Below are 121,833 nucleotides of genomic sequence, written 5' to 3'. Positions count from 1 at the left end.
GAGTTATTAGCACGCAGCAGACTTGAACGTTAATTTATTTCCTAAAGTACTCCTTACATTAATTGCAGGATAAAAAGTAAAAATTTATTGAAAATAAAACTCTCATTAAATGAAGAATATTTTAAAGATATTATCATTAAATAAGAGAGTTAATTAAAATTTGTTTATATTTCAAACACATTTTGATTTTTTGTTCCTTAACATAAACTCTGTGTGTTGAACTAAAATATAAGTAAATTGATACTAATTTTCTCCTATTTAATAATAATATCTTTAAAATACCTTTCATTTAATTAGAATGTTATTTTTAACAATATTTTTTTGTCCTATACAATTAATATAAATAATACTTTAAAAAATGAATTAACTAACTCCAATTAAAGTCCGGAGGTAGTACCACTTATCATCTTTATAAGTTTTTCACGATCTAAAAACTCAGTTAAAGTCCTATTAATCAAATAGGTCATTAATTAATACACTTATTTGAAAAATATAGACTATTAAATTTACATCTTTATGCAATTTAAATAATGAACACAAACTTTTTTTTGATAGAAATGAACACAAACTCTTGATGAAGAGCTTAACAAATAACAACGCCATGATCAACAAGTCACCAAGACACAACTTTACTGCACCAGGGCTCGCCCTCTAACCATTGGAAATCTAAAATTCATATATTATAAAAGTCCTACTTTTGGAATTTTCTTGGATGTGTTTATTTTGAACCTTTATAATGTACACGTGCAAAATGAATACTGTTTGTGCAGCTAATATCCTAACAGTTTTTGGTGCATAATATCCTAACAGTTTGAAACTAGTAGGTTTATCCGTTTATAGTTATTTTATTATTCATTCATATAATGAATTTAGTTTTAGGAGTAAAAATTACTGTACATACTTTTGAAAACAATTGCAGACCGCAGCGTTTATCTCTAGTAGTACAAAATGCTTAATTATAGCCAGCCCAACACTTGGTAATGGAGTTTCTTTCCTTCTTTCTTTCTTCTATTTTTTATTTTAAAATTGGCTGATCAACCTTTTTCTAGTGGATCTCTTGAGTTACATCCATATTTCTTTGAATGGGCCTTTCTACCTCCTGCCTCTTTAGAATCTTAGGATGTCATTTTTTCTGACAAAATTAGAGTGTCATTAATTAGATTTTATTCTATTTTTAATAAATGATAATTAACCAGTATCCTAAGAATATTAATTAAAAAATTTAAAATTAATTTTTTTTTATTAAGAGACGAAAAATAATATTTTTAATTATCTTTTTTACATTTTTATATGATTTATAAAATCAATATTTTTTTAGTTCTTTAATTACAACAATGCCGTGTGATCAGTCAAACATTGATGTCATTATCTTGCCGTTTAAATGTTTCGCAGTTGCTATCATCTTGTAACTGTCTGTATGATATTCAGCACTGTGCAACAACATTTGTTTCGTGTTGCTGCTACTTTCACTAGTATTTATAGTTGTGAATTGTCATATAGCAAAATATATATAACTACGACAATTGTATTTTTTTTGTTTGAATAATCCAAAAAAATTTCTACGTATACTGTAAAAATTCTTAAAGAAATTTTCTAGATTATCAATTATAGGAAACTGAATCTTGAAACCTATGATTTTGACAAACAACAAATAAACAAATATGCGTACCTCTCTATAGGATGACTTATTTTTCTCCATAGGAAGACTTTTCTCCGGTATATTTTGATTTCTTTGAAAGAGGAGAGAAATAAGATTTTACTTCCTTAAACCTTTTTTTCTATCTCTCTCTAAGCTTGTGATGACTATAGTTGAGAGAAAACACTTTGGAAGGAGATCTTATCTTATGTTAGTAAGTATTAACCCCCTCTTACCACTCCCATCAAGTAACAATTAACTCTAGAAACTTCTCCTATTAAGTCCGATTATAATTTAATTCTTAATTATTAATTATTTATTTATTAGTCTTTACATAAATCACATGTCTGAGAGACATTAATTCTAACAGATCCTTCAACTCTTACATAAATTTTATTACTAACAAAAAGTAAACGATTCAAGTAATTACAAATTAAATTTTTCTCAAAGTATTTTTTTCATGTTTTAATTTTGTATAAAATAATATGTTTAATTGCTTACTTGGTCCCTAAATGGGACATTTTAGTTTTTATACTTTTTTACGTTTTAGTTTTTATATGAACAATATTTTTTATTCTTTATTTTATTTATGCTCTAGTCTGTCTTCAGATATCAAGTAGCAGTGGTAGCATTACCAAAAGAAAAAAGACATCAAGTAGTAGCTCTGTTGTTAGATATAACAACGCATGATATCAGCGTTTATACAAGGTAGAAATATCACGGATAACGCACAGATCCCGAATGAGATTCTGCACCATATGAAGTGCAAAACGCGAGGTAAGCATTGTGAAATTGCCTTGAAGATGAACATAAGTAAAGCTTACGACAAGGTAAGCTGGTAGTAGCTGGAGCAGATCATGACCAAGATGGGTTTTGCTGATACTTATGTTAAATGGGTTAAGCTTTGTGTTAGTACGGTTCATTATTCTGTGCTCATTAATCATGATTTTGCAGGGCCATTCATCGGAGGAGGGGTTGAGACAAGGTGACCCCCTTTCATCTTATTTGTATATATATTTTATTTTATGTGCAGAGGGGCTATCATCTATATATAGTTCATATACTACTAGAAAAAATTTTCCGCATAACTATCTTAGAATTTTTAGTAGTGAGATGCGGCTTTATTGCAGGGATGAAACATGAGCTTTTTTTGTGAGGCCTGCGGTTCATTATTCTGGCAAGGTGGTTGTAGATAAGCTTAACAATTTTGCTCATGGTAGATCAGATTTAGGTGCTATTATTTTTCAAAGGAGAAATTAATTTACTTGTGCAGCAACCAAACTATAGAGTTCAGTTTGTGATGAGGAGACAAGCTAATGCTCTTGTTCATCCTTTGGCTAGAGTGACAACTTCCCATGCATGTTCAAAGGTTTTTCAATACATGCATTCTATCATGTATCTTCCAACACAGTATGAATGAAAGGTAATTAACATTGCTTGAAATTTTATGGTAGGCTAAAATTGATAGAGTTACTTGATAACTAATGGCAGAGATAAAAAAAATAAAAAAACTCGTATAAGGATTAAAATATGAATTTTCTAGATATAAGGAGTAAAAATACAAATAATAAATAAGTGTAATTTTAATAATTATTATATAATTTTTATAACTTAATATATGATATGATTTTTATTGACCTATCATTGAACTATATTTACATATTATTAAGATTATTTTTATTAAATTTTGTTAAAATTAAACGATAACTGAAAAATAATCAAATCATTCATATTTTAATATATTTTAAAATATTTATAATATATTGATTTTAATTTATATGAACTAATTATCAACTTTTAAACATGTAATCTATATAAAAGAAACTTTTAATTCAATTATAAATTTTAAGAAAGTATTATCTAATTAAAAGTTAAAAAATAATGTAATAATTGTAAAGGTTATATCAATTTAATTTGATCTCTTCATTTATATATATATATATGATCTAAAAAAATAAATTAAGTAAATATAGTTATATATACACCAATATGATTCTTATTAATTTATTATACATCAACTTGTTGGCAATTATATATTTTGACTAATCTTCACAAATTCTCGCTCCCTGATTTCTGTCAATTTTTTCTAATTATATTGTTGTTCGACCATGGTTTTTGCCGCTATAATGTTTTGATTTGATGGTAAATCTAGAACTTGGATCAGATTCTCAGATAGATCATTTGGTTGATAAGTTTATAGTGTACGTTGAAAGAAATTGTGAAAAAAATATAATGAAACAATTAACAAATTATATTACTGCAATGAGTTAAAAGAGAAATAACATAAGTTAAAGAACAATTTCGGTATCCCAAAAGTTCTACATACTTAGAAATAAAGGTCAATTTAATAATTTATAAATACATTTTTCCCTTAGCTAGCTGAAACGTCTTTTATGAACAAAATTGTGAAGGTTGACACAAGTGTCAAAATAAACAATATTTTAAACACAATGAGCCTAACAAAGAAACATACTAATCCCTAATTAAATCTCCACTTTTCATTTAAGGACAAAAACTTTGAAGGCTCACATGAGAGCCAAAGCCCATAATACATGGAATATGATGATTCAAAAACAAAGAGAAAAGAACACCATAACAAGTAAACAACTTCCAACCCATTGTCCATATAAAGATCAATCCCTTTATTTTTATTTTTTAAATTTTTTTATGGTAAAGCTGACCGATTCATTCACTGATAGAGGAAAAAATTGTTACATCATGAAAAATAAGAGAAGCCACTTGAAACGGGGCTTCCTCCAGCCAGTATACATTTCTTTGTAAACAAAAAAAAAAAGAAGCTAAATTAGCAAACCTATTTGGGTCATTTTATATCTTCAGTCCCTATGATATATGAATAATATTGTCTTATGTTATTATATATATGAAAATTAGGAAATAGATAGAAAATATTAATAATCCACCAAAAAAAGATCTGTAAACATGTTTATTTAAAGTAAAAAAAATAAATACTCGCTGTTGTTTTGCTCCTTCCAATTAGGGGTGGGAATAGGTCAGACCAGGCTTTGAAAGGCCTAAGTCTAGCCTACGATGAATCTTTGAGGCCTGAGCCAGGCCTATAGCCTATCAAAGACTTTTATTTTGGCTCGGCCTGGCCTTTTTAAAAGCCTGGTCTGGCCTGATAGCCTTTTTAAAAGCCTTTTATAATAAATCTTTTATTTAGGAACGTAATAGGAAAATTAAAAAAAAAAGAAACCTGATAGAAAAAGGATATGATTTTTGCATAGGAACGTAAATATGATAGGATATAATTTTTGTATAAGAACGTAATTGGATATGATAAGATATGATTTGTATAGGAACGTAATATGATAATAGGATATGATAGGATATGATTTTTATTTGCTCTAGAATACACCTTGTAATTAAAGTTTTACTTAATTATAGGAATGAAATCTGCTAGTTTAAAAAAAAATATTAATTATACCCAAAAAATAATATATATATATATATATATAGGCCGGCCTATCAGGCTTATAAGGCTTTTTAATAAGCCTAAGTCTGACCTATTTAATTAAATAGGCTTTTAAAAAAGCCTGAGCCTAGCCTTTTAATTAAATAAGTCAATCCAAGTCAGGCTTTATGTAGGCCAGGTCGTAGACCCCTGTAAGCCGACCTGACCTATTCCCACCCCTACTTCCAATCCTCAACATAGCGTTGCAGAACTACTTAAATCAAGTTTTTATTTATTTATGTTTAGGTCGCCATCTATTACTGACTACTTTTCTTAAGGAACTAATAAACATGCATAATCATGAACAGAAAGCGACCAAAGCAAATACCTCCCTTTAAGTATGTCAGCATTGAATTTTAAAAATTATCAATCACAAAGTAGTTTACGTGTAAGAAAAATTAGTTTTCATAATAGTGGAATAAAAAAAGGACTTATTTTGGGTCTAAAGTATATTCCTATAAATTAAAGTACTTTAATTATGAAAATTCTATTTAATTTAATTTGTATCTACACCGAAATCAATCTCTACTCTCAACTCCTTGATGAGTGAAACTCTAAAGAGTAAACTCTTTACTTTAAATAAATTATTTTCTTTTGCAAAGATTAAAATACTTATTTGTGTGTGATCTCGTAAGTTTAATATTAAATCAGTAGTAAATTAATCATGATTAATTTACTAATTAAGGTAGGTGTCTAGTAATATTCCTTAATATCCGGATAGTATGAAGTAACATCTTTTACCTTCAAGAACGTAATAAGAACATAATGTAATATTTCTTTACATCATTTACAACTTAAGATTAACTCTATGTTATAGTATTATGGTCAAACTTTAATAAGCTAACACATTTAATCAATGAATGACTTAAGAAACTCTTTTCTTCTTTCATTCAATATTGCCCTGGCCAAGACCTTAATTATCATAGAGCTCAAAATCATTACCAAGAGTTAATAAATTTCTTCTTAATTAATCATTAATTCTACAAGTATTTAATCATATCCAATATTCATTCAATTAGTACCCTAAGGCATTAGATGTTTGAAATTAAAACATAATAAATAACTTGTTAATTACTATGATAATCTGAAGTCAAAGAAAATTATTATATTTCTTCTTGCGAATTTTCTATTGACATATCAAAGTAATATCAACGGTTAAAAATTCTCAATTGAATCAGTTCAATGATGACACTCACATGTACATTATCTATATATGTAATTTGATAAATGAAATTTACTAATCTTTATCCAATAAAGACCATTACATATATATTGATTTATCCGGATTATCAATATCCTATTCACAATAATCCTACAATTAAAAATAATTAAAATTATAAAAGACTTATTTCTCATTTTCATAATCACTATTATGATAATAAATTTTTAATTTTAATCAAAGACCTTATCCAGTTAACTATTTTATCAAACAATATAAAAATGATAAAAAAATAACAATACTTTATTATTAGAATTAGAATTGATTACGTACATAATCTATTTATTGAATCTTAACCATACATTATTATTCTCAACATCACGTGAAAGCTGAAGAAACAAGTAATACTCGAATATTTTGCTTCAAAATTATGTTCTAGAGGAACACACAACCTACGCTAATGGAGGTGCAACAGACAAGATTCATATATAAACAAATATGTGTGTGTTTTATGTGGGATAAAAAGCCAGGTTAAATATGGTTTAAATAGTCTCACATGTCGGATGGTTCAGCATAAGATGCAAAAATGGGAATACTATATATAATTCATCATAACCATACCCATGGCATTATTGCGTTGCACCGATCTTATCTTGCACACATCTTTTACGGAACAAAATGTATTGAATATTAAATGACATTGTACACACAAATATCTTCTAGCTAGATATGAATAAAAAATTACACGTGTGAAGAGGAGAAAGGGAAAAAAAGACATGATTCCCAGAAAGACCAAAATAGGGAAGGTGACATTCTTGGACTCAAGAACCTTTCACAACCAGTACACAACATGTATACATAAAATATAAAATAAGGTTCGGTTATTTTTAATTTATTTTTCAATTTTAGATATTTTGATATTAGTGCATAGTATCTATCAATTAATATAAATTTTGCGTATCAAAAAAATTAACATTTACATGACTTGAACTTAAATATTATTTAAAGAATTAGAATCTAGTTTCACTCAAACAAAACCACAACATCCTACATTTATAATTTAAAAAAGTTGTTGTCATTTTCTATTGCTGTGTAGTTTGGTTGGGGGCCAACAAAAATGTAAGGCTGAGATGCATGTACCACAGGTATAGGGTATAGAATGCGGGCCACCAGAAAGGCAAGGGTCTGGTGGGAGATTCCTTACCGACACTTTCACTAATGGGGCTGGCATGGGATGGGAGAGATACCATGGTAATGCAAATATTGCTAGCTATGTGGTGGGCTGGTGAATCTTGCTGCAGATTACGTTGCATTGAAGGGGAAACTTCAACGAAATCTGATAGTGAATTTTTAAAAAGGAAAGGACTAGGATCTGTTTCTTTTCCTTTTTCTCCCCAAGTTGACATATATAATAATTTGGGATGTGTTGTCTGCTTATAAACAGTGGATAATATTTTCATAACTGTACATGATCATGACAAGTGTTGCCATTATATAAAATGAATCATAATTCATCATAAAAACATATTTGTATGAGTTATATAAGATAATATATAGTTATCCTTTTTTATTTTAATTTATTTTGATTCGTGCACATAAATTATGTGGAAACTTTTGTTTAATAGTTAAATTAAGTATAAAAAAAACTAATTAACTTTCCTATCCATATATAATGCTATTTAATTTCAGTAGAATTGTCTTCTTATATAGTCTTGTAAAAGGAAAGTAAAATTCCTAAAAAAAAATGGAAAGTAATAGTTTAATCATAACAACAATTTCATAACAAAAATGGAAAGTAAAATTTTGATCAGTACATGGTGTGCAATGATAATATAAATTCAATTACAAATTGTTACGTGTATGATAAATTAATTTCTTTTTACAATAATTATTCTAAAATATTTTTTAAAAATCTAACTAGTTATTATAAAATGACATTGCATATGTAAAAATTAAACTCAATGAATTTTAATTAATAGTTACCGGTAAAATAAAGTTTTAGTAGTATTTATTTATTGTTTGGGGACGAGTGGGAGGAGGATTTGATCATTGAGCTGATAATATCCTTCAACACAGAAAAGCCTGTATAAGAAACGTACTTGATTGTGAATTTGTGATCAGAAACAATCATATATATTTGTAAGTTTCAGCCAAAACTTTTTTTCTTCCCCACATTTTATCATTTGTAGCTAGAAACCTTGAACCCCAAAATAAATTTAACAGCTCTGCATGTTTGGTTGGGCATTTACACCGTGAACGTGCATTCAATCTGATCCTAGAAATGCTTCTCCTTCGTCAATTTGAAGATTTAGATGTGGATTTGCATGAAAGCGTGCATCCTAAATGCAGATTCAAACACACTAGTAGCTACAACTGACATAGTGTGTGTTTGGAATCAATTTTTTATAACAAAAGTCACTGTTCTTTCTTCTCGTACGTTGAATTACTAAAATACGTTAAAATTATTATTTGTTACTTCTGATGAATACAGATCTTATTAAATCCAAGGCAAAATCAAACACAGACATATATATATATATATATATATATATATATATATATATATATATATATATATATATATATACTTCGTCTAACAATAGCCTTTTCCACACACATAATCAAGAATTAAATCCCTAAAAATATACTTAAGAAATTTAGCTATTTACTAACTTGTGTTGAACCTTAATAATTAATAGCAAAGTCTAAGAAAAAAATGCAAGATTTAACCTATATAACTGATTAAAAAATAAATAAAATCAAGATGCCAAAGTCAGAGAACACATTCCCAATTAAACATCTAAGGACTGCTTATTGACATACTTATATGGATTAAGAGTTAGAGGTAATATCAAAGTGAATCAATCAAGGTAAGTGTCTAATAACACTTTAACGCCAACATAACATGAAATAACATTTTTTATCTTTAAGAACTAATAGAAGAGTATGTAATATTTCTTTCTATCATTTACAATTCAAGATTTACTGTTAAACTCTAATAAGTTAATATATTCTATTTAATTAATGAATGACTTAAGAAATTTTTTTCTTCTTTCCTCCAATCATTCTGACTAAGGTCTTAATTTTATCATTGAACTCAAACTCATTATCTAGAGTTGATGAATTTCTTCTTTATTAATTATTAATTTTACAAGTATTTAATCATATCTAATATTGATTCAATTAGTGTCCTAAAGTATTAGGTGTCCGAAATTAAAATATAACAAACAACTTGTTAATTATTATGATAATCTCAAGTCAAAGAAAACTAATATATTTTTTCTTAAGAACTTCTTATTGACATATTAAGGTAATATTAACTATTAGGAATTCTCAATTAAGTCATTTCAGTGATGACACCCATATATACATAGTTTATATATATAATTTAATAAATGAAATCTATTAATCTTTATCCAATAAAAATTATTATATATACATTGATCTATTCAGATTATTGATGTTCTATTCACAATAATCTTACGATGATGAACACTTTAGATTAAAAGTATAAAAAACTTGTTTTTCATTATCATAATCTCTATCATGATAATAAGTCTCTAATTTTAATTAAGGACTTGTCAAATTAACAATTTAATAAAATAATAAATATAATAATAAAATAAAAAATAATTCTTTACTAAAATTGATAACATAAAGGATTTGATCTTGAGTATACACATTTATCCCCAACAATCTCCCACTTGCACTAGAGCCAATCACTCATGTATTCCATTAGTAATTTCAACTTATGCTCATCAAACTACTTTAGTTTTTAATTTTGAGTCTTCATAAATGAGGTGCAATCTTTAGTTCTTCTTAAGTATTTAAGAATGGTCTTACCTACTTTCAATATTCCCCCAAAACTTTCTTGATATCAACTTGTTACACCTAGTGCATAAATGATATTAGAACATGCAAAAATCATGTTATATACAATGTATACAATCGCTCCCACTATGCTAGCATATGATACTCTAATTATGTATTCTCTCTCTTTATAAGTTTTAGGACAATCCTTCTTACTAAGAGTAACTCCAATTCCTATTGACAAATAATCACTTTTGAAGTTTTCATGTCATACTTCTTTAAGATGTTATCAATGTACTTAGATAGAAAGAGTCAAAGCAACCTTTTAGATCTATCTCTATAAACCATTATTCGTAGAATATAGGTTACACAAAATATTTATAATGAGACAAATATTAAGTAGTCAAAATGAATATATAAAACATACAAAAGGTTATATAATAAAGAAAATATTTATAATTTGGGTAAAGATAATAACTTTTCACAATAAGGTTAATATTTACTTTCTCAGTAGAATATATAAATTGACAAAACTATTTAAGAAAAAAAAGTAATCTATCAATTTATTAGCAATAAAAAAATCTTTTATATGAAAAAGTAATAATAAAGTCAAATGATAGATGCACAATTCTTACAAAAGGCTGAAACACTACACTGCCCAAATTGTCATTTAGCAAAAAAAAAATCACAATTAGAGTTAAAAAATATAAAAAGGTAGTATCACCAAAGAAACTAACACAGATGGAAATTGTTTCTCTAATATTCTCTAGTACTTTTCGGAATATTCAAGTTTGCTTCTCACTCTAACAAAGATGATCGACGCAATTAAGGTTTCATTTGGATTTTCAATAACAAGCTGTAGAAAATGAAACCTGATCCTTCTAAAATTGCAAAGATGAAAAGAAAGATCATTCTCCTACAAAATTTCAGAAAAAAAGACTACTCATATTGCATACAGTGTTTCGATTTTTTTATTATTTCATTGCGGTTTAATACCAGTATTACCATGTTCTTAATCTAAGACTGTTATAATACAGATGAGAATGAAAATATTGAATAATTTCAAATGGTTCACTACACTTACCAAATGGGAAACCATTAGCAAATTTGTGTTCGGGGTAAGGCTAGCTATAACTCTATAAATTTGATGAACCTTTCTATTTTAATTTTGTATATAATGCTGTATATTAATAATTTCCTTTAAAGCATCAAACATTTCATCAAAACAAAATTTAACCAAAATAAATTCTAAGATCCACGAATTCATAAAAAAGAAGTTCACTCAAAATGTCGAACATCAAAACGACGAAAATCCAATGAAGAAATCATGTGAGAGATAATGCAAGAGAATAAGAGGCGTTATCTAGAAGAGCCTTGGTATAAGCATTTGGTAGGAAGTAGTCTCACCTCTAATGATGGGAGAAATTTCAACCTTCATATCCCAAAATTTAATCATTTCTTTTTCTTTGGTGTAATTTTGTTGGAACGAACTGATTCTTTTTTCATAACTATTGAAAGTTATAATTTTATTTTGTTATGTTGTGTCATATGATTTGTTATTTATTCTTAAATTTAAATTTTTAATTAAATAAAAAATTAAATGCATAAAACATAAAAGAATTATATTATCACAAGAAAAAAAAACAAAATAATTAAAATTGAGAAAGTGCTTGTCCGTGCATTATGTGATTTTTTGACTTTTCAGCACACAATCAAACACGGGCTTAATTTCCGGACTCTTGACGTAGCCATGCGAGTTATACACCAAAATATGTGGAAAGCAAATCTAGAAAAGAATCAAATTCCCATGCATATTGCAGATACTGGGTGTGAAAGTCAAATACAGATCCCTACATAACTAAAACCCGTTCAAAATCTATCCCAAAAATGAAGCTACACCCCAAACCCTCTATTCTCAGTATATTTCAGTCTAGAAGGCCGATTTCCATGCACAAACCCCTCTCACTTCAAATACCCCCCAAACCTCTCTCATTCCAACCCAGCGCCTCTCTCTCTATCTTTTTCTTTTCCTTCTCCTAGCCCTCTTCCCTATAGGAGAAGGAATAACAAAAACAAAAATACACAATGGCTTTCACTTTCACCAGAATCCTAATTCTCTTTGTCTCCCTCTCCTCTCTCATCCTCGACACCCACGCAGCCCGTGCGCCCCGCACCATCCAGACCCGCCTCTACAGCCTCTGCAAGCCCACCACCAACATGGACCTGTGCTACAAGACCATCCTTCCGGAGGTGGTGGGCCTGTCCCGCTTCAGCAACTACAAGGCCCTCGAGGTGGAGATCCTTGCCACCCAGAAACAGGTCGTAATTTTGTGTATTTGAATCCGTGCTCATAAGAAACAGGTCGACAGTGGTGGATCTACACTTATTTCAAGGGTGCACTTGCACCAGCTTACTTTTAACGGAACTTCCGAACTCATGGGAAAAAGATAGATTATATTTGATGACGTGTTAGATTGATTTAATCACATAAAACATAAAATAAAATTTTCAACTAATATAATTATCTCATAATAATATTAGTTGAAATATAAAATTCTAACAATTACAACTATCTTTAATATGTATATTTTGCTCTCCTAATTTAATTTTATATATTTGAACCGTTCTCATAATTTTTCAGTCCTTTTAGGGTTATAATTATTAAGTAAATAAATTGAACAGCGAAACTTAGGATCCTAGATTGGTGAATGCAGGTGGAGACAACCTCGAAGCTCATAACCTCGCTCCTGGCGAAGCCTGGCAACTCGAAAGACCTGACAGAATCGCTCCAGATTTGCAAAGAGCAGTACGGCAACATCCTGGACTCGATCGAGGAGTCAAAAAATCAAGTGGCTCAGCGCAACGTGATAGAGGCGCGCTTCAAGTTCAGCGCCGCGATTTCGCTCCAGGTAAGTTGCAATGACTCGTTCACCGCCGGGACATCGCCGATAGTGAAGGAGGCCCAGGACGTGTTCGACCTCGCCGGCAACTGCTTGGACATCATGAAAGCCATTGAAGATAGAGAGAGTCGTCGCCGTCGAGGTGGGAGCCCGGTTACAAGCCCATCAGTACCTAGCCCCTGCCAGGGACAAGTTGGGCTTTGCAGTTAGTTAGGCCCAATAATATATTCAAGGCCCGTGATCTTGTTTATCAAGACGGAACTTTTTTTTTCCTTCTCTAATATTTGTTGTATCCGTCGTCTCGGTGCTTAGGTGTGGGTTTGGAGATGCAATGTTATATGTGAATAATGTGATACTAATCCTCATGGAGAAACAAGGAAACAAAGAGATTTGATTTATTTCTTTCTTTATTATTCCGTGGATTTTTTTGTTCTTATGGTTTCACATAATCACGTATGTGTTGATTACAAAAACATTATAGTTATAACTTTTTGGCAATGCATAATTATTTTTTTTTACTGAGAAATAACATAATTATTAATATATTAGAACAACAAACATGAAGGGTTATATTAAATAACGATACAATAATTAATTTCATTTAGGAATAATCTAAGTAATAGCAAGAATTGCATAAAAAAAAGTAGTAGCAAGAACAAATTATAGACTAGCTAGCTAGATAGAGATGAATACAACAATAATTATAATGTTATTATTGGGAGATACTATCTTCATTTTTAAATGTAAGACTCTTTTAACAAATTCACATTCTTTAAGAAAATTGATCAATATAATTAATATTAATAAATTGATTAATCATATGTATTATTTTTCCAAAATTACCCTTAAAAGTATTGTGACTTGTCATTTATTTTTCCACTTAATTATTCTCTACTACTTAATTAATTAATGTGTACTGATCTTCTCCAATCATTATAAGAGAAAAAAAATATATTTATCCTTTTAATTATTAAAGTAATTAAAGATATTTTAATTTTAAAGAATAATCTTAAAAAAGACTTATAAAAAGAGAACATACAGTTTTTTTTAAACTTATATTTAAGAATAGAGGTGGGACAAGAATAAAAAAAAAAGTTTCATCACTACTCACTAATAACAATATTATAGAAAGCAATTTACACGATGGACCTGTTTTCTTAAGTCACTATCCAAAATTTTCAATGAATTTAAGAAAAAAAAGAATTAGCAGAGTGCAATAAAATTATTTGTTGTAGAATGATGAAGTAGATGATATATATCGAGTAATTCAAATAATTTATAGAATTTACTATAAAGCAACTAAGATAATTATAACTATAAAACTTCTATAAATTAAAATTAGAATATAATATATTTTTTGTCCTTAAAAATATTTTACATTCATTTTTATGAAATTTTCAATACATTTGTTCTCATAAAATTAAAATGTATAATTATTATTTTTTGTTCGAAACATTTGATTTACATGCATTATTATTTTTTATATCTATTACATATATAACTACTGATATAAAATATGTTACATTTTATATCATTTATACAAATAAATTTTGAACATTTATATATATATATATATATATATATATATATATATATATATATATATATATATATATATATTTGAGGATGAAAAAACATATTAAAAATTTAGATGAATACCTAAGTAAGCCTCTTCCTCGTCTTAAACTCTAAAAATTAATATACCAATGGAACTAAATCGATAAAATGATGGCAAATCTAATAAAATGAAAGTATTCATGATAGACAGTATATATACAATGATCTGAAACGTATTTTCAAACCGTAATCCCTGGTATATTTGAAATAATATACATTAATTCTCATAATATACAATTAAATAATTTAAATCCTCATAATAATAATAGTCAAATAGTAATTAATTAAAATTCACGATTTATTAAAAAATAATTCACCAAAGACAGTAACATTTTAGAGGGGAGGAGGAATTAATCTCCATTATTCTCCTCTACACCAAAACTTTCATTTTACTAAAAATAAAAATCACACAATACTGCACTTACAATTCCATCATCGACGATCATTCACGGTCGGTTAAACCAACACGTAAAAGAAATGATCCGTCACCAATTAATCTCTATATATTTATCAATTTATGGTTCCGATGACGTTGCTAAATGCAGAAGGAGTTTGTTGCACTGGTGGCATTTTCTGAGGACCCGCAGCTTTCTCCATGTCAGCGATAATATCCAAGCAATTCCCTCCGAGGTTGTAAACCGCGTCAGAGTCTTCAGAGAACGGGATTTTCCCACTCTCAAACGCGTCCTTGCACGCCCCTTGGTACGACAACACAGCACTAAACTTGAACTTAGCGGTGATGATGTCTTTCTTAGCAATCGCGGCTTTTGTTTCCTTGATGGCGTCGAGCATGCTGCCGTACTGGTCCTTGCACGTGTCGAACGAGTCCTTGATTGATTTGGTGATGCCCTTTTTGGATTCTAGGGTTTGGATGTCGATTAGGGTTTTTTTGGCAGAGGCCAGTGTGGCATCAACTTCGACGTCGAGTGCCTTTAAGGGGTCGAGGTTGTTTTTGAGGAAGTGGGGTTGGATGGTCTGGGCGCAGACGGCGGGGTTGGTGGTTTTCTTGCAGAATTCGGTGATGTCGGAGTGGATGTCGGGACGGCCGATGTGGATGTTGCGCGTGGCGGTTGCGAGGAAGAGGAGGGAGGAGAGGGATATGAAAAGAATGAGAGAGGTTTTGGAAGTGGAATGATGATCCATTTTGTCTCTTCTCTGGAGAAGGTGTTGGAAGATCAGAGACAAATGGAGAGAGAGAAAGGTGACGTACGTAGCCTTGTGTTGGAATGAGGGGAGGGAGGTGGGGTTTTATTTGAAGTGCATGGCTAGCTTAGGGCATGGAAACCGGGTTTCCATCCAAAATTTAGAAACAGAGGCTAGTTATAGGGTTTGATCAATATTTGATATATAGTGACGTAGGCTATAATTTGTGTGGTTCTATTTTGAACGGTTGGTGTGTACCTAAAAATTTGGTGTTTGCTATGACACTGGTGGAATGAGGACAGGAAGCATGCATCAAGAGACTTGAAAAGGAAATGGACGACAATGAATTGAAATGCTAACTAAGAATAACGAGAGAGAATGATGGGTTATTAATCAATTGCATTCCCCCCATGTAGATATATATATTCCACAACATTAACAAATTGAAAGGTTAAAAATCTTGGAAGTACTACCAAAAGCATATTTTAGTAAAGAAAATAAGGAGATAAATGAAAAAGGGAAACTATTTGACTTATTTTACATATTCATTGTTATATATGTATTTATGTATTTATTTTACACAACATTTATTGGTAAATGTGGTATATTCTTCAAAAATATGAAAAAAAAGAAAACAAGTTATGCACAAATAATGAAAAATATTTTTTCAATGTCATTTATTTACAATCTATCTTATACAATAATTTTATGAATTTTTATTATAATAACTTTAAAAATCATATTAATTGTGATTTTATGATTAAATAATAATGTAAAATTATTTCTACATGATTATTAAATTCTAGAAAAAAAATACTATAAACTTTATAATGATTTATGAATAAGAGTGAATATAGTTTTGTAATTACTCAATTTTCCAACATCTCCCTTAAATTTGATTTTTCTTACTTGCTGACTTTAATCCATGTAATGTTTCAAAAATTTCAGATTTGAGTGGCTTAATGAAAATATTAGGAACTTAGTTTTGAGTTTATCGTCAATAATAACTAATTTTAGTTCTAAAAACAAAATATTCTCACCCTGTTCTTTTCTGGAAGCACAACAGATCCAGGACTTAGGAACAATCCCTAGCTTCACTTGAAGAAAAATTTTAGATGGGAGAAGGGTATTAGTATACCAATCAATATTCAGATGAAGAAGATGAAATTTTTAATTTGTTAGTATCACTGTCACCAGAAGGTGTTTTCTATGTGAAAACAGTGTATTAAATTACAAATGGAGTGGAGATTTCATCACCGAACAGAAGTGTCTACTTCGGCAAGTGCCACACAGAGGTATGTGGAAGTACCTGGGGAAGCTGAAGATTCCATAAAAATAAAAACATTTTGGTGGAAAGTTCTTCATAACTTTCTACCTACCAAAGGAAATTTGTTGCATAAGAAGGTAATTAATATCTATCCTTTTTCTTATGGAGAAATTATAAGGTGATTCGGAACTTTACACAGTTCCCACTAATTGGTGTATTTGCCATTTGGTATACATGGTAGGAACTGTACGTTTTCTCAAAATAGGCTTAATGAGATTGAGCTAGTTGTAGCAATGAAAGAATTAATTGGGGTCATAGCTGGAAATGAATTTGGTGAAGTATTGAATTATAGCTTTATACGCTGTCCTCTTTCGCAACCCCCTTTCACATGCAGGAAGCAAATTCAATTATTGTAGGGATATAAAATTGGCTTGAGCTAAAGCATGGTGACATGCTGTAAAGTTATTATTGAGAGCGATTGCAGAGCCTTCTCGTCTTCATTTCATATGCTATTCAGTTTTAAACTTCAATGAAACTTCAGTTTTAAGGCTCTTCAAAAATTGATAATTCAGTTTTGAGTTAAATAAATAAAGAAAAACCACAAACTTTCCTAGTTAATTAGTTTTGGGCTCCTTTTGTACAATTTCGGTCCAGAAAAATTTTTGGTCCCTAATTTATCAACTTAATTTATACTATTGTTTATAAATTTTTAAATGATAAAAATTATAAAACTAAAACATACAAACCCGTATACGGGACTGCTGTCTGCATCTAGTTTATTAAATCAATTGTTAAATGTCCAAGTATGTCACTGTGAACATAATGGTCCCAATTATTAAATGTAGGATAGCTAAAGCAGAAATGTACCTACTGATTATATGAAATTATTCATATTTTATTTTTAAAATATTTGTTTATATGAAATTATAAAACTATTCATATTTTACTTTTACGTACTTAATTAGAAGCATTTTATATCATGAAGTCACTAATTTGAGTGAAATTGGGTTATGATTCTTTAAGTAAGTGTCAAATTAATCATAAATAAAACTGGTATAATATGTCTTACAAAATTTTATTAGTTAATAAGACATATTATACTCTTTAATTAATAATTTTATTAGTTAGTAAGATACTATAGAAAATATTTTATTTTATTTTTTACAGTCAACAACTTTGAAACAAGAAAAAGTCATTAAAATTGAATTCAAAATGAAAATGAATATACCACTCAATATTTACCAAGCAATGCCACCTCTGCGAGGGGTCTAGTGGTTGAGAAGAGGTGTTCACCACCTCTAAAGTTAGAAATGCGTTTCTATCAATCATCACTCTGTTTTTATCATTAGACATTTAGTGATCTTGAACATAATTTCTTCTATTTAACACTTAGAAAGAAAAAGGAAGAAAAGAAAGAAAAGTGTAGGTATAATAAATAATATATAACCTAATAAAAGAAAAATAATAATAATAAAAAGTATTAGGTACAGATGGAATATATGGGAATAATATCAATTTAAATGACCAGATGGACTGCGAATGGAGATGTCACTCTTCAAGCATAATTTAGAATAAGTCGATTGGCAGATAAATGTAACATGTGTATTATGGCTTTGCAATATGAAAACATATAATTTGACATTTAGTTAGAAACTTGATATGAAGGAAAACAATAACAATAAACAAGTGCAATTAATCTGCAAGATAAAAACAATAGACAAAGAATATTTGCGCTCAACTGACCAAGAAAACACTTTGAAAGCAAATTTAATTTTCCAACCACTGTATTAAACAATAAAAGACAGAGAATACTAATGCTGATCAACTGACCATGAAAACACTTTGAAAACAAATTTAATTTTGCAACCACGGTAACCAATACAGTTTCTGAACAATTGGACTCTACTGATAAAAAAAATAAAAAGATAAAGAAAAACTCATTTTTTTCTGTCAAATTCAGATTTAACTTAATGATTTAGAATTGCATCTGCATGTTCCTGAACCACCTTCCAGGCCATGATTACATGCGTTTTCTCAGTTAAAGTTGCTCCTATGGCACACCTAATCACGAAAACCCCTCCAACATTTGCATGAGTCATGTACACTAATCCTGAACCATTGATGGAATCCAGCAATTTGCGGTTGATTTCATTTGCAACACCCTCAGTTGTAACATCTCCATTTTGGACCCTGCCATTACCAATCCTTGCAACTGCAGAAGGTAAAAGCCTGAAGCAAACCACAGCAAGATTCCTAGGCACAAAAATCTCAAACCTCTTGTCCTTTCTCACCAACTCTTCAAAACTCTTGGCCATTTCAACGTGGCTTCTGAGGAAGTTTCTTAGATTAGCAACACCATAGCTTCTCAGAACAAGCCAAACTTTGAGTGCACGAAATCTTCTGCTCAAGGTTATCTGCCAGTCCTTGTAGTCCACCACTTGATTTGAATCAGAAGCACTGTTGTCTAAGTACACTGAATTTGTTGATAGGGACTCAATCACAGAAGCTGGATCCTTCAGCCAAAGACAGCAACAATCTAAGTTAGTGAGAAACCACTTGTGAGCATTGAGGCTAAAAGAGTTTGCACCCTCAACTCCATCAATCAAGTGTCTGAACTCAGGACAAATGCATGCACTTCCAGCATAAGCAGCATCAACATGGACCCACATGCCATATTCTTTTGCCACCTTGCACAGTGGTCCTAATGGATCAACTGCAGTGGTTGAAGTTGTACCCACAGTGGCACAAAGATAGCAAGGAACCAACCCGTTTTGAACATCTGTGTGAATGGCAGATAACAGTGACTCTGGCAGCAAAGTGAATGAAGTTGACTTCATAGTCTTGACAGCCCTAATATTTTTGTGGTGAATTCCTATTATGTGAGCTGCTTTCTGAACAGCACAATGTGTTTGATCAGAGACATAAACAACCAGCTTGCAAATATTTTCTCTACCAATTTGGCCAAGTACTTTATCCCTAGCAGCAACTAGTGTGACCAAAATGGCCTCACAAGTTGTACCTAACAACACACCTCCACCACTACCTGAAAAGAGAAAAGCCTTTGGGAGCTTCAGAACCTGACCTAGCCAGTCCATGACAGTGCTTTCTAGCTCAGTTGCAGCTGGTGAAGACACCCAATTGAACCCTACCAAGTTGAACCCTGTGCTCAGCATCTCACCTAGAAACCCTGCTGTGCTACCACTGGAGGGAAAGTATGCAAAGTAATTAGGGCTTTGCCAGTGAGTAATGCCAGGGACTATGTGTTGCTGCAAATCTTGAAGGATGGTTTCAATTGGTTCAGGGTTGAGAGGGGCAAAATATGGCATGAGTTCTCTAAGATAACCAGGTTCTACTTGACTCAACACTGGATAGTTGGCTATATTCTGGTAATAATCAGCAAGGAAGTCAATGATCATGTGCCCTTGCCTCCTAAATTCTTGGGGATCCAAAGGGTTCATGATGAAATAAGTGAGATTGGCTTGCAGCTTGAAAATAATATTGAAAGAGATATAGATGTAGAATATATAGAGAAACAGGAGTGCACTATGTACTATGTAGTCAATCTTTTTATTTTTGGTTTCAGACTATAATACTTTAATTTTGTCCATACAACCTTTTTTGTATAGAAGAATAAAATTATCTTTTATATATTTCTACACTCATTATTAATTTAATTTCAAGTCTTTTTAGCGTCATACATTAACTTTTCTGTTCATACTGATATCAATATGCAATTTGTTTTCACTGGATTTTCATGCAATTTATAAGCACTAAGCACATATACATATCAAAATAAACATGTTCCTCATATTTTCTACTTTCAAATTAAAAATCATGCAAGAAGACAACAATACTTCAGTAAGTTCTATCCTGGTATATATATGTTGATCATGTAGCTTGAGTTAAAATTCTAAGCAGCTGAGCTTCCTAACGTTGTTTTGCTTTCAGTGTGTCACAGTCAGAGACCTACTCAAGTAACTTCACGCATTACGCGTGGATGAAAATATCTTACACCACGTAATAATTAGACGTCATGATTTTTCCAACCAATTAGATCACTTTCGAGACGTCAATTAAATCGTGTAGTTGGGTGGAAGAATTAAATGATGCTATAGAATCGTTCGGGTCACGGTATGTTGAAAACTTCTATAGCTATTTGTAAAGCTCTAGCAATGCATTTAAATTTATGCTTACCAAGACTTTAAATCGTACCTATACCAATTAAATCTTTCCTGCAAGGATGATTTTGTAATACTCAGTCTATAAAAATAACCGTAAGGGGTTAAAAATAAAAAGGGTTGTTAGAGTTTAAGTGGGTCCCATTACTATCACTTGTATAAATAGCATTATCCTATTGTAATATGATTGATTCAGAAAAATTAATAACACTCAATCCCTTGAGAATGTTCTTCCTCGTGTGAGTTCCACGAGTGAGTTTTCCTTCTTCTTCTGTATTCTGAGGTCTTGTGTGAGGTCTTGGTTCTATGCTCTGAGAGTTAGTAAGGAATCATAGGTTAATAATCTTCAACCTAACAATTGGTATCAGTTGACGGGTAACGATAGGAGGCAATACAACCAATAAGGATTTGGAGCATCGGATTGAAGGTCTGGAAAAGATCTTGGAGAATTCACAGCGAGACAACTACAAGATTCATCAAGAAACTCAAGCAGTCATTGTAGAATCAGAAAAAAAAAACCATCAGTTGGCGAAGGATTCTATGAATTCCATGATGGAGAAACTCTTCAAACAAGTTTAGTTGATGGGTGCCAAATCAAATTCAGAAGAAGAAGAAGAAGAGGTGGGCAGCGAGGCAGGTTCCGACAAGATTTTGGACAGAGCATAGATTCGTTCCCTACTTTTGATGGCATGAATTATCGCGAATGGAGAGTCAAAGCTGAATAGTTCTTTGAATTGGAGAATACGCCACAAGCTTAACGAGGAAAGCTTTTGTTATTGTCAATGGAAGGGAAAGCATTTGTTTGGAAAAGGCATTACATGGCTCATAACAACAATAAGATGAAATCTTGATAGTAGATTCTTCAGGATATGGCTTCAAGATTTGACATGGGGAATTATGATGATCCTATATCAGAATTATCTAAACTACTCCAAGAAGGTACCTTGCTTGATTATTTTGAAAAGTTTGATCAATTATTAGCTGGAGTAGATGTTACTGAAGAAATGGCTATCAACTTTTTCTTGGGAGGATTACATGCTTCATTAGAAAAATTAGTTTGTATTCATAACCATAGGTCTCTACAAGATGCAATGTGATTAGCTAGATTGCAAGATGAGGGTCCTACAAGAATTAGAAAGAAAATTGGCAGGTACAACAGTCAACTCAAGACCATCACCAATCACCAATGCACAAAGTCCATTAGCTCAGTCTTCTACAAATCCATCTACAAAGAAAATGTCTACAACAAAACCTTCTTCAAACAGCAGAAGAGAAATGAGTGCAAGGATAACAAAAGGTCTTTGCAGGTTTTGTGGTGAGCTATGGGATAAGAATCACAGAGAAAAATGTGTCGTTTGGGGGAAATTAAGTGCCATATTTGTTGCTCAAGGTGAGACATCAGAAGAATCTAAAGAGGAGGAAGAACAAGAAAACATTATAGCCTTATGAACTATTAGCCACTGGTGCAGTTCAAATTTCACTAAATGCCTTTAAAGGGATAGCTAGTGGCCAGACCTTATAGTTGATAGGAATTATTAATAATACAGAGTTACCATTCTTAATGGACATTGGAAGTACACATAATTTTGTGAGTGATAGATGGATGAAGAAATTGGGATTAACAATTCAGTGTATCAAAGAATTTCCTGTGGTGGTAGCCAGTGATAAACCAATAATTATAGACAAGAAGTGTGAGCAATTGAGTTGGAAATTTAAAGACCATGAATTTGTGGGGGATTTTTTGGTGTTACCTGGATCTCACTTTGGGGTAATTCTTGGAATGCAGTGGCTGAAAACACTTGGAGAAATAAGGTGAAACTGCAAATCTCTTACTATGGAATTTGAACATGCTGGGAAAACAGTGAAGCTCGTGGGAGAACAACAATGTCGATAGCACCAAGGAGCGTCTACAACTATGAATTGCATTTTACCCGAAGCTATGTTGTTATCTATTTCGATTCTCGAGACCCAACAAGAGACTTCACATCAGGAAACAACGCTAATAGAACAACAACAGCAAGACTTAACTGAAATATTATTGCAATTTGAAGATCTGTTCAGAATTCCTACTCAGTTGCCTCCTCAGAGGAAATATGATCATCAGATTCATTTGACAACCAATACCCCTTTATCTTCTAAATCATATAGATATCCACATGCCCAAAATACATAAATTGAAAAGATGGTGCAAGAGCTGCTACAAACAGGATTTATCAGAGAAAGTGGGGGTGCATTTGCATCACTAGTGGTGCTCATCAAGAAGAAGGATGGAGGGTGGAGACTTTGCATTGACTACAGGAAGTTAAATTCAATCACAATTAAAAATAAATTTCATATTCCATTGATTGAAGACTTGCTGGATGAGTTGGAAGGTGCCACTTATTTTTCTAGGTTGGATTTGAGGAGTGGTTATAATCAAATTCGAATGTGGGAGCCTGACATTCCTAAAACTGCATTTAGGACTCATAGTGGACATTATGAGTGGGTGGTTCTTCCATTTGGATTAACCAATGCACCAGCTACCTTCCAGAATTTGATGAATGATGTTTTTCGGCCTCATTTAAGGAATTTCATCTTAGTCTTCTTTGATGATATTTTGATTTATTCAAAAACTTGGAGGGAGCACATGGAGCATCTTTGCTTGGCCTTGAAACTCTTAAGAGATAACACATTGGTTCTGAACAAAAAAAAATGTAGCTTCGCTAAACGTCAAGTTGAATACTTGGGCCATGTAATTTCCAAGTTAGGAGTAGCTCCTCATGCAGATGTTAGTCGTTATTTATGACTAACTTTTGTATTGAATAATTACATAAAATTAGCATCCTTCCTCCAATTTATGGTTCTTTGTACATATTTTCATGTTTAGTTTGATTTTATAGAGTAGATACTCCCATTTTGTGAATTAATGTTGAAACCACTTCAATTTCAGGTTAAAAGAGAGAAGGTTTAAGCAGCTGATGTCTCGCTAAGTGAGGCATATGCGCTTAGCGAGTGACATCCGCTAAGTGAGACATGCAGCTCGCTTAGCGTGTTGGGAAATCCTAGAAGAGGATCAGTCAGAGATGTGCTCGCCCAACGCGTCACAAGCTCGCCTAGCGAATCGTTTGTCTCTTCTCACGCTCAGCGCACCCAGCTCGCTAAGCCAAATTTCACTTACTCTCGCTTAATGAGTCAATCTCGCTAAGCGAGCCTTCAGAAGTTGAAACATCCAAGTAGCCTTTAAAACACTGAAATTGGCGAAAACAAAAAAAGAGAGGAGTCGAAAAACAAAGCCAAGGGAAAAGCTAAAGCGACAGAATTGAGCCACCAAGAGAGTTTAGGTTAGAGGAGTGAGATTAGGGTTCTAGAGGTTGAAGGAGACATCCTCAACCCTTCTTAGCCATTTTCCTTCACTCAAAATTTGTTCTTCTCTGTATTGAAAGCTCATTACTTGTAATGGAAGGCTAAACTTCTTGGTTGGGAAGTTCTGTTGAACCCTTGATGTAACATTCTTTCACTATCTATTTAATGTTGTTTTTATGTATTCATTGCTTGTGGCTTGATCACCCATTTGTATGTATAGTTAGGATTTTTAGCATTGGGAAGTGCTTTAAAGCCTTAGAACTTGGTAGAGCAAGCTAGAAAACTGTATGTATAGGAATGGAATGCAGTGATCTAGTCCATATTATGCTGTAGACTCAATGACACTCTTTTAGACTGAGTTTGTTGAGGAATCAAGGACGAGGTTTGAAGAGAGTTAGGCCCATTCACTAGAGGGATCTTGGTTTGAGTAATTTCTCAGCATAAGAACACTAGGATAACATTAAATAGAGAAAAATACATAACAACATCAAGGAAAATTCAGTAGAATGACCCAACACTTTTTACTTGACAGTTTTTACTTCTCAATCTTTAGATATTTAGTTTGTATTTAACTAGATTTTAGAACAAAAACTCAACTTAATATTTACCTTGCCTTTAGTTGTATACAAATGTTTGCATACTGAATGTACGATGTCTTAGTGAAACAAATTCTCTGAGGATACGATACTCGGTCTTACTATTTTATATTACTTGTGCGAATCGGTACACTTGTCGAACTAGCAGCTCGAACAACAGACAAGATAGAAGCAGTCCAGAAGTGGCCAAGACCGACAACAATCAAACAGCTAGGAGGATTTTCTGGTCTATTGGAATATTATAGAAGGTTTATCATGAATTATGGTAAGCTGACACAACCTCTAACATCACTTCTTAAGAAGGAAGCAGCATTTCAGTGGAATGAAGCAGTTGAGGAAGCATTTACTACATTAAAGATGGCATTAACAAGGGCTCCAGTGCTAGCTCTACCTAATTTTGCAGAACAGTTTGTAATTGAAACTAATGCTTCAGGTTCAGGTATAGGGGTAGTTTTGATACAAAGAGGTCATCCTATCGCGTATATAAGCAAGGCAATGGGGAGGAAATATCAGATGTTATCCGCTTATGAAAAGGATTTTTATGCTATTTTATTTGCAGTATGGAAGTGGCAGCACTATTTTCTAGGCAATCATTTTATCATCAAGACATATTAGAAGGCTGTAAAGCATATATTGAAACAACCACCAACATCCTTGATGCAAAATTGGGGCTTAGAAAAACATATGGGGCTGCAATTCACAACTGAATATAAGAAAGGCAGAGAGAACACAGTTGCAGATGTGTTGTCAAGGAAGTGTACAGATGGAAGTGTTGCTGCAATTTACCAGATAGGATCAGATTTACTGCAAACAGTGAAAAACACTTACAGTAAAGATACTAAAATACAAAAAATAATTGATAAGATCTGACTGTTACAACAACCCTATAAGCAGTATGAGTGGCAAGGAGAGGTGTTGAAGAGGAAAGAAAGAATAGTAGTAGGGCAACAACAAGAGGTGAAAAACAAGTTGCTTGCTTATTTCCATGAATTTGTCCTTGGTGGTCACTCAGGAGCATCACATACATATAAGAGGTTGAAGAAAATTTTCTATTGGAAAAGGATGCAACAAGAGGTTATGGATTAGGTGCACAAGTGTACAATTTGCCAAAGGAATAAACCTTTTTTTTGACTAAGCTAGCTGGTTTGTTACAACCACTTCCTATCCCTACTCAGGCTTGGCAGTGCTTAGCCATAGATTTTATTATGGGCTTGCCAAAATCTAATGGGAAGACAATCATTTTGGTGGTAATTGATAGGTACACCAAATATGCTTATTTTGTAGCATTACGACATCCAATCAATGCTGCTAAGATCGCTTAGGTGTTCATTGATACAATAGTGAAGTTGCATGGATGGCCTAGTGAGATAGTGTCAAATAAGGACCCAATTTTTATGAGTAAATTCTAGTCAAAACTCTTCAAGTTGCATGGAGTCAAATTGCTAAAGTCCACTGCATTCCATCCACAAACTGATGGGTAGTCAGAGGCTTTAAACAAAGTATTAAAAGGATATCTTAGGTGTGCAACAGGAGAGATGCCCTCTAAGTGGAGTGAATTCTTAAGTTATGCTGAATTTTGGTACAACACTAAGTTTCATTCAGCAACTGAAATGACCCCGTTTGAAGCTTTATATGGTTACAAATCAATCAGCAACAATCCCTTGATGGTAGGTGATACAACAATTGAAGTAGTAGACTACACCATCAGGACTCGAGAGGAAATTGCAACAATTTTACACAAGAATCTCAGGAAAGCACAGGAGAGGATGCAGTTGTATGCTAACAAGAATATGATAGACAAAGAATTTGTAGTGGGAGATTGGGTATATTTGAAGTTACAACCATTTAAACAACAATCAATACCTAACTTAGTGTTTCACAAATTAGCCAATTGACATTTTAGCTAGAAGAATAAAGAAAAGAGGCAACGGGCTGGTTACAGAAGTGCTAATACATTGGCAACATACCACACCAGAAGAAGCTACATGGCATAAGGTGCACAAGCTGAAGCAACAGTTTCCTCAAGTGGATTGGGACTCTTTATTAACAAGCCCAGTGGATGAAAGGGCCTTGGGGGCAAGGCCTTCAGATGGCAGGGAACTTGTAATACTCATTTTATAAAAATAATCGTAAGGGGTTAAAAATAAAAAGGATTGTTAGAGTTTAAGCGGGTTCCGTTGCTTTCACTTGTATAAATAGTAGTATATTATTGTAATATGATTGATTCAGAAAAATTAATAACACTCAGTCCCTTGAGATTGCTCTTCCTCGTGTGAGTTCCACAAGTGAGTGTCCCTACTTCCTCTGTATTCCGAGTTCTTGTGTGAGATCTTGGTTCTATGCTCTGAGAGTTAGTAAGGAATTATAAATTGATAATCTTCAACCTAATAGATTTATTTTTATTTTTTTATACTCATTGGTACATCACATGCACTTTAATATTTACAATTTAAACTTGTGATTGTGAACTTATGATCACACGTAAAGTCGGAAATAATAAACGGACACCCAAGATGGGGTGGTTGAAAAAGGAAAAAATTATGAAAAAAAAGTATTAGACTTAATAAGTGATACAATAAAAAAGAATAGAGAAGAATAAATACAATAGAAGAAAAAATAAATTTGTTTATAATTAATTACTCAATAAAGTATTTGTCCACAAGAGCATATCAAGTGATGAGCATTTGCATAAAGAGTGAGATGAGAAAATCTACACCACACTCATACATAAATAGTTAAAATTAAATCATAAAATCAATCACATGAATTTTTTAAGTACATGTAATAATTATAAACATTTCCCTCACATAATGCACCCCACCCGTACGTAGATAAATGTGACAGTTTTACATAGGAACCGGTTGTTGCAAATTAAAGTCTAAAATTATGTGCAGACCCACTATCACCCTCTATAAATATTCTCCAAAAAAAATGTCCACCCTATGTAGAACGCTTTATATAGATGTTATTATGTATGTAATATCAAGTTACTTATTGGTATGTGGAACTTCATACTTAGTACGTATGGAATATAACAATTTGAGAAATTCTTAAAAATTCAACATACGATTCAGCAGTGGTATTTAAATTCATGTAAGATTTAAAAATGTTCTGACACAATGAGATATAAACACACTCAACAGCAGCCTAGATGCTATTTGACTTAAGAAAAAGCCTAATACACAAAGAATTCAAAAGATTCCGGAAGGGGAAACCTAACAGTGCACCTCTCCCATTACCTTGGACGAGGAAAGTCTTGGAGTTGCGAAGCTTAAGCATCTGGCCAAGAAGCCAAACCAAAACATGAATTAAGAATTGGTTTGTACACATGCAAAAAAAATTAAACACTTTTGTAAACACATTCTTATGCAATTCAACTATTACGCACACTTAATAAAATGTTCACGTTTGTAGGATTTTCGACTGTCGAAATAAAAAGTTTAGGTACACACCACAGTCTACACAGTAGTAGTACAAAATTTTTCTTTGTGCTTATGATGAATTAGATTCTGCACCTGCTGACCTTCTTGGTGTTAATTTGCTTTGAATGTCACAGTTGTTACAGGCCTACTAAATTTAGAACTTCAGCTAAAAACAGTACGTACATATATACGAATTAAACGAGTATTTAAGTTGGTCAACATTTTTAATTAATATTGGCAAGAAAGGTGATAAATATCTCAATATATCATAATAATTAGAGGTCACATTTTTGCCAACAATATAACTACAAACAGCCAATGTTCCAACGCTAATTTCTAAGCCTCATTAAACTCAGACAGTACTAGTATTAGATGAAAGAATTTACGATGCTATTTATGGACAGCTCCAACCACGATGTGTAGTTCTCGTAGCTGCGAGTAACGTTCTAGAAAAACGACTTTGAAAAGAAAATAGCAATAGGACATATGTATCATATCCATTAGATAGCAGGTAAATTATCAAAGGAAAGTGTTTTTTTCTACTGCACCAAAGAAAAGTGTTAAACCACCTAAAGCACATTTTTGTTATCCATGTCCTTATATCATATCTAAAGGCTTTGATGTTTTCTCTAAATTTTTAGATCTTCCACACTTTAGTATTTGATATGCTCACTGGGGTCAAGAATATCTTGTGCTATTGAAGATAACCAACCAAATCTTTTGTACTTTGCATTATTGGTATATCATTTTCAATGAGTGATATGTCATCCACATATAACACTAAAAAAATAATTACACTTCCATTAACCTTTTGGTACAGGCAGATCTAGGTTTGTGGGGTTGAGGCTGGCGACGCACAGTTGTGGTGGTGGTTCCATGGGTCTAAATTGTGGGGTCAAGGGTAGTGACGCTTGGTTGTGGTGGTGTTTGGGTGGTGGGTGGTTGCGTAGGTCTGATTCATGGTGTCACGACGGGTGGTGACACATGGCATGTGGTGGTGTTTGGTTGTATGGTGGTTGTGAGGTGGAAGATGATGAAAAAAGAAGATGAGTAAAATAAAAATAATGACAGCTTTTAATTGTTATTATTTTAAATTAATTATTTTTAAATTTAAAAATCAGTAAAAATATTAACGTTGCTAAAAAATACTAAAAAAATGAGTAATATAAAACTTTTTGACATATATATTTTGTTATATTAAATTTTAAAAATCTTATTTTGAATCTTTATGTTGTCAAAAAGTTTTATATTACTCATTTTTTTTTGGTGTATATATATATATATATATATATATATATATATATATATATATATATATATATATATAACCTTAAGGAACAAAGACATTTATCCTAAACAAAACTATTCATTTTCTGTTCGGCGGGATTTCCATAAACAACTTATAAAATACAAGAATTAATTTTCTTGAGAAACAACGATACACTGTGGTACTCTGCTTTAGCCCATGCTGCAATATTAATTTCCAAGTAGTACAAACTAAACCGCCTTCGAATAAGATCACTGCTATTTGGTACGAATTGTTTGGTACAAAAGTACATAGTAACGAAAATGCAAGAGTGAAAACATGATGACCATGGCATAAATGAAAGTTTAAAAATAAATAATGATTGGAAAGATAAGTCACTTCATTCAATTCTTTTTTATACAAACATTTGTATCCCTGGGATATGACAGTGTATTGAGGAACTTTTGGTGGTGATTTATTTGTCTTGGTCATGGCATATTAATGGCTCCATTATTAATATTGAGTAACCTTGTTCCATTAGCCATCCTTGTATATGATTTGGCAGCCATCGTGCCATTATATATGAATATATTTTGCTGACTTAAAAGAGAAAAAAAAAACACTGAATATATGAGAGAAAATTTGAATTTAATTAATTCTTTTACAATAACACATCTTTAAGGAAAAACCATGAGCTATAAATGTGTCATGAAGCTTGAGAGTTGATCTCATGCATACTTAAGAATCATGAAGGAATCATATTCTCGCATGAAAAAAATTATTTGTTACCAAACACTTTCTATACCTAAACATTGGTCTTTATTTTTTTTTATTGACAAATGCTGGCATTAATCTCCACTTGTAGTCATAAAAGAATAAGATAAAAAATGTGTAAGCAAAACCAAATTAAGATCACACAAGACGATAATCGCACCACATGAGAGTTCTCACTCTGATCCGGCGAAGAGTACAAGTCCTTTATGCTTGCAACATCATCCACAGTAAGTTTCCTCTTATTCACTCCAGCATGCACATACGCATCGGGCTATGACCAAGCCCAAGAAGGTGACCAATCTCATGCATCGCCACCCACACCAAATCATAATACCCCCTCTGTATCGAAACTTCATTATTCCGCGGCTTATCCGCATCAACATGCAACCTTCCATCAGGTGGTTGAAAAGCATGCGCCGAAACGGGTCCAAACATGTCAAACGGAAACCCATCTCCGCTCGGTGGTCTCCACTGAAGAACCCAATCTGAGATAAAAAAAGAGTTATAAAGTTAACTTGATGGTTAAAAAAAAAGTGGGAGGAAGAGGTTAAGGGGTTTGAATCCCTTGTAGCATTTTAACAAAATTAAACTAATATAAAAAGAAAAAGAGATCCAAACTTGAAAGACTTTTAAAATTGAGTTATTGGTTAAAGGGAGAAAGAAAAAATTATTGGATTTGAATGTTCCTCATTAACATTTTAACAAAAATTAACAATTAACATTTGTGAATAAAAAAGAAAAAGAAATCTAAACCTGAAAGACTTATAAGATTGAGTTATTGGTTAAAGGGAAAAAGAAAAGATTATTGGATTCCAAATTTCCATCCTTAGCATTTTAATAAAAACTCAGAAGTAACATTTGTCAATCAAAAAAGAAAAAGAAATCAAAACCTGAAAGAGTTATAAGATTAACTCTTAGTTAAAAAGAGAAAAAAAGAAGGAAGAGGATATTGAATTTGAATCTCTCCCACTAATGTTTTAACAAAAATTAACAGTTAATATTTGTCATAAAAAAAGGAAAAAGAACTCCGAACCTGTGATTCCGCTCCGAGCCTCCTCGAACGTGAACGAAGACGTGCACGACCATTGCCGAAATGCCTCTCTGAAAACCCTCCGGAGAAGCCCTAACGGTGCACCCCCCTCCACACCTGATTCGAACACGTACGTGAGGTGTCGCTTGGAGCTTGGCCATTGAGGTTTCCCTTGGATGAATGCAAACCTCGTACTCGCGGTGAGTTTTGGGCTGCCAACGACATTAGTTTCATGGTCTCTGAATCCAGTTTTCCCGACACGTTTAGGTTGTAATATTCCTGGAACTTTTTTATATATTGAGGTTTTCAAATCTTCTTAGATTTTTAAATCACGTGTGTTGCTAGTGTCGGTGTTGTTGAGATTGGGTTTTTTGTCTTCTTGGTATCCGAATGCCTTGAGATATTTTCTGGCACTTGTGATTTGACCCTTTTGAGTGTTCTCGGGGTTTAATTTTGAAGGTAGTGTGTAGCTGATATAAGGGTTCTGGAGTGAACACTCAAAGGTTGCGCCACGAGAAAGAGAAGGAAAATACTGAAGAAAGTTTTGAACATATATGGCTTCCAAGAAAAGTAACGCGGGAACAATATAATACGTGATTTTAGTAGAGTAATGTCATGGTGTAACAAACTTATATATAAAATGATTTCTACATTCATTTTTTTATTTCTTTTCTCTCATGCATGTCGCTTAATTATCTTAACTTACATTTTTCCTCCTCTTCTTATTTTTTCTATCCTATTTTATCTTATATTATCTCACGTAGGCAATAAATACGGTCAATATAATAACAGTGGTGATATCCATTCATTCATCCGATTTTAGGATAGATTAAGGTGAAAATAAGAAGAAAAAAATAGAAAGGAAAAGAAAAAAGATAGAAATTAAGAGAAAATAATTAAGGGAAAGAATTTTCTACAGTCACTTTATCACTGTATGAAATCTTGGTCATTAAAAAATTCATAGCATGCATAATATATTTTTATTTTAAAACTGAGTTTTAAAAGAACAAATGATGAGATTATATCACTCGAGAGGATTCAAATTCTTTTTCTACATAAGAAGATATGTTCCCAATGATAAAAGTAATAAAAGTGACTGGTAATATGATAAAAAAATGGATAAAAATAAGATAGAGCAGAAAAATGAATGTATAATGAGTAGTATTTTAATAAAGATAATCAACATCATCAAATTAAATTTAAATTTAATAAATATATATTTGAAAGAGAAAAAAAAACTCAATGTTAAATACATCGAATAGGATGAGTCATAATGAGAATGAAAATAAAAACTCTCAATTAAAGATAAATATTCAGATTAAAAAAAAACAAATCGGAGGAGAGAACATATAGCCATAATATATAGTACTTAAGTTATCCACTGCAATACTGAATATTCCAACAATAGAAAGAAGCATCCTTGCCTATCAAAATCCATGTAAAAGCCACTTGGTTCATCCATGATGTTGGAAAAGGCCAAGTCATAATACTCCTAATAAACACAACAACAGAATATCCATGGCTCCCTTTCACATTTGCCATAAAGAGTCCAAATACTATCACGCCATAAACTTGTCCTTCATACAAAGTAACAATAACATTTACATCTAACCTTCAATGAGAAACTCTTTCCCAAAAACCAAAATTAAATTAATTAAGCGGGCGAACGCCTCCACCACAGCTCCTCCACCACCACAGTACCCCGGCCACTGCCGGCAGCACCGCTCCAACACTCACCAAGTGGAAGTGTAGGCCAAATTGCTTTTTTTTTTTCTTCCTATGCTCCACTAATAGATATACTAACTAGAGTACAAATAATTGTATTAGCATATAAGTCATGACATTAATAAAAAAAAAAAGTAATAAAAAAAACAAAGAGTCATGACCACATTGAAGCACCATAGCGAACCTGGTCCACCATGTCTATGTCAAAAATAGGCTTAGCATGTGAGTCCAAGGTCTTGGATGATGGAAAACCACTAGTGGTTGGGCTAGTTGGCCTAAGCCCATGATGGGAAAAGCATCTGTTTTGTCTCGCCCGAAGATGGGCCACCTCAGCCTGGGCCAGGGCCAATTGCGTCTGTAGCACATCAATCTGTTGCTGAAGTGAAGAGATGGCCCCAACGCACCCGTAAACAGGGTCTCGGACTCTGGCATTGGCCTCATACACCATGCTACTCACTGCATCCCCTCGTTGATGCATTGGTAGGTCCTGACAAATTCATGGTTTTTACGCTTTCATCAAAATAAAAATACAAGGAAATTAGGGCTTTTATTATGACTAAATAGATTATGCATTTACCGTATCAAGTAATTTATAATATCATTTCATTCCAAATCTTCATACATATAAGTTATATTAATGATAATTTTTAACTAATTAACATTATAATTTTTCTTTTAAATTAATAGTGGATTGTCATTAAATCATTTTTATTCATCTTAAAATTAGTATGAAATTGTTTTGGTTGAAAACAATAATAAATGTTCGTATGAAATTGTAAATGTACACTAAGTGAATTTTTAATACGATCCATTTCATATTCAATCATGAATCAAAATTCAAACCCTTAATCAATTAGCTAAGATACATAAATTACTATTACTTGACCCTTAATCAATTAACTAAGATACATAAATTACTATTACTTGGTTGTTTCTGTTGTATTTTTAAACCATTTTATTAGTCACTTATTACTGTTCACTTCATCTGATTAAAATAAATTAATTTCAAAAGACAGGTTCACGTGGTTCGGAAGCATAACGTTAACATAAATATATTTTTATTCTGATGTGGAAATTGAAGGTCGTGTGCAACGGGTTTGCAATATCCTATTCTAAAGTGTGGTTTACCAAAAAGTTATATTATTTATATAATTTTTTTGTTATTTCTTTATCATCAATCATGTTACTAAAACATTTTTTTATATTTCCTTTTTTATTGTATGAAATATATATTTAAGTAGTAAAACTATAATTTCTGTTTTACAAATGCGCGTTGCTGGTTATATAGCATGTCAACGCTACTACAATTTGTGCTTGGCCTTGACTTTTGGGTGCCAACATCACGTTTCCAAGCTCCCATTGGCTCCCCCGAATAGCCAAAGGTTAATTTTTAAAATAATTAAACAAGATAATCTGCTTTAAAATTTAAAAACTAAGCAGTCACTAACTCACTATACACCTTTACACGTATGACTCTACTTCAGTTTTTAAAAATAAAGAAAGAAAAATGAAAGAGTACTCAAGCAAATAAAACTGTTAATCATTCACCACAAAATAATCAATATAATAATAAATTTGTTTCAAAGATTAACTTGGATTAAATGTTAATATATAAATATATTTTAGATTATTATTGTTGATGAAGAATTTGGAAGACATATTATATTTACTTTATGAATATGTTAGATTTATTTATACTTATCTTTTAATATACTTATAAAACATTTTACAATCGAATGATGCAATATTCTACAACATTATTAATATTGGAAAATAAAAACACTTATACGGTGGGGTTTTTGCGTGTAGGACTTTTTGCTAAAGATGTGGTGGTGGGGGTTTAACTTTAAACTTTAAAGCACTTATGATACTTTTATTTTTTGATTAATTGAAAATTACAATTTACACACATGTGAACTTTGAGCGGCAGAGCGCATTGTCATTATTGAGATATGAAAAATAAATACAAGACAAAGAGATGATGATGAAAGATAATGCATCCAATCTTCTTGGTCTTTTCCTAAACTTTCAAAGGGTTGCTAAGAAAAAGCCACGTTGCTGTGGAAGTGATTAACTTGAAAAATATTTGCTTAGTTTTTATAATGAAAATATCGATATTATGATCCATCCTTCTTTTGTTTAGATAAATTAATATATTGATTTCTTTAAGAGATATTTAAATTGCAGTATTTTTATTTTTGTTTTTAAGAATTATAGCTCTTTGAAGAAATAACAAATATGATGCATTTTAATTATTTTAATATAAACAAAAGAATTGATAATAAATAATAATTATGAAAAGGTCTTTTAATCATATTTTTGTCTCTACTATTCTTCAAAACTAACTGTCAACTTGATTTGAGATCATACACAAATAATCCTAAAAGGCTCCCTAATGTTAAAATAAGTTAACTATAAAATATTTTATTTTTAAAAATTATATAAAATATTTTATTATTTTATTTTTTAAAAATATATAAAAAATTTAAAATAAATGAAAAGACAATGTAATTTAAACATTTGTTGAGATAAAAGTTTAAATTAACTTTATTATATGTATCAATGAAATTACCTTTTCTTTATCTTACAGACTATTTTAATATTTAAAATTACTTATTAAAAGCCTCATAAAAGAAATAGCACCATTCCTTCTTATATGTATAGTATATGGTTCAAAATTATTAGCACTCACTTAACAAAAAAAAAAAATTAGCATCCAATTCCATTTCTTAATTGATGAAAAAATGAATATCTGTCTTGATCGAACATTTATCTTAAAAACGACATCTAGGTTTAAAAAAATAGTTCAAAAGACCAATTAATTATGTTTGGATAGTGTTTAATCCGAATAATTTGAAGATCCCCTTAATTTGACGTGCCCCAAGAATTTAGTAGAGGTGTCTTTCCATGATGCTCAAAAGAGTGAAAAGTTTTCAACGTCCTAACGCCAAGTAGAAGGGGCGAAAGATTGAAATTAACTTATAAACAATTTCACATAAATCTATGTCTTAAATTGAATCAAAATTTCAAGTTACATTAGGAAAATTTTTGTTTTATCTGGAGGAAGGAATAACATTACGCCCGCACTTTATATATATATACCGAACACATGTATTAGAAATTAATCATGAGAATCCAAAACTCGAAATCATATCGGGGAGACAAAATTTTTAATTACGGTGGTTAAAAAAAATTAAAAGAGAATCTAAAACTCTCTTAATGTTTGTAAATCTTGAAAACTCTGTTGACAAGTGTAAAAAAATCTTACAACTTGAAAAATAAGATTAATTATGGTTGTAAAAAAAAATTAGAATTCAAAAACTCTAAAGATTTTAAGATATTTGTAAAGGAAAGTTCTATGCTTATGACAAAGCCTATATATAGACACAAGGTGTATAGTACTCATGTATATTCTAACTCTAATAATACACTAAAAACCACTTCAATATTTGCACAAATTAACCCCCACCCCCAAAAATGTAGTGGTATATTGTTTGGCCGAAGTATTTGGAGAGGAATAAATAATTAAAGTGAGTATTTTATTGTTGAATTTATGATGTTTGAAGATTTTCATTTTAATTGCTGAAATTATATTACAAAAAATAGTAGTATTAATATAATTAATAAATCTTCTGAGTTACTCCACCGTAATTAAAGTCTATCAGGGGGAGAACTATATTGACTATACATTTAGTGATTTTCAAGTGTTGATTTTTTTTTTAATTTAGTCAGTTTTAATTTTGACATATGTAAAATAAATGTTACTAAATAAAATTTGTGTTAAATGTTTTACTTTTAGTAACAAAAGTAAAATTTTTAACTTGTTAGAATCATTATATAATCTGATTAAATTAATTAGGTAGATTTTGACCGTTAGTTTAAATCTTATATCACAAGAAAAATGTTTCTATTAATAGATCGATCGTGACATATATGCCTTCATGCATCTTAAAATCGAATAAACTCTACTTTTACTTTAAAAATTAAAAATCTCAAATAAAGAAGCTGTCAAGTTCTACTTTAACAAAAATTTAAGGAATAAATAAGACAGTAGCATAGTATATTTTTATTTTGTTAAAAATTCATGGTATATCTAACATAAAACATCTGATATTTTTTAAGCTTCCTTGTTTGTAGGCTTTGTGTTCATAAATTTAAACTCTTATGTGAAAGATAATGCTAGGATATGTGTATGCATTCTTAGGGAAATGAGGAAAAAAAAGTCCAACGAAAAACTATTTATAAATATTGACAACCAAAAGTTGCCTAAGCTAGACGTGCATGTGGAGTAGTGATCTATATCAAGTGAAATTAGGGAAGAAATAAAACAAGAGAAATAGTTGGAATAAATTAATAATAATTAAAAAGGTGAACCTGAAGCATCTTGTTGACATTGCTAGCACCAAACACCTTGTGCACGTTTGCAAACTTTTGGGGTTCATCTGCTGGGAAATATGGAGCAAAAACACAATCCTGAGCACACCTTCTCCTCAGAAGCTTGCATGCAGCACAAGGTGAGGCTGCACCTTGCTTTCTACCACCACCTTCCTTCATCAATTCTAAGCTGCTACAAGAATGTACAACACTAACCCTTTTCTTTTTTAGCCCTCTCTTTAAAACAAAATATAAAGAGAGGGAAAAGGAGTGTCGGTACAAAAGAATATGGCTAATAAGACATGACAAATATATATACCCAGTTAGTGAGGCAACGGGAAATTAATGCTGAATGGATGAAAATTACTTTGGAAAGTTAACAAAAGTGAGAAGCATGTGGGAGAGAGGAGTGGCAAGCATTATATAATTGTTATTGTTATTATTATAAGGTAAGGCCAAAACGTCAAAGGGAAAAAAGTGGAGGGCCACCACTACGTCACAATAGAGTAATGCTTTTTAACCCATGAAAGTTGTATATTGTTTTTACACTTTTTAATTATAAAAAATTACACATTAACTGTGACGAATTAATCAATGATCAATTATTACATGTAGGTCAGAGATTTATAATCAGATGCAGGGCTCACCTGAAATTTAAGTCGAAGAGTTTTTTTTTTATACAGGGGAAAAGAATTTGAAGAGATTAAATCAAAATCTAAATAAATTAAAGATTAAATATGTTTTTAATTAATTAGTTCTCCAAATAAAATAATATATATTTTTAGTTTATAAAAAATAAACTCTCTTTTGTAATCCTTTACTTACAAAACGTATCATATATTAAATATGTGTCATTTCAAGGGATTTATTTCTCCACTCTATAAAAAAAATTAAGTATATGCTAGGTTTTAATTAGTATTTGTTGATAAGTAGTAATTGCTTGATATAATTATTTTAAATATTAAATTTTTTTATAAACTATTTTAAATGTAGAATAAAGTAATTCAAATACATACTTGGTTGTCCACTTCACCAGAAAAATACACACTAATTAGTTACGACAAAAAAAGTAACATGTCACCGTATGTGTTCGATCGTACGTCGCAATATATTATAGAGAGGATGCATACTTTCTTAATTAAAGGAATAGTTATACCTTTAATTAGTGTTTCTGCAATCACTCCCATCTTGCTTGTAGGGTTAAAAGGATTATATTTCCTTTATTATTCTTCAAAAATAACTAGCGCATGCAGTATGATGATGCCAAAGCCACACTTAATTTCAATAGCTCCAACATCATAGTTTTTTTTATACATAAAACATCATAGTTGATGACACCATTCTTTTATTATTAGTTTCATTATTTTAATAACGAGCATTGTTAATTTTCTTTTCTTATATTATTGGTAATAAAATTAAATATACGAAACTAAATTCAATTATATGAATGAATTCCACTATGAATTTTATACATTTATATATTGAATGCAGAAATTTTAAACTCTTTGCTACACGCCTATGCCTGCCATCACAAATTGAAGCACATGATAATGATATGCTCATTGTTAAGATCTTTGAGTTTGTGAACCCGAATAATTATTTTCAGTCAACTCTGGGGTCTACTGGTAGTTAGTCAATGACTATGCTTTAGGGGCACTGATGACCTAGGTTTCCACTGTTTTAAAGGGACATAAACCCTAAAAGGAGACAGCAATAGCTAAGAGAAGACAATGATACTCAAACGAATTCAATACGTTTTTTTTAAAAAAAAAATTGTTAATTCTCATTGACATATAGTATGTTTGTGTTACATTTCTAACCTTCCACCTTGAAAAAAGTGACAAGTGACAAAAAAATCACTATAAGATGGTCTCTGTTACTCTGTAAGGTAGATTAAATGATGATAAATGGTACAAAAAACACCTTCTAAATTCTGCTTTGAGAATCAAGTTTGGCCCCAAAAGCTATTCCCAACCAGTCATTTTACTATATGATAATCGAAATAAAACAAATGGGTGAGAATAGTTTAGAGAGAGGAAATTTATCTTGTTCTAATGAGAGGACATGTCTTAAGCATAAGCTAAAACTTATCAATTCAAAATGTTTGTGTCATTTTAATGTCATAAGAAATGGCTAAAACTTATTGAAAGAAATCCATCCTTAATTTAAGTGGAGTACTTCAATTCAAATAACAGTGAATGTTTTCTTTTTACTTCCTTACTTTGTACACTTTGATAGTGTTAGTTTTGAGTATACATATGCACACTATATGCATTTAGAGAAACATGGGAAGACGTCTTGTAATTCGATGATGGACATAAAAGTTTAGATGAAATTTGGTCCTGTAACTGTTTTTTTTTTTGTGTGTACCTAGAATATTTCTCTTCGAAAGTTAAAGAATAATCCCTTAGGTATGTAGATATGTTTATAAAACTTTCTCTCTAAATATTTTCTATATACACGAATTGATTGTCCTTATAGCATTCTATCTAGAAATAATCCACATTGACCAATATGTTTTTGTTGACCAGTTCTATAGAAAGCTAATAATGCTAGTCCTAAATATGTTGTGAACGTTGAAATTGAAGTTAGTAGTGTAACCATCGGATAATGAAAGCATAGAAATATGCTAGTGGGAAGAAGACCATAAAGGAAAAATGAAATTATTAATTTCTCCTTTTAAGACATGAATAAAATTCAAAGAGCAATATTTTATTGCAAAATAATTAAGAGAATAATGCAAGGTGTTTGTTCAAAGCAGAGGAGGTTGGGCTACTTTTTGAAGCAACCTACCATCAATTTTTGAAGAATGAAATGATTGCAGGCCTTTGAGCTTTAGAGGGAGCAAAAGAAACTCATAGGCATTAGGCAGGTGAGTTAGGTGAAGCAATGATTTTCCATTTTCCTTTTTCTCTCAAGGATCAACTATTGACAAACAAACTCCATGTTGTGTATAGTACAATGGGAACAAAACAATAGTAGATGCATATGCAACAACTCTTCATGCATGATCTCTTCTATGCTCAGAAACTAGAAAGTGTGTGTCCTATTTGATGGTCAAAATGAAGAGGAGTGCTTCGACCATTGGAGAAAAAAACAGCTTTCTCTTTCGGTTATTTTGACTTGAGACTTGATAAAAGCTAAAGTTTGAAATCAAAGAAGGCATGCATGTATCAAATTCAAAGTGAGGGGGGCCCATTTTGGACAATTTGTGAACCTTTTGTCCCCAACATATACCTTGATTACCTTCCACTATACTGAATGCTTGATTTGGTTTCTCCCACTTTAGTTCCATGTGTGAAAATGAGGGGTGCATTAATTGTGTTAGCATGTAAGTAAGAGAGCAATTGCATAAATGTTATGCCATATCTTGTTCTTTTTCACCTTTCATGATTTCTTTGAAGTGTTGTCACATATATGTTCCATTGATATTGATAACCAAATTAATCATAATGGCGCTAATCCATTCTCTTTTCCTTTTTTCCCCCTCTCTTCTGGTCACTATGACTGCTTTTGAAGACCATGAAACCTTTCTTTTAAACATAGGATGTCTAAAATATAATTTCTTTTTATAAAATAAAAAATAAAGTAAATAATTGACTGAAAGTATCCTGACTATAAATAGAGACATATTAAGTTAGTTTTTATAATTACAATACGTCTCTATGCTCTTATTTCCTACCAAATTCGTTCTCCCTTCCTCTCCCAACACTCTTTTTTTTTCCGGCATACACTCAAATCTGTCCAAGTAAAATTATGATCCCGGATTCATTAACCGTGGGATCATTTTGAAATTTGGACACCACATTTAGAATTCATTTTCACACATTCCCACCATTGGGATTTCCGAAATAATTTTTGTAGAGAGAGAAATATCTCTCGCACGGAGACAGTAAAATTGTGGCTCTAATTCTTTCTCCTTCTCTCTAATGCTTGGAAACCCATATATTGCGGCTCAATATAATCTACTTAGTAAACATCTATATCTATCTACCTATAACAACCAAAGAAAAAGCTTGAGGAATCTTAGGAAATTGCTAGAAACGTCGTTATCGTTGTTGGATTACACACGTGAGCCTGCTTAGAGGTAATGAATGAGTTATTCACGCTTAGAGATTAGAATGAACATGTGTAGGAATCCTTAAAGGATTAATTTTGGGTTATTTTATAAAATTCAATTTTTTTTGCATGCTTTTGATCGCAAATTGAATGCGTTTGATGGACCATTTGATGTACCAATGCAAAATTGTTGTGAAATTGATATGTTCTTGTATTGAGTGTGAACCCTAGAAATTTGATTTTTTTTTTCTTCTAATTAACATGAATTGATGAAATTAAGTAAGGAAGGATTTATCGTAAGAGGAAATGAGATATTGATTTTGTATTTTTTCCTTTTCGTGTTTCTTAATTTTTTTTATATAGTTTGGAATTAATATTTAGTATGAGTTTATATACTGTTTTATATTGTTGTTCATTAAAATTGGCAAAAGTCTATTTAACTATAAGGTTCTTCAAAAATTTTAGTGAATTCTTGGTGCAGTTTTGTTTAATTATATTTCACTTTGTAAATTCATTATTAGAATATTTGTTTGTTTAGTTATTTGTATATTGTGTACGTCTATATATGTAATACTATTTGTATATTATAAAATTGTGATTGAGATTGAGTATAAGTGACAAGTTGAGCATGGTTAATTTGTAAGATACACGAAAACATGTGATAATAGATTGTGACGTTGTGAGATGTTAAAATTGTGAACATGAGATATGATTGTCAATAAGTGTGTGGTTAATACTTGATGTGATATTACTTATGTTGTGAGTTGTGAATTATACAATAACTCATCTGGTATTTACGTTGAGAAAAGTGTTTATGCGCAAGGTGTTAAAAGGAAAGTGTAGGGTTCCAAGTTAGGAATCTGAGGTGTTAAATTGAAGTGCATTGTGTTAAACGTGTTTGAAATAAGTGTGAGGTCGTGATATTGTATAATTCATGAGCAGTGTCTTCATGCAAAAGTTGTTTTAGGGGTTGGACCTGAATCAGGAAGGTGAGACCCTAACGGATTCTCCGGAGTCTAGGCCTTAGGGGTAAATACACTCGGTTTAAATATTCCCCTAAGTTTATGTTGATCGCATATGGTTGAAACATTATTGCAAAACAGAGTAATCCTGACTGGTCATCTTATTATTTCACTTAGTGAGAGTATGACCTGACATACCCATTGTGTGGTGTGTCTGTACTCCTAGGCGTCCTAGTGTTGTTTTTCATTGATATAGTATCATATTACATATAGGGTGTATCTGTTACATAGCATTTGTGTAATCATCATTGCGACTTGTTACATGATGGTGAGTAATGAATTGTGTAAGTGTGAGATGTTGTATTGTACTAGAGATGTGTTGTTCTGAACATGTGATTAATGTAAAGGTGTGGAATGTAATTTTGTGATTAAATCCTTGAGACAAGTGATGTTATGCAATGAATGGTAAAATGATGTGAATTATGTTAAGTTGAACTTGTGATACTTATATTATATATATGTGTTTTCATTTATCTTTACTTATTTAGGAATATGATAATTCACTCTTCATTGTTTGTGTTTGAATCTTGTGATGATCTCAAATATTATGTTAAGAGTAAATGATCATGTGAATTACTTTAAACAACCTTCATTCATATGTGATATTTATAAGCTATATGATTATATCTATAATCTATGACTTCATTTAATTTTTTTTCATATTTTTTATGTCCATTTTATATTAATAACTGACTGTCCAAGACTAAAAAAAACAACTAGTACCCACAAAATATATGAAACTAATTTCCTTGTAGCTCATTTTAAACGATATGGAATATGTAAAGCGGTAATTGGTTATATCCTCTAATTATTACAGTGCATTTTAAATTGAATTTCTTTAGTTAAAAAATATGGATTGTTTCTGTCTTTCCACTGGTATATGGTAATGGGGGATATTTGCGAAAGTTGATACTTTCATTGGCTTTTTTGCTGCCTGGATGAGACAGCTCATGTTTCACTGAACTAATAAGGTTCATATAAACATAATGAAATGCTAACAATAATTAACGTTAGTATCTTGTTGTTTAAGGAAATCTTTATATGGGTCCAGTTTCCATGATTCTCTAAGTAAGCCATTAGGGAGTTTTTTAAATAATCTACTTTAACCACCATCAACTAATATAATCTTTAGCATTTTTATACCGTATCTAAAAATTTCTAAAGACATAATTTAGAGTATTTTTCGTCATGACTCTCTCTAATCATATTTTTGTAAGCACACTCGGCTATTATCTTTCTTTACGGATATGTTGATAGTGGGAACATGAATTTGACTTTGGGAAATCTCTATGACTTAGTGGTCCCTTTAAAAAGCACAAAATCTAAGTGCATTAGATCGCTTTGGTAATTTTAAACACAAGCAGATCTAAATTAATTAGTTTTGTGTAATTACATAAATAAATTTATATTATATCTTAACCCAAAATCTTAATATTCAAATTTATGGATATTATTGATATTTAATATTTTCATTCCTACCAGATGTGAAACTTCATGCAACACTTATATTTCAAAAATTCTTTTTTCAAGTGAGTTTTTTTCATATGATCGTTTCTCTCTCAAGCAAAAATCATTTTCAATCCATGAGTATTTCATGGTGGCTTTTAAAGCTTAATTGTGATTGTCCCGCCCTGACTAGTCATTGTCATCAACATGTTCTAATACCTCCTTGCACCGTTGCAATACCTGCAGAACTCGTTGTCTGGTCTCCATGCATGAACTCACCTGTTATGTAGACTTTAGATACGAGAAATCTTTATGTCTATGAATGCATCACCTCCATTTTACTCGTTTGAGCCGATTACCAAGTCGAACTCTAATACCAATTATTAGCCGGAATTCTAAAGGGATTAGAGAAATCACATTCGTACACACAAACACAAGAGAGTTAACGAGGTGCAAGTGTGCCTACATCCTTAGGAGTGTAACATCCCATTTTTCGTAAACTAATTTATAAATAATTGTTATTTATAAATAAATAGAGTTTTAGAAAAATGATCATGTTTTTATAAATAAATAAATAGTGAGAAATAATGGTTTGAAGAAAAAAAAATTGATTTATTCATTTGATAGGGAATAAAATAAAGTTCTTTTTTATAAAATATTAAAAATAAATAAATAGAGTAATAATAAGTTGTGTGCATCCTAGGTATAAATAGGGATGTTAGCTCAGTTTTTAGATTGACGATGTCTCTTCTTCCCCTCATTTTCGTTTTCCCTCTCCTCCTCCCCAAATCATTTCTTTTCCTGCAGCCCACAAAACCTATATCAGAAAAACGACGATCTCGAACTCATTTATCGTTGGATCGTCGCAAAATTTTAGGAGCACGTTCGAAACCCAATTATGAGAAATCTCACCGTTGGGAATTGCAAAAACATGTTGGAGCTAAGAGAAATACCCTTCGCACCGTAGCTTTCTCTTTTCCCGCATAAACCCAAAACAGTCTCAGTAAAACTAAGATTTCGGTTTCGTTAACCGTTGGATTTTCATGAAATTTGTATATGTTGTTTGAAATTCAATTTCACACACTTTTACCGTTGAGATTTGCGAGATAATATTCGTGGAGAGAGATAAAGGAATCGCATGAAGACAGTACAAGTGGAGGCTTCAATCCCTTCTTTGTCTCTCTAACGTTTGGAAACTCTATCGGAGCAGTCAGAGGAAAAATTGGAGGAATCTCAGGGAACCGATAGAGATGCTGCTATCGCTGTCGGAAGACACGTGAGTCCGCTTAGAAGTGAGTCCGCTTAGAGGAAAGGGATGAGTTATTCACAATTGGGGGCTAGTAAGAACATGTGTAGGGATCCTTAGAGGATTAAATTGGGTTTTATTTTGGGATGTTTATTAAATTACGATTTTTCCTTTATGATTATAAATAAAATATTGATGTTCTGATGATAATTGCTTGATAAATTGTGCTCTTGATATTTGTATATTTTGACCTATGATTTTGATATAATTGTGTAATATTATTTGAAGGGTTTAGTCCCCAGGTTGTGATAGTCTTTTGTATAAATTGTTATATTGAGGATATGAAATGATGATTCAAATTGTGAATATGTGGTGAATTGAACATGTGATGAATGATGGAATACATGTATATTGAGATGTGTATTGTGTTGTGAGCTATGAATTGTGCAATCACACAATTGTAAGACCTTTTAAGGGCGACGAGTATTGTGATGAAATCCACTATAGGAACCCGACGAGTTAAAATGATTTTGAAAACAATTGAATAGTTGTGTGTATTGCATGGTTCATAGGTAAAGTGTATGTGACTCACGAAGTGTGATGACATGTTAGATTGAGATTATACCATTGTGATTAAGATCGAGTGTATGTGATAAATTGAGTATGTACGTGATTGTAACGTTGTTTGCATTGAGTTATGAATTATGAATTGTACAATCACGCGATTTTAAGACCCTTAAAGGGCGGTGAGTTAATTATAAGATCCTTTAAGGGCGGTGAGTTAATTATAAGACCCTTTAAGGGCGATGAGTTAATTATAAGACCCTTTAAGGACGACGAGTTAATGTTAAGTCCCTTTAAGGGCGACGAGTTAATGCTAAGACCCTTTAATGACGACGAATTAATGCTAAGACCCTTAAAGAGCGACGAGTTAAAAATATTTGAGAACAATTGAGGAGTTGTGTGTTTTGTAAAGTTCATAGATAGAGTCTGTGTGCTAAAATGTTTTCTGGGTTGGATCTGAATCAGGAGGGAGAGGCCCTGACGGACTCTTCGGAGTGTAGGCATTGGGGGTCACCCAGTTTGAGTGCTCCTTTAATCCTATGTTGATCCCATATGGTTGGAGCATTCTCGCAAAACACTGTGATCTTGACTGGTCTCCCTATGATATTACCTAGTGAGAGTGACTTGACTTGATAGTGTGTGGTTTGTCTTGTCATGTACTCCTAGGCGCCCGATGAAGTTTTTCACTGACATGATACCATATTGCATATAGAATTGAGTCTTGGTGTATCTGCTGCATAACGTTTGTGTATTGTTCTATATTGATTGATTTGATTATATTGTGTTTTGACTATTGAGTATGCGAATGTTGTGAAAACGAATGAGACGTGTGGTGAAATAATTTGAGTTATGCTCAAGTAAATTGTATTTTGTTATATAATATTTATACCTATATATTATTTTATTTTCCTCTATTAGTTAGGAATGTGATAACCCACTCCCTGTGTGTTGTTTGTGTTTGGATCCTGTGATGATCTTGAACCTTGTGTTCGGGGGAGCAGATGACTAGGTGAAGTGCTTTAAGGAACCTTATGCTGAAGGACGTCGGGACACAATGCTCTGATAGGATGTGACAGTGTGGCATAAATTTTATATTAATTGCATGATGTTAGTCTATTTTATTTAATCTCACTAATTTAACAAAATATTTTTGTAAATTTTGACGGCCTTATTTTGAGCCGAATATGCTTTAATAAGTTTTAATTGATAATAGTGAAGTGAATGTGAACCTTTTACCCGTATGAATTTGGTTACCGATATTTTTATATATTTTATTTATTTATATATATGTCGGGGTAGAGGGTGTTACAGGGAGCAGAGCGCAAAGCGATGATTACTTATCTTAATCCTCGTATAATATTACGCGTTCCATAGAGACTTTGCATTGTAAAAATTTATAATTTAAAGTAGAAATGATAAATTTCTTGACACATAAAAGGAGCAAAATTGTGACAGTTCACAAAATTATACAAAGTGATATCTTCACTAGAACATGAGGGTCCCTATCATAACCTTTTTGCCATGCCCTTCACAGAGCAAACAAAGCATGGCTACCAAGGAAATCATGTCTTTCGACACAGGGAAGAAAAGGTGCAGATATGATTTAACATATCTTCCAACAAAGACAAATCATGCAATCACTTTTATCTACCTTGTCCCCCAAGGATCCCATAAGATCCAAGGCCCAAAATGGATAATGCAGGACAATATAATGTGGTACATCTTGATTACATAACATTCATAAGTGCTTCTTCTTTCTCTAGCAAAGTTTCCTTTTTCCTCTCATTCAAGCTTTTATAGATGAGTGTGCAAATAGTTGTATAATAAGCGAAAACTTGTGAAGGAAAGATCAAGTACAATAAACAAAGGATAAGTTGAGCTCGTCATCAAAATAATAACATCAGAAAATTTTATACTTGCAATATAATTTTGTAAACGACAAAGATTGTTTTGGAACTGCCAGAGCTGATTTAAATAATTGTCAATCCTCTTGTACAATTTTGATTTTTCACTCTAGAAATCCAAGGTGACACAAGTACTTCAAAAAAACTCAAAATTTGGTTTAATAGATAAAAGCATAGGTACAATACTCTCTGAATTCCGATGGTTTAATTATATGCTTACAAAAGCAGCTAGCCCCCAATTGCACACTCGCAATTCACCATATGATATATCCAAATATGCTTATAATAAAAAATATAGGACACAGTACTGTGTAAAAACCTTTAGAGCTGCATCTCACTCATCAGACAGTTATGTTTATGAACATTTTAAGGAAGGTCAAAATTGTTTAGTCAAAGCCTCGAAGGTGAACAAGTCAGGGTATTATAAATCCAAATTCTGCATAACCCACAAAAATAGTGAACAATAAGACAACCTTGTATCAAACCACAGCACTCCCTATGCCCACTTAAGTTACAGACCAGGCAAACATTAGCCTTATATCCCAACCGACTCGGATAAAGTTTTCAAAGACTTCACATTTGGCTTATAAGCTGCCATAATTAATTAATTATCTGTCTCAATAAATTTTGTTTTTGCATTCCATGCACCGTGAGTCACTTTAATTTGTAAGTTCACTGTTTGTAGAAGACCATCTAATTCTCCACAAAGAATAAATCCACGTAACACAGGTCAAAATCTAGTTAAAATAATCCTTTCATGTTGGACTAATGTCCTCCCACATTTGATCTATCTCCCAAGAAGCCTGTTGGAATCATGATGATGAGTGAGCCTCTCGAGTTGCAGTGACTGTAATGAGAACAAATATTGTAGTGTAGGAGCAAAATAATGAGTTTCACTGACTATAGACAATGCACAAGAAAAAGCCCAACTTGAATTGAGCCAAACATTTTATTACATTAGAAGTGAACAGCAATGGTCAAACTATATCAAAGAGGCTCTATCAAAATTTTGAGAACCTGAGTCATTCCAAATGCTTAAGCCATGCATAGCCACGGGAATGAAAAAAAAAAAAAGGCACAAGTGACGGAACATTCTGCAACTGAAGTCATATCACAAACACCAAGATAAAACAGCAAAGAATTGGCCATGAAGCTACCAAACTCCTAACTCAATCCATTTGGCTATTGAGTAATAATGCAAAAGATGGTCCATTTGTCTAGAATTATTAAGATCACATGCCTTGGTATCATTAATAGTTTACTATGAGTAGGTGGTCCATTAAATTCTGAAATGTAGTGAGATAATAGTGCAACTAACCAATACAAAATAAAAGCACATTAGAAGATGAAGCTCTACTTGATCAAAAACAACCTCTGTACGTCACAATTTGGTTTGCTAAGCCAGAAATAACCTTCCATAGTTTGTCCATAAACTTATCATTACAATAAGGAGCTTCTTACTTTCCTCAATCTATTCAAAGCACTAATGGTATCAGAAGTTTCATTCCTCTGCTCATTCATCATAACAGCAGCAAATTTGGCGAAAGTCACACAAGAAGAAAATGGATACTTCCGTTAAAAAATATTACCGAAAAAAAGAAGCATTTCAGATTATACAACAGAGTTGGATAGAAAGCACTAAGAACTGAAATTACAAATGGAAGAACCTCAGTTATGCTCCCATTCCCACTGGATTATTGAATAAAAAAAACTATTATGAAATGAATGAGAATGACTATAAAAATATTTATCAAATTGCTAACAATTAATAAATGATTCAAGTTTTTTTTTTTTGGCACTAGAATTCCTAAAGGTATGTCTAATAATGTATTCTCTACATGGTAGTAGATACAATTCAATGAAAAGTGAACGACAGTTAAAATTATTTGAAAAAAAAACTATTATATGTACTGATGTGTTTTATTTGTTTTGCAACAAAGGATTTGGAAATTGGTAAAAATGCATGTGTGCCAAAGAATCTTCCCTAGCAAAACAAAAGCACCTGCAAGTTTTTTATTCATGAGCGAGACAAACATGACAAGCAAACTGACATTCAGAGAAAGTTTCTGAATCGTGGTGAAGCCCCCAAATCAGAGGCCTGTGAAGTACATATATCGAGTCCAAGTGTCTTCTTTAAGTAGACAAATGAGAAAAACAGATCAGCAAATAAGAGGCTGGCAAACACCAACAAACGCCTTCCCCCATCATCTTAACAGCATTATTTTTCATCCAATAGCATTGGTATACACAGAAAAAATAAGCATGAACACTTAAAATAGATAAGATTGAATAATAACACATCTAAAGTTTCAAATTATACGTAAAGTTTTGTTGATACAATTCATTCAATGTGACCATAACTTGTGTCACACTAATCACTTGTAGCATTACAGAGTCATTCAAATACATATGCTATTAAACAAAAAAAGAAATTAGTTAGAAACAAACATTAGAAGAGACAGTACAAGGCCTGCTTGGTTATTTCATTATGATCATTGTAAAAGATCAAACAAAACTTTCCTGTTCATACAAATTTCATAAAGAGCGGTGCTAGCAAAGATTGCATAGCTACTATGAGCTATGTTTAGATTGCTAATCCCCTGCATGAAGTTCTGACAGTGGTGATGGATTATTAGCTTTATCGCTGGAAACATGTTGAGGTGGTGGTTGTAGTAGTAGCATATTTGGAGAATCACTGAGAGTAAGAAGTGGTGGTGGTTGTAGTAGTAGCAGCATATTTGTAGTAGTAGCATATTTTGAGAATCCCTGGAAACAAGTTGAGCTTGTTGTCTATGTGCATCTTGATGGATATTTTGCCAACTGCAGTTTCCATCACTTCTGAAAGTAAGAAGTGATGTAAATAGGAAGTTTCTTTGTAGGAACCTAAACGACAAACTGGATGTATTCTCTAGTGTTTGAGGAAATTATAAAATTTTGAAGTGCAGCTTTTGGTGGATGATCTTTTGCCTGTACTAATGTTGCCTGTCATTAGTCGTCATCAAAAGCTAGAAAAACTTGTGTAACTAGAAAGTGTCTTAACTAGTTTTGCTATTATAGGCCTCTAGCAATCATTTCACGAAGAAGCTTCTCTGCCATGTCGTTCTATCTTTTTCTGAGAGAGCACGGATAATTATCTCATAAGTTACAACACTAGGAATGAAACCAGCATCTTCCATTTTTGACACAAGGCTAAAGCTTCATCAAACAACCCCTCTTTACAAAGTCCATTGATCATAACGATATATGTCCAAACATGTAGATGATAGCCTTTAATCAAAAGATATTGAAAAACCTCTTGTGCATTCTTAAGTCTTCTACCTTCGTACAACCTATAACTGTTGTGTATGAGTACACATTTGGTCAAATTCCATGATCTTTAGTTTTCTTGAATAATGCAATTGCCCTATTTACATTGTTGTTTTTGCATAAACAGTCTAATAAAGAATTGTAAGGGAATATATTAGCATGTTGGCCTCTATCCTTCGTCTCCTCAACAAGCTCCCAAACACAAGACATCCTTCCTGCTTTGCACAAACCATAAATTAATCAAGAACCGTATTTTTGCAATGCATTTTCTTAAAAAGATTCATGGTTTCATCTACCATTTTAATCTTACATAATCCACAAATTAAGATAGCATAGCTCCAAAAAGTGGGATTCACTCCCTCATTAGATTTTGTTGAATATATCTTTGGCCCTATTTGCCTCACGAACTAAGCAATATCCTTTCGTTAAAGTATTATAAGTAACAACATCAGGTTTTACACCAGCTTTCATCATCACAGCCACACATGATTAACTTCTCTCATACTTCCTTCCTTACACAACCCATCAATCAATATATTGAAGGTATAAATATCCGGGTTGATGTTTTCCAATACCATTTTATTAAACAAATCAACTGCTTCCTTCATTTGACTCACAATGCACAAACCATGTATATTAAAGTAGTGTAAGTGACACACAGGAGAAAATTCCTTTAGCGATCATCTCGGAATATAAATCATCATTAGCCTCGGCAACAAGTTTATCTTTGCATAGGTGCTGTAGATCAACACACCAGGCTTGACTAATTGCCCTTCAATCCGTCTCAGTGACTGCACAGCAGTCCTGTTTCTCCTAGCTTACGCAACCCATCGAACAAGACAAAATAACCAACTTGATCCAAAACCCTTGAGCTACCACTTTGTCATGGAAGTGGAGTACTTTCTTAACCTCGCCATTAAGACACAGACCTTTGATAAGTATTGTGAAGGTTATGTCATTTGGCTGATAACCCAGCTTAAGAATCTTGCCAAGTACAGAAAATGCAGAGGACATTTGACGGAAGTGGCAGAAACAATCGATGAGGGTGTTCAAAGTAACAATGTTGGGCTTAATTCTCCTTAATTCCAAGTGTTTAGAAAGGGAAATTTTGGTGGGGCAGTGTTTCATCTTCACAAGGGATCGTAAAACGTGGTTAAACAGGGAGATGGATGGGGTGGGAAGTTCATGGATCATGCAGTTGAATAAGACAATAGCATCAATAGGATTGCGAATGCGTAGCAGTAGAGCATTCCTTAACCTTAACATTGAGTGCATGTTTGGAAACTTGTTGAAAATGAAGAAATTACGTTTGTTTAGGATGTAAAAACTTGGGTATGTCTGAGAAAGAGTTACCTTTGACGTAACCTACGTTCTCACTGAAGTAACAAGGGAGTTACTTTTCCGTTTATTGCTCTGGAACCAGCAAACTTCAGTTTAGAGAGGATTTGAAACGGAAATCTAAACACACAATATAACTATTTAGTTTCTAAAAATCACATCCAAGGTTTTAAATATCAGTCACGGTCGCATCGCATTTGTTGATATCCCGAATAAATGCATTGATGCGGTCCGATTGCAGTCATGGACAATTAAAAAACCTAGATATTGTAACTCAAATCATGGTCGTGTACCGTTTTTTAAAATCTTGATCACATCTAAGATGTGGACAATCACATTCGAAACAGGAAACAAGAAATCAAACATGCTGTGATATAGTTACTATATCAAATAACAGATGTAATTAAACTTAAACAGAGACTTCTAAGAAAAGAGACCTGTTGATTTTCCTGTAAATCTTTTATTATCAAAATCCTTTATACGAAAGCAGCATGTTTAATTCTATACGAAAGCCGATGAAAGCCATTACACCGAAAGCTTTTAGCTTTTAATCTTTTTTTTTTATATATGTAATAATAGTTAGATCATTTTATGTTTAAGAGAATGTCGTAGTTATTTTTATTCTTCATTTAATATCTTAGCTAATAACTTTCATTTTGTTTTGTTGTCCTCTTGAAACTAGTAAATGAAGTCTAAAAAAATTTTGGTAAAAAAAAGTCTAAAAAGATTGTAAGAAGGAATATTATTTGAGAATATAATTCAAATAATTGGTGAAAAATATATTCGAATTGTTTCTTACAAAATAGCTAGCGGACGTCTTAGTAAGTTTTGTTCATTTATTAAGAAATAAGCATAGTGTTGTTTGCATAAAAGAAAAAGCATAGTGTTGTTCGGATATATCTTTAAATTTTGTTGAATAGAATTTCTACACTTTCCAATATACAAACAAAAAGTTATGGGAGTGATGAATAGAGCTCAATGTAGCCATAATCCAAATACAACTGCAATTGTTATTGTTTTGAGGTGAATTAAGATAAATATAAAAGGTATATATAAAAAGCAAGAGAGATCACTTTTCTTTTCCTAACAACAACATCAACATCAATAATAAGAACAGTGATACATTTTTATATTTATGTGCATTTACTAAAATTGAATTTTTAATTCTTATATTTTCATATTAATAAAAAAATAACTTTTAAAAATTTATAATTTTAGTCACTTTTCACTAACTTTGTTAATGTTATTAAAAGGACAAAAAAATCACATGTTTTTTAAAAGGTAAAAGATTAATTTCATCAATTTTTGGACTAAAATCACATTTAACTAATTAAACACGACGTATAAGTTGTGAAACTTTAGATATTTATTTTCGATTCGCAGTTATGAAAGGAAAACAATGTAACTAAAAGCACCCAAAGTCCAAATCGTGAAGACATCTTTCTAAGTAATAATATAAAGACTTATATTTTTATAATCGTGTCAATTTAGTAATTTTTTGCATTAAAAAAATATTATTTATTTTTTATTTTATAACACTTTAAATAATATTTTTTATTATTTAAAATATTATATAAAATATCTAAAAAATCAAATATAATTTATAAGCACTAAAAAAATTAAATTAGATGGACTAAAATTATATTTAAACTTAATATAAATAATATAATTGGAAATAATCCATGTCTTTGTATGGGTACATACATTTATGGCTTGAAAATATCATTCTCCATTCCACTCCACTGCGAGCAACACTACCAAATCGCCATGGCAACACTCACACAGCGAACAGTGGCATCTTCCATTTTCCATTCCCACACACTCCCACGGAAACCATGCTTCTTCCTCCGCTTTCGCTTTCCCTCCACTTTCTGCAACTTCACATTTTCCCTTTCCAATTTCGCCGTGAAATCTTCTTCGCGCCTCGCCGTTATCTCCGCTTCATCCTCCTCCGAGTACCACCACAACTCCTCCTCATCTCCAGACATCGCCGTCCTTCTCGAAGTCGACGGGTGATTCTCCGATTACTCGCTCCAACAACCTTCTCTCTCACTGTGTTCCACGATTTTGTGTTCTTGTGCTGCTTCTCACACTCTTAAACTTAAACTTAAACCTCTTGTTTTGTTGTTTTAGGGTTCTTATGGACTCGCACCGCGTCGGAAATCGCCTCGCCTTCAATAAAGGTACGAACGATTCTGCATCCGTCGTTTAGGTGTTCGTGATTCTGTGCAATGCGGTGTAATTTTTCTTCCTGTGGCCGCAGCGTTCGAGAAGCTTGGGCTCGATTGCGCGAACTGGACTGAACCTGTCTATTCGGATCTTTCAAAGTGTGTTTGTTTTTGTTTATTTGTTAGATTAAATTGTTCTGTTGCTTATGCGTGTATTTATGTGTGATTGAATTAACTTTGCCACATTTGGCTTCGAGTAAATCAATGCATTGAATTTCTTTTTGAAGTCTCTTTTGGAGTGTTTTTACTAATGAGTGCTGCAAGTAATATCAGTGAATGTCTACGTTGCTTATAAACTGTTTTCTAAATGACTTTCCAGGAGAAGTGCTGGAGATGAGGAAAAAATGGTATTTCTGTATTTTAATCGCGTAAGTTGTTCATCTTTTGTCTGTGATATGATTTTTTTTAAGAAAAAGAGCAAGGTTACTGGTAACATTATTTAAGCCATATTCTGTTGTCATTGTCTCTAATAAGCAGATTGGGTGGCCTTCTTCGTTACCCACAAATGAGCAGGGACTTTTTGCGAAAAGAGTTTTACAGCAAAAGGTTTTGTCCTTTCCCTTAATCTTGCTGAATGGTATTTACTGCTGATAATTAGTGTGTGATAGCAATGCTACACCAGCAGCACCTAGCAGACCACAAAGGAACACCAAGTAGCCCATTTGGATTGCTTATTTTGGGACCAAAATAACTTTTGATCAAAAGATTAATGAGAGATTTTGACCAAAAAAAAACTGTTTTCCCAATGTAAGTTGTTCTCTGAATAGGATTGCTTTATCTTGTGTCTATGTGGTTTTGAGTCCATGGATGCTTTAAATGAGAATAATCAGATCCAGAGGATTATATGCTACTTTTTATGTTATTTTTTACATTTACGAGAATAACTTGTCCTTAGTTCTTCTACTCCAAAAACAAATGCAAAAAGAAAGTATAGATGGGAAAAAAAATTCCAATTGGAGGCAGGATATCTAATGGTTTGGCAAAAGATGCACTTTGATATTTAAGTCCTAAGGAATTAGATTCTATACTATACCCTAGTAAGCTAAAAATCCTTCCCCAAATGATTTTTCAATTTACTCATACTCTGAAGATGATGAGAATTTGTAAAGAATCGTATTCAACTCTTTATCATTGTTATCAGGAAAAGGCGTTAGAAGAGTTTGTGATGTCAAAAAGTCTACCTTTGCGGCCTGGTCTTGAACAGTGAGTTATCTCATTTTCTTTGAATATGATTGTATGTCTCATCTATGTATTTTATTTATGGGGAGCTATATTTTTTGGTACAGTGAGCTATATTTATGGGGAGCTACATTAGTTAAGGAGAGCAATCTCTTTAAACTTAAGTGCTTCTATTAAGTTATCATACCTAGGGATTCTTTCACATTGTAGGTCTGAGTCACTTAGTCATTCCAGTAGATTTTTACTGTAGATGCAATTTTGACACTTGGTTTTCTTTTGCTCTCTTGTCAATTTTTTCTTTATGATTCAAACATTAGCAGGGTTCAGGGAGTATTTTATTAATTGAAAGATTTGTTCAAGGCCCAAGAGTAAATAAGGATAATTTTCGTCTAGTTGTTTTCCTGTACAATTTAATTTGGTATCTACTGATTAGAGTTAATTTTGGTTTACAAAGGTACCATTTTAAAATGTTTTTCCTTGTTTCTTTGCCTCTTTATATTGAGCTGTACTCTGATTACTTATATTATAATTATCCTAAAGGTTAAAATGTTACCAGGATATTTCATAAATTTAGGGACTTGAATTATGGAACTTTAATTTGTTTACACTTTACATTCCTTAATTCCTTGACATATAGTAATGTCTCCATGGACAGGTTTATTGATGATGCATATAATGAAGGAGTTCCAGTGGTAATATTAACGGCCTACGGTAAAAGTGGTGATAATATTACCGGGTAATTTTATTTAGCTCCAAAATTTTGCAATGATACTAAGTTACTTAGTAGGATAATATTATGATTGTTGATGGAATATGATTTTGTGGTCTAGAGATGTTCTTGATCACTCAGAAGCTCAGCATACTGATTTGCTTACAAAATCTTTCTTTAGGTGCTGTAAGGGGTGGGGGTGGGGTGTGCTTGGTTATCTTTCTTTGGCACTAATTTAGAGCATGTCAGGTTTACACTCAAGCTTTAACTTTAAGAGCACTGTTAGATCCTCACGTGGTCCTATTTGGGGAATACTTAGGGAAAGTACGATAGTCTTTGTAAATACATATTGGTTATGGCCTAAAGCATGCAATTAGTACACCTTTCCATTCAATCGTTGTATTCTCTCTCTCTCTCTCTCTGTTTCTGTTTTTCCTTATAGAATTATAGAAAATAATCTTTATTTGAGGACTGAACTAAGTCCAGTGAAATTGCATGCTATATGACTGCAAATTCAGATGTGAATAATATGTAAATACATATTGGTTATGGCCTATGGCATGTAATTAGTACACCTTTCCATTCAATCATTGCATTCTCTCTCTCTGTTTCAGTTTTTCCTTATAGAACTATAGAAAATAATCTTTATTTGAAGACTGAACCAAGTCCAGTGAAGTTGCACGGTATATGACTGCAAATTCAGATGTGAATAATAGCATTCTGTTTTGATATAGTGGATATTCTTTTAGCTATATCTATACAAAAAATTCAATATTTGAGGGGCCATGTGGTTCACAATCTGCTAGCTCAATCCTTTCTCTTTGCTTGTGTAGCTTCCACTTTTTTATTCCCTGGATAATGTGAGTGCGCTAATATTTCCTCCCTTTGGCCTTGTGCTTATTAAACTTTTAGGTCCATAATGGAAAAGCTTGGTGATGATCGAAGCATAAAGGTCATTATTGTAGGGAATAAGGAGGTTGAACAAAGTTTATATGGACAACTAGTCTTGGGAAAGGTAATTGCTTCTGGTTTGGATGAAGAGCTTGCCAATGAAGCCAAAAGAGCTGGTATATACTTGAGTCGTTGATTATGTGCCCCCCATGCAAGCATTTGCAGTGCACAATGATCTTTGCTAAGGGCTTTCCGCTTCTGCCATTTTTGCCAGTTTCTGCTGAAAAACAAAGGTTAGCAAAGGAGGTAGCATCCATGCTAAAATTGAGTGTTGAGATTGATACCAGCTCATCTGAAAGGTTAGTTCATTTGTCTCCAGTAATTTTTGCCAAAAGTAAAATGAAATATCTTGGTCCTTTTGTATCACTTTTTGTTTGCACCATTAGGGTCTTAGGGATCTATACTTGGAGGATGAAGAAACTTAAAAATGTGTATGTCTCGGCTTTGTAGTTGTTAAGGATACAAAGGTTGTATGTATGTTTGTAGAGGGGAAGGGAAGACAAGAAATCAAAGGAAAAAGTGTGAGAAGGGATGGGAAGAGAATTGGGTGTTAAAGTAATGTTTTTCGAGTTATTTGGGCATTTTAAATCATTCAAAATTTGGGGAACCACCCAACAAGAGGGAGATTTGCCCAAAACCTTCCCTTCACCTCCTTTATTTTCCATCTAAACATTTCTTAAGGTGCCTAGTTTCCTAAAACCTAGACTTGTAGAGAAAGGAGCCAAATCCATTAGTATGGGACATTTTCTTCTTCAGGTGAAATCCCCTAGTACATGAAAGAGTGAAAAAGGGTTTTCGTTGTTGTGGAATAAGAAGCCTTCGTGTCTTCATGCATGCATTTAATTTATTCGGACCAAAAAAGTGCATGTTTATGTTGGTTTTTTTATGCAATCAAGAATTTAAATGTTGGGTTAAAAAATTGTTCTTAAACTTTGATGGCTTTGTGTGTATATTGAGATATCTTTTTCTGTCAACTCAATGCGATTCTGAAACAGTACATTTTTATCATTTCTGGAACATGGGCCGAACGATGATCACAAATTATCATTTGACACCTTAATCTTAGCAATAGCCCAATTAATGAATGATTTGGATTTTAATTGCATAGTTAAATAATATTTCAATTTTCATTAATTTGTTGATTGTCTGTCCAGTCTAGCTAAGATTGTGGCTGCACTACGTGCGGGAGCTGAATATGCAGGGATACCCGTCTGCAACTGTGTCCTTGTTGCAGGAAGCCAATCTGGCGTAGCTGGAGGTACACAGGTGGGCATGCCATGTGTTGTTTTACGAAGCAGGTGACTTGCTTTGCTCTTGGAAGTTCAACAAAACATTTAATGGATGAGTTCACACAATTGCACTATTGCATGCTTTCATAGGAAGTTCCTTACTATCAATAGAATTTTGATTGTTTTTAAGTTGGTGTATTCTTGGATTGTTTCTTACATTTGATTGTTTCCTGCAGTTTGACATCTAGAGCTGAGTTTCCATTAGCAAATGCTACAATGGATGGATTTGGAGGTGCAGATCTAACAATTTCAAAATTACGTAGTCTACGCCCCAAGAACAACCAAAGGACTGAATGGTAATTTTCTTAGCTTCAATTCCATTTTTATCAATAGAAAATGTCCGTATACATGAATAAAAGTTGTGATGATGCTAGCAAGTGTTCCATAATAATTTTCCTGTGCAGAGTTCTATATCAATTTACCTTACCCAAGAAATTAGCAAGAAACACAACATAATCACACTTGCTCTGGATTTGAAGCTTTTGTGCGGGCAAGCAAAGGGAGTTTAAAATAGGTAACTTCAGATGAAATGTTTTCTGGTATGATATTCCATCATTTCACGTTACAATTCTGCAAATATACCAATAGATACACTGATACTTGTGGTTTCTGCTTTCCTAATTGCATGATCAGTCATCGCTTTTCCAGCAGCGTGAGGAAAGATTATTCTTGTTTGGGATTGGCTGTGGATAACTATCATTGTAATATTTCTGGGTAATTATCATTGTAATATTTCTGATGTAAATTCCTATCTTAATGGAACTGAGATCTTTCTTGCAAAATGTAGTTACGAGATGATAATGTTTCTCTTTTCTTTAACACTTGTAAGAGGCACCTTGATGAGTTAGAAATGTCTCGTGGGGTGGGAATGGGATTGTTTTAGGAGTCGAGACTTTGGTAATTGATTGACATCTGTAACGGAGTTTGAATCCATCGTATATGTTTGGTTACATGTCTCAAAGGACTGAATCTACGTCAAATTGAAAGTCTTCTCTTTGGACGTGAAAATCCTAGGTTAGGTTAGGTGCCTTGAAAATGTTAAGGCCAAACACGCACAGGGAAGTAGCACTAGTTAATTGTGTTATTGGTCTTGAACTAGTAACCTAGCAACTATTAAACCTACTGAATATATATTAAAATTCCCATTTAATTTTACAATATTTTTTAGAACTAGCAATTTTATTGGTTTTGATCAGTGATCACAACTAGTGTATGTATGGTTTTCCGTATTAAAATTATGTGTGTTTGGATGGACATTGATAATATCGATTTTGAATAGAATTGATTTTGGTTATAATTAATTTTGAAGTGATGTGATTTATGTTTAAATGTTTTATTATAAAAGTTATGAGTAAAATGTACAAAATTTTGGATCCAATACAGAAATTATTCAAAATTATTTCAACTCAAAATCAATTTTGGATCCACAATCAACTGTGAATTCTTCTCCAACATGAAACTAAATGTTCCTGTCACAAATAGACTAGACACTTACTCTTTAGTCAAAGGGTCACTAGCTATGTCGAATGGTTCCTTTGTCGACAACTTGTGAGTGGATACTTGTAAAAGATATTGTGACACTCAAGTAAAGGTTTGGTTTAGAACTATCAATGATGTCAAGTGAATATTCAAATGAACTGTGGTCTCTACTTGGAAGACTCTTCCCTTTATATATTGACTTTATTGGGCTTTGGGTTTATATGTCTACATGTTTTGATTAGTAGTTAGGTAATACGTCTCTTAACTTAAGTATTTCTAACTAGATAATTATCTTTAAGCGAGTTCTTTAACCATAACCATCTTCGAATGGTAACCAAGTGTTGAAGGCCAAGACATATGGTAAGGATTGTGCGAACACATGACTGAAAGGATATTCGGTTTCATAAGACATGTTGTGTTAGGTGGTCAAGACATATGGTAAGGATTGTGCGAATAATGATTGAAAGGGTATTCGATTTCATAAGACATGTTGTGTTAGGTGTCCGTACAGGTGTCTTCTCGTCTTATCTAAATACTTATCTAGTATACTAAACATGTAAAAATGTATCCAAAATCAATTTTCCAATGACAAACTAAACATGCATTACTTTTGAGGCAAAAAGTCATTTGGCCAACAAACCAAAACTCTTACATTCATTTGATTTTTATCTTTTGGAGTTATATTAAAACGTTTACCATAGTATTTTTAATTATAAACCAAACATCCACTTAATCTTCATAAATTCAAAGTAAACATTTTCCTTAAACAAATATTTAATTGCATATAAATTAAAATCACTATTATATTTTTTAATATATAAATTAATATGAGAATATAAATTTGAAGGTAGCATTTATAATAACAACTAATTTAATTTTTTTTAAATAGTAATCGTTTTATTTTAAAGTAAAATATGATTTAATTAGAATATTAAAATCATAACAAAATAATTTAAATTTAAAAATCTGTAAAACTTTACGGATAATTAACTTTACTCTCATAAGTGAGTTAATTGAGATATTAGTCAGCTTAGTTTCGATTACAAAGTACATATTTAAATTTATAATATAAAAGTAGATCTATACAAGTGATTGAGGTAGGTGAAGGTTCAAATAGATGTGACAATTTCTAATACAACGGGATTGTAATAAACTTTTAAGAATAAATCTAACTAGTTCAATTTCTTTTGTACAATGAATTTTCAGCAACGACGATCGTCAATTTCATGTGATCATAAAGCGAAACTAGTTTATAATATTGTTATTCCGTCACTATTGGACTGAGATATGTTCTGTAGTTATAGAACCCAAATAGGGGTCCTTCATATACTCAGATAATTTACACGTTACGGTAAAGAAGAAAAGTAAAATATTGATGTAAAATATAGATAGGGAGTAATAATACAAAACTGATCTGGGAAGTCACCCTAACTGGTGCATGTCTAATCTGATGCCAACCGTCTTCAAATCAAATTGTCATGAATTTTGTCATGAAAATTCAGCTTCGGGAGCGTTTGTTCTTCGCCTCTGAGACAAGTTTGTGGTTGAGTATTCGTTATCATCAACAGACAAGCCAACACTCGATACATTGGAAATTGAGGTTGATACTGAATCTGGTTTGTGCACTTGATTTCTGAAGATCTGTGTCTGAGAAGCTGACCCTTGTGATTCTTGAGGGGTTTGATTCCCCTGAGCTTCTTCAGCAAGACGTTTAATAAGGTTCATAAATGTGGGAAGAAACTTTGATGAAATGGATAGTAGTCCAGGCAGCTGCAAATAGTATATCCATAACGTTAACAAAAATCAGACAAGGCTAGTCACTTTTGTAGCTGATATTCAATCATCCCTTTTATTTATCATTGCTTCTTTTACAGTAACATTCAACAAAACAAAGTCAACCTAGACAAATATAAAATTGTGAACTAGTAAATCCTACTCATTAAATTTATATTTAGTGAATAGCAGAAATCTTACGTCGTAGAATGTTGTGAATTTTTTAAAAAAAACAAATGTCAATGGGCCTAATTAGTGTGTGTATGTGTGCACATAGCATGATTGTAAGATCATTCACTTGGGCAGAAAAACCATCACAGAATCTTGACACAATCGGGAAAGGTAAAAGTCCACTCATACTCACAGTGCCATGTCGAAACTCTCCAGCTATGTCCATTTGTACCCAGATGGCCTTTCCGAGTAGATAGGCAACAAATATAAACATCAGGTAGAGAGGATTTCTGTTTCACATGTAAGTCAACAAATTTAATTATTAAACTGCTGGGAAAAAGTGTCCAATGAAACAATAATTAAATTCATAGAGTCTGCAGTTTAATAGTGTCCAATGAAACATTAAAAAAATCAAAGTTAAAAGATTTTAGAAAGTGATATTTACTTTAGTAGCAACATAAATTCATTAAAACCAAGTATGACCATTGCCATTATTGCCCATGGAGGAGGTAACCAATTGTTACTCCGCTTGTAGGCCTCCTGAATCCACACCAAAAAAGAAAATGAGATAGTACCTTTGTTAGTATGCCTGCAGTTAGATAAGTGTCAAGCAAAGATAAAGGACAAGAATGACATTTTCATAGGGTCTGCAGCTAGAGAAAACAAAGGACCAAAAAAAGACACAAGTAAACTTCACCTAAACCTTTGAGAACCGTCAGATTAAAATTTTAACTTCATAATAGTCATTGATCTAATTCAATTATGTAACCTTCATTTCAACATTTTTGAGTCATCGGATTGAAACTAGTAGTCGTTGTTATGATTCAATTTGATATAACATTAATGGAGGATTATTAATTTTTAAAACTTAATCTTTTATATATGTTTTTTTATAAAAGATAATTATGATTGAATGTATTTTGATTTACTATTTTTATTAAATAGAAATAGATAAAACTACTAAAATAAGAGCAAATGGGTGCAGAGAAGTTGTCAAGTAAAGGTTAAGGCATGCATATGGTTATTAATTATTGTATCTCAAACAGAATAAGTAGACAGGAATAATAATAATAATAATAATAATAATAATAATAATACCATATAGCATATGATATAATATAACATGATTTTAATGTCTATGCACTAATAGTGTAAAATAATTTTATACTGTCATCCAATCACAAATTACCGTTTGAATTACTTTAAGATAATTATTTTAAAAGTCAATAAATTTATCATACATGATGGGCTGTAATTAGATGATTGTGTAAAACTTTTTACACTGTCAGTGTATAAGTTTTTTTCTCGTAATATAATATGATATGATTTGATTTTACCTGAGCTGAAATAGCTTGAGTAACTGTATACTCAGTTTCTCCCTGAAATTGTCTCCACAAAGCTTTGCACTGCACTGGAGTGATAAGCACATCTTCTGGGGAAACCTACATTTTATATAGATTATCAAATATATTTTTTACAACATTAACAGAGTAAATCAGGAAACACAAATATCACTATATACTACCTCCTCCCATGTGCTTGAAGCCAATGGATCTACAGAAGCTTCCCTAGTTAGATATTGAGAAGATGTTGCAGCACTAGTTTTATCTATGAGAGATGAATGAAGTGCACTTTCAATGCGATCTGGCTTCTCATCCAAGCGTATAGCAGCCATATCTGATAGAAGCTTCAGCGACTGATACATGGCAGCAGAAGTTACTTTACATGGTGCTAAAAAAAAGGAGTAATTTCCAATATAATTTTATCTGTCAGTAAGCTAAAATTTTATCATTGAACTTGCTATCAATTACCGCAGAGCGAGCATCCCTTGTAATAGCTCTGACATCTTCCTTCCCAGTCCAAACTCTAGGTAGTGAATCATTATCATGATTGAAAACAGTAGAGAACCTGAAAAATATTACAGAAAGAAATCAGTAAGCCACCAAACTAATCCAAAAACTGAACATCTATCTGGAATAGTTCATTTTCTTTCATCATAACAGAATAAAATACAAATACAGTACATTGCATCCTCCAAAACAAAAAAAATGGAAACAACAACCAAGCCTTCTCCAGACAGGATCAGCAAACATGGAACAGTGTCATAATGTTCTATCGCAAATCATGTTTACAAACTATTGACCATTAAATCTTTCTTAATGGTTTGGCCTATAGTTTGTGACAGTCTCAGTCTCCCTTTACCTCAAGCAATTGAGCTACATTCCATCTGATTTACTCTGCTTATTGCGGCTTCTACAAGTCATCATTGCATATGCCCAAAACCACCTATAGTTAGTTTCTACCATTCCTCAACCATAGGTACAACCCCAACTTTTCTATAATATATTCATTATCAACCCTATCTTGTTTAAACATGTCCACTTATACAACATAACACTCATTTCTACTACATTGACTTTATTCTCATGTTGGCTTTTTACCGCCTAACATTCAGTTCCATATATGATAGAACATCACAGGTCTTATAGCTGTGCAATAAAATTTTCCTTTAAGCTTGAGTGATACCTTTTTGTCACAATTTCAAATATAACATCCCACTTGAACCCTATGAAAACAGCCAGCAACAACAATAATAATCAAGCCTTATCACATCTGATAGGATAAATTAGATGAATCAAAACCAAAATCTCAGTGAAGCCATTGAAAGCAAGGTCCTGTTTTAATGGTTTCACCTAAGGCTTTCTTATGTCTTTCACTATTTTTAATCAAATGAATGCAAAATTTCTGTCTCTCTGCATGTCTAATGAGGAAACACTTGCTACGTATAAAAGCTGAACATAATAAAATGCTGAAACAACTCAGTATTATGACTGTAACAGACAGAAACTTCTGTATTCAACTCTGGCACTGGCATTCTACCCTAACCAAAGACATCAATGAATGCAAAAAAATAAAAAAATAAAAAAAATAGAGTATCATGTTCATGTCTTGTTTCAATCAATCCAACTCCTGAGCTCCAAAACATCAATATTCAATAGTCAATCAACTTTTAAACACAGTTTACAATTCAAACCCAAATTTCACCAAATAAATGACGAGATATCTTTAAATGCAGTTACCTATCTTTCATGCGTATCAGAATCTTTCCAGCTTCATCTCTTGCTTTATTTTCCACCACTTTTCTTGCATAGTCCCTTAAGCTTTGTTGCATTCTTTCAACTGTTTCTTCATCCAGCTCAAAACCAGCAACAGAAGCAGAAAATTCTGATACAGCAATTTCAGTCTCACGTTTAAGTAGCTCTCTTATTGAAAGCCAGGTGTCCTTTCCACCTGCTTCAAAGAGAGACTCCACAGGCTCTGTCAACGCCTTGGCCAATTTTTTCTGCATAAGATACTTTTATTTTAGTGACTGATAGAAATAACAGGAATTAATAAAACATAACCCAGATCAACCAATTAATCACTTGCATAGCAACGACAACATTACCTCAAAATTAGCTGTTATCTCCGACAGTTTTGTACTGCGCATGGATGAAGTATGTGAATCAATATCACGGTGAAGTTTGTCTCGCACTTTTGAAGCACCCCAATTAGCTTGTCTTACAGCAGCATCTGGAAAGTGCAAATATTATTAAACAATCAACAAATAGGGGTGGGAGTTTAGTGATTCTAAAGCAAGTAAATACAAACTGCTGAATTTAAAGGGAGATAAAAAGAGAAAATAGAGAGAAAAAGAGATAGGATGGAATTGCTTAAGTGAAATTGATTATGTTGTCCTAGGTTATGCAAAACATCTATATATATAGACTCTTAATAGACTAAATGGGGACTATATCCTAGGCAATGAGTGCATGGGTTCTACTTTCCAAATACTAATTCCTATGAAAACTAAACACATTTAACGTGTTACTCAAACTGCACATTATTCTAACACTTCCCCACAAGTTAAAGCTTACTAATCTATTTTTTTTGGAAGGCAGAAAGTATATAATATTATTAATATGAAACATTAGTACCAGAAGTACTAAATAAAAATACAACAGCAGCTATGCTGCCAGCCTCCCAAAAAACATGGATAGACCCATCACAAAACCCCACCAACAGCTAAAGACCCAAGTTAACCAAAGGCCTCCATAAGGTTGGAAGACCAATGGTTAAAAGGAATATTAAAATCTTTATCCCTAGCTTTGTACCAGGACCAGGCTAAGAATAAGGCATCATCCATCACCTTGGAAGATACAAAAGGAATACCCTGAAAAATCAGTAAGTTCCTATGCTTCCAAATAGCAAAAGTTAGTGCAATCCACCACCCACACCATCTAGTGTGGTTTCTCCCTACAACAAAACCTTCACAAAATAACCTGAAATGACTTGCTGGAGAAATAGGGAAAGCTCCAATAGCCTGAATCCATCTCAAGGTTTCCCACCACAGAGCAATAGTTTGGGTGCAGTGAAAGAAAAGATGGCCTGCCTCCTCCTCCTCCTCATGGCAAAGAGGGCAAATAGATTCCTGCAGACCCACGTTTCTTCTTTGAAGATTAACTCTAGTAGGGAGCCTATCCTTAATAAGCCTCCAAGTGAAAATGGCAGCCTTTGGGGGAATTTTTAAACTCCAAATAATCTGAAAGTTCCTCCCATCTGAGACAGATGTATTCTGATTTGATAGGAGTCTATAAGCTGACCTGGTAGAGTATAATCCAGTAGGTTCAGCTTTCCACAGAACTGTATCTTTCAAGTGACACTGGATAGGATAAGCACTAATCTCATCCATGAAAGCCACAGCTACTCCCTCCTCATGTTCGAAAAGGTGTCTCCTCCACTTCAAATTCCATCTCCAAATATTCTGGTGGAAGCTACCCATGGTTGAGATAAGTTCATTCTGCTGCTTAGGGTTAGTTATAAATAAAAACTTTTTTAAATATTATGGGATCCACCAAACTTGGTTGAAAATGCTATATAGGGTTTTCTTAGAATGTGAGTTTGGGCCTAACTCAACCCCAAAAGCTAGCCCAAGGGATAAGGGTTGTCCCCTACTTATATATTCTATCTTGGCCTTATCTCTAGCTGATGTGGGACTTGGGTTTTTTCCAATATGATTAGTAAAACAGGACTACTGAACGAGGTAATTAGAGATTAACAAAGCTGGAGATTGACAGTCATTGAAAATTCACCAGAGGTGACAACTCACTAGAAGATTTAACTGGAAAGATTGCCAGAAAGTTTCTAGAAGGTGCTTAAAAAGTTATCTGTAAAGGTCATTGGCAATTGAAGGCAGCCCAGAGTTTGCCAGCAAGTCGCTGGAAGTTCATCAGAAAAATTTACCAGTGGATGATACCACTCTGATACTATGTTGAGTTTAGACAACGAAACATTGAATTAATATTAATTGAGCATTTGAGCTATACTGCAATGTAATCATGTCACGTTCATAAAATCTAGAACACAAACCCTTATTTATGCTAATCATAACCCTAACTAAATAAGGAAAAAAATCATGAGATATCAGGGTCAATGTAATTTATCTTTTACCACCAATTCAAACACAAATAGGATAAATCAACAAGAGACTCATAGTACTATGCATCCTTTGAGGGCTGATGCACTCACTTTTCTTCTTATAACTCAATCTAAGTCATATTTTAAATATGCTCTTGTGACATGTTTGTGAGATCATCCAAACTCAATAAATTCTCTCCATTAATTTAACAAACACGCAGCATCATAGCAATGTGTAATATCAGAAGCACTATTCTATTTTCCCCTTGATCTTCACCATATGAAGTCGCCCTTATATTTGTTAAGACTATGTACGGAAAGTAAGATTGCATATCATGTTCAATAGATTCGCATATTTCTTTCACACAAATACTTGGGAATTGGGATCATGTAAACCTTAGCAGAATAGGATCTAAATCCTACAAAATAGTAGTGATTCTCGTCAATTTTCTTCACTTTAAATATCCACATCCATGTAAGTCTTGAGTGGGAATGTAAAACAATCAAGGCCAAAATGACAAAATGACACCTAATACAAATTCATAAAGTAAATGGAAACTCAAGCTAGCATTGGCATTGGCACCTCAATTGTGAAGTAATTCTCAAGCATATGAAGTTACAACAGACAGTTACATGTTATGGAGAAGAATCATATCAGATTATTACCAGCAGATGCTTTGTCAAACTGAAGCATAGTAGACTGAGTCCAAGTGCGAACAGATGAAGCAAACCCTTCTCCATTGTTTAGTGATTGTTCCAGCTTAGTCTTAAAATCATCTAGAGCTTTAGAGCGTATATGCCCTAACAATGTTGTATAAGCAGGGTACACAAGCTGAAAAGTGGACACCAAGAAAAAGAATATAATTACAAGAATTTTATGTACACACTCTCTCTTTAGAAGTCCTTATCAGCAATACTTCAGTACTACAGTCCTTGGTGGTTTTTGGCTACTTATATTTTCTGATCATTAAGCAAGTGCACTTGAATAGAGTATTTCTGCATTATTTGATAGCCTTTTGGGAAATTTGGGCACAGAATCATTGCAGAGCAGTATAAATAAAAATATAGAGTATTTTCTATCCACCCAGCTGTACTTCACTTCCCCTCCTCCCCCCAAAGAAAAAACAGAAGAAAAAAAAAACACAAAATGGACTTCTTTCAGTTTGCTTGAGGTTTTCAGAGAGGATTAAGTTATTACAACAGCCCATGACTGCTCTATTAAAATTCAAAAATAAAATCATAAAGGGACAGCCAGCAGCCTTACATCCAAAGCCTTTGATTCCAATTGCTTTCGTTTTGCATTTCTCACAGCTTCATCAAAGAAGATTGCCTCCTCATCATATCTGTTGAAAGCAGATATTATCGGCATATAAAAAGAAAGATTGTCATGAAAACTCTTAATAGTTAATAATATTCTGTTTCAACAAACTTATGTCATGAAAACTCTGAATAGGATAAAGAAGTTTAGCAAAGCAATGAAGACCTCCCCGTGTAAACCAAAAATGAAAAATGCATCATAATTTAATTCGAAAAGTTATTATACTTCAACCACTCAAACATTTATAGGAATTATAGTGACAAGAAAAAAGTTGACTTAACTCAAATTAATCAGCAAACCAAGTAGTTACTGAACATAGATTTTTCTTCAACTTAAATAAAAGTTCACCAGCATCTGGAACTTACTGTGAAAGGCAGGCATCAATAATGGAGCTCAGCTTTTCCCCAAAACCTCGTACAGGACCCAATTCAATAGCTTCCTCCAATTCCAACCAACCCTAAGCCAAATTCACTCATGTGATGATTGATTCTAAGAATAACCAAAGCAACTGACAATAGAGAGGAAATGATGAGCACCTTGTCAGAGCGTAGTCGGTTAAGTTTTTCATTAGCAATCTCTTCACAACGCACTGTTGCAACCATTACCTGTTAAATAAAATAGCAAAATGGTAAGAAAACCAAACCATTGTTACATCCCATCCCAAAAATAAGGTAATAGAGAACCTTATGAGCTGGAAGATCGAGATCCTTGTTTTCCCGAATGACTTTCCATATTTGTTGTGCACTAATAGAAAAGGCAGAAGCAGGCACAACACCACGCCGATCACCAGCCAGACCTCCAGGCGCTATAGAATGGAAGAAACGCTGCCGTAATTGAGCAACCTGTGTGAATAAGTGCAACACTATGATCCACACCATATCCGAGATAAGGAAAGAACCCAAAATGGAAAAGTTTCAATACAAAAATTTCCAAAATTTCATTATTTGCATAAATACTCAGGGGGAAAACTATCAACCAGAAGAACCAGATCTGAAAGCAATAGAAATTAGAGATCACTCCAGAGCAAGGAAAAAGTATCCCAGCACAAACTTCTAAAAGCAATGCACTATCTCATGAATGGGTACCTCCTCTTTGAACTTGTCCTCCTTGTCCTCATAGCTTGACAAAGCAGTAACCTCCACCTTCATTTGAAGATTCATTAATCATATATCATAATATATACATAAACAGTTGGCACATGAAAAGGTGAGATAGATAGCTCTTACATTAAAAAATTCACTAAGAGGAGTATGTAGATGGGCTTGGGGTTTTCGAACGCCATCCCAAATCTGAGGAATTCATATCATGGTAAGAACTAATGATGAAGAAATACAAGAAACCACAATAAAGAAAAGAAAAGAAAAACTCAAATTTTATGGGAATCACACCTTCTGAATATCTTCTCTTAGAATAGGCTCCAAATTTTCAAGTGGGGTCTGCATAGACAGCCAGAAACATGACAAAAGATTGAATAGCATGAAATCACAAAAGTGTACATTCTCAAGAAAGGACCAGGATTCTAGACCTTTGTTTTATCACGTATAACAAAAAGCAATGTTGTTTTCCGGGGACTGAATAGACGCATCATGACCTAGAAATACAAGAAGGATCAAAGTGTGAAAACTCAAATATTGAATACCCAACCAGAGGGTAATCCATGGATATAAACTACCTGAAAAACTGTTTTTAAAAGAGGTTTATTTGCTGCTTGTTCTCGACCAATATCATGACACCACCTGTGAATAAAATAAAATCTTCAAATATTGTCCAAAATGGATTGAATGTTTGCATAAGTCTAATGTAAGCTCCCATAAACCATGAAATGGTGTTCTTATTATTTTCTGATTAAATCTGATTACTAATTTGACTCCAAAGAAAATATAGAATTTTTTTTTGAGAAAACACATCTACAGAAAACGAAAAAAGGTTATGCATATAATCTCCTTTTGCACCTCTCATTACAGAATATATTATATTCCATCCTACACTCACTGACATACAATGTCAGTGATCCTAATTACCAAGTGTTAGGTAGATGATAAACAAGATCATCTTAAAACACAAGTTACTAGAACAAACAGGCAATACACCAAGTTAGATGGAAAGATTTCCATTTCCAACTAGACTTCAGCTAAGCAATGTAGTTTCTAGGGACTGCACAAAAATGTAGGGTGTGAAGTTGTTAAGAAACTTTAAAATAGCCAAGCATAATGCCTTCAAGGATCGCCCCAGAATCTTATTCATCCAATCAATTATAAAGCAATAATCTAGACCTAAAAACTTACATGTTTATCAGAACAATATCTGATATTGCCAAAGCAAAAAGAGCACTCTGTTTCTCGAAAGCAGTGTCATCCTGAGAGTTATAATTAAAAAAGAAAAAGAAAGCAAGGCAATAGTGAGTTCTAATGTACATACAACAAAGAAAGAGAACAGGTGCATTTGTCGGTAAAAATGAAGCTAGAACCTGCTTTAAGGGGCACTGATAGCATACAATTCGAAATTTCAACTAAAGATATGGTCAGGGCATATTGATATTTATAATAGTGCAATGAAATTTTCATTTATAGAAAAAAAACAGTAAAGGGAAGCATCTTGCAAGACAATTGAAGGTAGCTTTGAATTTCCAACTAGGCTTGTCAAAAAAGAACCTTTGCCAGTTGGAGGAAAAAGAAACCACAAAGGAATTTGTAAGAAAACATTGCAGCAGAACCAAAGTCCAAACTCTCCTAAGATAATGGAAAACTAGTGCATAGAGTTGAATAAAATCAAGAAGGACTGCAACTAGTATCTCCATCAATGAAATTTTTATTGATTATAAATCCCAGTTGAAGTGAAGAGCTTGAGATGTTTTCTATAAAGGAGTTCTGTAAGGTAGAAAGGTTAAAAGCCCCAAGCAATTAGACATGCCCCAGTCAAACTAAGGGAAATGGAAACCAGTGGTGGAGGACTGGTGATCGGAGAGGGTGGCACACTGCTGAGTGAGAGAGATGGGAGTTTGAGTTTGAAAGAGATGACAAAGAGAAGGGAAAAAGAAAAAAAAGGATAGGGCAGTAAAAAACTCAATATCAAGTCTTATCCTGGCACTCATGAGATGATAGATAGTGTTATATTATTATAAGAGTTGATCAGATAAGACTATACTATCATGTGTAATCAGTCAAAACCCAGCACTTGTTAAGAAATTATATTATTTTCTTATACTATCAGGTCTTTCTTATTAGATGCTCTAAAGGAGGCTAAAATGACTAACAAATCACCAAACTGGTGTGAACATTACAGGTTTTATACATAGACAAAAATCACTTGTGTGAAAAATAAAACAAACAACAAAAGCCTTATCTCACTAGGTGACAGAAAATAACAGAAAATGAAAAAAACTTCTAATCCAGTATAGATTACCTCGCCTCTCTCTCTTCCATCAGTACCCTCTAAATCCATAGCAATTGTGCTTGGCTCAATCCCAACACACTTGGCTATCCAAATGCCCTTGGTCGTTTGCGATCTGCAACAACATGATACTCAATTACATGTTCAATAAACTAAAAGTCTAAAACATAACTGCCACCAAGAACGTCAAAAAGACATTCAGTTTTCTCTGCCCAAAACAACATCTCAATAATTTCAGAAACCGACCTTCCCCTGAAAGCATCCATCTCCCTGAAACTTGTGTGGAAAAGATGATTCATTAACGTGCTCTTCCCTGCTCACAAGAAAAAAATTAAAATATTAACTCACACAAGTCCATAAGAGAGAGCGAGAGAAAAAGAGAAGAAAGCTAACGAAACTTGATAACATATTAAAACTGTAAAATCAGAAACGGACATAGCAATAGCATCTCCAATTATAAGAGTTATTTATTTATTTTTACGCCATCACTCTATAGCTTATTCTCTTTCTCCTAATCCATGAATGCATCACAACTCAACTTCACTTTCAAGTTTCAAGACAACTAAATCTAAACCGAATCACTAACTAAAACACGCAACTTCAGAGCATACTTAAACTCGAAAAGCACACTTCAATTAATCGATCCAAGCTCAACAAACACAAAAGAATCACAGCACAAGTTCGAGGGAAGTAAATCAAGCAATCGGAATCGGCAAGAGTGGAAGATCGAAGGAGGAATGAACGCACCGCTACTCTGAGGTCCCATGATTGCGACGACGGCATAGGAGAGGCCGCAGGAGGCGAGATTGACGGTTCTGATAAAGTTGTCGAGGCCGGCGACGTTGAACTCGCCGTCGCCGTCGATGAGTTGCGTGGCGCAGCAATCGTCGTTGGCCATGGCTCGTGAAGCTGAAGTGGAAGTTGAGATCAGAGAGTTGGAGAACTGAGTTTGGATCTCTGATTCGCTTTGCTTCGAGTGGAAATTGTTCTTTGATTGTGGTGTGCGTTTGCTACTGCTGCCACCGAGGGAAAAGGAATGAAATGATGAGAAGAAACACGGGTCTTGTTGCCTTCTGTTTGATGTGCGTCCAACGACACGTGCCACTCAGCATCCAATCAAGCCACCTAATCCTTTTCCCTTTTTTATTTTATTTTTTTAAAATTAATCACATTCTATTTTTCGAAAGCTAGTTTAATTTAATCACATTCCCTCCTTTTAAAAATAGTAAATATAATTTTGGTCAGCTTAAAAGTAATATATAATTTTGTTCACCGAATTTTTTTGTTTCGGTTTAATTCTCTAAAATTTTTAGTAGAGGTTGAATTCTTGAAGATATGCATACAAAAGAGCTTTGTTAAGAAAGGTTGTATTTATTTACTAAAAAAAGTTGTATTTACTTTAATAAATTCTCCGTTCTTAAAATGATATCTTCTATTATGTCAAAACATACATTTTTTTTTTTGTTATAGTGAAAACATACAAACAATTCTGTAGAGAAGATGGTGGAAAATAGACTTAGGTGGTTTGGGCATGTAGAGAGAAGACCGGTACACACTCTGTAGTGAGGAGAGTAGACCAGATGGAGAGAAGACAAACAATTCGAGGGCAGAGGAAGACCCAAAAAGACTATAAGAGAGGTTATAAAAAAGGATCTCGAAATTAATGGTTTGAATAGAAGTATGGTACTTGATAGAACATTATGGCGGAAGTTGATCCATGTCGTCGACCCCACCTAGTGGGATAAGTTGTTGTTGTATAGTGAAAACATACACAAACTATATTTTAAACCCGTTGGACGAGTTTATTTAAAATATATGAACATAAATATATTTATCAGTTTGTGTGTAAAAGAAAATATAGGCATTTATTTTTAGTGTTCATCTTTTTATCATGTGTTTGTAATATATAATTATTTATTTTTTAAAAAACTTATTATTTTTTCTAGAATATTTTTGAGTGGGATTGAGCCAGTTTTTTTATGCAATCCGAAATCCCGTACCGACACGACTTCTTTTTTTTATATTAGGTAAATTCTGAAAATTGAGAAAAATTGGAAATTTTGGGCAAAAAAAGAAAAACAGAAAACAAATGAAATAGCACAAATGTTTGGAGAGTCTGAAAAAATAAGAAGAGGAAAGGGCAAGAAATGTTTGCGCAAACAAGATGTTAAAGTTAAAGTTTAATGGTTCAGAGGTTAGATTGATAATATAATAATTTTTTTGAGATTTTATTTATTTTTTAATCGAATTTAAATTAATCATAATTTTTTTATTAGAGAATTGGAGGATTAAAAAAAACACATATTAAAATTTTATGGAGTGTTAAATGGTTAGTGTCGTTTACCTGAAGGGAAAGGAGAAAATGCAACAGTGGTTTGTCGGTGGCTGTAGTTTGGTAGTAATGGTTGGAGGCTTGCCGTGATTTTTATTGGGTGGAGATGAAAGAAGGATCAACTGGGGGCAAATTCGAAAAGAAAACGAAAAAAAAAATCTAAGTCTTTGATTTCAAAATTATATAATCCAACTAATGAAAAACATTTATTCATGTTTTATTTGTAAATCTAATATGGGACAAGTTAGATTAATTAATTTTATTTTGTTTGAAATGATTTTTTATTAACTATTTATGTTAGTGTTAATATTGACTTTTAGAATAATATTAATTATTCGTGTTATTATTATTTTAAATAATTTTGATTATAAATGGATTATTAATAAATTTTGCAATAAAAAATTTTCAAGATAAGACAATATTTCAATAATTATGAATGTGTATGCAATTGCATGCTCAAAGTTCCTAACACATGGCATGGATACTTTTGTGTAGAAAAAAATATTTTTTTTGTAGGTTTTATATGTAGGATGGTTTTACGAGACACTAGAAAGTGCTTCTGTCTTCTTGCTAGTTCTACTTGAAGACGTATTGAATGATAATGGACTTGTTTACTAATTTGTTGTGTTAAGGACATATTTTATGATTTGTTAAATTGCATTTGGCATTAATACCTTGCATGTTTTTTGTAAGAGGAATTCTCAGCCAATATTAACAAAAGATGCAGGAATCCTCGGAGCCAAGACATGAATTTTGGGTGGGCCAATATTAGACATAAAATTAATTTAGTTAGTTACTATAAGTTATTTGAGTAAGTTAGTTGGTTACTCAAGTTATAGTTACTAGAAGTTATTTGAGTAAGTTAGTGTTGGTTACTCAAGTTAGTTATTTTCTATCTTTGTATAAATACATCAACTTTGTAATATTTTGATGAATGAATAAATTGAATGAATCCTAAAACTATTTTTTTATTTATCTTCCATTTCTTTCATTCCTAATATGGTATCAGAAGTTTTTGCTTTCGTGTCTCTTGCTTTCTATTGAATCTATTTCTGGTTCTACCTGGTGGTGTAGATAGTGTTGTTAGCCCTTGCTTTGTGGCGTTCAGCCTTGACTTGAGGAGGCGTGTTGCGAGTCCCATATCGGGTGGTTCACATTGATGATTAAGTTCTTATATAACAGGCCACCTCCTTATGAATCGTTTTTTAAGGGAATCTTGCGGATGTCTGGTTGGTTCTTTTTTTTTTTCTCTCATGGCCATGGATGTCATTGATGATTAAGTTCTTATATAATTGGGCAGGTCATCCCCTTATGAATCATTTTTTAAGGGGACCTTTCGGATGCCTGATTATTTTTTTTTTTCTCTCATAGCCATGGATGTCATTGATGATTAAGTTCTTATATAACGCCACCCCCTTATGAATCATTTTTTAAGGGGACCTTTTGGATGCCTAGTTGGTTCTTTTTTTTCTCTCATGGCCATGGATATCATTGATGATTAAGTTCTTATATAACTAGGTTGACCATCTTTTTTTAAGGGAACCTTTCGGATGTATGTCTGGTTGGTTCTTTTCTTCTCACATGGCCATGGCTGCCATTGATGATTCTAAACCCTTCATTCTTCATTCTTCTAACAATCTTGACATTGTCTTAGTTTCTCATCTTTTCATCGTGTTCTCGGCAAAGGCTTAGTTGCTGATGTGGTGTTGTAGATGAATTGGCGTGGAGCGGTTGCGGTGCTCGTTTATGCCACCGCATTGTGGTACCTCTTCGAGCGTGTCAGTTACAATTTCTTGTCCTTCGTCACCAAAGTTTTTGCCAACAAGCTTTGATGCTTGCTTTGGACTCTTGGAAACTATCGAAGTTGGTCGAAGATTTCTCAAAGTTTTTATTTTGACCAATATATTTCCAACATGTTTTGCTATATTTCATGTTTTCAGATTTTTTTTTTCTTTTCTTTTCTCTTTCTTCTTTAATGTTGATGTATTGTATTCTTCAAGCTAAAAAGCTTGTGAGGGTACTAGATATAAAATTAATTTAGTTAATTATTAGAAGTTATTTGAGTAAATTAGTTGATTACTCAAGTTATAGTTACTAGAAATTATTTGAGTAAGTTAGTGTTGGTTATTCAAGTTAATTATTTTCTATCTTTATATAAATATATCAACTTTGTAATACTTTAATGAATGAATGAATTCTAAAACTATTTTTCATTTATCTTCCATTTCTTTCATTCCTACTAACAAGTACATGCATCTGGTGACTCACGGAGAATCGGTACAGTTAAGTATGTGGGGCCTGTAGAAGGCTATTCAGACACATGGGTTGGAGTTGACTGGGACAACGGAGAAGGCAAACACGATGGATCCATCAATGGTGTCCAGTACTTTCATGCAAAGTCAGAAAGATCAGGGTCATTTGTTCGTGCCCACAATCTGAACCAAGGGATTTCGTTGCTGGAAGCTCTTGAAAGTAGATATAAAAGTGAATCTACAAAAGATGAAGATGAAGAGGGTATATCTCTGGCTTAAATTCATTTGTAGTTAAAACGTTTATATTTTGGGTCCATGTGTGAGAATGAAAATGATTTCATTTTAATTTTTGGGATGAAAGAAAAGAAGTCAACTCACTGTAGTTGAGTTATTTTCTCTAGCCCTGTTACCAAACTATTACTGCATTTGTTTTCTTTTGTTGTTTCATTCTTTGTTGGGTTTGGGTGGAGGAGGTTGACATGTCTTGAATATGTGAGTACATGTGGGAGGATACCATTTAGTTTAATGCTAGGTTCTATTGTAAACCACTGTGAAATTGGTTGCATGGTGCAGGATTTTAATTAGTGCTATAATTTTGTAAGTATACTTTACTAATATAAATTCTCAAAATTATGCAAAGTAGAGACAATAGTGGTAGAGAAAATCCTCTTGAGAAATGTACACCTGGCAAATTACTCATTTTGAATTTTGAACTGTATACTCTTCCTGCCTATTGATATATCTATTTCCAAACTGTTAGGAAGTTGATTTCATATGAAGCCTTGAGACCAATTTATGTTCTGTCAGTAATATTTTCATTTTTTCTTTTGGGCTAAGAATGGAGAAGGTATCCATTATTCTATTCAAAATTTTACACCATCCATTCAAAAATAATTTTTTGCATTCTAGTCTCTCTTCTGTACAATTATTTTTGTATGCATTACACTGACAAAACCTGGAAAATAATATGTAATTTTTCTTCTTTTGTTTGTGCAGATGATATGTATGTCCTTTCAACAAGCAACCAGCGAGTATCTGTTCAACTTTTGGGTAAAGATAAAGTTTATGATAAGCTAAGTCGATTTGAGAAGTTAACCAGTGTATCATTGTCATATATGGGCATTAGTTCCCCTGGAATCCCATCTCACATTAATAATACAGTGCCAAGTAAGCTTGATTCTAGAACACTTCCATTTCTTTGCTAATATCAAGATGAATGCACGTCAACCTAGTGATATCAGTGATTCTGTTTTATTTTTTGGGATAAAATTGCAGTATCAGTGAATTAGTTGCTTATACCTTAAGTTATAATTGGAAACTTTGTTTATTTGATATCTTCTTCCATCCTGTAAGCAATTTCAATATAGGTAATGAGTTCCCTTGCAATTTTCTCTTTTTTGATATCTTCATGATCCTTGCACTTTAACCACCTTTTTTTGTTGATAGATATAAAAGAACTTGACCTGACTGGGAACCTTCTTTTGGAGTGGAAGGTATCTTCTGCCACCAGGTTTTTGCTAGTTTTCAATCCTGGCTACTGCTGCAGCTTCTTGTTTACCTTTTTTCTTTCTTTTTTTTTTGTCTTCAACATACCATGCAAATTTTACCAAGAACTTTGATGGTTTTGTGTTTGATTCAACTTATTTTGGACAAATAATAACTTTCTTTTTACAAGCTTCCTAATAGAACTTTTGAAGAGAAAAAAAATACAATTACTTTGTGGGAGATAAGCTTTCTCAAACTTGTGCAAAAACTTGATATGTTTTTCTATGGAGAATATCTTGTTATGAGCATAGTAGTCCTTGCCCTCTTTTTTCTTTTATCACCTTTTTCTATTAAAAAAATGCTACACTAATAACGTGAAAATTCCCCTTTTACTTATTTTGTATGGCCAACTATTTTGTTAGTGATTGATTGAGGGTACTTGCCATTTTTTTTTCAATTGATCTCTTTGCAGGATGTTGGCACAATTTGTGAACAGTTACCTGCTCTGAGGACAATCAACTTATCTAACAACTTAATGTCACCGTATAAATCAGAGCTTCCATTACTGAAAAACATCAAAGTTGTGGTTTTAAATAATACTGGTGTAGATTGGGAGCAGGTTCCCTCTATCTTTTGTCGACTTGTGTTTCTAGCATAAATTTGCCTAATGTATAAATAGGATTTGCTAAATATTTTCTTTTGAATTGGGCAAGTTGAGCTGCTTAGACAATCATTGACAACAATTGAAGAGCTACATATAATGGCAAACAATATAAGCAGAACACTGGTATGTTGTCTTTGATTCAATAGGCTTGCTAAATATGTTAGAAGCTGTAGGAATATATGTCTTCCCCCAAATAGCCTACTGGCTAACATGGAGAGCAGTTTAATAAACATTGGAATGTCACAATCTTTTAAGTACCTCAAGATGTTCATTTTGGGGCATCTGAAGAACTGGCCTACCCTTTCTCCCATTTTGGTTCACCACGCCACTAGATTTCCTCGAGTGATGGTATTATCTTCAGTACTTCTCAGTTTATAAGAGCTGTTGCACATTGAGATGTTTTGTTGAATGTGTTTTCTCTTATCTGACTGACTGACCACTTTGATGTCCTACAATAATATCAGTTTTGACATTAAAATATGGAATAAATTTTAATTTTTTTTCTAAGATGGAAATAATCCATTTGTACTAGGTTTTTCTCTTTCATGATTGATTTTTATGTTGCTCTACAATATATGATCAACTTTATTAGAGTATTTGTAAATAACTGTGAAAACAGTTTGCAAGGGGTGTTAGCAAAAGCTAACAGCACTTCAGTAGTATTAGGCTATTAGTAAATACTCCTTTGTAACTAACTTTGTAACTAACTTTCAGATTCAATAATATTAGTTCCCTTTCTCTATATTTTTCTCTCTCTTTTTCTGTTCACTAAGTCTAAAAAACTTTATAATATAATTACTAGCATTTTTAAGCCCTCTAATTTTCCTTTTCTGTTCTGCCCAGTTCATCCTCTACAGTTCAGGGATTTCATTATTTGCAGCTGTTGAATTTGGAAGATAATTGTATAGATGAATGGAAGGAAATCATGAAGCTGTCTCAGCTAAGATGGTTGGTAAAGACAAAATTTTGTTTAGTTCTAGAATACAGTGCTGAGTCCAGTTGGAACTGATGCTATCTTAACTTTCTAACTTTAACAACCAAATCTGTTTCCATGTTGATTAAACATAAAATTATCAGTTATGACTTGATCTAACTACTTAACAATTTAGTTAAGTCATTACCATTTCAGTTAACTACTTATTGTGAGTGGTTGGTGTTAATGTTAGGAATCTTGTAATTATGTAATATATTGTGTAGATCGGGAAATATTGTATTTAGGGATATTATGAGCTGTATAATTATGTACCCGCTATCCACTGTATGTATGACTCTAATTGTAAATAAGATCCTCTGCTGTGTAGTCAAGACACACGGATACGTTCACACAATTTCTCGTTTTTCTCCCTATGAGAGCAGTTAGCATGATGGTGAAATGTGGTTAAAAGTCACAGGTGGTACCGGTATCACTGGAACTGATTGTATCTTAGAACTGGCCATAAGTATTTAGTTTCTTTCTTGTTTCTGTTTTGCCTTCCCTAGAACAGTGCCTCTGCTTTTGGTTAATTTGTTGGTGAGTCTGTCAATTTGATTTATTTGTATTTGGTATATTTTGTTTTCAGTTTGGAGAAGCTTTACTTAAACAGGAATTGCTTGAGTTCTCTCTTTTATCCTGATAACGGTGGGCGGTATGAATCAGAAGTTACGTGCTATAAACCCTTTCAAAACTTACACTGCCTTCTATTGGGTAATATTATGCTTTTCCTCTTGATAAGTATCATTTTCAACATACTGCAATGCAATCTGGATTGTGGATACCAGCTGAAGTCTTTCAATTCATCATACAGCTAATAACAACATTGGTGATCTGGCCTCTGTTGACTCATTAAACTTGTTTCCTAATTTGGTGGTAAGGTTTATACTTGAAGTGTTGATTATACTTGCGTATTTTATTTATAATCATGGCATGGATGCTTTGCTGCATCTGTAATGATGAATCTAGGACTGTTGCCTGCTATGACTTTGTTTGGATAAACCTCTCAATAAGTACTTAAAAGAATGATATCATTCATGTGTCTTCACCCAACAACTTAAGCTTTTGAGATAGTTGGCTCATGGCATGATATTTCAGAGAGATGAGTGAGAAAACAGAGAAAAGATAAAGGAAAGAAGGATTCTGTTATTGGTGAATGAATTACAAAGAACAAAGGAGAGAATTATTGTTCCAAGGATTTCCCCTACCTACGACAGAGCCAATGCTTAGTTCCAAAATGATAGCAAATCAAAATCCCTCCTCTTATACCCTCTCCTATTTAAGCTAATTCTTTACCTCTAACACTTTAAAAGCCCAAACATAACTATTGAAACTAGCTAATTACTATCGAGCCATATCACTATGACTTGTTACTGCAGTTTACTTTATGGTGGAGAATACTGATCTACTGGAGAAGAGGATGGGATGTCCTCTTAAGAAAAACAAGAAAAGTAGAAACCAGGAACCAGTAGAAAGACATACAAACAAAGCAAAGCTTGCTAATCTCTTTGCATATCCAACATCGGAACCTCTTTGAAAAATCCATTACTGAGCACCATGAAGAAGCCCCCCAAAATAGTTTGAACCAGTTCATTTCAAATGGACAGTTGCAAATATTTGTTCTTTACTGTACTCTACTTGGCAATGACTCAGTTTTTCCCTTTGTGTGTGTGTGTGTGTTGTGCCACATATGCTTAAGCAAATTGAGAGAAATTAACTTGCTTATGATATGACTTATCTTTGTCCATCTCCATATGGACCATTCTTTCTTAATGTTTCTTTTTTCCCCATTCTCTTTGTTTTTCTTTTCCACTGGTTTATTTTAGAGCAGGTTTTTACAGATGGTAGATTCTATTCTAATTATTTATGTTCAATAACAATGAAGGATATCAGGCTTTCTGACAACCCAATTACTGATTCTGGAAGAGGTGGAGTTCCAAGATTTGTTTTGATTGCCCGTTTAGCAAAAGTTCAGATATTAAATGGAAGTGAGGTATGACAGAAGATATCTCTGTTGTTTATTTGCTTATTTTATATACTCCTTAACCAAATGTAATGTATTCGTATCTGTTTTACCTTTCAGGTTACTCCTCGTGAAAGGAAGGACTCTGAGATTAGGTATGTTCTTCTCAAAATTCTGTGCTTTATATATACCGTTTTGGCAATTGAAAGTCTGAAGCATCCTTTATGGTCATCATTTCTGTGTATTGTTTTGTCATGTATTTTATCTAAGCTTTTTTATTAGTGTTGTTCTTGAGTTTATCTTATGGATGTTCAATTCCACCTGCTAGTATATGTTTGCAGAGATTATTCGAACTTATGCGTTGCTCCTGTGTTCTCTAATTGTTTGGTTTTGATATTAAGTTTATGCTTATTTGGACTAAATAATTCATTGGAGACCTGGCTTGTTTGCCACCGTGCAATTCAGTGAAATTCCATTCCTATCCTTGTCATTCCATTGGGTCAGAGATGAATGACCTTCTTAGCATTGTGTGTTAAAGGTGCCATCTCCTTCTTGGATTGTGGGTCATTTGTGGGATGCCTCTCCTTTCCAAAGCTGGTCATATGCCTTGTATTGCTAGATAATTCTATTTCATGGAATCTAATTGCTTCTATCCATTAACTTTCGATCAATTATCCATTAACTCCATTTTTTAGGGTGTCTCCTTCCTAGAACTTGTCTCAGTTAGCTTGCTTTTCTTTCTTGTCCATGTCTCACATTAGCAGCTGCAACTATAGAAACCCAAATAATCTTTATTCTCACGGGGACAGATAATACACAGCAAACATCACAAATACAGAATACCCAGCCAAAACTGTACGCAGATGATGGAATAAGACATAAAATTGATCCAACCTACACCTGCAAGTTGTGTAAGAACCCTGCTAATGACAAATGCAGCCTCCAGAACCTTTCTATGATCAACTTGTAGTTTCCTGTACCAATACCACTGCTGCATATACCTAGAAGTGTTTGAAGCTGATTACTCCATAAGCATGCAATATTCAGATTTTTTATCATTGGGTCACACAAATAATTCTTAAATCAAGGATTGTTGTGTGAGAAATAATTTAATATGTTTCTTGCATTCACTATTAAGAAATAATACTTTTGTGGTTAGATTCCTCTTTAAGGACTGGCTATTAGACCCTTTTTGTATTCTGTCAATCTTTATACATGAGATATGTGAGCTTTTTCAACCATGCTTACCTTTTAGGTTGAGAGTTCAAAGGTTTACATCTAATTAGAGTTTAGTATGAAGCAACGTCATCTTTCTATTCTTAAAGATTATTTAAATTCTTTTGCAGGTATGCTCGGCTTGTGGTCTCAAAGTTGCATGCTAGTCCTGAAGAAATCAAATAGCATCCCAGGTAAATTCATACCGGCAAATAGTATTTGAAACCTTTGCTCTAGCTTTAATGTTCAGTATGTGTTGTGATGGCTATTGAAAGCTGGATGATGAATATGCATTTATAAAACAATAACTCTGGGTTTTGATGGAATTAAAGGAACAAATATGTAATAACGGTTCAGGTCCTTCAAGATATTTGGATTTTGAAATTGGGTTAAAAATGTTGGTTGAGTCTAGTGAAAAAGCTTGATTGGGAATTCAATCAATAGGAATCATAGAACTATGAGGAAGAAAGGAAACCTAGGTTTTACACCTTCAGTTCTTAGGTATTGTGATACAAATATCCATGTACCTCTATTTATACTAATATTTAATATTCATCAACATTGTGAAAATATTTGGAGTGATTGAGTCATATTTAGTGAGGTTTATTTTATTTTATTTTGTTTTATCTTTTTATGAGTTTACTTGTGATTGTGATCTCTATGGCTTTCCACTGTCCAATGTATAGTTCATGTGGTCTGCTAACAAAAAGCACAGAATGCCTTCTTGGTTGAATGTTTTCCCAAGTAATTGGGAGATATGTTCAAGCTACTGTGAAGGAAACCTTGCTATAAAATAGGTTTAATTTGTCAACAGTTAAAAATTGAAAGAAAATGATTCCTTTGCTGTAGTTTCTAATACTGAGCTTCCTTCAGCTTTTACTCGGCAACAATCAAATAATATCCATATGATATTGAGTAGTGTCATTATATAAACTTGTATGTTGATTTCACTGCCATTTTGTGACAACATTTTCAGCACTAGATGGCCACTTGCATGACCTGTTCTAGGTATCTAAAATAATGATATAGCAAGTAACAAGAAAAAACTCAAAAAAGCTCAGGTAAAGAGAGACACCTTTGAGGACGTGAGCATATTGCTCCAACCTGGAGAACCAATGGACTGCATGTTGCATAGACACAACTTTTGCCTCTTTGTTTTTACCAGAAACTTAATAAGGGTCTAACAAAGACCGTTCTAATGTGAGACACACTTAGTGCTCACCAAGAGTCCTTTAAGATTGTTTCAATAGAATCTTTTCTGCTTTACAATGCTTTCTTAAATGGTCACTTTTTTTTTTGCACAGAACACATGTCAGAAGAGTTCTGTTACTATAGACTTGAATTGAAACTGGATCTAGATGGGATTATCAATTAAATTCTATCTCATGGTGAACAACATTTTGAGAATATACTGGTGCACTTCATTACAGGTTTTTAGAGCTTAAGAAAATTCATGGAATTGAGGATGAAAGACCTTCAATTGGAGCTACTGTCCCACAAACAATCAGCTCAGGATTATTGTGTATGGACTATGGATGTTAAGTTTGAGCATTGACTTCTTTTTCTGAACTTGCAATAGCTTTAATTTTGATATAGAGATTAATGCAGCAATTACTCTGAATTGTGTTGGAGCATCCATGGGTGAGAAGCCATCATTGACAAAGAAGCTGCCAGCAACAACTACAGTTGAATATCAATACTACTCTAGTAATGAATGTTCAGTCTGACAAGATTCCTTCTGATTACCTTGTTTTTCTCAGGTTGGTAAGCTGAAATTTCTCTGCGAAAGCTTTTTTAAGCTGACGTCCATGAAGCTAAAATTATATCTTCCAGAAGAGGTTTGTTTTTATTAGGAATAAGATGTGTTATTTAGCATCATGTTTGCCTGATTCAAAATTTCTTAAATGAGAAGCAGAAACTCAAGAGAGTCTTAAAAAATCATTTTAATCTACCCTGATTGATGCAAAAACATACTTGATTATTTCTCTCAAGAAATTTTTGTAAGTAAAGAAACTATGCAGTGAGCATCATTTCTGCACAAAGAAAAAAAGGAATATCCTTTCTTGATTTAGTTACATGTCTTTATACTTGCAGGGTTCTCCATTTCCCATGCTGCTTGACAATGACACTTCATCTCTTATGGACCTTGGAATCGGCAATGATTCTATTATCCTTGTAGATGAAGAAAGTTCATAAATATACCAGAAAAATTGTGAAAAAGCTTCTCTTGTGTTGAAGACTGTATCTTGTTCTGATTAGCGGCGATTACTCTTGGAAGTATAACTCTAAAAATAATATATTTGTAAGCATTTTGTTGGGCTTCAGTTGAAGGTCTTATCAGGGGTTTTGATGCACCATGTTCATTGGATGATCAGTTCCATTCCTTGCCGCAACTGTTTTCTGTAAATCACTAGTTATTTTGATTCAATTGCAAACAGATTTGGGTCTTGTCCTCTGACAGATTCGAATCGTCTTTGGAAAATGACCATAAAATTGGTAACAAAATTATCGATCAATATAACATTTCTTTTTTAACTGAAAGAGCTACATTTTCCCACCTTTATATTATAAATGAGTCTACATTTTTAAGCACGAGAACATCTTGTATTATATTTCCATTTTCAAATTTTGCAAATTTTTCTTCATTTAAAAAAATTACATTATTTTTGTTAACAAATCTTATCTTTCTCAGGTTAATCGCCTTATGTATAAAATAGTAAAAAGATTATAATAGAATATATTATTAGAATGTAACGATGAAAAACATTATTTTATGATTCCTAATATTTCATAGGAAACAACCAAATTATCTACAATGGTAAGCAAATACTGATGAGCATTGATAAATGGTAAGGGGCCCAGTATGTCTATGTGGATAACATCAAATATTGGTTGATGTGCTTTGGTATTACAGGTGGGGCAGGGGACGTTGGTTTGTTTGGTTAGGTCATGTGATTCACAAATTAAATTCTACATTGTATTTGATATATGGAAAAGTGGCACAATGTCTATCTATTACATTGGTAGAAGAATGGTCCAACCAAATGTCTATGTGGATAAGATCAAATATTGGTTGATGTGCTTTGGTATTACAGGTGGGGCAGGGGTGGTTGGTTTGTTTGGTTAGGTGATGTGATTCACAAATTAAATTCTACATTGTATTTGATATATGTAAAAGTGGCACAATGTCTATCTATTACATTGGTAGGAGAATGGTCCAACCAAAGTGCCAAAGATCAATCAGGAGGTGTGAGAGAATTTGTACATTGGGATTGAATTAAAAAGTAAGAATTGATTGATGTTGCATGTTTGTGTAGAAGGTAAAGAGTAAACCATTGATCACTTTAGCATACCCTATCTGAAATAGTAAACAAAGAAATAAAGGGGCACACATGTTCGGTGTACTTGCTGAAAATTGGGGTTAGTTTAGTTGGTGGAGTGTGTAGGTAGTTGGTTGATTGCACTGGTCATTCAACTTTGGCCGTTGTTTTTGTTCATTCGTCGTTTTCGTTTTTCTTCTTTTCTTCTTTCTCCACTTCCTGTGCGGTTGTAGTTCTTCTTCTTCCTCTTTCCTTTGTCATTTCACTCTTTGGTGCTTATTCTTCTTCTTCTTCTTTCGTGGGTGTTGGTCCTTCGTTTGTGATTTTTCTTGTTGGTGGCTCCTGATCCTTTGTTGTTGGCCTTATCATACTTATTTTTTGTGCATTGTGTTGCTACTCATTCGTTGTTGTTATTGTTGCCTTTTTGAATGAATGATTGTATTGTTTTGGATGTTGTTAACATTGGTTTGATGTTGTTGTTTGAAGCAATGTCGCAGACAAAAATAATATTTTTTTGGAAAAACCTCATACGGATTAACCCATACAGATTGCAGATCTGTATAGTTTTTTTTATTGAATAATTTTTTTTTCTAAATTTGGTTTTTCAAAATTTTTGTTTACATTTTAAATATATATTTGTCAATTATTATTTAAATTATTTCGTAATGTAATATTGTTTTGTAATGTTAGTGAAATTTTATAATTTTTTCTAATTTATATGTTAAGTATTGATTTTATTTATAAAAAAAATATATTAGTTATTACTAAGATTAGATTGCTAAAACAAAGATTAGATTATATTAGATGGCTAAAATTAAGATTAAACTAGTGAAACAATTAATTTTCAATATTGTTATATTATATTTGTTTAACTTAAAAAAAATCGAAACAAACATTTAAAAGATATTAAATTTGTTACTTATAACAAATATTGAAATCATAATTAAAAATAATTTAAATTTTTTAGTTAAAAAAATATTTAAACGAAAATTTTAAATAATTAAAATTTGTTATAAAAATATTAAAACAATTTTTAATTGTACAATAAATTTGTTAGTTATAAAAAATTATGAAACCAAAATTTAAAATATGATAAAATTGTTAGCTTAAGATAATGATTGAAATCAAATTTAAAAATATATTAAATTTGGTAGTTATAAAAAATATTGAAACCAAAATTTAAAATTTAAAATATGATAAGATTGTTAGTTTAAGATAATGATTGAAATCAAATTTAAAAATATATTAAATTTGATAATTATAAAAAATATTGAAACTCAAATTTAAGATATGATAAGATTGTTAGTTTAATATAATGTTTGAAATCAAATTTAAAAATATATTAAATTTGGTAGTTATAAAAAATATTGAACCAAAATTTAAAATATGATAAGATTTTTAGTTTAAGATAATGGTTCAAATCAAATTTAAAAATATATTAAATTTGGTAGTTATAAAAAATATTGAAAACAAAATTTAAAATTTAATTATTAATAACCATAATAAACATTAAAATACATAATTCAGTATACACAAAATTATTTTAGCAATCTAATATTACTTTTACCAATCTAATTACTAAATTAATTCTTTAGCAATCTAAGGTTAGTTTTAGCAATTTTTAAAAAGATTCCTTTTTTACCAATCTAATTACTAAATACATATTTTTATTTTTTTATACCACTGTAAAATAATATCACCAAATCAATATTTTTAAAATTGCTAAAATTATTAAAAAATTACACTACAAAACAAATTAAATATATAATTCAAAAAATTTTATTTACTATTTAAAAAATTTAAAACTTATGGATTGTTATCCGTATGGCCATAAGGATTGATGATCCATAACTCATATGTTTCTAAAAAAAATTTTACGTAACTCTTCTTCTCCGACGAATAATCATCAATTTTCACTGTATCCTCTTGAACAACGCACATACATCACCAATGACAAAAAAGGCTCAAAAAAATAGACTAACTGAAATTAACGAAAACAACTTACACTAAGGGTGTAAGATTTTGTGGAAAAAAGGTGCTGCAAAAATGAAAAACCAAACCTTCTATTTGTAATCAAAAAGAATATTTTTGACATTTTAAAAAATTGATGGTGTCCCAAAATACTGGGTGCCTCAAACGGTTGCCTTCAACTTTTTTAGAAAGCAGATAACATACTCGGTTTCATCATTTTTGATACATTTTAATCGATTGAGAGCGATTAAAGGTAGAATACATGTGATCCAATGTAAAGAGTACTCTGTGCAAGCTAGGAAGATAGAGTACATGTGATCCAAGATACAACCATCACGTATCATTCCTAAACCTTTAAAATAAATTACTTTTTACTTAATAATTTTTTTAAAAAATAAATTACTTTTCGTACATCCTTAAAACAACTTTTTAAGAAGAGTAATAGAAACATACTTTTTAACACTCCTTCAAACACATTCTTTAGTGTCCTTAAGTTTTATCCGCTATCATGAAAGCTGAACTATAAAGATAATAAATACATTCTAAACTGTAAATCATTTTATCAAGAGACAAATTTAAGTAAAATATAATCAAGACATTGTCAAAAAACATGGGTAAAACTCCCTGTACTTTCACTATTGTTTCCTCCACTTCCCATTGCATTATAGAAAGTCCATTCCAGAATACAAATTGTATTTGGGAATGAGCTTTTCATAATGCAATGGGAAGTGCAGGAATCAATAATGGAAGTGCAGGAAGCAACAGCAAAAATATTATGCACAAGCCCATACAAATTGAGAGGCATGCCTAATCTTCAATGCGGCTCAATGGGCTACAAACGCCACAGGCTCAGCTCAGGCAAGCATTTTTTTCTCATCTTTGCCGAGCAACTTCTAATTATAAAAAAAAAAAAAGAAGAAGAAGCAGCAGCAAAGCCATGACAGAAACTTTCACTGTTTCACATGTTGTCTTTCCTAGGACTATGACTTCAGAAAACACCGAGAACAATTCCTTTGGCAAAATTGTTTTGGGTACCCAACATTTTTGCTAGAACACTATCATAGCATGTGAAATTTCAATTTTGTCTTTCTCTAATCCCTACGAGACTTATGAATTAACAATTCGTATTGGGCTTCAATCCGTATGTGACACATAGGATTTTTAAAAAAATATGTTTTACGAATTAATTTAAAATTAATGGTTCAAGCAAGAATCAAACTATGACTTTTGCGTTATTAGTATAACGTTCTAACTAACTGAGCTAATAGATTAATTATGTTATAAAATAATTAATTATCTCTACATATAACACTAAAATTTCTAATGTATATTTAATGTACATGTAAATTTATATAATAAATTTTGTGACAATTAATTTTTATCTAATAATTAATTTGTTTACATATATAAATTGTAAATAAAAATCATAGGTTTAATAAAAATTTATATATGTAAAAGAATACATTATTAACATAAATCTACTAATGTATTTTTTGATCTTATTATAGTTAATTTTGATCTAATAATATATTTTTTTACATATATAAACATGTAAATATATCATTCAATTAAATACCAAATTTGTTTAACTATTAATTACTGTAACCAACATCTAAATACAATATTCAGTTAAATATCAAATTTATTTAATTATAAAAAAATTTAAATAAATTAAATGTATAAAAAAATTCTAAATAATTTATAATTTTTTTAAAAAATTCAAAACATACGCACTTCTTTTTTTCTAGAAACGAAAAACCAATGAACTTCACCGTATATCGGTAAACTGCTGGGTGTACCGTTGGGTGCCCCAAGCAGTTCCCTTCCTTTGGTCATTACTTATCATATGGATAATCTAAAATGATACAATAATATCTCCTCTAACAAACTTGCTATCATATTTTCTATAACTAATTAAAATTTATTAAAAACTATAAAATCATAAGTAAAGTTCTTTAAATAAAAATGAAACCTAAAAAAAAATTCTAATAAATTTCAACCAATAATGTGCAAATATGAATGTTAAAAAATATGTTACTGACATTCTCACATAATCAATATATCTTAATTTTAGCAAATGATATAGTTTTGTCTCCAGATTTCAGATTTCAGAGCCATATCTAACATTTGCCCTAGAAGCAACTCACCGGTTGAACTATACCCAATGTGGTTCCACCAGCGTGATTACACAAAGCTTGGGGAGCTTTGTTGATCTTGTAAGTGAATCTAATATCCTCCAACGTTATTCTTTCGCATGGCTGCTCAGAACTACAATCAAATTTCACAGCAACTTGCGTTGCAGATGTTCCATGAATGTCTTTGTATGAAATATCACTTATCTTCACCCCAGAGGCCTGTGAATGCAAATCCACAAAACATATCATATAAGTTCCCTATCAAGCTCGGAGTAACATTTAACTTAAATGTGAAATGTTATACACAACAAACAAGAGAGTAATAACATATCAAAATTTTAAATAAATACAAATAAAATAACAAAGACTTAATTCTAATTTATAGATAAGAAAGGCTAGCAACTTACTTTCTAAGCATACTGATCTTAGATACTATTAACTAAAATTTATGAAAAAAATACGAACTCTCTTAGTTTTAATTAGTTTCCATTTTTGTCTTTCACACCTAGCCAAACCCTCAAAATCTCTTATCACATTCTCTTTCACTTCTAACCCGTTCCTCTTTTTACCTTCTCACTGCTTTCAATTCCTCTCCAAAATAGTCAAGCTCTTTTGTTTAGAGATATTATGAATTGATAGATAAGGCATAAAAAATCAATGGAAAATATTATTGTGAAATTGAAACTACCAATGGAAAACAAAATTTCTAATTTATAAAAATTAATTTTTTTGAGGGAATTTATAAAAAAAATACTATTACTTAATATTGCTCTAGGATTTGAATTTGAGTTGTGCAATTATGTTTCGTCAATATACAGTTAAACATTCTATCTTTAATTGCCCTAAATGCATGAAACAGACCAACTCCAACTTTTGTTATTTTGAATTCGGGTACAAGCCTTTTCTTTTTTTTAGTTTCTCCAACGCAATAATCAAAACACAAATTAAAGAAGAAAAATTGAGGAAAATATGAGTATTAATTCAGTGGCCGCCTAGAGCTATGAAGATTCAGTAACAGCATAGCAGAGAATTGAAAAGGAACTATATACTTAGAATAAAAAAATCTAGCTATGAGAGGGATTGAAAAATAGGCAAGGGTTGTGTTCTTTATTTTTATGTTTTAAATTTTTAATGTGTTTCCATGGTTTTGCAGTAGTCCTAGAGAAGAAGATAAAAGATTTTTAATGTATTCTCATGCAGTTGCAGCAGCGCACTCACAAGTACCACTTGAGAAGATAGAAGACAAAGGGGTCGGGCATCAATAAATTATAAATTAGAATTGAATCTTTGTTATTTTGTTTTATACTTTAATTCAAATTTAATGTGTTGTCACTTTCATACTAGCTGTGTCTATTGTCTAACATCTCATTTAATTAGGTAAATGTCCGCCAAGTCTTACTCGCAAGGTGATTGTAGAAATTAAGTTGAATTACACTTTTGATCCTTTTATATTATAATTAACATATGATTCCTATCTCTTAGCAATTATTTAGTGTAGTAACAAAAAGTTACTTAATTAGTTGAATTTAAGTATTATAATTACGTCTTATTTTTTCTGTTTAAAATTATAAAATCTTTATTTTTGCTTAAATAGTTAGCACTTGAAATAAGAAGTGGTTTTATTAGGTAAGACAAATTTAAAAAAGTTTATAATTATATAGGAAGTCGGGAAATTTTAAGATTTTCGTATTGGAATGATAGTCGAATTTTAATGTTTGGATTAATGAATTTTGAGCAAAAGAGAGTTTAAGATTATTTAATCAATCCAACTTGTAAATTTTTTTAATAAAAAATTAAGGATTTGAAAGTTTTTGATAAAGAAAAACCAACAGAAAGAATTGATTGCTTTAGTTATTTAATGTAATGTATTGAGAAACCAAGACCTAGAACTAAATTTGAAGGATAATATGTTTTCCTTTTTATAATTGGTTATCAAACCTTTTATTATGTATTAAAATACATCATTAATTATATATATATATATATATATATATATATATATATATATATATATATTGATGCAAGGATTGGAATATCTGTCCGTTTAATCAATAACTTTTATTCTAATAAAAATAAAATCATGATTGAAGAACAAAAATATAATCAAACCTAAAAAAATTAGTTTGGTCTACCTATTTTATTCATCTCGGGGTCAATTATGGCTGATTGAATTAAAGCAAAATTTTCACAGAGAAAAATAAAGCAAAATAAATATCCTGGGAGAAAACTCACCTGACTAGGGCAACCATTGCGAAATGGGCAATAATGTTGGTCAATTATAATGGGGTTTTGGACATCAGACATTGTTGCATGTTCAAAATGGACATCCTCCACAAATCCACTGCTTGGCCTCCCCCAAGACTTTATTCTAAAACCATTTTGAGTTTTAGAGAATGTGGCTTTTCTAACTGTCACATTTTTCACACCAGGTTCGTCCAAGTCCCATCCTAAGCTTCCAATGCTGTTGCAAAATTGAGTGAACAATAACAATAAATAAATTAGCACTCTATGTCAAATGTTATACAAAATAGGTTTAATATGTTTTTGGTCCCGTTAGTACTTTTTTCATTTTTGGTTAATGTAAGTTCATTTGATTTTAGTCATAGTAAGTTGGCGATATTTCAATTTTTGGTTTTATAAGTTTTTTTTTTCATTTTTAGTTATTGTGAATTTGTACTTTTTCAATTTTAATCTCTTTAAAATTTTAATTTTTTATTTATAATTCCCATAAGTCTGTGCTTACAATGATTAAAATTAAAATAACGCAAACTTATAGCAATTATAATGAGCAAAAGACTAAAATTAAAAAACCCTAAACTTACATGGATGTACTAAAAATGAATGATTTTTTGTACAGAAGTTAAAATTTAAAAAATAAGAATTTATAGAAATCAAAAACATATTTAACCGTATAAAATATATTATTAACACTCTCATTATTATATTTCATCTTAAAATTAATTCACACATTAAGTAAAACTTTCCAACAAATTAAATAATTGAGGCAAGGATGAGACTTTTCAATAAAATTCATATAAAATTTTCAAAAGAAACCTTATCCCATGACCAGGTCCGCATGCAACATCTTCAACCCACAAGTTTCTACAACCAGGGCCAACAGAGATGCAATCATCTCCAGTTCGAATTCTAGGTGCAAGGATGGTGACATCGGTGGAGAATTTGACGTGGATGCCATCGGTGTTAGGGCTGTTTCCATCAGCCATGAGCTTCACTCCATGCATTTTCACGTTGTGGCATGCATTGATCAGTATGTGAACCAGTTGACTATTAAGAGAAGTCAACCCAGTGATGACAATGTGTTCAGAGTTTGTGAACCCAAGTGTCTGCTTGTACAATAACAGAAAAAAGAAAACATTATTATAAAATTTTGATCAATTAATTACCCTGTAGACAAATAAGCAAACAATGTGTAATAGTCAAGTCTTATCACACAAGTAATTAATATATTAAAGTTACGATTGAATCCTTTAAATATTATGTGATTTTGATCCTTATAAAAATAATTTTTTTTAGATTAATTAAATCTATTTTTTTCTGATAAACCATAGGTCAAGAAAAAAAAAATCTAACTTATAGTTATTGTTTACGTGACTAGCTAACATTTTTTTTTCTAAATATAACCATTTAAGCTTTAATTCTTTATTTTTTAAAAATAGTCTTTATTTCATTTAGTGTTAGATATGTTACGTCAACTATGCATAATAACCATTACCTAAAAAAAATCGTTCAATTCTCAGTTTTATTCAGTGGATGACAAATTCTTGTCATCCGACAGGATCCCACACAGTTGCAATTTCCCAGAAAACTAAACACTCAATTTCTGGACCTACCTCTTGACACAGAAACATCACCCGAGACCGAGAGAATCTCATAACCTCATTGTTACGTTGAACCTCCTTACTCGCCATCTAGAAATAGTCTAATATTTTTATAGACAAAAAACAATATAAGTTTTTATTATAAATATATTAAAGAAATCGGGAACAGTAAAAGTTAAAAGGTTAAAATAGGTAAAATTAGTATGAATTTATTCTCTTGCTTATTTTTAAAACTTTTCAAATTAATTTTTTAAGAATATTTTATGGGAGTAATACTTATGCTTTATGGAGGCATAACAAATTATTTAACATATTCAAGTAAAAAAAATTGTTTGTGGGAAAAATTGTCCCCCTTACTTTCTATGTAGATTCGTGCTAGCATAAAAGTGAAAAATAGGATAAATAAAGATATAGAAGAGAGAAATAAAGTGAATGAAAATAATTATAAATTTAAAGTGATCAAAATAAAAAATTTTGGTTTAAAAAAAAGTAAAAAAATAAGAATGAGTAAAATAAAATAAAGAAAAGATAGAAAAAGAATCATTATTCATTTCTCCTCAACAGTTAGCTAGACTCATATCCTCTTTATTAATTTCTTCCCTCCGATCCCATACATCTATTATACCAAACTCACACATCATTTCTTATTTTTTTCGAACTATTTCTGATTTCTTTTCTCCACTTCTTCATTATTTCCACCATGTCGCTAATACTCATTGAAAAGACGCTTAATACCCCAAATTTTCCACAGCCCATTTACTGCATCTAAGTCCTTAACCGAAAAGAAAACAACCAAATTAAAAGCAATATTAATTTTTCATATTTCTCTATAAACCTTAAAACCAATAAAAATGTTAATGAAGTTAATATTTTTTTTTCATAAGCTACAATAAGCTTATATATAAATTAAAATCATTTTTATGGGAAAAACTCTCACGTTTATTTTTTGTAACATAAGTTAATGTTGGTTTATAAAAAAATTGTTTTCTTTTTTTTTACTCTTACATATGCGAAGAAGTTTATCTATAGTGTTATATGATTAAATTACCTTAACATGCAAGCATTAGTGATTACCACTGGTTCCCAAGTATTGATATTGATATTATGATATCTTCCTTCTAGATTCATATATAAACAAAAAAAAAAAATCTTATATATTAAACTTAAATATAAACAAATCTAATTAATTTTATTTAATATTATCATTTCTAAACAACCATTTATTTAATTCTAGTTCTATTTTTAATGACTTTTGTATTCATGAAAAATGATTTAAAAATAAATTTATTTTTTTAGTTGAGATTAATAATATAAACAAACTTTTTTGATTAGTATATAGTTAATTATTTTTATTCATATATATAGATGTGTGTGTGAGTTGAAAGGAAAATTTGTGCATGCATGTAACATACCGCAGCTCCAATAGGGCAATTAGGGGTGGCTTTGTACTTGCAATCCCACAAGAAACTGCCTCGGGCATCAAGCACCCCACCATGAATGGAAACCCCACTAACTTGGTCAAAGGTCAACCAATACAAAGAATTCCCCACGAACGTGTATTGGGAAGGAGCCACCAAGGTTCCACGAATGGTTATGGAGATAGCACGGTTCGCACATTGCCCATGGAACGTAACGGCACGTGCTATCAGGAACCTCCCTTGCGGCACGTGAATGCCTGCGGGTTTGTTCGAACTACAAGCTTTGTTCCACGCGCTTAGGAATGCCGCGGTTGCGTCCGTCGCGCCGTCGGGTTTGGCCCCGAAGTCCACCACGTTGTAGGAGGTTGCTTTGGCTGAGGATGTGGAGAACCAGGTACATAGGACCAAGAAGTGCAATGTGTGAAGAGCGAGAAGAGAGAGAGGAGATGGTTTTTTTGTCGTTGTTGTTGGGTTTGGCATTTTGGAAAATTGTTAAGTGAAGTGAAGGGTGTTTTTTGAGTATATGAATGAGAATGTGTTGAAGAAGCTAGAATAAGATTGAGAGGTAGTGGTGAAGGAGAGTCCAGGGCAATGGCAACGGTTTGTGAGGGTATTTATGAGCTAAAAGTAAATTATATATATTTTTTTTTAAATTGCATCTGAAACTCTTTTTTTGTTTTCTTCTAAAAAAATCTCTTAATTATTTAATTCAAATTACACTTCTTATCCCTCCTAAATATTTTAATATTTTTTTTTCTCTAATTGGATGTGAACTCACCTTATTGGTACGCATGTATTAATATTTTTTTAATTTAATTTTTTTTATGCGTGTTGGGTTATTTTATTGGTGCATTTTTGTTGGACTTATTCCCAGGAATGTCTATTGATTGAATATGGTCCTTTGTTTCAAAATTTAGTGTTTTACTCCTGCATTTGTATTTTTAACTCCTTTTTTTGAAATATTTTTTTTATGGTTATGTGTTTAATATAATGTCTCAACTAAGAGCTGTATCTTCTTCAAGTATTATCAACAATGAAGTAAAAGTCAAATATTAAAGAAAAAATTGTTATTACATTAAGAAAGGTTTATTCACATGGTCAATTATTAATTTGTTATTGAATATTTAACAAAGATGTTAGGACAATTTTATTTATTCACATATTTCAATTGACGTTAGTTAATAATATTAACACAAAGGGATAAAAGTAATGTAAAAAAAGAAAGAGTGCAATTTGAGAAAAATACAAGGAGTACAAGTGTAATAAAGATGTTAAGATAATTTCATCTGTTTACATATTTCAATTAACATTAATTAATGATATTTACATAAGGAGGATAAAAGTAATATAAAAAAAAGGAGTATATTTGAAAAAACACAAGGGATGAGGGTATAGTTTACTCTATAAGCTAAGGTTAGCTTTTAATTTAATTTTGATGTCTTTTATATAAGGGAAATCTTAAACAATGTCTTAAGGGCATTGATTAAAAAACTTAAAAATAGAAATATTTTAATAAAAAATTATGTTGTTCATAATTTTTTTTACGTTATCTTATAATTTATATAATAAATATTTTTCTTTTAATTTCTTAATTAATATCCTAAGAATATTGATTAGCAAATTTTTTTAAAAAAAATACATGCGCATCTATGTATTTTCTTGAAAAGTAAAACTAAAATAAAAGAGAGAAGGGAAAGAAAATAAGGATATTAATTAAAGTGGAAATTAGAATGCGTATTACTTTAAATTGGATTTTATATGCAGTTAATGGGACAGTTTTTTTTATATATATGTTGTTCAAACAAAATAATGGTCGGAGTGAGAGCTTTGTTGCTAGATACGCTTATATGTTAAATACTTGAAGGGATTTTTTTTTTATTACACATGATAATATTATTCGGATCAAATATAATTGTTTTTATGTAAAAAAATATACGTGGTCTAAATAAATAAAATAATGGTGTAGTTTGCAAAATATGATAAATAATCAAAGACAAAGGGCAAGGAATGGCTTCTGAATTCTGATGCTTGTCTTTTTCGGACTTCACTTTACGTGTTTCATTTTCATACGTTAGCTAATTATTTATTCGCATGGTTTTAGTTACTACAATTCAGTGTCTTCTTTTTAATTTTTATAGTTTTTCTTTAATGAAAAATAATGTTATATTCACATGGTACGTAGAATCGTAGATATTGATATTTGATAACATAGATTGTTAGGCCTGTGCTAGAGTGCTTTAGCTCCATAAATAATAGTCCGTACTTCGTAGGGATGATAATTTTATCCGAATTTTATAGGTAAAAAAAACAAAAAAAAAAAGAGAAATTGGTTTAATTGGTAAAAAAAACAGATTTATATTACAAAAGAATATGATCTGAAAGCACTCATTAACTCTCATTAGAGTAGCTTTTGCAAGTAGCCATCATTTTTAATTTTATGGTGTCTCAGTAGCATTGAAGCATTACTTAACTTTTGGAAAACTCGAATCTCAGCTTATCAAGCACATTAGAGTTATAGTCTATTACCAGTTGTCAATCTCGAATACATCAGGGTTAGAATTAGGCATGAAGAACCTTTTTTTATTCAAATAAAAAAAATTGTTTTTGACTCATTTTGATAAGTTCTGAAGTTTGATTTGAGCAAGCAATAATAGTAAATAATGCTCAATTTTTATTGTAATCACTGAATTTTATTGCAATGTTGTGGCCTTGTTAGTTTGTCTAGAGACAGAGTTTCTTTGACCCATAATGGTTAATTAGATGTCCCGAATTGAATAACTGATCATAGAATCCATGTCATATTGTCATATATTGGAAAATAACTTTCCTTCCTACCTATGTTAATTCAAAATGTACTTCCCGATTCTCTACCCACTTCTATTACAAAATGGTCCCCATCTTCCCTTTCCATCTAATAATTAATGTCAAGCTACAGCACCAATTTTGTCTTACATACACCACCTCATCATCACTTTCTCAAAAACCAAATTATCATTGCATGCCCTTATCCTTATATCCTCAGGGAATTTCCCTGTACACTAACATCTACTTCAACTACATTGGGTCAGTACAATTTCGCTTTTTAATATTCCATAGCATTAATTATTTATCAATTCCCACGTGTATACACACACCACGTACAAGTTCAAGGACTACAAACCCCACGGTACCACAGGCACCACTCCCTCGTCCTTGAAATCATGTGAGCAAACCAAGTGTAATACCAACTAATACAATCCACATATTTTTGGCACATTTTCGTTTCAAATTACAAACCAACGCCACCCCAAAAACACATGAGCCTTCAACGTACAGAGAGGCAAATATAGAAGTATCCTTTGTTAAGGCAAGCTCGTGAAAACTGAAATATCCAAATCAATGGCCCCTATTTCTCATAGGGTCCAAGTGGGTTCGTAGCATGCATATTAATGTAGATTCCTTATTAGGTGGCTCCAAGTGCACAACAGTGAGGTGATCTACCCTTTTCCTCTGTTGTTACTTAGATCTCGCCCCCACATAGGAGAGTTATATAAGGCAATACGATGCTATAAATCTTTTTTTGGCACCATCGAGTTTCTTCAAAATGTCCACAACTTCCAGCTAATATTTATAAACACAATTTCTGTCCACAGTTTATAATCTTTAATTAACAATTTTGCATTTTAAAAAGTTGGAAGAGTAATAGTAGTATCATAGTAAAAGATTCAAAATATAAAATTTGTTTTAAGACTTGAAAATTTCTTGATACGGCACTTTTACAGCAATACATGACCATACCCAAATTCACAATCTCACAATTGGTTGACTTAGGTACCTTGTCCAGTCATCACAATGAGAACAGAGATCTTTTTCACTTTCCATGCTTAAACGTATGCTCTATGAGGTAATCTTCTCCTTTGCAGCAAATATTCTCAGTATGATAGAAGACAAGACTATGCAGAAAATGAACACAAGTCCTCACGATTCAGCCGCACAAAAAGGATTGCAGTATTTATTATCAAGCATGACTCTTGGTCTTCATTTTAACTATTAAGACTCATGGTAATGTAGAAAATGAATTAATACTTTCAATTACTGTAACAACATAGAAACAGGTTTTCGTTGTTCTCTTCCACTAAATTAGATAAGGAAAATGGTATTGCCTTATCATACTTGAAATATATAATATCTTTATTAAATTTGGTATCTACTATAACTATAAGAATCACAATTAAGCAGAGTATCTTAACTCACGGCTCAATGGCATCCGACTTCTTAGAAATTGATTAACATAGTTTTCTAGTAGTTACTCGTGAATCTAGTGATACAACCCTATTGTGCTTTAACATATTTTGTAACATTTAGCATAAAGCGCAACATGTGTCACTTCATTTTAACCACGAAATTCAACATCAAACTCCTCAGTTCAGCATTGGCACATAAAAACAGAAAACTCTTCTTAGTTGCTAGCAAGTAATCATAGGTAACGTAGTGAAATCTCACCTTAGTTCCTTCAAATAACGCCACACTTAGTTTGTAAACTGCTACTCCAACTTGAAATCCCGACAAGAAGAAATAGACACCGCATCCCTTGGTACCACAGTAACAATTAACAAATACTTACAGCAACTAGTTCCAAGATCTACTAACACTTCACATGCAATTTAACATGAAGAACCTAACATTTCCCCCAAAACACACCGAGTTAAAGTAGAGAATCACCATCCACCTCAAGCATTAAATTTATTCTAAATGTGTAACAGCTAGCAGAAACTATATTCGAGCCAGGGAACAACGAGTAACTAATACTATCAAACCATATCAAGCTTTGTTTCCCAATAGAACAACACGACTTTGACACTTAATCTCTTCAGTTTGCAATTAAGCTTATCCACCACGAAAGCTATGGGGTCTTGGAATCAGGAGTCATTTATTTTAAGAATCATATCACCATCAAACAAACAAATTCCATATGCAGCCAAGAAACTTCATACAGTAATAAATGAATGAGACATCAATTAGCACAAAATTTCTACTACTTTTAAGAAAACCTACTTGACTATAAGCCCTAAAGTGAACTAGGAAGATCCCCCTATCTCAATCTCCAAGCCTAAACAAAAATGAAAAGAGCCCAATATTTCGATCTTCCTCCCAAGCACTTGCTACAAGCCTACAAGCACGATCAGGAAGTTCTTCACATGCAGCGCGTCAAAGATTTTTTTATTTTTAATTCGAAAAATGAGGGACTTGACTTTGATATTAATACATATTGAGTCTCGTTATAAAACTGAATCAGAAACGAAATTGTAGCAGATTACAGCCTTGTTTTTTACTTCTATAATTATTTTCTTCTCTTATGCACACGTACTAATGCAAAATCTTCTATTAAGATTAATTTAAACATGCATCCTACATCCCATGTTCAATGGCTTAAATTTGATTCTACAAATAAGCACAAAAATATGCATTATGTTATTCCTGTCAAAAGTAAAAGTGGATACAACATTCACCTTCCAACATCAAGAGGGAAAAGATTTTAATGCGTTTTGAGCATTTTCTTTACACAAAAATTCAGGAGGTAGATAGGTTGCAATACTGCTATTAGTGGATGCCTATTACCAGCCAATGATATGAACAGGAGGAATGAAATTCAAGAACATTTCATTGATGCAGCTTGTCCTACCAAGCAAGCCCTCTCATTCGTGTATAAACAAAATATAATATACATAAAAATACATTCCACTTACATCAATGAACTGAAAAAGCTGACTGTGTCATTGAGGGCATGGATAAAGTTGTCTACATCCTCCTTTGTGTTATAAAAATAGAGACTAGCACGTGCACTTGAGCTGACGCCTAAATAGCGATGGAGAGGCTGGGCACAGTGGTGACCTGATCTGATTGCCACTCCATGCTGAAATGATACACTATCAGTTAATTACAGTTCAAGAAGGAAAGCTTCAAAAGATGTACAACAGTTATCCCAAATTCTTCCACAAAATTCAGGCTTTTTGACAATTGATTTATATAGAATAAACTGTCTTAAGACCAAGAAAATGCACATATCCAGGGATAGTCTTTTATCCATTTACCTGTTGATCCAGAAGTGTTGCAAGATCAGTAGGGTGCAAATTCTCAACATTAAAAGAACAAAGGGCAGCTCGTTCGACTTTTTCTGAAGGCGCTGGCCCATAGATGCGAATATTTGGGACTGAAAGAAGCCTTTCATACAGATATCTACCCAGCTCCACCTATGGAAATTGATGTTTAGTAACTTATTGTTCACAGAATTGGAATATAAATTATCTCACTTTAATGAAAAACATGACAACAAATTTTACTGATGAGTAAACAAAAATGTTGACCTATACTGTGGCATGTTTACTCTGCCATTAGTTTCTATTTTCTATCACTTCTGCAATCATGAAATAAACAAAAGAAATTTTTTTGCTCGAAATAAGTTAGCTTAGCTATGGGATAGGTGATCACAATCATATTACAATGTTTTGATGATATTGACGGATAGGGGGACAACGATAGCATTGCTTTGAAAATGATGATAATAAGATTGAGGCATCAAATAATGAAAATTATGATAATAAAGAAAATCAGTATTTGAAGAAGTAAAACAATGAGGAAGATAAAAGTTGAAACACTAGGTCAAGCTGAGTGATGCTTTTAGTTTTTGTTTTGCATACTTCTTTGTTGTTCTCATCTGCTGATCAAGTTAAAAAAGATTAGTACATTGAAGTTTAATCTGTGTGGCAGGTATGAGTTTAACTATAAGTTATTTTGGTATTTAAACAATACATATTATTAACACACACACTTACCTCATAATCATGTATAGTTTGCATACCAATCCCAGATAAGTAATCAATGGCTGCTCCTAAACCAATTGCTTCCCCAATAGCTGGTGTTCCAGCTTCAAATCTAGGACAGTCAAATAATAAGATACATGTAACTGATGGTATGCAACAATAGTAGAGAGAAACTATCACTACATGGAGGAAGAAAATGGCCAGAAATTACTAATGGTTATATCTAAAGTTAGAAAAGAAACAAACTGAGTATGAGTTCCAAGATAAGTCACAAAAACCGTTACTATCACTTGACTACTATTAATAACAATCACTTAAATGGTTGACACAATCATTTTTCAGGTCAAAGAATTTTACGGGTTTCAAAACATCAATAACCAACACCAAATCATAATAGTCTAGCATCAAGTGCCAGGCAAAGTAAAATGAGGAAGTGAAAAATTTTATTAACTAGAAGCAAATAAGATGAAGGATAAACTTACAGAAACCACAGTGAAGAATATCACTAGACAACTCTAAAAATTGCATCCTACTTATAATTTCTTCTAAAGTATTTTCTGTATATCCATTTTCAATTTTCAAATTTTAATCCCATAACAATCACCTGTTAGCTTCTTTACTAATGTATTGCAGCAGACTCCAAAGCTTACTATATGATAATTGCAAGTTAACTTGCTAGTGAATTGAAAAGCCAAGGTAAATTTGGGAGTGATGGAGTGTAGTAGCGAGTAAATTTTAAAGCCACAAAAGAAAATAAACTATTACCCATGCATTAATGCTCTTATATTTTCTTTTGTACATTGGGAATCAAACATACGATCTCTACCTAAGCCAACGTAGATTATTACGATCAGCTGGGCCCAAGTCAAAGTAAAAACAAGTTCACAAACCTGGATGGAGGTTCGGCATAAGTTGAATGATCAAGATATACATCAGAAATCATTTCACCACCACCTAAAACAAGTGAAGGCAGAAGTTACCAGCAATACATTAACTTCAAAAGAAAATCTTATTAACACAGTGCAAAACCAAACAGGAACTTTTAGGGGCTGTTTAGCATGAGAAAACGCTGTCTGTTTTTATTTTCGTCCATCACTTTTAATTAAAAAAATGCAACCTTGTTTTCACTTTGTTTTCTATTTTCAAAAGTTTGTGTAGGAAAAAGTGAAAAGAAAAAACAATAACAAGTTGTTTGCATTGTTTTTATACAAAATTTTGAAAATAGAAAACAAAGTGAGAACAAGGTGGCATTTTTGTAATTAAAAATGAAAAAAAAACACTTTCTCAAACCAAACAACCTCTTACATTATTTTATTGCATTTTAGTTAGTTATTCCTATTTGACAGGGAGATATACGTAACCACATCCAATAACTTACCCAAAAATGGAGGCATGGAAGACAAGAGGTCTATTTTACCGTATAAGAATCCAATGCCTGTAGGGCCACACATCTGAAACACGTTCGATAACATATTACTATTTATTAACAGTTAAAGTTTATAAATAAGTAAACAATCCTACCTTGTGAGAAGAAGCCACAAGAAAATCAACATTAAGGCTCTGGACATCAATCATCATGTGTGGAACACTCTGGCAAGCATCTACAAGAACTTTTGCTCCAACATCATGTGCCCATTGTGCAATATCTTGAATAGGAAGGACAGAAGCTACATAAAAGCAGAAAACAAAATATGTGAAATCTCATTCATTTCTGCTATACACATTCTAGAAGTGAGTAATAAGTATTATCTTTGTAAATAAGAAAAAATTACAGATCAAAAAGACAAAGAAAGAGTGCTTAGATAGGGGGGGGGGGGGGGATGTTATGATAATTCATATATGTACTAAGTTCTATTGTTTTTAAGGTCATACCAGGTCTCAGTAATATTCATTTGTGGTTTATTTGGACCGGACACTGAACTTATTCACTGGTTTTTTGGTTGGGCTGCACAGTTCAGCCTAGTTATCAAATATGGATATCAGTACTCAGTTTGTCTACTGTGTGAATGGGACGGACTGCTCTTCCCAATCTGACGCGATTGATGCAGGAGCACAAGTTTCATGTATGCAGGATGTGAAATATGAAATCTCACTTTCTGGCAGAAACTCTCCCCAACATCAAATTGATAGGAGTATTAATAAGAAACCTCCATCCATCTGAGAATGTTTTTGTTAGAAGGAAGAGAGGTACAACAGGAAATTAAAACCCTGTGAATTGTAACAGAATAAATAATGAAAGTTTTGTTAGTTATGAGGACAGAATATAAATAGGATTGGTAGTTAGAAGGATAGATTGGTCAATTTGTATCGGGAGGGTCCAGGTTCCTTGAATTACCTGGAGGATTTTTCCCTTCTTTCATTTTTTTTTCAATAAACGTTCCCTTGAACCAGTTTGCATCACAAATGCCTAAGGAGAAGTAGGCCTGAATATAGATTTCTTTTTCTTTTTAGTATCTAATATGTTTTCTTCAATTTGAACTATTAAGTGATGCCACCAGAGACCTGCTTTCTAGGTCAGATCACTAAAACTGCTTACATGTTGAAGTTATGTTTCGTTTGATCTAACCCAATTTGTCAATCATTAATTAATTTTCAAAGGCTCTGCTAGCAATCCAAATATCCACCACTCTGATTCTTAAGTAGCACCTTATTGCTAGCAAACTTCCACTATTTAATGATGCATATGATGTGCAGCATCATTCTCCAAGTATCTTGAACATATACATAATATATCTTCGTATGGCACTAATGTGGTCTATTTGGAAGCTAAGGAATTCCATAGTCTTTTCTAATGCAACCTTCAATGCTAATAAATTGTTTGAAGATGCAACATTCATCCTCTGGACTTGGCTTAGAAACTTTGAGAAGGATTTCTCTATTCATTCTAACCAATGGTCCAGTAGCATTAGACAGGGTTTTTATTTCAGTAGGGGATAGATCATTGTGGGCTATTAAATGTAATTTTCATTTTGCACGCATAAAAAGGTTCTCTCTTAGAATATATAGGTCTGATCGTGGAACCTTTTGTATGGTGTCTTCTATTTTGTATTTAGTACCTCTGGTACTCTAAGTTAAATATATATAATATTATCTTTGCTGAGCAAAAAAAAAATATATATATCTTCGTATGAGATACTTCAAAAATTTAAGATCTATATAATTCTTAGAACAACAGTGACCAAAGTCCTTCCCCAACAGGTGAGTTAGTTATGTAGATTAAATAGTGTCATTAAGTTCTGTCAAAAAACAATTCTTCATAGTGCCATTTAAATCTAAATCCTTTTTTTTTTTTTTTTTTTGGCTGATCAAAAAAAAAAAAAATCTAAATCCTTTTTAAAGACTGGAATTTATAGATTCTTAAAACAAAAAAAAATAAAAATTAAAGGCTCTTGCACAAACATAACAATTGCATCTGGTTCCCAAGTGATACATTTCTTATTGGGTTTACATAGCAGGATTTTCAGTTTCAGGTACATGGCACAATTTTAAAAATATACATTCCTTCAAGCTCATCCAGAAAGGATCATATGCTTACCTAAAGCTAATTTGAAATTTCTCATATGAAGAAATTAATCATTCAAAAAGAAAATTAGATTTACATTCAAGGTGGACTTAGGCCAAACCCAAATTCAAGATGGTATCAAAGTCTATGTCTATCATAGATCTGATATTGGGCCACCCTCAACTGTCTAAAAATCTACCTAACCCCACAGCTTTCCCAATGCAATCTACCTGGCCCTATGGCTAGACAATGCAATAAAAAAAAAAAAATCAATTGCACAATCTCCATACTTAGCTGTCCAATCCTGGGCATGAGGGGGGAGTGGAGATCTCACATTATCTATAGATTCATGTAGCCAAAGTACATCTTATAAAGGTTTGGCAATCCTCACCTCATGAACTAGTTTTTAAGGTTGAGATGGGTCCAGCCCAAATTCAAGAGAACATTTAGCATAATGTTAGCTCATAGATTAGTATAACTTGAAGGTGGGTAAACATTCAATAATCCAGTATAGAGGCCTTTGAAACCTAGTGACCTTTATGTGAAATAATGAGGGATTTTAGAAAGCAGCTAATAAACCAAAGAGCATCAATGTTGAAAAACTACAAAATTAACCCAAGATGCACATGATCTTCAACAGCATAAATTCAAGGTATCATTAAGTAAATTGGAATTATCAAGGTGAACAATCATAATGAGAAACATACCAAGCACGTTTGAAACATGATGGACAACAACTATTTTGGTCTTCCTTGAGAGCATTTCTTTCAACTTGTCTATGTCTGGAATTTCATCTTGGTTTAAATCCACAAATTTCAAAACAGCCCCTGTTTTTTGAGCTACTATTTGCCAAGGAACAATCGCACTGTGATGTTCAGCAACTGTAAGTATGATCTGTAATAATATATAAAACTGAAGATTATACAAGGGCATAATTTGGAGATAATGGCGGTATAAACAAAGATCATTAAGCTAAATGTAGAAAGATTGAATTAGATGATTAAAAAGTAGCCCAATGTCTCATCCTGCTATTAAAAATGGCTTTGTCTAACTAACCCCAACTAAAAATGGGGTTAAACAACCCCATCCCATGTGGCCCAATAAAATTGCACACATTTATTTAGATTTTTTTTTTGCACAAAATTCTATGTAATTTATTGGGCCACCTAGGATGGGCTTATTTAACCCCATTTTTACTTTGTTTCTACTTTAAAACTATTTTTGAAAAATTCAATTAAACCTTAATATTCTCTCCAAGTTTTAAGAAGATGCATAAAATAATCTCAGACTTTGTTGCCAATTAAGTGAACTGGAATTCATCAAAATATTATTGTACAGTGAAATACCTCATCGTCAGGTTTTAAATTTGACAACCCCCAAGAATAAGCAACAAGATTGATAGCTTCAGAAGCATTTTTTGTGAATACAATCTCTCTGGAATCGATAGCATTTATAAAAGAAGCAACTTTCCTTCTAGCTGATTCATACTCGTCTGTGGCCCTTGCACTACATCCATAAACAATTATATACAATAAAGCATTTGGTTATTAAGTAATAATAGATATAAATTGTATGTGTATTGACCTCCCAATAAATGCAGTAAGGGAGGACGGAAATTAAAATAAAGTGTCTCCTAATTGCATATGTGATTCCAAAAATTACATGATAAGTACCTCAAGAAATGTATGCCCCGATGCACATTTGAATTGTAAGCTTCATAATAGTTTTGCAATGCCTTCAATACAGCGGTGGGCTTTTGAGAAGTTGCTGCATTGTCTAAGTAAACAAGTTTTGAGCCATTTACTTCCTGTGGAGTGAGTTAAAGTATCATAGCTTAATAATATGTACCAACACATATACAACTTGCAAATTCCAGATCTAATTTGCATACATCAAGGCAAACAATTTTACTAAGAGTAGGGCATAGTATAATACTATGATATGAGGATTAGATATTCCATCTTTGACTTTGGTTTAAAAAAAACTAATATACTTTGTCCAATAAGCAAACATATTGCTCACAGAAAAACACAAGGCACACACAGAATAGTTAGACGTGCGTTCTACAACACTTATTGAGACATTGATTGAGCAAAGTTGGGGAGATGAATTAGAATCTCTGGTCCCTCTATAACTAAGTGTTCAAGACTCGAGAGCTCAATCTCTACTGCCTTTTTTCTTCTTATGTTTAAGAGGGTCTATGCTTTGTCCATCCATCAAGTAGCATTAAATTCGTAACACAATAATCAAAATGAAAATTTGAACCTTGATTACCCAAAACACTTCCAAACATTCTCAGGCTGCATCTAGGAAAATAATATTGAAGATAAGATGAGAAAATAGATACCTGGTGAAGTATGGGGAAATGGGGTCGGGTGGAGTGACCCAAAGAAAGGAAACCAACAATTGGTTCAGCTACTGCTTCATTGACAGTTGATGCACAAACAGATACGCGACGGAACCCAAATCTGACATATGATGAGCTCCTACTAGTGATCGAGCAGCAATAAGTGGCACTTGGAAATTTGAAAGAAGGAAGTTTTGGTAGCAAAACTTCCATTGCCACCCAACAACAGAAACTGCCACACATAACTATATTTGAGATATTTTGCAGCAAAAGAAGAAAGGTAACGGTAAAGTATGTCATAGAATCACAATTCCCAGACAAGTAATTATACAACAAACACTGCAATGGGAAATTCAAGTCCAAAATTCACAAATAGGTGTCCACAAATAAAAAACCTGTGAAGTGCAAACCATTTATGAAATTAATAAAGAACAAAGCTTACATAGCATAGCACATGCACAAGGTTTCAGTCTAGAATGAAAATCCTAAGAACGTGAATTAATTACAAACAAACAAAAAGAAAAAAGAAAACTTGAACAAAAGGGTACGTACTATCTATCTACCTCTTTCAGTGAAGCTGTTTCAGGAGGGGAAAAAGCCCTCGCAGAAGTCGCCGTTGTACTCTTTTCTGAGTATGGGTGGCTGCGGTTTCAGTTAGAAGAAGAAGAAGAAGGGTCTAAAATTAAAATTAATTATTTATCTCTGTATCTGTATGTACACAGTGACTACCGCAGCAACACAATTGGCCACTGTATCCGAGGGATAAAGATTCGACGGATTCTCCTGTGCATCACGAGAGAATGTAGTTTACGGTAGTCCCCTTAAATTTACTTATTTTGTTTTAATAATTAAATTTTATAAATAGGAAATCACCTTTTTGTCCTTCGAAGATGAATGGTAGTGTTACAGGGGTAAAAAAACCGTAGCTGGGCATGGCGGCGTCTGAGGGCGAGAACGAGATCGAGTGCGGAGTCACAGAAAGCTTCGAGACGAAAACGAGAGCGATGGAGACGCGAGAATCATGAGTAGAAGAGGAAGAGAGAGGAGTAAAAAGTTGAAGCACCGTTGCCCGCGGCGGCCGGAGATCGCCTAAGCGGTGGTCCGTGGCGGAAGAATTGTTAAAATGTGTTTATACTGTATAGTCGTAAACAATTACAGGGATGAATCCAAAAAATGGTTCTGAATCTGATGAATGATGAATGCAATTACTGTGCACTAAATGGGGCAATTTGGTCAACTACAAATAAGTTTAATATCTCTATTTAATTAACAATAAATCTGTAAAAAAGAAAAAGTAGGAAGTAGCAACTACTCATCACTAGCATTCGATATTGTATATTATATACAAGGGTCATCAATTATTAGAACACTGTAAATCACATGTTATAGTGATTCACCCTAGCCTTTGTCATTCTGAAAAAAAAATATGAAACAACTTTTTTTAAATTTGTTTAATTAAAATGTATTCGATATAATGTAATTCAATCATAAATTCTGTTGTATTAAATTTTGTTGGATTTTATCCATGTTACTTCAAAAGTTGTATTTAAGATAATTATAACTAGTTATTATATATACAATTTGAAAAATAAACTCTAAAATTAATTTACATAATTTTAAAAAAATATCAATGGACTTGGATTTAACTAAACAGATTAATTTCTTCTCAGATGATAAATCAAGGTTTAAATCTTACTAATATAAGTCCTCATATTTAGTAGTGTCTCTTTATATCCTAAAATGTTGGTTTTTTGTGTGACCAGAATTGGCAACGCTTGGGAATGCATGCTTGGCCGCTGTACAAGCCTAAGATGCTGCAACTGAAAGCGTTGAAAAAGTACAAGCTGCTGAGTTGAAATTCCAAGATATTATCAATTCTCCTTTGCTTGATGCTGCCTGCAGGAAGATAGACAATTTGGCCGAAAAAAAAGAACTTGATTCAACATTGGTATTGATGATCACCAAAGCTTGGTCAGCTGCCAAGGAGTTGAACATGATGAAAGATGAGGTAAATTGATGGCGACCTCATCAATATCCTTTCTGTATGCTATTTTATTTTTCAATTTCATGAACAGAGGATAATAAATTTTCAATGATTATGCAACTTCAAAATAGCTTCTTTAGGCTGCAATGCACATCAGCACATGCACAGTTGGGAGGAAAGTCAAGTGGACAAGTTTGGTTGTTTGTTGTTTTATTTTATTTTCTAATAATAAGATGTTGGTAACAACTTATCTCCTTTTTGCAACATCTTGTTATCTTTCTTTTTTTGGGGGGGGGGGGGGGGGGAATGAATGGGTACGAATCTTCTGTTGACAAACTACTTTATTTTTAATTTATCCACTTTTCTGTTAAACACTACGTTTATCTTTTAGTTGTTAAAATTCTTTCATGTGAAATATGATGCTTTAAAATAATTTGACTTGTATGATATTACAATTTGGGAAGAGGTTTTGATTGATCAAAAAGAAGAATCTACTTCAACCAATATGTCTTTAGATACGGCAATACATAACATAGAAATCACACTCGGAAAGAGTGGACAATTAACTAAAGGAGTAGGTGCTGTAACCAAATTAATTGCAAAAGAGGGGAAATTGGCCACATTATTATTACCTTCTGGGGAGGTCCGTTTGATATCCAAAAACTTTATTACAATATATGTTTTGTGAATATAACAAATCTACTCATGTCGAATTGAGGATCCGGAGGAGCAACTATCTGCCCTCAAAGATGCATTTACACCTGGAGAAGAAGTTGAAGGAACGATGTGGATAACTTGTACACGTACGTATTAGATGTCAGAGCATACAATAATTTCAAATAGAATTCAGTTATAATAAATTTTTCTCGTTATCATTTTCAGGACTCCAGAGAAGCTTCACACATGGATAAAGAGTGTGTTGGATGCTTATCATTTGAGTGGAGAAGGTACCCTCATTAGGGAAGCAAGAGATCTGTTGAATCCAGAGGTCATCCAAAAATTGGAGGTACTCAAGAAGGTTGTGGAAAAGAACTTCATGTGAATAGGAGCTTAAGAAGCACGCTAAGGTGGTTTTCATACTCTAAAAGGCCAGAAGTTTACTTCATGAGATTCTAGATGTCCACCACCTTCAGGCCCTGATTTACAGTAGCATTGCTGCAAGGAAATATCTAAATTCTGGCTAGCCTTTAAGGACGTAGAATTCTCTTTAACAATAGAAGAATCATTTTTTTGGGTAAATAATAAAATAAGCAATTTTATTGGTAAGTAGAGGAATGTGTTTTATGCACGTAGGAGAGGGAACTATTACACGGTAGACCCCTAGATAAATACAAGACTTGAGGAACTGAGCCCCGGCAGAGGCCGACCGTTCAACCAAAAGCCTAGGCCCTTAGTTAAGTCACTTGAAGATATAAAATGTAAATCCCTATTTTTTTATTTATATTTAGTTCCTTTGTTCTAAATTATCTAAAACTATTACAATATTGAACTGACGATGTAAAACCCTCAAATATTTTCTAAATAATTAAAAAATTAATTATTTCTTTCTTAGTTAGTACGGTTATGTTCACTAAAAAAGTGAACACAACTATATGACCACCTTCCGAAATTTAATTAGAAAATTTCATTAAATGAAATTGAGTTTAGTGGAAAGGGTTAATTTCTTATTGAGTTAACTGAAGTATGACTTTTATTAGGAAAGGTATGGACAAAATTAGATAATTTCAACAAAATATTGGACAATGGTTTAACTTGAAGTCTTGAACCAAGTTGTTTCTAAAGAAAAATATATTTGGAAAACAAAAAATTACACCCTTTCAACAAAAGTCACATTTTTTTTGGTCTACCAAAAAACTCAGTATTTTTTGTGGGCCAAGAATGCACAAGCTCATTTCCAGCACCCTAAAATTGCTTCCTGCATCAATACGGTTATTTTTTTCTTTTTCTTTTTCTTTTCGGATTGACTAATCCAGATGGTAAAAAGGTGCAGGAAATGATTTTTAAGGTGTAGAGAGCAACTACATTCGTTAAAATGGGCTAATCCGCTAATGAACCCTAACTTAACAAACCAGACTTGGCCCACGACCCTTTACTAGACTTGTCATTTGTCAATGTAATCGTGAAAAATGCATGTTCTAATTCCGCAACTAACCTGAACGCAGCAGCTCCGCTTCTGAGCGAAAGAAGGACATTTGTTTCAAATTTTCAGTCACATTCAGATTCAGGTATTCAATATTTGTCGAAAATGGCTTCAATTTCTCCTTCTTCAAGCAATACTTCGCCGAGTGCTGCTGATCTGACGAAGCAATTGAGGCTCCATGAAGTCGCCATCGCCGAGCTCAACAACCAGCCTTCTTCCAGAGTAACCTCTTTTTTCTTTTATCCTTCAATCTAACTACTTTTAATCATCCATTTCAAACACGAATACCTCTCCCTACCAATTTCATGTTCCAGACATAGGATTAGGGTTATTTTTTGTGGTTTCGTTATAATGCAAACAAACCATTGAGATAGATATTTCTTCAACACTCCCCAAGGTAGAACTAACAATAAATCATGCGTTTAACCTAGCCTCTGATGATTAAGTGCATGTTTGGATGTCAGTTGGGAGAACTCAAAACTATCTTTATTTTCGGTTTAATTACCTATTTAGTCCATCTAATTTTCAAATTTATCCTTTTTAGTCTAGTCAATAAGTGAATTTTTCTCCTGTTAAAATTCTTTAACTATGTTAAGGACTCCTCTTACTTGTCATTGATTTAGGAACTAAAAAATTCACCCGGGACTAAAAAATCGAATCACTTATTAATTATAGGAAAACTTATTTAGAAACTGACGAATTAAATAAATAATTAAACCTTTATTTTCAAAGCAACGAATTTTTCATTCTTCATTTTGTGCATTGAAATTTGAGAATGTGATTTTGGAATTCCAAAACCACATTCTCGACCTTTATCTAGACATAGGCTAAAACTATAGACATACCAAGTGTCATGGTGTTCGTCGCAAGAGAGAGAATTAGAGAAAAAAAAAGAGTATATTGTTTATTCATGTGACTTGTGTACATTTGTTCAGAGTCTTGTTACTTAGAATCCTTGAGGAGCATTTGTTGGTGGAAAAGTTAGTCATGTCACCGGTCATATGTTGATTGTGTTGGGTATCCTATATTATTGGTAGTGCTTTATACCGGGATTTAGCTAATTTAGTGTCCTTTGTGATGATTCCAGACTTGGTGTTTATCCCGGGTATGCCGACTTAAGAGTATAGAAACGATTATGTTTTGCAGAACACCTAGGATTTAATCCTAGTCTTTTTTATGGAAAAAAATGTTAATAAGAGAAGTAAAATGTGATGCAGCGATTTTTATGTTTCGAAGAAGAGTATTCTCTGTAGGTTCATTCTATCTATAATTTTGTTTTTTTTGTTTGTTTTTTTTAATTTTCCCCTACTTTCTATGAAATATAGGCTGTGTACCAGAGAGATGGGAACATATTTTTTCGTACAACCATCCAAACAGCAACTGCAACGGAGCAGAGTAAGAATTCTCCGCATCTTCTCACTTCTTTCTTCTTTCTTGAGAAATCTGAAATTCTGAGGTGTCAAACTATTCTGAATTATTATTATTTCTCTTTTTCAAAATTTGTGTTGGGCAGAACAACTTGAATCAGCCCAAGCGAAGCTAAAAAGTCTGAATTGATGGTTTGGGAGTAATGAAGCAGTTGTAATAAGGATATATTTTAGTTTGAAACTTCATTTTTGTAAATTGTGACCCGATAGCTTTTGTAAATTGTGACCTGATTGTGTGGGCACTTGACGATCCCAATAAGACATTAATGAAGTCTAATTGTCGTTATACCAAAATATTGTACGTTTATTGGTTAATTTAGTTATTAATATTAAATTTGTTTATAATTATAATATTTTTCACATTTATCCTTGACTCTATTGAGAATCTTTTTATCTTCTCCAATCTCCGTAGGGATGCAAAACAATCTAGAGTACAAATTGTTGATTATCTCTCTTAAACAGAGATAAATTGAATAGTAACCAATTTGTGTCACATGGTTTGGCAATGTTGGTAGTGGTTTAAGGATGGATTGAGAATAACCCAACCTTAAGAACATCAATAACACAAATCAAATCTGATTTTGTCATCCATTAAAAAATGTCAATCAAAAAGAAAAATGATGTTGTTTCAAGTGTCTTTCCCCAACCTTAAAATGGGGACAATTGTGACTAACTTGGCAAACCGTTTATAAGTAATAATTAATAACAGCATGGTATTGTGAATTTCATATTCAAATTTTTGTTTTTTAAACCATTCGATTATAGAAATAGTATGAAAAATAGGATATTTATAATTTTAGCTGATCTGTAGGAACACACCATGATTTTGCGTGATCTCAGCGATGCATATCATCAAGTGTGTAGTTGCTATTGGCTATTATGGTCAACACACAAGTTTATATTTTTATGCATTGGATATGTTTTAATTATTTTTTGGAACCATGATTTAAGTCATTTGTTATTTTTATTATACTATGGTAGGCCTTTTCTATTTTTTGATTTATGAAAATAACACGTAAGGACAAGTAAGTAGTTTTTTCTGTTTGACTTTTGGTAATTCCCGTCTTTCAGTCTTTCGTGTTTATGTTGTTACTTAGAATTGTTATTGGTCTGAAATATTGACCATGAAAGAATGAGTTGATTTTCAATTGTGTGCATTTTAGACACCTTGCATGCACAAATTTTGCTTAAGATGCTTTGAGAAATGGATCAAATCAAATCTTGGCAAAGATGACAAGCAAAGACAATTATGGACAAAGATGGTCAAATAATACTTGTTGAGTCTATCTATGGTGTATGGTTTTGTCTGCACTATATTTACTCCATGAAGCAAACTAAAAAGTCACATCAAAATCATTTGCATGTGTGATCGTTTTTAAGAGTGAGCCTACAGCAGGAGTCGAAATGAAGATTAAAGTTACATGTGTGTAAATATCTATAATTGACACGATAAACAATTATCTATAAATATTGTATTAGGAAATTCAATTCAACACAAGTCCATAATTGACACGATAAGCATTGATAAGCATTGATGAATAAAATATTCATGAAATGTAAATTATCTTGAAAAACATTATAATCTAATAAGGCACACCACTTAGGAAAAAAAATACTAGTTATTTGACACAAAATATAAAAAAAAATGAGGTTATCTAAAAGACAAAATGGAGACTTATGCTTTTAAAACTAAATAAATTCATATGCTATCTCTGTAGACCTAGGGGAAAAAAAAACTTTACATGTTATAATTTAGATAAATCAATATGCCACCAAATAAAAACTACAAAGGGCTTAAGGTATGATCCCAACAATAAATAGGGGCATAACCTTGAATTTATGTGACATAGCTAATGATTTACACATGAAACCTATCATACATGATAAATGACCAAAGGTCTACATGTGGAAATGTTACACAACCTGTGTGTTGGATTAAATATAATTTACCATAAACAATTTACACATGAAAATGTTGAGACATTTTTTTTATAAAAAAAATAAATACAATTTAGCCTAGTATTTTTTTTTCCTTTATACAAAAAATTATAAGCAAAAATGACTCGGTCCAATTGGATGGATTGGATCAACAAAATAGTATGCCATAAGAGATTCAGGCTAGGCCTAGCCTGAAGACTAGCTGCTCATCTGACAACTCTAAGTCATACAACTAATGAAAATAGTTATGCAGAGATTAAAAAGGCTTGGATAACAAATCTGGAATATATTTTTATACTAATGATCTCTTGATTATGCACGAGCAAAATGCAATAGCTCCAAGATGCAATTTCTAACTTGGACCTGTGCACAGAACGCTTCCAGCCTAGAACATTGTCACAGTGATGGTGTGGGTATTGATTTTTCTTGAAGTGTTTATATTAGAGGCTCTATGTTATTTTATAAAGATTAGGTTTTATCCATCATAAAAATTGATCCCGAAGTAGAAAACCCTATACCATTTCAACAATTTAACCTCATCACTTAAAATTTTACTTCACTTGGTCAAAAGATAGTGAGTGAGAAAGATTAGGATTACTTTATCTTTATTTTAGATCATTGAAATAAAGTTTAAGACACATAATAGATTCACACAAAGGTAACTAATAGTGTGCTTGGTTTGCTGCACTTTAACAACTAAACAGGACTGCATGAAATCAATGAATTGTTCAACATCATTTGTAACGTGGAAATAGATTATACTATAAACCATCACGTGGGTTTGATTTGGTTTACCATCAAACATGTTCAATAAAATACTTCAGTCCATTTTCATACTAATATTGTTTTTCATTCTAATATAAAAGGATTAGTTGGAGGCCCTTTTCTTATTTAATGCGTTTAGAATGTCGCCATTAATAATCAAACTCAATTAAATCAACTACAAATAAAGAAGATTAATTAACTAATTAATACATGTCTTGTTTAGGCGGCTAGGCAATGGGATGGGATGGGACGGATATGAGTATTGTCTCTCCAATCCCTTATCCCGATTCCCCAACATTACCCGATACCCGACGCATCCCGTACCCGTTAGATATCGAGTATCCCCGACCCCGTCCCATACACGATTTAAATTAAAAAAAAAATATTTTTTTTTGTAAAAAAAATAGTAAAAATTTGATTTTAGAAAAAATAAATTGATTGTTAAACATTTATTTTTAACTACTTATATATCAATAAATTTATTATAGTACGTGTGTCTACAAAAATAGTTAAGAAAATAATATTAAATTATGTAAAAATTCTAAAATAAAATTAACTAGTAATAAAAATTTTATGTTTTAATTAAATTATATACAAATTCTAAAAATTTTAAGTGGTGAGGCGGGTTTAGGTTTGGGGTCGGGACGGGTCTAGTAATCCCATACCCGTACCCAACGTTTGATTATCGAGGAAAACTCGAATCCGAATCCATACCCGGTCAACTCGGATATTACCCGTCAAAGTTGAGATAGATTCGGACGGGTACCCACAAATGCGAATTTTCTTGCCATGTCTAGCTATGATTTAACAATAATTTTTCAACTTCAATTTAGACAATTAAAATTAACGATAACTAGTCACCAATACCTTGTGCTTTAACCAAGATGTGTAATCTTTAAGCTAGACTTCTCACAAAGAAAATGAAACTCGGGTGTACATTAATTGCTGAAAATCTAACCATCTATACTACTGTTTGCTACAAATATGCATAAGTCAATGCGTTATACACAGTGTAGTTCCCATAAGAATACATATCAGTCTAATAGTAAAAGTGTGCTCGTTGGGCCCGTTGGATCTATTTATGAGATACTGTAGCCCAATGGGCTCCACAGAGAGCTGGGAGAAAACCTTGCTTATAGCCTAGTTTATGAAAAATAATCACTAGATTTTGTCTTCTTAAATCTATTTAGCATTTCACATAATGTTTCCTCCAGTTTGATTAATTTAATTAAAAATCATGAAAATTAATCAATGCAATTTTTTTCAAGTATATTTAGAACCACAGTTAACAATTAATCATTGACTGAACTAATGTTGGAAGTATCTCACTCACTCAGTCTTAATTATATTAAGCGAACCAATTTCGAAACTAATTTCACAATTCAAATAAAGCCAGTAGAGCTTTAAAAAAAAAGTCATTAGAAAATTTGAGTACTTGATTATAGAAATTCAGATAAACTCCTATTCTAGTCTCCTATGATGAAGGTGATTAAATTCTGTAATGTCTAATTTAGTTTAATCGAATTTGACATACGGGGTGAGGGATGCTATGTAATAGGAAGGGAAATGGTACAAATCATTACGAATCGTCGTGGCCCTTTTCTATTGGTGAAAAGACAAATAAAGAAAAATTGACTGAACTAAAATAATGCTACTACACCACTTTCGTGTAATTTTACACAAAGTCGTTAATAATATATTCATCAATTTCCTTTGACAATTTATTATGAAATGGGACGGGTAAAATGGGGTTGAACTTGCACCTTTATCAGTCAAACTTTTATTTTTGGTGTACACCTATCAACCTTTTGAACTTGTGGTGAGATTATATTAACCAACTTTGATTAATTGGGTAATGATATATAAATACTTATATATCATAAATATTTATTTAACACATCTTTTTTATCTCTCTCATCTTATTAAATTATATCACTTATTATATTTATATTATTTTTTTCTCTCTCTTAAGGTGTCAAATAACATTTGATGCCCATATAGTTTTATCTTACCTAATTATTGATTGTAAATAAGAGTGAGAGTGGGTAAGTTAATTTATTAGGTCATTTTTCTTATTCTTTTTTATTTTATTTGATAGTTCTTAGTTTCTAAAGACTTTAGAGTATTTTAAATTGATTTTTTTAAATATAAATAATGTAAAATAAAATAAAGGTGCATTCATTAATAATTTAAAGTTAAGATTGTAAAATACATTAATTTAAAATAATAATATTTTATTTTCTAATTTTATGAGTACATTCATTTTAAAGGAGTTAAATCTTAGCTTAGTTGATTCAATTAAGTGTGTAAATATATAGTAAATAAAAATTGTAATAGGAAAAATCATAGATGCAAATTGATTAGAAAGTTCTAAGAAAGTAAATAATTGTATGCGAGTCCAAAGACTAGCTAGTTTGATATTCCAATAATAATAATATTTTAATCTATCAATCAAGTAATCAGAATTCAGAATCATGCAAGTGGTTTGAATTTTTAATTGGAACCATACTGTCATCTTACACCAATAATAGAGATAGCGTGTCAGCATATATTGACCTATATATCACTTTCAAACATTTTATACGTTCCCGTATTTAATAGAATTTACGACTTGCAAACAAACAGAGATGTTATGTTTTTAAATATTTAAAATTTAACAATTTTTGCACAATATATTCGAGCATCCAAAGGTATACACTTATTATTTATAGGTGGGTAGTTAATTATGGTAGTGGTGAATCGAGTATAATTTGTTAAGATTTTAATGCTCAATACAAGATAGTATAAAATTTAAGGTAATAGTAGTTGAATGAAAAAAAATGAAAACGAGTTTCATTTTCTTGACTTGTGTTTATTCATGTTAGGGATGTTCATAAACTCATCTAATTCAATATAAAAAAATTAATCTAAAAAAAATCAAAAAATCGAATAAATTGAAAATCAAATGAATTGAGAATGAAAAATCAATTTTTTTATTGGATTTGATTGGATTTTAGATTTAACTTTAGAGATCCATTCAAGTCGAATTAACATATATATATATATATATATATATATATATATATATATATATATTTTATTCATAAATTTATAATGTCATTTATTTCTATTTTATCATATAACTTATATCTATTTATAAAAAATATATTTAATTAAAGATATTTTTATTAATTATTTGAGTTAAGATGCATAAATATTTTATTATTAGTTATGCAATAACATATAAATAAAATATTTGATATTATAATTTTTTTTATTATATATTTTATCTTTTATTTAGTATTTTCTAAAAAAAGTCAAAAATATGATTAAAAATGAAAACTGATCCAATCAAAATTCCTTTAAATTGAATTAGATTAATAGTTTAAACTAAACGAATTAGATTATTCCATGTATCTCTGGTTAAATGAGTTGGTTCACACATTAATAGTAAAAAGTAAAAAAAATTGAAAATAAAATTAATTAAATAATTAACCAAAAATGAAAAAGGCCTCCAAATTAAACCAGTTAAACTTACAAGTTAAAATCATTGAATTGAAAAAGGTCCACATATTTCATAGCCCGTTTGTGTAGGTTACAAGTTGAACGAATCATCCATGAGTTGCAACCAGAGTAGTCATCTTTACATGTTTGTGTGTGGCTTGAACTCTGCACCCATACAAAGTAGTAATGAGTAAACCAGGTTGAACATTTTTAGACATGAGTAACAAACTTAACATATATAGTTATATACATATTATAATTATTTATAATACTATTATATCAGTTCATATAATTTAAACCAGTGACTCATCGTTCCGATCAATGATTCGTTAATTAACTTTATATATATATATATATATATATATATATATATATATTAATATTTCTTCAAGATTTCTTAAATTAAAAAAAAGGTTAATCAAAGTTAATTATCAATATAAAATTTATGCACTATATCATTCAATTATTTATCAACGTATAAAGAAGTTTGGCTATAGCATCAATAACATGCAAAGTGTCAAAGTAAAAATGCAAAGCGGCCATATTATGTAATTGAATAATAATATCAAAACTTTAAGGATATTGTTAACGAAATAATTAAAAAATATTAAAAATCACAATAAAAACTTTTTCACTCTTAAACTGCATTTGGTTCAACTAGTTTTAGAAAGAAGAGGATGAAAAACTTGAACTATTTTTAGTTCTCCGTTTGGATTGTTCATAATGGGAGAATTTTAAGTAAAATCTATCCCAGAAAATAATTCATCCCAAGTATGGAGAAAAAAAGGGGAGAAAAAACTTTTTACATATACATTTACCAAATTATTATTATTTAATAAGACATTTATGGAATTTCATATACTTGCTTATTTTGTTTTATTTCATTTCCTTTCTTATCAAATAACTTATTTTTTTCTTTTTTTTCCCTTTTATTTTCATTCTTTCTTTCTTGGACCAAACATACCATTTATGTTTTATATTCATCCCCCAACTTTATACTAAAAAAACGAACAAATGAAGCTTGAACTCCCTAGAGAAAGAATAATCTAAGGTATGTGCAGTAGAGTCGGCAAAAACGGAAGGTGCTATTATGATCACATTCACACTCACACCATATAGCATAGATAAGGTCCAACACAAGGAAATGGCAAGTTGTGATGTGAAGGGAAAGTTTGAGTTATTTCCATTTTCACATTCAAATGCCACGTGATCAGATCATAGTTAGGTTACTTATAACCTTATTAGGGATGCCCATAATTACCATCCTCCACACGAAAGTGATGTTTAGGCCTAATCAACATTATAATAACACTTTTGTCCAAATAATGATACTCTTATATAATCTTATTATAATAAATTTTAT

At 32.1% G+C, this 121,833-nt stretch overlaps 9 protein-coding genes and 1 pseudogene across 13 annotated transcripts; 4 read left to right on the top strand and 6 right to left on the bottom strand.

The window, feature by feature from the left end:
* The first annotated feature begins 12,032 nt into the window (after positions 1 to 12,032).
* Positions 12,033 to 13,375, top strand: LOC100788363 (uncharacterized). The gene is made up of 2 exons (XM_003547272.5): positions 12,033 to 12,396; positions 12,792 to 13,375. Exons 1-2 carry the CDS (start codon positions 12,163 to 12,165, stop codon positions 13,185 to 13,187), a joined length of 630 nt encoding a protein of 209 aa, XP_003547320.1. The 5' UTR covers positions 12,033 to 12,162; the 3' UTR covers positions 13,188 to 13,375.
* Positions 13,376 to 14,770: 1,395 nt separating this feature from the next.
* On the bottom strand, positions 14,771 to 15,891 carry LOC100801763 (pectinesterase inhibitor 4). The gene has a single exon (XM_003546197.5). The coding sequence runs from the start codon at positions 15,735 to 15,737 to the stop codon at positions 15,105 to 15,107; it is 633 nt and encodes a 210-aa protein (XP_003546245.1). The 5' UTR covers positions 15,738 to 15,891; the 3' UTR covers positions 14,771 to 15,104.
* A 2,793-nt stretch (positions 15,892 to 18,684) lies between these two features.
* On the bottom strand, positions 18,685 to 20,684 carry LOC100787822 (tyrosine decarboxylase). The gene has a single exon (XM_003547271.5). The coding sequence runs from the start codon at positions 20,460 to 20,462 to the stop codon at positions 18,972 to 18,974; it is 1,491 nt and encodes a 496-aa protein (XP_003547319.1). The 5' UTR covers positions 20,463 to 20,684; the 3' UTR covers positions 18,685 to 18,971.
* A 12,258-nt stretch (positions 20,685 to 32,942) lies between these two features.
* On the bottom strand, positions 32,943 to 38,103 carry LOC100786743 (LOB domain-containing protein 4). Its single transcript, XM_003547270.5, has 2 exons — positions 37,692 to 38,103; positions 32,943 to 33,804 (listed from the first exon to the last, which is right to left on the bottom strand). Exons 1-2 carry the CDS (start codon positions 37,869 to 37,871, stop codon positions 33,472 to 33,474), a joined length of 513 nt encoding a protein of 170 aa, XP_003547318.1. The 5' UTR covers positions 37,872 to 38,103; the 3' UTR covers positions 32,943 to 33,471.
* A 16,163-nt stretch (positions 38,104 to 54,266) lies between these two features.
* Positions 54,267 to 59,884, top strand: LOC100800683 (uncharacterized). 2 transcript variants are annotated; one of them, XM_003546195.5, is made up of 13 exons: positions 54,267 to 54,588; positions 54,710 to 54,759; positions 54,840 to 54,903; positions 55,124 to 55,172; positions 55,282 to 55,350; positions 55,946 to 56,007; positions 56,639 to 56,719; positions 57,605 to 57,759; positions 57,858 to 57,942; positions 58,798 to 58,941; positions 59,109 to 59,228; positions 59,337 to 59,446; positions 59,566 to 59,884. In XM_003546195.5, coding segments are annotated over exons 1-12 (1,200 nt in total). In that variant the 5' UTR covers positions 54,267 to 54,268; the 3' UTR covers positions 59,338 to 59,446; positions 59,566 to 59,884. The 2 variants fall into 2 exon arrangements, with proteins under 2 accessions (XP_003546243.4, XP_025981754.2); XM_026125969.2 differs by lacking the exons at positions 59,337 to 59,446; positions 59,566 to 59,884 and having other exon boundaries at positions 58,798 to 58,977; positions 59,109 to 59,226.
* A 1,762-nt stretch (positions 59,885 to 61,646) lies between these two features.
* On the bottom strand, positions 61,647 to 73,601 carry LOC100800151 (protein ROOT HAIR DEFECTIVE 3 homolog 2). Its single transcript, XM_003546194.5, has 22 exons — positions 73,268 to 73,601; positions 72,767 to 72,833; positions 72,533 to 72,635; positions 71,416 to 71,486; positions 70,803 to 70,866; positions 70,656 to 70,721; positions 70,519 to 70,566; positions 70,357 to 70,419; positions 70,216 to 70,272; positions 69,814 to 69,972; positions 69,667 to 69,735; positions 69,496 to 69,587; positions 69,077 to 69,155; positions 68,479 to 68,644; positions 65,804 to 65,928; positions 65,436 to 65,698; positions 64,167 to 64,263; positions 63,881 to 64,051; positions 63,693 to 63,797; positions 62,801 to 62,895; positions 62,549 to 62,645; positions 61,647 to 62,181 (listed from the first exon to the last, which is right to left on the bottom strand). Exons 1-22 carry the CDS (start codon positions 73,416 to 73,418, stop codon positions 61,900 to 61,902), a joined length of 2,490 nt encoding a protein of 829 aa, XP_003546242.1. The 5' UTR covers positions 73,419 to 73,601; the 3' UTR covers positions 61,647 to 61,899.
* Positions 73,602 to 77,095: 3,494 nt separating this feature from the next.
* On the top strand, positions 77,096 to 85,936 carry LOC100786218 (tubulin-folding cofactor E-like; annotated as a pseudogene). The gene is made up of 15 exons (XR_005888865.1): positions 77,096 to 77,366; positions 78,101 to 78,271; positions 78,551 to 78,597; positions 79,062 to 79,209; positions 79,303 to 79,376; positions 80,083 to 80,201; positions 80,813 to 80,937; positions 81,038 to 81,099; positions 82,109 to 82,216; positions 82,307 to 82,341; positions 83,533 to 83,595; positions 84,832 to 84,923; positions 85,010 to 85,086; positions 85,162 to 85,239; positions 85,496 to 85,936. The product of XR_005888865.1 is annotated as a tubulin-folding cofactor E-like (transcript).
* Positions 85,937 to 90,659: 4,723 nt separating this feature from the next.
* On the bottom strand, positions 90,660 to 96,700 carry LOC100785701 (polygalacturonase). The gene is made up of 4 exons (XM_003547268.5): positions 96,079 to 96,700; positions 93,882 to 94,171; positions 93,060 to 93,288; positions 90,660 to 91,046 (listed from the first exon to the last, which is right to left on the bottom strand). Exons 1-4 carry the CDS (start codon positions 96,562 to 96,564, stop codon positions 90,825 to 90,827), a joined length of 1,227 nt encoding a protein of 408 aa, XP_003547316.1. The 5' UTR covers positions 96,565 to 96,700; the 3' UTR covers positions 90,660 to 90,824.
* Positions 96,701 to 101,582: 4,882 nt separating this feature from the next.
* On the bottom strand, positions 101,583 to 110,022 carry LOC100799615 (cysteine desulfurase 1, chloroplastic). 3 transcript variants are annotated; one of them, XM_006597590.4, is made up of 12 exons: positions 109,607 to 110,022; positions 109,286 to 109,516; positions 108,734 to 108,965; positions 108,060 to 108,193; positions 107,733 to 107,892; positions 107,094 to 107,280; positions 104,406 to 104,551; positions 104,263 to 104,335; positions 103,775 to 103,838; positions 102,897 to 102,996; positions 102,156 to 102,314; positions 101,583 to 101,977 (listed from the first exon to the last, which is right to left on the bottom strand). In XM_006597590.4, the coding sequence occupies exons 3-12, from the start codon at positions 108,944 to 108,946 to the stop codon at positions 101,807 to 101,809; spliced, it is 1,407 nt and encodes a 468-aa protein (XP_006597653.1). In that variant the 5' UTR covers positions 108,947 to 108,965; positions 109,286 to 109,516; positions 109,607 to 110,022; the 3' UTR covers positions 101,583 to 101,806. The 3 variants fall into 3 exon arrangements, with proteins under 3 accessions (XP_006597653.1, XP_003546241.1, XP_040865938.1); XM_003546193.5 differs by having other exon boundaries at positions 109,297 to 109,516; XM_041010004.1 differs by lacking the exon at positions 109,286 to 109,516.
* A 2,791-nt stretch (positions 110,023 to 112,813) lies between these two features.
* Positions 112,814 to 114,632, top strand: LOC100799098 (uncharacterized). Its single transcript, XM_003546192.5, has 3 exons — positions 112,814 to 113,079; positions 114,183 to 114,252; positions 114,371 to 114,632. The coding sequence occupies exons 1-3, from the start codon at positions 112,963 to 112,965 to the stop codon at positions 114,412 to 114,414; spliced, it is 231 nt and encodes a 76-aa protein (XP_003546240.1). The 5' UTR covers positions 112,814 to 112,962; the 3' UTR covers positions 114,415 to 114,632.
* The last annotated feature ends 7,201 nt before the right edge of the window (positions 114,633 to 121,833 follow it).

This window comes from Glycine max, chromosome 15 (assembly GCF_000004515.6).
Source record: "Glycine max cultivar Williams 82 chromosome 15, Glycine_max_v4.0, whole genome shotgun sequence".
NCBI classification, from domain to species: domain Eukaryota; kingdom Viridiplantae; phylum Streptophyta; class Magnoliopsida; order Fabales; family Fabaceae; genus Glycine; species Glycine max.
Note: the sequence above shows the minus strand (reverse complement) of the source record. Positions and strands in the feature narration are given on the sequence as shown.

What these genes read in the sequence shown, in the direction of transcription:
- LOC100786743 (XM_003547270.5), bottom strand. Translation starts at nt 37,871, where the DNA reads ATGAAGGAAGGTGGTGGTAGAAAGCAAGGTGCAGCCTCACCTTGTGCT. An exon ending in ATGTCAACAAGATGCTTCAG is followed by an intron (nt 33,805 to 37,691) that starts GTTCACCTTTTT and finishes TGAATTTGTCAG; the next exon opens with GACCTACCAATGCATCAACG.
- LOC100799098 (XM_003546192.5), top strand. Translation starts at nt 112,963, where the DNA reads ATGGCTTCAATTTCTCCTTCTTCAAGCAATACTTCGCCGAGTGCTGCT. An exon ending in ACAACCAGCCTTCTTCCAGA is followed by an intron (nt 113,080 to 114,182) that starts GTAACCTCTTTT and finishes TATGAAATATAG; the next exon opens with GCTGTGTACCAGAGAGATGG. An exon ending in AGCAACTGCAACGGAGCAGA is followed by an intron (nt 114,253 to 114,370) that starts GTAAGAATTCTC and finishes TGTGTTGGGCAG; the next exon opens with AACAACTTGAATCAGCCCAA.
- LOC100787822 (XM_003547271.5), bottom strand. Translation starts at nt 20,462, where the DNA reads ATGAACCCTTTGGATCCCCAAGAATTTAGGAGGCAAGGGCACATGATC.
- LOC100801763 (XM_003546197.5), bottom strand. Translation starts at nt 15,737, where the DNA reads ATGGATCATCATTCCACTTCCAAAACCTCTCTCATTCTTTTCATATCC.
- LOC100785701 (XM_003547268.5), bottom strand. Translation starts at nt 96,564, where the DNA reads ATGCCAAACCCAACAACAACGACAAAAAAACCATCTCCTCTCTCTCTT. An exon ending in GGACCTGGTCATGGGATAAG is followed by an intron (nt 93,289 to 93,881) that starts GTTTCTTTTGAA and finishes ATTTTGCAACAG; the next exon opens with CATTGGAAGCTTAGGATGGG. An exon ending in GCAATGGTTGCCCTAGTCAG is followed by an intron (nt 91,047 to 93,059) that starts GTGAGTTTTCTC and finishes TTGCATTCACAG; the next exon opens with GCCTCTGGGGTGAAGATAAG.
- LOC100799615 (XM_006597590.4), bottom strand. Translation starts at nt 108,946, where the DNA reads ATGGAAGTTTTGCTACCAAAACTTCCTTCTTTCAAATTTCCAAGTGCC. An exon ending in TTGTGGCTTCTTCTCACAAG is followed by an intron (nt 104,336 to 104,405) that starts GTAGGATTGTTT and finishes AACGTGTTTCAG; the next exon opens with ATGTGTGGCCCTACAGGCAT. An exon ending in TATGCCGAACCTCCATCCAG is followed by an intron (nt 102,997 to 103,774) that starts GTTTGTGAACTT and finishes TGACTGTCCTAG; the next exon opens with ATTTGAAGCTGGAACACCAG.
- LOC100800151 (XM_003546194.5), bottom strand. Translation starts at nt 73,418, where the DNA reads ATGGCCAACGACGATTGCTGCGCCACGCAACTCATCGACGGCGACGGC. An exon ending in ATGGATGCTTTCAGGGGAAG is followed by an intron (nt 72,636 to 72,766) that starts GTCGGTTTCTGA and finishes ATGTTGTTGCAG; the next exon opens with ATCGCAAACGACCAAGGGCA. An exon ending in AGATAACAGCTAATTTTGAG is followed by an intron (nt 65,699 to 65,803) that starts GTAATGTTGTCG and finishes TATCTTATGCAG; the next exon opens with AAAAAATTGGCCAAGGCGTT.
- LOC100800683 (XM_003546195.5), top strand. Translation starts at nt 54,269, where the DNA reads ATGGGTACATACATTTATGGCTTGAAAATATCATTCTCCATTCCACTC. An exon ending in TATTTCTGTATTTTAATCGC is followed by an intron (nt 55,173 to 55,281) that starts GTAAGTTGTTCA and finishes TCTAATAAGCAG; the next exon opens with ATTGGGTGGCCTTCTTCGTT. An exon ending in TGTGTTGTTTTACGAAGCAG is followed by an intron (nt 58,942 to 59,108) that starts GTGACTTGCTTT and finishes TGTTTCCTGCAG; the next exon opens with TTTGACATCTAGAGCTGAGT.
- LOC100788363 (XM_003547272.5), top strand. Translation starts at nt 12,163, where the DNA reads ATGGCTTTCACTTTCACCAGAATCCTAATTCTCTTTGTCTCCCTCTCC. An exon ending in TCCTTGCCACCCAGAAACAG is followed by an intron (nt 12,397 to 12,791) that starts GTCGTAATTTTG and finishes TGGTGAATGCAG; the next exon opens with GTGGAGACAACCTCGAAGCT.